This window comes from Salmo salar, chromosome ssa26, assembly GCF_905237065.1.
Source record: "Salmo salar chromosome ssa26, Ssal_v3.1, whole genome shotgun sequence".
NCBI classification, from domain to species: Eukaryota; Metazoa; Chordata; class Actinopteri; order Salmoniformes; family Salmonidae; genus Salmo; species Salmo salar.
This window is the reverse complement of record NC_059467.1, coordinates 48,752,339-48,895,580: the sequence shown is the minus strand read 5'-3', so window position 1 is coordinate 48,895,580 and position 143,242 is coordinate 48,752,339. Positions and strand designations below refer to the sequence as shown.

Here is a 143,242-nt window from a genome sequence, read left to right as displayed (position 1 = left end):
TTTACATGTCCCCACGACAATAGTGGCGAGCTCTAGAGACAATACCATTGTTACAACACAGTAGGACGCTATAGAGACGGGCAGCTTGGGTACTAGTGGAATGGAATAAACAAAACTAACCCCTCAAACTACTTCCTGGAAAACATGTTTTTTTGTGTCTGACGTCCCACTGGTTAACATGTGAAGCATACACACCTCAGACATTGAATATTCGGAGAAGTGCTGAGAGAATAGATAACCAATCTGAAAAGAGTATGCCAGTATCATCAAAACAGATCTTTCTATACAGTACCAGTCAAAAGTTTGGACACACCTACTCATTCAATGGTTTTTCTTTATTTTTGTACTATTTTCTACATTGTAGAATAATAGTGAAGATGTTAAAACTATGAAATAACACATATGGAATCCTGTAGTAACCAAAAAAGTGTGAAACAAATCAAAATATATTTTAGATTCTTCAAAGTAGCCACCCTTTGCCTTGATGACAGCTTTGCACACTGTTGGCATTCTCTCAACCAGCTTCATGAGGTAGTCACCTGGAATGCATTTCAATTAACAGGTGTGCCTTGTAAAAAGTTAATTTGTGGAATTTCTTTCCTTCTTAATGCGTTTGAGCCAATCAGTTGTGTTGTGACAAGGTAGGGGTGGTATACAGAAGATAACCCTATTTGGTAAAAGACCAAGGGTGTAGGGAGCCTTGTCCTCTATAGGGAGTAGGGAGCCAGTTAAGCCACACCCTAACTAGTTGCACATTCACCTTAACCCAGGTGGGAACGGTTTTCCTTGTCATTTAGTCCAGGAGAGTTAACAAACCGGAAATACTGGTGGAGCTGCCTTCTACCATTACATGTAGTTGTATGATACAACATGAATTGACTGAGGTTTGGACTACCTAAACCTACCTGCCTACCTGCCTGCATGAGTATGACACAACAAGAGTTGACCGAGGTGGGATTACCTAAACCTGGAAGCCATCCCCAGCTAGATAGATATCCAACATGGTGGAAGATGGCACTAAGAAAGGCGGAAGAAGGTAGGTGTATTTATGTTTTGTCCCATCTATTTTTTTTACTGTAGTTTGATGTATTCAAACTCAAAGTATTGAAACAGTCATACTGAAGGAATTCTATAGAACGGCATTGTACCCATGGAACACAGGTGTTTTAACAGTAACTTAATAAAAAAAAAAGGAAAAGTTTTAACAGTAACTTAATAAAAAAAAAAGAATGTCTTAAGTTCACATGTAGGAGGTTGCTTGGTTCTCAATGCTCAGCTCAGGTACAGACAAGGAAGGAAGCTGTTCTGCTTTTTATTTTAACCTCAAACTAATTATCATTCCACGAGTTAAAATGCACCGTTGTTGACAATTGAGTCCCATTGAGACCAATATGTCTTTTACAAGGAACCTCTACATACCAGGCGGCAATGAATCACATATTATTTTAGAACAATCGAAGGAGAAGAAGGATATTAGGATTGTGAACATTAGAATTTACAATACATCCCTGCTCTAGAAATAAATACAAGATAAATGTTACACTGTCAAACTACTATATAGCTACATGGACATTTTCATACCAACATTTATAAACCAGCCTTGACTGCACTATAGCACCCTATTCCCTACATAGTGCACTACTTTTGACCAGAGTCCTATGCGAGGAAGGGATGGTCTCGTTACATTCCTCTTTCCAAACAAATGTCAAATCAAAGGATTCTGTATTTATTTATTTAACCTTTATTTAACAAGGCAAGTCAGACAAGCACATGAATCAAAGTATGTATGAATATGTAGATATGTCACTAATATAATGTATATACAGTATGAATATGTAGATATGTCACTAATGTAATGCATATACTGCATGAATATGTAGCTATGTCACTAATATAATGCATATACTGCATGAATATGTAGCTATGTCACTAATATAATGTATATACTGCATGAATATGTAGATATGCCACTAATGTAATGTATATACTGCATGAATATGTAGATATGTCACTAATATAATGTATATACAGTATGAATATGTAGATATGTCACTATTATAAGGTACATACGGTACATATAAGTGTATTACTATGTACTACCTTCTAATTACTTGTTATTTTTTATTTGACTTGATTATTATTGATCTGGATTATTGCCCTGCTATGTTGAGGCAGCAAGCACACAGACATTTCACTGAACCTTTTATACCTGCTGGAAACTGTACGTGGCAAATAAAATGTGATTTCTGTTTCTCTCCCTCTCTCCTCCCAGTAAAGAGATGGCGGAAGGCAGGAGATACTGCGGGTGGTCACGTTTCCGTTGCCGTTTCCTCATCCTGCTCCTCATAGCAACGGTCTTCTTCTACTTCGGCGATCGGTCAGTAGAGTGGGTCCCTTCACTAGACAGGGCCTCAAAATGGTGGGCAGAATTCCGTGGTGGTTCAGCTAGCAGATCTGGTTCTACCAAGACCAGTAGCGAAGTAGTTTCTCTCAACTCCACTGATTTGACCATAGACGCTCATGAAACTGCATCTGCCAATTCAACAGATCATCAGACTTCACTTATCAACTCTACTCAACAGGCCATCAAACTCAACCCAACACATAATGAAACTAGTTCCATCACGTCTGCACTGACCATCATCACTAATCTGATCACAGAGGTCAAGGCAGATCTGGCCACTCCTCCTCCGTATGTGTCCCCAGGACCATACCATGTAGAATACCCATCAGAGTACATCTTCATCCTGGATGAGCCAGACAAATGCCGGGAGCAGAACCCCTTCCTGGTTCTGATGGTGCCAGTGGCGCCCTATAACATGGAGGCTCGTGAGGCCGTCCGCAGTACTTGGGGCAGTGAGAGGCAAGTACTGGGCAAAGAGGTCCGTCTGTTCTTCCTGCTGGGACTGCCCAGTGGAGAGGAGACAGAGCAGCTCCAGGAGAATGTGCTGCAGGAGAGCAAAGAGCACCAGGATCTGCTGCAGAGTGACTTCATAGACAGCTACAAAAACCTGACCATCAAGACCATGGTGATGATGGAGTGGCTGAGCTCTCGCTGCCCCTACGCCTCCTACGCCATGAAGATCGACTCAGACATGTTCCTCAACGTGAACACCTTGGTCAACATGCTGCTTCACGCTCCAAAGCAGAACTACATGACTGGACTAGTGGCCCGATGGGCCGCCGTTCTAAGAGACCCTAACTCCAAATGGTACCTTCCAATGGAGGTGTTTCCTGAACCGGTATATCCACCTTATGCTCTGGGCCTGGGCTATGTCTTCACCTTAGACCTCCCCAGGAAGCTGGTGGAGGCGTCCAGGCATGTTAAAGCCGTCTACATAGAGGATGTGTATCTGGGACTGTGTATGAGACACCTGGGCATCCGGCCTACTGACCCCCCCAGTGGAAACCTCTTCCAGGTTTCCCCTGTGGCTTATGACCGCTGCACCTACTCACGACTGATAGCCACCACCACATACAGTATCACTCACCAGGTCAACGCATGGAAAGACCTACACAAACCTGGTCCTCCATGCTGATCCCATACACTAACATACTGACTGATGTACCCCCTTGTTTTTTGTTCTTGCCAACGATGTAAATCTGGTGAATTTGTAATGGATTTCCACTTTGATTAAAACGTTTAATGATCATGATGATGTTACTGAATTTGGATTAGACACACTTCCAGTCTTATATCCTTTGTGGTGCTGGGAGTTACTGCCCCCTTCAAAAAATCTACATTGAAGAACAAGTTATTGTACTGAAATGTGCAGAGGTACAATTGTGTGTGTGTGTGTGTGTGTGTGTGTGTGTTATTTTTGTACTTTATTTGAATAAAAAAAATTATTTCACGGCTTAACTGTACATAATGAGTAATTTACTATTTGAGTAGTTCTCTTATTATTGTTGTAACAATCTATCCATGCTCATAGTTATGTATGGTCAGTAGAAGGTTTACAAGATTATATGGTTTATGTTTATAAGGCATATCAATTAGTTTCTTGAGAAGCTAGCCAGGGGACCAGCGCTGGTTTAGTTCTGGGTTTAGAGATTATTTAAATGATAATGCCCAAGGATATATTGGCACAGGTGTTGTTAGGCCCGAGACAAAGTCAAGGGTGGGCAAATATGCCAACACCGGCTTCGAGGACATTATCACTTTTATACAATGGATTACCAACATATTCAAATAATGATTGACATATTTTCATTAAAAACATTATTCTGATTCATTTATTTCCACAAGATATAGTCACGACACAAATCTAGGGTAATTACCCAAGCCGGCTGGTTGTTCGTTCTATCGGTTCGGTTTCCAGTTGTTCAGTGTTCTTGTTCTGTATCTATGGACGCACCCCAGTCATTTGTTCTAAATGTTCCATTGCCATACTGGCTGGCAACATTCTTATCCCTTGCTTGCTAGCTAGCCAACTACGGCTAATTTACAGTCACGTCAAACAGTGCAGCCAGAATAACAACAGTATTTGCATTTGTTTAAGCTGTTTTCTAGTGACATTTATTTTGATACATCCATAACAATGAGCTAATAAGCGCAATTTCGTCTCACATAGAAAATGTGCTCACTCGTCAGGACACTGTTGTTCAGAGAAGCTAGCCAACAACACAATCACTTCAAACTGAAGCTGGAAATACTGGAAACTAGCTGCACTTTGTTTCGTTTGACTTTTTTTCAATTGACATTTCTTATATCCATAAAAATGATGCCAGCTGATTCATGATTTAGACTGGCTGAGAAACGCTGCCTGCCTGTCTGTCTTGTCCCGACTGTTCATTACTATGGGACAGCTGGAGAGAATTTGAATATTGAAGCAATGTTGCAAATGTCAGCGAGACAGACAGCAAGGTTTATACAAATCTCCGCTTTTGAAAATTAAATGTTAGTCTAAAAGACGTGAGATAATGTCTAGATGTTTTTTTTTTTATAGTGTAGATCAAGTCTATACATTGCCTGGCTGGGCTGACGAGACATTGGATTGCAGAGTCAGATGAAACAGAGTAAATAGGCATTTTAACGTCATAGATTTAGCCGTGGTAACTTGTGGAATAGACACCGGCTGGAATGGGGTTTTAACCAATCAGCATTCAGGATTAGACCCACCCGTTGTATAAAAGATGTATATAGAATTATTATTTTTTATATATAAACATGAGTACAAACAATGGTTAGCAGAATCGTTTGAGGGCTCACACTATACTGTTTACTTTGATAGGATTTTATAAGATTGGACAACACTGAGAGAGGACTGCAGATTGAACCACTGAAGTTCACAGAAGTAGATTATATCAACCAGTGAAAGCGAACATCATGCCAAGTTATAGTCTTACTGAGATACCTAGTGGACACAACAGCATAACCAAGGAGTTGAATCCCTAAGTCCCCAAGACCATTGATAAATAGCTAATTGACTAATACACAAAGAGAACGTATTTATACACACCAGTGGGATATACCCCACCAGTTATACCCAATGTAGTCATACAGCAGGTATGATTTCTACCTTATCAATTTACCAAAGTCCAGGTTCCAGAAAACCCCCGGCTGTCACGTCCTGACCAGTATTTAGGTATTATTTGTATTATATTTGGTCAGGGCGTGGCAGAGGTATGTTTGTTTTGTATGGTAGTTTTTTTTTGTGTGTGGTTTAGAGGGGTGTGTTATTTATGTGTTCCTGGGTTTTGGGTGTATGTTTCTGAATTAGTATGTTCTAGGTTAGTTTTTCTATGTGTAGGTTTAGGTGCTGGACTCAATTGGAGGCAGGTGTTTCTAGTTGCCTCTGATTGGGAGTCCTATAAGTAGGTGTGTGTTTGGTTTGTCATTTGTGGGTAGTTACATTTTGCACTGCTAAGTATTGTTGCTTTAGCCTGTGAAACTGGCCTTTGTCGTTCTTGGGTTTTTTGTGTATGCTTCATTATATCTAATTAAAAGATGAGCATCCACATTCCTGCTGCGTATTGGTCCTCCCTTCAACACGGCAATACATGTGACACCGGCATAAGACATTTTACAGCCATAATCAAACCAAACAAGTAAATATGGCAACTCCAAGTGCTTGAATGATCTGTCCAAGTCAAGAAGAAAATATGACCGACGTGGCTCCATGTCGACATCCATTTTCAGATGTCTTAGAGAATGCCATAGACCCAGAGTTCTTATCTTAATAACAGGAAGGCCTAAGGTGAGTTTTAAAACAAACATAACTTATTTTTGTGAGAAATCTCACTACTAAATGGCTATTTATTCTATATCATCTCTATAAGAATGAATCTAATCCAACGTTGTGTCTCTGTGTATAAGCACAGTTTGGACTCTTTGTTAAAGGCTGACTGTCTTAACATGCAAAAAACAAAAGACCCAAAACTAGTGCAGCGATACCAAGGCACATAGGGCTCTGGTCAAACGTAGTGCACTACATAGGGAATAGGGCACCATTTTGGACACATGGATCATAGTGCACTACATAGGGAATAGGGTGCCATTTTGGACACGTGCGTATCATAGTGCACTACATAGGGAATAGGGCGCCATTTTGGACACATGGATCATAGTGCACTACATAGGGAATAGGGTTCCATTTTGGACATGTGTGTAACACTAACCTAATCCAACAGATGAAATCATCTATCTGGGTACAACACATGTGCATGCCACAGGGATGGTAACAGAGTCTACTGTCATCAGGTAGTGTTGAGGGTTGCCAGGGCATACAGTCTTCTGGAGCACGGTGAAAGTGGCCAACACGGGGACAGAGTTATATTCCATGTCCTCGTGCTTGTTGATGATGCAGCCCTCATACAGACACTCAGCCACCATGATTTTAGAGGGAATCCTGTCCTCTCTCTCATCGATTCTGTAAGAGAGCAATGTGGTGAAATGATATCAAGCCTAACGTGATGTCATAGTATAGCCTGATATTATTGGAAATGTCCACTGATTAGATATATGCATTGAATTTGATGAATGGCGTCAACAAAATGAAAATGATTAGTAACTATTTTACCTTTTCCTAGGCTTACTCCATTCTTTGTGTTGGTCTTAAAAATGTTTCTAACATCATGTGCCGTCAGTCATGGGCCGTCAGTCCTGCCATCCATAGCTGACTACTCATTTGAGAGTTCTATTTCCCTAGTCCCATCCTCCAGGTTACCAAACAAAGTGGCAGGCCCAGGCTGTTGGAATTACGCTATTACATATTGTGCTATTTTTACAGACGCTGAAGGGCGGAAACGTACCTGTACCGCCAGGGGGAGAGAGAGCGGTTGTTGTATTGCACGGATGCCAGAGACGCGGTGTGGAGTTTGAAGCAGGGGAAGCTCTGTCTGTCCCAGTGCGGTTGCAGGTGGATGCTGTCAGACACAGCCGTCCTAAAGCAGTGGATGCTCATTATGAACCTTGCAGCCCGCCGATCCACCTGCCTCTGATTGAAACATCTTTTTGCTGACGACGGCCATGCAAAACTCAGGCAACCGCAGATGCAAAGAACTAACATCTGGAAAACAGCGAAGAAAACAAACGTTTTTCATGCGATTACAATATAAAAGAATAAAGTACATCGTAAATAATAATAATAATCAATGTGCATAGCAGAAGTTTAAAACTCAGATGATCAACAAAAAAATAAAAAAATAACGAATTGATCGTTTGACACGCACATAGAAACCATTAGCCTATAATAACCTGGCCTAAACATATTCCATTCATATGCAATGTAATTTAAAATAATTTAAAATAATAATTAAATTATATATTTCAAAATAGCATAATGCTTTAATTCTGCAGACTGACCCGTGTCATCCTCCAACTGTTTTTTAAAACGAAAAGTCAGGTGGGTGCAGGAGTCTATGTCCTCAATGTGCCATGGTCGCTCTTCCTCTGTCACTGTTTATATACTAACAGTTGTAGGCCACTTTCTCCTGGGGAAACCCGAGGCGGAAATTAAACGATTAAACTCTGTTCTGCTGCAGTATATTACACTGATTTCCTTTTCCTCAACCGCTTCATGCCAATCACTGACATACAGAATGTCGGCATACGCAGTAGCGTCATTCAAAGCTGTAAAGGAATGCGAGATTTATTCTAGGTTATTCATCACCAAAACTCAGAAGCTAGATCTGAATTATATTTCCTATTAAAATGACCATGGTTGTATTATTGAACTTGAAACGTTCACTTTGCACTTTAGAAACCGTTTTAAAGGGAGTTAGTTATTCTACTTTTACTCCAAATATAATTCCCTCTAACATGGTTCTGCTGTTCATACAGTTCCACTACGAATAAATCTCTTTCTTTCTTTCTTTCTTTCTTTCTAAACACATTTTTTTCTGGCGCATTTACTTGAAGTAATTCTCATATGCACCATGCTACATTTGTCAGGTGCGTCGTAAAAAGTGGACCAAAACACAGCGGGTATATGAATACTCATCTTTTATTAGAAGGAAAACAAAACAAAACACTTATACAAAAACAACGACAAAAAAACAGTCCTGTAAGGTACTCTGACTATACATGGAACAACTACCCACAAAACCCATGGAAAAACACCCTTACTAAATAGGACCTTCAATTAGAGGCAACGAGGAACAGCTGCCTCCAATTGAAGGTCAACCCAATAAACTAAACATAGAAATAGAAGACCTAGAAAGAACATAGAAATATACTAACATAGAACATTAAACAAAAACCCAAGACACATAAATCAAACACACCCCTGTCACGTCCTGACCATACTACAATAACAAAATGACCCCTTACTGGTCAGGACGTGACAACATTTGGTTGGTATTGGTCCATTGTTCATTTCCAGCACAAGCTCACAAAACCTAATTTCCCAGAGGAGAGATAATTGGAGATAGTGGAGGGAGGAGTGGGAGAAGGGCCCTATCTATATAGGCCCATATTCACAGCCAGGTCACCCGTGATACAAGTCAGTATTCGACATCCATCCATGTCTGAAGATGTCGGGAGATGACGTGGAAACTGGCCTCTAGGGGCAACAGTGAGCCCCGTTACCTTCAAGTAGGTTTAGGTTTTGCCAGAGTGTTGTGGACAGGGATGGTGGATGAGCACAACATCTGCCTCTGGTGCCATGTTCGAATCCAGGGATAGAAAGTTGTTTATGAGATTTTTGTTTTAAGCATATCCCACACCGTAACCCTTACCTTAACCATTCGGAGTTCAAGCTTAACCTTAAGATTTTAAAGTTAATGCCTAAACTTAACCCTAACCTTAACAATTCATAGTTAATACCTAAACTAAACCCTAACCTTAACAATTCAGAGTTAATGCCTGAACTAAACCATAAACACTTCAAAATGTGATGTTTGGAACAACTTTGAAATTTGAGGATTGAGAAACATAGGATGAACATCTAATTCTGATGTGAGACTGAGATCTTGTTGAGATTCAATCAGATCCAGCCTTTACCAGCAATAGCAGACACCCGCATAAAGGATGTTTTGGCGGTGAAACTGAGTTGGAGCCATCAAATCAATGACCAGCTGCTCTTGCAATCATTGTCATGAAGCCACAGCCGCCCCCACTAGCATTAGGAGTTCAGATTGAGAAAGTGTCGGCCAGTGGTTATCAAACGACTCCATCCACCGGATGTGTACCAAACTCACTAAAAGTGGCAGTAATAAAGCCTCTTGAAAAAGCCAAAAAAGGACCCTGAAAATATAAAAAACTATCGGCTGTCGAATCTCCCATTCCTCTCAAATTGTTTTGAAAAAGCTGTTCCGCAGCAATTCACTTCCTTCCTTAAGACAAACAATGTATACGAAATGCTTCAGTCTGGTTTTAGACCCCATCATAGCACTGAGACTGCACTCGTGAAGGTGGTAAACGACCCTTTAATGGCGTCAGACCAAGGCTCTGCGTCATGCTCCTAGACCTTAGTGCTGCTTTTGACACCATCGATCACCACATACTTTTGGAGAGATTGGAAACCCAAATTGGTCTACACGGACAATTTCTGGCCTGGTTTAGATCTTATTTGTTGGAAAGATATCAGTTTGTCTCTGTGGATGGTTTGTCCTCTGACAAATCAATTGTACGTTTCGGTGTTCCTCAAGGTTCCATTTAGGACCACTATTGTTTTCACTATATATTTTACCTCTTGGTGATGTCATTAGGAAACATAATGTTAACTTTCACTGTTTTGCGGATGGTACACAGCTGTACACTTTGATGAAACGTGATGAAGCCCCAAAATTGCCCTCCCTGGAAGCCTGTGTTTCAGACATAAGGAAGTGGATGGCTGCAAATGTTTTACTTTTAAACTTGGACAAAACAGAGATGCTAGTTCTAGGTCCCAAGAAACAAAGAGATATTCTGTTGGATCTGACAATTAATCTTGATGGTTGTACAGTCGTCTCAAATAAAACTGTGAAGGACCTCGGCGTTACTCTAGACCCTGATCTCTCTTTTGACGAACATATCAAGAATGTTTCAAGGACAGCTTTTTTCCATCTTCGTAACATTGCAAAAATCGGAAACTTTCTGTCCAAAAATGATGCAGAAAAGTTAATCTATGCTTTTGTCACTTCTAGATTAGATTACTGCAATGCTCTACTCTCCGGCTACCCGGATGAAGCACTAAATAAACTAATAAAATGTGATCACATTACTCCAGTGCTAGCTCTCTACGCTGGCTTCCTGTTATTAAGGCTAGGGATGATTTCAAGGTTTTAATGTTAACCTACAAAGCATTTCATGAGCGTGCTCCTACTTATCACTCTGATTTGGTCCTGCCGTACATACCTACACATACGCTACGGTCACAAGACGCAGGCCTCCTTATTGTCCCTAGAATTTCTAAGCAAACAGCTGGAGGCAGGGCTTTCTCCTGTAGAGCTCCATTTTTATCGAATGGTCTGCCTATCCATGTGAGAGACACAGACTCAGTCTCAAATCTTTATTGAAGACTCATCTCTTCAGTAGGTCCTATGATTGAGTGTAGTCTGGCCCAGGGGTGTGAAGGTGAACAGAAAGGCACTGGAGCAAGGAACCACCCTTGCTGTCTCTGCCTGGCTGGTTTCCCTCTCCCCAGGGGGATTCTCTGCCTTTAACCCTATTACGGGGGCTGAGTCACTGGCTTACTGGTGCTCTTCCATGCCGTCCCTAGGAGGGGTGCGTCACTTGTGTGGGTTGAGTCACTGACATGATCTTCCTGTCCGGGTTGGCGCCCTTGGGTTCGTTCCGTGCGGGAGATCTTCGGGGGCTATTCTCAGCCTTGACTCAGGGTAGTAAAATTGAAGATATCCCTTTAGTGGTGTGGGGGTTGTTCTTTGGCAAAGTGGGTGGGGTTATATCCTGTGGCCTGGTTGGCCCTGTATGGGGGTATCGTCAGAAGGGGCAGCAGCTGCAATAGTTTACGTGTCGGGGGGCTAGTGTCAGTCTGTTATATCTGGAGTATTTCTCCTGTCTTATCCGGTATCTTACGTGAATTTAAGTATGCAACCTCTAATTCTCTCTCTTTCCCTCTCCCTCCCCTCCCGGAGGACCTGAGCCCTGGGACCATGCCTCAGGACTACCTGACCTGATGACTCCTTGTTGTTCCCAGTCCACCTGGCCGTGCTGCTGCTCCAGTTTCAACTGTTCTGCCTGCGGCTATGGAACCCTGACCTGTTCACCGGACGTGCTACCTGTCCCAGACCTGCTGTTGTCAACTCTCTAGAGACAGAAGGAGCTGTAGAGATACTCTGAATGATTGGCTATGAAAAGCCAACTGACATTTACTTCTGAGGTGCTGACCTGTTGCACCCTCGACAACCACTGTGATTATTATTATTTGACCCTGCTGGTCATCTATGAACGTTTGAACATCTTGGCCATGCACTGTTATAATCTCCACCCAGCACAGCCAGAAGAGGACTGGCCACCCCTCAGAGCTTGGTTCCTCTCTAGGGTTCTTCCTAGATTCCTGCCTTTCTACAGAGTTTGTCCTAGCCATCATGCTTCTACATCTGCATTACTTGCTGTTTGGGGTTTTAGGCTGGATTTCTGTATATCACTTTGTGACATTGGCTGATGTAAATTTGATTGAAAAAATGTGATTGATTCATTGTGATTGACTGGTATGTCTTCAACGCATTCCTAATCGATCACCAAACATTTCTGTAGAAAAGCCAAAGATAAAGCCTTGCTGTCCTATTTATTAGTTCAGTTAGTTCAACACTCGATTCAGAAGCCCTGTTGGAGGTAGGTGCACTTGATTATGAAGCCTTGTTGGAGGTAGGTGCAGTTGATTCCGAGGCCCTGCGCGCTAGGTAGGAAAAAGTGTTCCCATTTCGAACCATTTCATTTGTGTGAAGGTACAAACTCCGCCTCCCCGGCGGACCAGGAGAACTATATCAAGTGAGCCTACTGTGATGGCCAATCGAATAGCTCAAGCTTCCAAGACCCCAAAGCAAGGTTTAGTATTAGCCATGAGATTTCATAACTTTTAAAACCATGACCAGAGAGAGAGACTGTCCAAGAATACGGCAAAGAGCTGCTGTTTCTTCTTCTTCATCACAGAACTGTCAACACTGTTTTTATTCAACACTTTTACAAGACAATACACGCTTCTTCATGACTTCTACTGGCTACAATCGGCACTGCAGCAGAATGAGTAGCCACGTGTATGGATTGGATTGCGTTGTTGTTATTAGCAGCTCATCGTGTCTACTTTTTAATATCGAAAGAATATTTCACTTCTCTAGTCATTAAACAACAACATGAATTTGTCCATTGAGGCAGAAATAATGTGGTGTGACTCGAGTTTTGCCATCAGGTGGAAGGCGGTGTTCCCTCTCTCTGGTCAGTCTCACCGAGGAAAGGAAGCAGAGAGCTGGGACCGTAAAAGGCTGTATGCTGCTCTCTCCCTCCATCCGCTGAGACTGACCATCAGATGCAGGTACTGTCAGTACAGTAAAATAAAACATGTCATTATTTAAATGTAGGCTCAGCTGTGCCTCACAAGTCATACAACAACTGATCTGTTTTATCAACGCTTGAGTTTTGAAATATAATATGGTCTGAGAAAAACAATATTGCTTAGGCCAAGCATAGCCAATATGCTGTGATAATGTACTAGGCCAAGCATAGCCAATATGCTGTGATAATGTATTAGGCCAAGCATAGCCAATATGCTGTGATAATGTATTAGGCCAAGCATAGCCAATATGCTGTGATAATGTACTAGGCCAAGCATAGCCAAAATGCTGTGATAATGTATTAGGCCAAGCATAGCCAATATGCTGTGATAAGGTACTAGGCCAAGCATAGCCAATATGCTGTGATAATGTATTAGGCCAAGCATAGCCAATATGCTGTGATAATGTATTAGGCCAAGCATAGCCAATATGCTGTGATAATGTATTAGGCCAAGCATAGCCAATATGCTGTGATAATGTATTAGGCCAAGCATAGCCAATATGCTGTGATAATGTACTAGGCCAAGCATAGGGGCGGCAGGTAGCCTAGTGGTTAGAGTGTTGGACTAGTAACCGAAAGGTTGCAAGATTGAATCCCTGAGCTGACAAGGTAAAAATCTGTCGTTCTGCCCCTGAACATGGCAGTTAATCCACTGTTCCTAGGCCGTCATTGTGAATTTGTTCTTAACTGACTTGCCTAGTTAAAATAAAATAAATAAAAATAGCCAATATGCTGTGATAATGTACCAGGCCAAGCATAGCCAACATGCTCTAATAATGTATTAGGCCAAGCATAGCCCATATGCTGTGATAATGTACTTGGAAAGATCACTCTGAAAGTGATCACTGGTGTAGGCTATATTGAAATAATGAAGGTGAAATTAAATTATTAAAATGTAATGATTTAATTATTAAATGAATGATGATTTCTATCAGCCTAACGGAGGTGTAGATTACACCTGTCATCCTAACGGAGGTGTAGATTACATCTGTCATCCTAACCGAGGTGTAGATTACACCTGTCATCCTAACCGAGGTGTAGATTACACCTGTCATCCTAACGGAGGAGTAGATTACACCTGTCATCCTAACGGAGGAGTAGATTACACCTGTCATCCTAACGGAGGAGTAGATTACACCTGTCATCCTAACGGAGGTGTAGATTACACCTGTCATCCTAACGGAGGAGTAGATTATACCTGTCATCCTAACGGAGGTGTAGATTACACCTGTCATCCTAACGGAGGTGTAGATTACACCTGTCATCCTAACGGAGGTGTAGATTACACCTGTCATCCTAACGGAGGAGTAGATTACACCTGTCATCCTAACGGAGGAGTAGATTACACCTGTCATCCTAACGGAGGTGTAGATTACACCTGTCATCCTAACGGAGGTGTAGATTACATCTGTCATCCTAAACCGAGGTGTAGATTACACCTGTCATCCTAACGGAGGTGTAGATTACACCTGTCATCCTAACGGAGGAGTAGATTACACCTGTCATCCTAACGGAGGAGTAGATTACACCTGTCATCCTAACGGAGGAGTAGATTACACCTGTCATCCTAACGGAGGTGTAGATTACATCTCACATTCCAGTGTTTGAACGTGTAAAAAAGGATGCATGGGATTTCTGTTAATGTGACTCCGTGCAGCCAATGGCAACTTCCGTTTATAATGCTGGGAGCCACTTGTGGATTTGAAAAGCTCTAACGCAGGTCCACCTCCGACACCTTGGAAACAACCACTATGGATAAAGCAGATCAGATTGAATCGAGCCCTTAGGTGTGAAAGATGACATCTCTGTATCTGTTAAGCTTGTTGTTATTGAAGAACAAATAAAGAGCTGAATAAAGAGAACATGGGTTGTAGGATGTTCTTAGGGCAGGAGACATTAAAGGGGCAATGTACAATTGTGTAACGGGTATCGTAAGGATTGGACCAAGGTGCAGCGGGAACGTGTATACTCATCTTCTTTATTAAATCAAAAGAAGTAATAAACAAATCACGTATACAAAACAACGACCGACACTAAACAGTCCTGTCAGGTGCACAGACACAAAACAGGAGACAACTACCCACAAATCCCCATAGCACAAACACCCCTATACATAGGACCTTCAAGCAGAGGCAACGAAGAACAGCTGCCTCCAACTGAAGTTCAATCAACAAACCCTAAACATAGAAGTAGAAAACTAGACTGAACATAGAAAAACACTAACCTAGAACATAGACCAAAAACCCCGGAACACTCTAAACAAACACCCCTATTACATAATACCATAGCCCAACAAACCCCGAGCCCAACAAACCCCGAACCACAAAACAAACACCCCCTGCCACGTCCTGACCAAACTAAAATAACAAATTACCCCTATACTGGTCAGGACGTGACAGTACCCCCCCAAAGGTGCAGACCCCGGATGCACCTAAAACAACAAAACAAAAACTTCATCCAATAACTCTAAACACAAACAAAAAATAATCCCCAACTAAAGGGAGGGAAGGGAGGGTGGCCACCGTCACCGACGGTTCTTGTGCTACACCCCCCCCCTCCCCAACCCACCTACTATGGAGGTGGATCAGGCTCCGGCCTTACTCCCCAACCTACCCTATCCACCCCCGCTAAATACTCATTCAACTTTACCCCTCCCAAAGTCTCTGGGCTATGGCGCGTCACTGAAGACCTCGGGCTGATGCGCATCACTGAAGACCTCGGGCTGATGCGCATCACTGGAGACCTCGGGCTGAAGGGCGACTCTCGCTGCGCCGGCTCCGGACTGGGGGCCGTCTCGGGACGAGGCACTGTCGCCGGACACTCGGGACGAGGCACTGTCGCCGGACACTCGGGACGAGGCACTGTCGCCGGACACTCGGGACGAGGCACTGTCGCCGGACACTCGGGACGAGGCACTGTCGCCGGACACTCGGGACGAGGCACTGTCGCCGGACACTCGGGATGAGGCACTGTCGCCGGACACTCGGGACGGGGACTGCGCACTGAAGACCTGATGCGTGGAGCTGGCTTAGGATGTGCCAGACTAGGGACACGCACCACAGGGCTAGCGCGAGGAGCAGGACGAGCTGGACTGGGCTGACGCACTGGACGCCTGGTGCGTGGGGCTGGTAGTGGAGGTACCAGACTGGAGACACCCCTATACATAGGACCTTCAATCAGAGGCAACGAGGAACAGCTGCCTCCAACTGAAGGTCAATCAACAAACCCTAAACATAGAAGTAGAAAACTAGACTGAACATAGAAAAACACTAACCTAGAACATAGACCAAAAACCCCGGAACACTCTAAACAAACACCCCTCTTACATAATACCATAGCCCAACAAACCCCGAACCACATAAAACAAACACCCCCTGCCACGTCCTGACCAAACTAAAATAACAAATTACCCCTATACTGGTCAGGACGTGACAGATTGCTACAACCGGTTTTGGACTTTTCAATTAATTATATATACCCATTGATTTCCCGACAAGTATATCTTCTAAATACCTCATGACCTGTCTGTCTAACGCCACCAGAACCCCAAATATTTGTTCATAAAAAAAGTAATTGTAACCAAATACAGTATAGCCTCAAAACATGGTTAAAACTATAACTTCGATATCGGATGGTCAGTCCTTGAATTCATAGCTCTGTCTATTAATTTGAGAGTGGTGGGGTGACTGCTTTGCTATTGTTTGAAAAACAGATTGCCTCTTTAAAGCATTGATGCGAGTTGTAGTATTCTATAGGTCCACAGATTCCACTTCTAGTTTTGTGACTGCTATCTGAAAGAGATGAATCTATCCATTGTGCTGTATCCCAAATGGCACCCTATTCCCTATATAGTGCATTATTTTTGACCAGGCCCTCTCTCAGAGATGGGAAACCCCATTGTGGGTGGAGTATAGATCATATCACATCACACCAATGCCGATACTAGTCTGGAAGTCTGGGAACCCGACTCCTTACCGTCACTCTATCACACGTGTTCCTCATTCCAGGATCTGTTGACAAGCATAAAGATTCTCAGCCCTCACGATAGTGAAGGTTCTGAACATGTTACAATATATATAATAAATTACATTTAGCAGACGTTGTTATCCAAAGCAGCTTTCAGTCGTGTATGTTTACATTTTCCTTCACGGGTGGTCCCGGGAATCGAATCCACTATCATGGAGTTGCAAGCGCCATGCTCCACCAAATGAGATGCAGAGGACAGCGTTGCTTGATTATTGATTGATTAATTGGTAGATTGATAGATTGATGTATTTGTTTATTATAGTGTATGAGGGCAAAGGGAAGGCAAAAATTGACGCTACTTCCCTCTCCAACCAAAGTGCATGAACTGAACAGAGGATCAAACTGAAGTGAACAGATAAACTTTAATGAAGGCTATTAGTTTTTACTTTCATTGTACTGTATTATGCTACACAGTTTCAGCTGCCCAGACCATGAACTAACTTACACCGTATTATGCGGGGGAATAGCCTTTTCATGACTGTCTAAGTGTGTTTGGACCATAATAGTTTGTTGGTGATGTGGACACCAAGGAACTTGAAGCTCTCAACCTGTTCCACTACAACCCCGTCGATGAGAATGGGGGCGTGCTCGGTCCTACTTTTCCTGTAGTCCACAATCATCTCCTTTGTCTTGATCACCTTGAGGGAGACGTTGTTGTCCTGGCACCACACGACCAGGTCTCTGACCTCCTCCCTATAGGCTGTCTCATCGTTGTCGGTGATCAGGCCTACCATCGGAAAAATTGAAGATGGTGTTGGAGTCGTGCCTGGCCATGCAGTCATGAGTGAACAGGGAGTACATGAGGGAACTGAGCACGTACCCCTGTTTAGGATCAGCGTGGCAGATGTGTTGTTTCCTACCCTTACCACCTGGGGGCGGCTCGTCAGGAAGTCCAGGATCCAGTTGCAGAGGGAGGTGTTTAGTCCCAGGGTCCTTAGCATAGTGATGAGCTTTGAGGGCAATATGGTGTTGAACACTGAGCTTTAGTCAATGAATAGCATTCTCACATAGCTGTTCTTTTGTCCAGGTGGGAGTGGCCAGTGTAGAGATTGCATCATCTGTGGATCTGTTGGTGTTCTGTTGGTGCTGTATGCAAATTGGAGTGGGTCTAGGGTGTCTGGGATTAGGGTGTTGATGTGAGCCATGACCAGCCTTTCAAAGCACTTCATGATTGCAGACATGAGTGCTACGGGTCGGTAGTCATTTAGGCAGGTTACCTTAGTGTTCTTGGGTACAGGGACTATGGTGGTCTGCTTGAACCATGTTGGTATTACAGACTCAGAATGGGAGAGTTTGAAAATGTCAGTGAAGATACTTGCCAGTTGGTCAGTGCATGCTCGGAGTACACGTCCTGGTAATCCGTCTGGCCCTGCGGCCTTGTGAATGTTGACCTGGTCTTACTCACATCAGCTACGGAGAGCGCGATCACACAGTCGTCCGGAACAGCTGGTGCTTTCATGCATGTTTCAGTGTTACTTGCCTTGAAGCGAGCATAGAAGTAATTTAGCTCGTCTGGTTCGTGTCACTGTGCAGCTTGTGACTGTGCATCCCTTTGTAGTCTGTAATAGTTTGCAAGCCCTGCTACATCCGACGAGCGTCGAAGCCGGTGTAGAACGATTCAGTCTTAGTTCTGTATTGATGCTTTGCCTGTTTGATAGTTCGTTGGAGGGCATAGCGGGATTTCTTATAAGCTCCTTGAAAGCGGCAGCTCTACCCTTTAGCTCAGTGTGGATGTTACTTGTAATCCATGGCTTCTGGTTGGGGTATGTACGTACAGTCACTGTGGGGACGACGTCATCGATGCACTTATTGATGAAGCCAGTGACTGATGTGGTGTACTCCTCAATGCCATCGGAAGAATCCCGGATAATATTCCAGTCTGTGCTAGCAAAACAGTCCTGTAGCTTAGCATCTGCTTTGTCTGACCGCTTTCACCAACTCTGCGTCTCACAAAGACACAGAGTAGGTTGGAACCAAAAATCTCAAATTTGGACTCATCAGACCAAAGGACAGATTTCCACCTGTCTAATGTCCATTGCTTATCTTCTTGGTCCAAGCAGGTATCTTCTTCTTATTGCTGTCCTTTAGTAGTGGTTTCTTTGCAGCAATTCAACCATGAAGGCCTGATTCATGCAGTCTCCTCTGAACAGTTGATGTTGACATGTGTCTGTTACTTGAACTCTGTGAAGCATTTGGGCTGCAATCTGAGGTGCAGTTAACTCTAATGAACTTATCCTCTGCAGCAGAGGTAACTCTGGGTCTTCCTTTCCTGTGACGGTCCTCATGAGAAATTTTCCAGATTGACTGACCTTCATATAATGATGGACTGATGTTTCTCTTTGCTTATTTGAGATGTTCTTGCCATAATATGGACGTGGTCTTTTACCAAATAGGGCTATCTTTTGTATACCACCCCTACCTTGTCACAAGACGACTGATTGACTCAAACGCATTAAGAAGGAAAGAAATTCCACAAATTAACTTTTAACCAGGCACACCTGTGAATTGAAATTCATTCCAGGTGACTACCTCATTAAGCTGGTTGAGAGAATGCCAAGAATGTGCAAAGTTGTCGTCAAGGCAAAGGGTGGCTACTTTGAAGAATCTCAAATATAAAATATATTTTGATTTTGTCACGTCCTGACCAGTAAAAGTTGTTATTTGTTATAGTAGTTTGGTCAGGGCGTGGCAGGGGGTGTTTGTTTTGTGTGTTTCGGGGTTTTGATGTGTGTTCCTTATTTTCTATTTCTATGTTAATTCTATGTTCCCTATCTATGTTTTGTATTTCTGTGTTTTGGCCTGGTATGGCTCTCAATCAGGGACAGCTGTACATCGCTGTCGCTGATTGGGAGCCATACTTTGGTAGCCCTTTTTCCACCTTTCTGGTGTGGGAAGTTGATTTTGTATTGCTGTTTGTAGCCTGCGAAACTGTTCATTCGTTGTGTTGCTTCTTGTTTATTATTTTGCTGGTTCACCGTTTATATTAAAATATGATGCATCCAACCCACGCTGTGCCTTGGTCTCACTCTAACGACGGACGTTACAGATTTGTTTAACACTTTTTTTGGTTACTACATGATTCCATATGTGCTATTTCATAGTTTGATGTCTTCACTATTATTCTACAATGTAGAAAATAGTAAAAAAAATCAAGAAAAACCCTAGAATGAGTCGGTGTGTCCAAACGTTTGACTGGTACTGTACGTATGTGTTTTTACAACCTCTCCCCATGTGAATTACCTCAGATAGCAGCATTACGTTGAACTCCGAACCTGCCTATCACTCAGTAACCCTGCAGACATTCCTTTTAGACTCTGTAATGTTTAATGGCATGATGCAAAACAAGTCAAAGGTGTGATGCAACACTGTGAACGGCTCCTCCCCCTCAGGTCTGTTTGGGTATAAAGGTATGGCTACTGTTATTTTTAGTCACTGAGAAGGAAAGCACATTAGCTGTGTGCATAACACACCCTGGTCACATCATCTTACCCTTTGATATTCCTGTCCGACAATTTTTATTTATTTATTTATTTTATTTCACCTTTATTTAACCAGGTAGGCAAGTTGAGAACAAGTTCTCATTTACAATTGCGACCTGGCCAAGATAAAGCAAAGCAGTTCGACAACATACAAAAACACAGAGTTACACATGGAGTAAAACAACATACAATCAATGATGCAGTAGAATAAAAAAAAAAAAATAATAAAAAAAAAAATAAGACTATATACAATGTGAGCAAATGATGTGAGATAAGGGAGGTAAAGGCAAAAAAATGCCATGGTAGCAAAGTAAATAAAGTATAGCAAGAAAAACACTGGAATGGTAGATTTGTAGTTTGAAGAAAGTTCAAAGATAAAATATAAATAATATGGTGCAAAGGAGCAAAATAAATAAAATAAATAAATACAGTAGGGGAAGAGGTAGTAGTTTGGGCTAAATTATAGATGGGCTATGTACAGGTGCAGTGATCTGTGAGCTGCTCTGATAGCTGGTGCTTAAAGCTAGTGAGGGAGATAAGTGTTTCCAGTTTCAGAGATTTTTGTAGTTCGTTCCAGTCATTGGCAGCAGAGAACTGGAAGGAGAGACGACCAAAGGAGGAGTTGGCTTTAGGGGTGACCAGAGAGATATACCTGCTGGAGCGCGTGCTACAATAGGGATATACTGACCAATGGAGGAGTCAACAGACGATGAACTTTATTGTCCATGTCTTTATGCTCACAACCCAACCCCCTGTGACACACACGCACGCACGCACGCACGCACACACACACCGCACGCACACACACATGAGCACGCAAGCACGCACGCACACACAGACACCGGAGGGTCTGGAAGCAGTGGGTCATCTGCTGTGCAGCACCCCTGGAGGGTTGTAAGGGGTTAAGTGGTCTCTTCTTCACTCCCTAGATGCTGTGCAGCACCCCTGGTGGGTTGTAAGGGGTTAAGTTCTTCTTCACTCCCCAGAGGCTCTTAGACATTAACCTTCACTTCTACTAACACATGACAAGGCACCAGACCTTCAAACAGCCTCTTGTATGCTTTTCAGCCTGTCTGTGGAGTGGCAGGTGGCCGGGGTTTGCACTTTTAGGACTATTCTATTGGTTCCATGTCAACAGCCAACCCAGCACAGCTAAAGGTTTTGGAATGATTTGAAATAGTATGTAACCCCAGGTACGCAAGGCACTCAGAATATGGCTATTGTTCCCGTCATTCCTGGTTGATTTAATACAATATACACGGAACTTAAACACATCAAGATGAAACCAAAGACTCCAATTACTGACTGGCACTGAGAACAAACATAGGTATTTTGCAGTATGTCATTTGCAGTGTTACTGTGTGTGTGCAATCTGTACTTCCTAAATTGCATCCTATTCGAACCAAGCCAAATTCCTCCATACCCCCAGGACCTGGTTCCTCCATACCCCCAGGACCTGGCTCCTCCATACCCCCAGGACCTGGTTCCTCCATACCCCCTGGCCCCTCCATACCCCCAGGACCTGGCTCCTCCATACCCCCAGGACCTGGCCCCTCCATACCCCCTGGCCCCTCCATACCCCCAGGACCTGGCTCCTCCATACCCCCAGGACCTGGTTCCTCCATACCCCCAGGACCTGGCTCCTCCATTTCCCCAGGACCTGGCTCCTCCATTCCCCCAGGACCTGGCCCCTCCATACCCCTGGCCCCTCCATACCCCCAGGACCTGGCCCCTCCATACCCCCTGGCCCCTCCATACCCCCAGGACCTGGTTCCTCCATACCCCCAGGACCTGGCCCCTCCATACCCCCTGGATCTGTTCCCTCCATTCCCCCAGGACCTGGCTCCTCCATGCCCCCAGGACCTGGTTCCTCCATACCCCCAGGACCTGGCTCCTCCATACCCCGCTGGTCCCTCCATACCCCCAGGACCTGGCTCCTCCATATCCCCAGGACCTGGCCCCTCCATTCCCCCAGGACCTGGCCCCTCCATACCCCCAGCCTGGCCCCTCCATACCCCCAGGACCTGGCTCCTCCATACCCCCAGGACCTGGTTCCTCCATACCCCCAGGACCTGGCTCCTCCATTTCCCCCAGGACCTGGCTCCTCCATTCCCCCAGGACCTGGCCCCTCCATACCCCAGGCCTGGCCCCTCCATACCCCCCAGGACCTGGCCCCTCCATACCCGACCTGGCCCCTCCATACCCCCAGGACCTGGTTCCTCCATACCCCCAGGACCTGGCCCCTCCATACCCCCTGGATCTGTTCCCTCCATTTCCCCAGGACCTGGCCCCTCCATGCCCCCAGGACCTGGTTCCTCCATACCCCCAGGACCTGGCTCCTCCATACCCCCTGGTCCCTCCATACCCCCAGGACCTGGCTCCTCCATATCCCCAGGACCTGGCCCCTCCATTCCCCCAGGACCTGGCCCCTCCATACCCCCAGGACCTGGCTCCTCCATACCCCCTGGTCCCTCCATACCCCCAGGACCTGGCTCCTCCATATCCCCAGGACCTGGCCCCTCCATTCCCCCAGGACCTGGCCCCTCCATACCCCCAGGACCTGGCTCCTCCATACCCCCTGGATCTGGTTCCTCCATACCCCCTGGATCTGGTTCCTCCATACCCCCTGGATCTGGTTCCTCCATACCTCTAGGACCTGGCTCCTCTATATCCCCAGGACCTGGCCCCTCCATACCCCCAGGACCTGGCTCCTCCATACCCCCAGGACCTGGCCCCTCCATACCCCCAGGACCTGGTTCCTCCATACCCCCAGGACCTGGTTCCTCCATACCCCCAGGACCTGGCCCCTCCATACCCCCAGGACCTGGCTCCTCCATTTCCCCAGGACCTGGTTCCTCCATACCCCCAGGACCTGGCCCCTCCATACCCCCAGGACCTGGCTCCTCCATTCCCCCAGGACCTGGCCCCTCCATACCCCCTGGCCCCTCCATACCCCCAGGACCTGGCTCCTCCATAACCCCAGGACCTGGCCCCTCCATACCCCCAGGACCTGGCTCCTCCATACCCCCAGGACCTGGCCCCTCCATAACCCCAGGACCTGGCCCCTCCATACCCCCAGGACCTGGCCCCTCCATACCCCCAGGACCTGGTTCCTCCATACCCCCAGGACCTGGCTCCTCCATTTCCCCAGGACCTGGCTCCTCCATAACCCCAGGACCTGGCTCCTCCATTCCCCCAGGACCTGGCCCCTCCATACCCCCTGGCCCCTCCATACCCCCAGGACCTGGCTCCTCCATAACCCCAGGACCTGGCCCCTCCATACCCCCAGGACCTGGCTCCTCCATACCCCCAGGACCTGGTTCCTCCATACCCCCAGGACCTGGCCCCTCCATAACCCCAGGACCTGGCTCCTCCATTTCCCCAGGACCTGGCCCCTCCATTCCCCCAGGACCTGGCTCATCCATACCCCCAGGACCTGGCTCCTCCATTTCCCCAGGACCTGGCTCCTCCATTTTCCCAGGACCTGGCCCCTCCATTCCCCCAGGACCTGGCTCCTCCATACCCCCAGGACCTGGCTCCTCCATACCCCCAGGACCTGGCCCCTCCATTCCCCCAGGACCTGGCTCCTCCATACCCCCAGGACCTGGCTCCTCCATACCCCCAGGACCTGGTTCCATTTTTGCTTTGACCTCACAAAGGTCATGCCTTTTGCTCCAATAGCCCTGAGCTCCATTGATTACCATAGCAACGAATACTACTGTTTTCCTTTCCCCCTCAGTTTGCAGTTGGTTTTCATCTTTGACAGTTGTAGGTACGTTTAATATGCATATAAGGTTGTCCCTGTATTATTGGGATAACACTGTCTTTTAATACCGAAACGGTATGCCAGAAAAAATATCCTTAATTCTGCCATTTACATTTTCCTAATATTGAGTTGCCCCAGGAACAGCCTCAACTCGTTGGGACATGGACTCTACAAGGTGTCAAAGGCGTTACACAGGGATGCTGGCCCATGTTGACTCCAATGCTTCCCAAAGTTGTGTCATGTTGGCTGAATGTCCTTTGGCTGCTGGACCATTCTTGATCCACATGAAAAACTGTTGAGTTTGAAAAACCCAGCAGCGTTGCTGTTCTTGACACAGTCAAACCTTAGCTCCTGGCTCCTGCTACCATACCTTTTTTCAAAGGCACTTAAAATCTTTTGTCTTGCCCATTCACCCTCTGAATGGTACACACACAATCCATGTCTCAATTGTGTCAAGGATTAAAAATTCTTCAACCTGTCTCCTCCCCTTCATCTACACTGATTGAAGTAGAGTTAACAGTTTGACATAAATAAGGGATCATAGCTTCACCTGGATTCACCTGGTCAGTCTATGTCATGGAAAGAGTGTGTTCTTAATGTTTTGTCCACTCAGTGTATATAACTACCTGTGTTGCTGTGCTAGCTGACGTTTGATAATGATATGCTGGGAATATTCTTTCTGAGAGGATATATTACATACCCTTGAAAGCCTATTATTAAGGTGGTGACATCATCTTCCCAACACCCCATCACTAAAGGATACCAGACTCCATTTTAGTCTGAATGTTTTTCTTGTTGCAGCAGTGTTGAATGAGTTAAATCAAAGTCTACGTATGATATGTGGAATCATAGAGGATAGATAAGCCTAGGCCTGTATGTGTTCCAACTGTTTCTGTCTCTTGTTTAAAAAAATAGATCTACATTAAGACGTGAGCAACAAGATAAACAGCATGATGTAAATGTGTGTATATACAGTGGGTATCATTAGTATTCATCCTCTTGGATGTACATCTACTGTATATACAGTGGGTATCATTAGTATTCATCCTCTTGGATGTACATCTACTGTATATACAGTGGGTATCATTAGTATTCATCCTCTTGGATGTACATCTACTGTATATACAGTGGGTATCATTAGTATTCAGCCTCTTGGATATACATCTACTGTATATACAGTGGGTATCATTAGTATTCAGCCTCTTGGATGTCAATCTACTGTATATACAGTGGGTATCATTAGTATTCATCCTCTTGGATGTACATCTACTGTATATGATTGATTGCTATGATTTTAAGTGTCATACACCAGGCTTACAAGACCCTATTAAACACAATACCATTTCCTTGTACTCAAAGCAAAACAACATCTTACAAATTATATAAATACAGTGATCATGGCCAGTAAAGCTACCATCTAACCCCACCACACAACCATCTACCATCTACCATCTACCATCTATCCCCACTACACAACCATCTACCATCTAGCCCCACTACACAACCATCTACCATCTAGCCCCACTACACAATCATCTACCATCTACCATCTACCATCTACCATCTAGCCCCACTACACAACCATCTACCATCTAGCCCCACTACACAACCATCTACCATCTACCATCTACCATCTAGCCCCACTACACAACCATCTACCAGTTACCATCTAGCCCCACTACACAACCATCTACCATCTACCATCTAGCCCCACTACACAACCATCTACCATCTAGCCCCACTACACAACCATCTACCATCTAGCCCCACTACACAACCATCTACCATCTAGCCCCACTACACAACCAGCTACCATCTACCATCTAGCCCCACTACACAACCATCTACCATCTACCATCTAGCCCCACTACACAACCATCTACCATCTACCATCTAGCCCCACTACACAACCATCTACCATCTACCATCTAGCCCCACTACACAACCATCTACCATCTAGCCCCACTGTGGGAACAAGCTGAGCTATCGCAAACACGCCCTGACTGAAAGAGAATTCAAGCCTCTGCTCGTCCCGTAACCCAGAATCCTTCAGGGTTATCACCAACATGTCTCAGATCGTCACACAGAGGGCAATAAATCACTAAATGGATTTAATTTTCTATTTCCTCCAGATCATACAGTAGACACACTCTCTCATCTTCAGGCACTCCGTTAAATCTGGAGGCGAAAGAAGCGCACACCTGTTTCGGTGAGGCGCTGGCTAAGGGGAGTAAAACCCTTGTTCCCTTCGGTCTCAACATAGTCTTTGATCTGAAGACGTTCTTGTGATTATTTATGATTTTGCAATTCATTGTAAATGTTTGTAGGCTTATGTAGCCAAATTGTATCTATGATCTCATGTTATCCGTTCATGTTTTTTATACGTTCTATTTATATCTGTAAATTAACCAATGACATCAAGCTACACCCGGCCATGATTACAGACACCTGTGTGTGTCCTTTGACACTATATAAACTAGTGACCTGCAGGGCTTGTCATTATACCCTGGTGAAGACAACTTGTCTGTCCAAACGTTGGTTATTAGGTTATTGCATCGGAACTCCTGTGAGACTCTACTTTTCTTTTTCAACCATTGTTTGTACTGATGTTCATATAAAATCATTCTATATCCACTTTATAATCTCTGAACCCAGAACCAAACCAGCGCTGGTCGCCAGCTAGCTTCTCCAGAGACGAGTCTATACACCTTATAATCTCTGAACCCAGAGCTAAACCAGCGCTGGTCCCCAGCTAGCTTCTCCAGAGACTAGTCTATACACCTTATAATCTCTGAACCCAGAACCAAACCAGCACTGGTCCCCAGCTAGCTTCTCCAGAGACGAGTCTATACACCTTATAATCTCTGAACCCAGAACCAAACCAGCACTGGTCCCCAGCTAGCTTCTCCAGAGACTAGTCTATACACCTTATAATCTCTGAACCCAGAGCTAAACCAGCGCTGGTCCCCAGCTAGCTTCTCCAGAGACTAGTCTATACACCTTATAATCTCTGAACCCAAAGCTAAACCAGCGCTGGTCCCCAGCTAGCTTCTCCAGAGACTAGTCTATACACCTTATAATCTCTGAACCCAGAGCTAAACCAGCGCTGGTCCCCAGCTAGCTTCTCCAGAGACTAGTCTATACACCTTATAATCTCTGAACCCAGAGCTAAACCAGCGCTGGTCCCCAGCTAGCTTCTCCAGAGACTAGTCTATACACCTTATAATCTCTGAACCCAAAGCTAAACCAGCGCTGGTCCCCAGCTAGCTTCTCCAGAGACTAGTCTATACACCTTATAATCTCTGAACCCAGAGCTAAACCAGCGCTGGTCCCCAGCTAGCTTCTCCAGAGACTAGTCTATACACCTTATAATCTCTGAACCCAGAGCTAAACCAGCGCTGGTCCCCAGCTAGCTTCTCCAGAGACTAGTCTATACACCTTATAATCTCTGAACCCAGAGCTAAACCAGCGCTGGTCCCCAGCTAGCTTCTCCAGAGACTAGTCTATACACCTTATAATCTCTGAACCCAGAGCTAAACCAGCGCTGGTCCCCAGCTAGCTTCTCCAGAGACTAGTCTATACACCTTATAATCTCTGAACCCAAAGCCAAACCAGCGCTGGTCGCCAGCTAGCTTCTCCAGAGACTAGTCTATACACCTTATAATCTCTGAACCCAAAGCCAAACCAGCGCTGGTCGCCAGCTAGCTTCTCCAGAGACTAGTCTATACACCTTATAATCTCTGAACCCAAAGCTAAACCAGCGCTGGTCGCCAGCTAGCTTCTCCAGAGACTAGTCTATACACCTTATAATCTCTGAACCCAAAGCCAAACCAGCGCTGGTCGCCAGCTAGCTTCTCCAGAGACTAGTCTATACACCTTATAATCTCTGAACCCAGAGCTAAACCAGCGCTGGTCCCCAGCTAGCTTCTCCAGAGACTAGTCTATACACCTTATAATCTCTGAACCCAGAGCTAAACCAGCGCTGGTCCCCAGCTAGCTTCTCCAGAGACTAGTCTATACACCTTATAATCTCTGAACCCAAAGCCAAACCAGCGCTGGTCGCCAGCTAGCTTCTCCAGAGACTAGTCTATACACCTTATAATCTCTGAACCCAGAGCTAAACCAGCGCTGGTCCCCAGCTAGCTTCTCCAGAGACTAGTCTATACACCTTATAATCTCTGAACCCAGAGCTAAACCAGCGCTGGTCCCCAGCTAGCTTCTCCAGAGACTAGTCTATACACCTTATAGTCTCTGAACCCAAAGCCAAACCAGCGCTGGTCGCCAGCTAGCTTCTCCAGAGACTAGTCTATACACCTTATAATCTCTGAACCCAAAGCCAAACCAGCGCTGGTCGCCAGCTAGCTTCTCCAGAGACTAGTCTATACACCTTATAAACATAAACCATATAATCTTGTAAACCTTCTACTGACCATACATAACTATGAGCATGGATAAATTGTTGTAACAATAATGATGGGAGAACTACTGAAGTTGTAAAACTAATCTTTATATACAGACATTACGGCCATAAAATAACTTATTTTAATAAAATAAAAACAGTAGAAAAATATAAATAAATCCTGAACACAAGATTGTACCTCAGCTCATGTGTTGTGGTCGATGTTTCAGTACAATACCTTTTTGATATCCCCTTTCCCTTTTCCTGCAATGTTATATCAAGGGTGGCTGCCATCCTCCAGGATAGCTACTGGTTGTGCAGGGTTTTATTCCAGCCCTGCTCTAATCACATTGTAGGCTAAACATCAGCTCTGCTCTAACCACACTGTAGCCTAAATATCAGCCCTGGTCTAGACACACTGTAGCCTAAACATCAACCCTGGTCTAACCCCACTTTAGCCTAAACATCAGCCCTGGTCTAATCACACTGTAACCTTAACATCAGCCCTGGTCTAATCACACTGTAGCCTAAACATCAGCCCTGGTCTAATCACACTGTAGCCTAAACATCAGCTCTGGTCTAATCACACTGTAGCCTAAACATCAGCCCTGGTCTAAACACACTGTAGCCTAAACATCAGCCCTGGTCTAATCACACTGTAACCTAAACATCAGCCCTGGTCTAATTACACTGTAGCCTAAACATCAGCCCTGGTCTAAACACACTGTAGCCTAAACATCAGCCCTGGTCTAAACACACTGTAACCTTAACATCAGCCCTGGTCTAATCACACTGTAGCCTAAACATCAGCCCTGGTCTAATCACACTGTATTCTAAACATCAGCCCTGGTCTAATCACACTGTAGCCTAACATCAGCCCTGGTCTAATCACACTGTAGCCTAACATCAGCCCTGGTCTAAACACACTGTAGCCTAACATCAGCCCTGGTCTAATTACACTGTAGCCTAACATCAGCCCTGGTCTAATTACACTGTAGCCTAAACATCAGCCCTGGTCTAATCACACTGTAGCCTAAACATCAGCCCTGGTCTAAACACACGGTAGCCTAAACCACATCTGTGCAACAGGCCTTTGGGCAGATAAATATTGGTTTGTGTGTTTTTACTCTCTTCTAATCCAAGTTCAGTAACATCATCATAATCATTATCAAAACGTTTTATTCAAAGTGGAAATGTATTACAAATTCAAGAACAAAGGAGGAAGTGATAGGTCTTCCTTAGTGTGCTGTCTCAGCTGTCTTCAATGCAGTTGGCACAAACTCTCAGGCAAACCACATTCCCTCTGCCCTGCGAAATGCAAAATGAATGCAAGCATCGTCTCTTTCTGATAGCTCGACTGAAACTTCCTCCTTCCACCACATAAAAAAAACTACAACTCATACAAAGCTACTTCACTTGGGGCTCCCGAGTGGCACCGCCGTCTAAGGCACTGCGTCTCAGTGCTAGAGGCGTCACTACAGACCCTGGTTCAGCGGTCTAAGGCACTGCGTCTCAGTGCTAGAGGCGTCACTACAGACACCCTGGTTCAGCGGTCTAAGGCACTGCGTCTCAGCGCTAGAGGCGTCACTACAGACACCCTGGTTCAGCGGTCTAAGGCACTGCGTCTCAGCGCTAGAGGCGTCACTACAGACACCCTGGTTCAGCGGTCTAAGGCACTGCGTCTCAGCGCTAGAGGCGTCACTACAGACACCCTGGTTCAGCGGTCTAAGGCACTGCATCTCAGCGCTAGAGGCGTCACTACAGACACCCTGGTTCAGCGGTCTAAGGCACTGCATCTCAGCGCTAGAGGCGTCACTACAGACACCCTGGTTCAGCGGTCTAAGGCACTGCATCTCAGCGCTAGAGGCGTCACTACAGACACCCTGGTTCAGCGGTCTAAGGCACTGCATCTCAGCGCTAGAGGCGTCACTACAGACACCCTGGTTCAGCGGTCTAAGGCCCTGCATCTCAGTGCTAGAGGCATCACTACAGACCCCCTGGTTCAACGGTCTAAGGCACTGCATCTCAGTGCTAGAGGCATCACTACAGACACCCTGGTTCAGCGGTCCAAGGCACTGCATCTCAGTGCTAGAGGCGTCACTACAGACACCCTGGTTCAGCGGTCTAAGGCACTGCATCTCAGCGCTAGAGGCGTCACTACAGACACCCTGGTTCAGCGGTCTAAGGCACTGCATCTCAGTGCTAGAGGCGTCACTACAGACACCCTGGTTCAGCGGTCTAAGGCACTGCATCTCAGTGCTAGAGGCGTCACTACAGACACCCTGGCTCAATTCCAGGCAGTATCACAACCGGCCATGATTGGGAGTCCGATAGGGCGGCGCACAATTGGCCCAGTGTTGTCTGGGTTTGGTCGGTGTAGGCCGTCATTGTAGATAAGAATTTGTTCTTTACTGACTTGCCTGGTTAAATAAAACATTTAAAAAACTTTTGCCTGGCCCCAAATGACACCCTTCATCCTAATCTATTGACTCTACAACCAAAGCCTTCAACGGTTCCCCTTTACTTATTTCCATCACGAACAGATACAGATCTGCTATCTATTTGATCACTCTGTCATCACAGAGAATTTTCCTGCGGAGCAGGAAATGCCAATTTTAGTGGTTTAAACAGGCTTCTAAAGTTTGTAATTTCCACTTTAACATTTCAAACTTGATTTGCCCTCACGAAAACTATATCAACCCCTACAACAACCAAAAAGTTGTTAATTATAATCTACATGTCCTGCTGCTCCAGTATTATTTTTCCTGCTGTGAGAAGCAGGGTCAAATTAACCTGTTACAGTTTTGCTATGGGATTATTATCATTATCATTATCACCACATTATCACCACATATCCTGTTGCTTATTTTCCTGCTGTTAGAAGCAGGGTCAAATTAAGATAGAAAATTGTAACAGGTTACAGATGCACTCTGGGAAAGGGCAAAGCTGATTATTAAGTGCAATGCAACGGCTGTGTTTAGACTTTTGACCATCAGATCAGCTCTGAAAAAGATATGGTTGTTCAAATGAACAATTAGTGGAAAAAATATCAGAATTGGGCTGCCTGTCTAAACACAGCCAACTAGTCTCTATTACAATAAACCCGTTTTACTTGTTCTGGGTATCTGCTGCTTCAGTGTAGTACACACATTCACCACAGACAGATCCAACGCATTGCATCCATTTCTTAGTCCTGTCCAGTCCATCACCATGTCCATATTAGGCAGATAACTGCTGCTCTCAGTCTTTGTTAAAAAAAAGGCTTTTGAATCAAAAACCGGTGTAGCAAGGTGTCTGCCTTGGTTCAGAGATAAATAACATTCTCCCAAAGGACGTAACGTGAAGAAACTGGTCATTCAGGGTGTTAATGTTCTTCACCAAGGTATACAGTGCCTTTGGAAAGTATTCAGACCCTTAACTCTGTACTTTGTTGAAACACCTTTGGCAGTGATTACAGCCTCGAGTCTTCTTCTGTATGATGCTACAAGCTTGGCACACCTGTATTTGGGGAGATTCTCTTATTCTTCTCTGCAGAGCCTCTCAAGCTCTGTCAGGTTGGATGCACAGCTATTTTCAGATCTATCCAGAAATGTTTGATCGGGTTCAAGTCTGGGCTCTAGCTGGGCCACTCAAGGACATTCAGAGACTTGTCCCGAAGCCGCTCCTGCATTGTCTTGGCTGGGTGCTTAGGGTTTTTGTCCTGTTGGAAGGTGAACCGTAACCCCAGTCTGAGGTCCTGAGTGCTCTGGAGCAGGTTTTCATCAATGATCTCTCTGTACTTTGCTCCATTCATCTTTGCCTCAATCATGACTAGTCTCCCAGTCACTGCCATTGAAAAACATCCCCACAGCATACCAATCAGGCCTGATTGGTGGAGTGCTGTAGAGATCATTGTCCTTCTGGAAGATTCCCCCAACTCCAAGAAGGAACTCTAGAGCTCTGTCAGAATGACCATTGGGTTCTTGGTCACCTCCCTGACCAAGGACCTTCTCCTTATTGTTTGGCCGGGCAGCCAGCTCTAGGAAGAGTCTTGGTGGTTCCAAACTTCTTCTATTTAAGAATGATGGAGGCCACTGTGTTCTTGGGGATCTTCAATGCTGAAAAAAAAAATTGTACCCTTCCCCAGATCTGTGACTCGACACAATCCTGTCTCGGTGCTCTATGGACAATTCCTTCAACCTCATGGATTGATTTTTGCTCTGACATGCACTGTCAACTGTGGGACCTTATATAGACAGGTGGGTGCCTTTCCAAATCATGTCCAATCAATTGAATTTACCACAGGTGGACTCCAATCAAGTTGTAGAAACATCTCAAGGATGATCAATGGAAACAAGATGCACCTGAGCTCAATTTCGAGTCTCATAGCAAATTTTGTAAATTGCCAACATTTCAAAACTCCTGTTTTTGCTTTGTCAATATGGGGTATTGTGTGTGGCTACTGAGATTTTTTATTTATTTAATCCATTTTAGAATAAGTCTGTAACATAACAAAATGTGTAAAAAGTCAAGGGGTCTGAATACTTTCCAAATGCACTGTATATCCTTTTCCCATCCCCTGAAGGCATCGCCTTCTTTGATTTTTGTTTGTTAGATAGTTAGTTTATGAACAAACAACGAGGAAGTGATTGGTACATCAGTCAGTATGTTAGTGTATGGGATCAGCATGGAGGACCAGGTTTGTGTAGGTCTTTCCATGCGTTGACCTGGTGAGTGATACTGTATGTGGTGGTGGTTATCAGTCGTGAGTAGGTGCAGCGGTCATAAGCCACAGGGGAAACCTGGAAGAGGTTTCCACTGGGGGGGTCAGTAGGCCGGATGCCCAGGTGTCTCATACACAGTCCCAGATACACATCCTCTATGTAGACGGCTTTAACATGCCTGGACGCCTCCACCAGCTTCCTGGGGAGGTCTAAGGTGAAGACATAGCCCAGGCCCAGAGCATAAGGTGGATATACTGGTTCAGGAAACACCTCCTTTGGAAGGTACCATTTGGAGTTAGGGTCTCTTAGAACGGCGGCCCGTCGGGCCACTAGTCCAGTCATGTAGTTCTGCGTTGGAGCGTGAAGCAGCATGTTGACCAACGTGTTCACGTTGAGGAACATGTCTGAGTCGATCTTCATGGCGTAGGAGGCGTAGGGGCAGCGAGAGCTCAGCCACTCCATCATCACCATGGTCTTGATGGTCAGGTTTTTGTAGCTGTCTATGAAGTCACTCTGCAGCAGATCCTGGTGCTCTTTGCTCTCCTGCAGCACATTCTCCTGGAGCTGCTCTGTCTCCTCTCCACTGGGCAGTCCCAGCAGGAAGAACAGACGGACCTGTTTGCCCAGTACCTGCCTCTCACTGCCCCAAGTACTGCGGACGGCCTCACGAGCCTCCCTGTTATAGGGCGCCACTGGCACCATCAGAACCAGGAAGGGGTTCTGCTCCCGGCATTTCTCTGGTTCATCCAGGATGAAGATGTACTCTGATGGGTATTCTACATGGTATTGCTTCTGATTCGCAACTGACATGTTTGCTGCTGGATTGGTTGTTGAAGGTGAGATCCGGTCTTTGAGGTCAATTGCCAGGATGACCACAGTCATCATCACGACCAGGAACAGAAACAGGCCAAGGCAGCTGGTGCGACACCAGCGTCTCTTTTTGATCTGTGTTCTGTCTGCCCCCGGCTGGCTATCATCAGTACTGCTGAAACACAAGGTTGAGAAAAACACATCTGCTGTCAGTGTCTGACCACTGTTCCTCTAACTGATTTAACACTCCTTACATTGGTTTAAATTCACAATGGAAGTTAATATATTTTATAGTTAGTATGATATAAGATGAATTTTTCTTTTTACATATTAACTATGTTCACCTCATCATACTGTATAAAACCAATCAACATCATGCACTAGATTTGATTTGAATTTTCAATGTTTAGAAGAGAAGTCCCCCCCCGTGGCTCACCATAGTTCAGCGATGATTGGCTGGGCGTCATGGGCGTCAGGTGGGGGGCGTTGGGTCCAGAAGTTGTGGTAGACCCCCATCATGCATTTGGGTAAGATTGTAGCAAAGAGGGTGTATAAAGGTCTGACAGAGATATGTTAATCTACCGACCTGAGGCTCAGAATGTCAGCTCTCTGAATGTCAACGACTATGTTTTTTAAAATGGCCGTTATTATGTTTCAGATCAATTAATAAGACGCCGTTTACCGTTGTCCATTTACCTTGGTCACCGTTCCGGTCTGCTTAAGGGGTGGTTCCCTCATAAACACCAATTGCGAGAGTAGCTGTGTCTGTTCTGCTTGTTTCATTGACTTCACATGAACCAGGAAATAGAGCCAGTGAGATGTATCGCTTCCTCTACTGTCTCTGGTTGTAGATTGCTTGGCAGTGGGTGGAGCATAGGTGAGAGGGCTGCTGTCTGCCTTTATGGGCCTCAGCATGTCAGTAGCACAGCTGTTTTCTCTGTGGTGTCCTGTGTTGTTGACATCACTCTCATGGTAACCACTTTCTTCTGGCAGTCACGTGTCATGAAGTGTTACAAACAGAAAGTAAGTATGACTTTTAAGACCTTGAACCAAATATCAACAATAGTACTTATCACTGTCAATGTCAACATTTACAACCACCTATCACCTGTGTGTGTCTGAGAGAGAGAGAAAGAGATCAACGAAGGTGCTGGGATATAATATATTTTAACTTCTGTCATGAAGACATTTATATTATGATTTCAGAAATATTAGCAATCCTACTTTTCTGGTATTTTAAGAACAAAATCTGTTAGAAGTCTTCCAATACATTACCTGTAGTCCGTTTCAATCTTTTTCCACTAAACCAACATTGAAGAACTAGTTTGTTTGTCCTGTATGCTGCTTTAGAAGTTTACCTACACCTTAGCCAAATACATTTTAAACTCAGTTTTTCACAATTCCTGACATTTAATCCTAGTAACAATTCCCTGTTTTAGGTCAGTTAGGATCACCACTTTATTTTAGAATGTAAAATTAGCAGAGAGAATGATTTTGGCCCCAAAACCAATTCCTCCTTTGGTCGTCTTTCCTTCCAGTTCTCTGCTGCCAATGACTAGAACGAACTGCAAAAATCTCTGAAACTGGAGACTCTTATCTCCCTCACTAGCTTTAAGCACCAGCTGTCAGAGCAGCTCACAGATCACTGCACCTGTACATAGCCCATCTGTAAACAGCCCATCTATCTACCTACCTCATCCCCATACTGTATTTATTTATTTATTTTGCTCCTTTGCACCCCAGTATCTCTACTTGCACATTCATCTCCTGCACATCTAACATTCCAGTGTTTAAATGCTATGTTGTAATTACTTCGCCACCATGGCCTATTTATTGCCTTATCTTACCTCATTTGCACTCACTGTATATAGACTTTTTGTTTTCTTTTGTTCTACTGTATTATTGACTGTATGTTTCTTTATTCCATATGTAACTCTGTGTTGTTGTATGTGTCGAACTGCTTTGCTTTATCTTGGCCAGGTCGCAATTGCAATTGAGAACTTGTTCTCATCTAGCCTACCTGGTTAAATAAAGGTGAAATAAAAATACCGTCTGTGTGTAAACCACGAGTGAAAGCGAAGCACCTGTCTACGTAACACCTGGGCCTGTCTAGTTAATGCTTGAGCTATGCTTCCACCTTTGAGCCATATCATCAGGTTGGCTCAGGTGAGTGGCAAAGGCTCATATAACTCTCCGTCGTCGTCCATCAGCACAGGCCACAGTCTGGCAGAGGCTCATATAACTCTCCGTCGTCGTCCATCAGCACAGGCCACAGTCTGGCAGAGGCTCATATAACTCTCCGTCGTCGTCCATCAGCACAGGCCACAGTCTGGCAGAGGCTCATATAACTCTCCGTCGTCGTCCATCAGCACAGGCCACAGTCTGGCAAAGTCTCATATAACTCTCCGTCGTCGTCCATCAGCACAGGCCACAGTCTGGCAGAGTCTCATATAACTCTCCGTCGTCGTCCATCAGCACAGGCCACAGTCTGGCAGAGGCTCATATAACTCTCCGTCGTCGTCCATCAGCACAGGCCACAGTCTGGCAGAGGCTCATATAACTCTCCGTCCGCAGGGAATGTAGAGTTTTATTATTTTAATGTGTAAACAGGTAGAACACCAACATCTTCCTCTGTGTGGTGTGTGTGTGTGTGTGTGTGTGTGTGTGTGTGTGTGTGTGTGTGTGTGTGTGTGTGTGTGTGTGTGTGTGTGTGTGTCTATTTCACACACACACACACACACACTGAAGGGGAGATAAACTAAGGGACATGATGAGACTATTCAGTGTTCAATAGGGGACCATGGGCCTCATTTATAACCATTGAGTCAATTTTACACGAAATATCTATCTGAATAATCCATTTCTGAAAAGACTGTGCACGTAGCTGAAAAGTAGTAAGTAGTTGAAAAGTTGCTAATCCGTGATGAAATTTGAACACATTACCTTTGGGTTGCTAGACGTTCGTGTTATACGCCCACCTATCCACCCCCGACCAGCCACCCTCCTCTCGTTTCTGACTTGAGTAACCTTCTGTCTTATGTAACCATACCAAACATAACATATCACTCTGGTTTGAATGTCTGTTTTTTCACATTTACTATGTTACGTCTCATCTATGAGACCAGGCTGTGTTTCCAGGCAACAGCCTGGCTGAATGTGTTTTCGTTGATTTAGACAGGGAACTTGGAACAGAACTGTCGGGCAAACAACCAAGCCCTGTTGATCAAGGGGAGCGTGAAGACCTAGCCAACATCTTAAAGAGCACATGGATGTGGGCAACGAACCACGTATATATTCAAATACAGGATGAAAACTAAGTCAATATATTCAACGAAAATTGCTTACCATTCTTGACAATGGTAAACAGATAGGCTACATAGACTAATATTTGATGTAGGCATTACGTCTACAATCATTCATGTCCAGTTGTATAAAAATAAATACTTTATTTCAGAGTAGATACACCATTCTGGGGCTGCAGGTAGCCTAGTGGTTAGAGCGTTGGACTAGTAACTGAAAGGTTGCCAGATCGAATCCCCGAGCTGACAAGGTACAAATCTGTCTTTCTTCCCCTGAACAAGGCAGTTAACCCACTGTTCCTAGGCTGTCATTGAACATAAGAATTTGTTCTTAGCCGACTTGCCTGGTAAACTAAATAAATACATTTCTTGGAGTTCTCTCAAACCAGGGTGATCCTGATGTGTCGGTAAACTACTGTAAACCAAATGATTAGTGTTGTTTATCGTTCTCATCCTTGTACACTGTTGTCTCAGTGGCACCCAATATAATACACTACTTTTTATCCCCAATATAATACACTTCTTTTTATCCCCAATATAATACACTACTTTTTATCCCCTATATAGGACACTATTTTTGACCAGAGACTAAATCGGGGATAGGGAGTCATTTATCCCCTGTAAAGGGCACTATTTTTGACCAGAGACTATATAGGGGATAAGGTGTAATTTATCCCCTATATAGGGCACTATTTTTGACCAGAGACGATGTATGAAATAGGGTGTCATTAGCAATTCATACTCAGTATTAGGCGTCTCAGTCTCCCAAACGATGACTTCCTTTTACAGTAAATGACAGGGGAAGTGAACGATTACACTGTCAAATTGTCTCTCTCTGCACCCCTTCCTGTCTGTGGCTTTGGGGCACATCAAAACTCTGAGACTATTGTCTTTGGTTGTGTAGTTTGTGCTATTGTGTTGTTTGAGCTGTGACTGTTGTCTTTGGTTGTATTGTTTGAGCTGTGACTGTTGTCTTTGGTTGTATTGTTTGAGCTGTGACTGTTGTCTTGGTTGTGTTGTTTGAGCTGTGACTGTTGTCTTGGTTGTATTGTTTGAGCTGTGACTGTTGTCTTTGGTTGTATTGTTTGAGCTGTGACTGTTGTCTTTGGTTGTATTGTTTGAGCTGTGACTGTTGTCTTGGTTGTATTGTTTGAGCTGTGACTGTTGTCTTTGGTTGTGTTGTTTGAGCTGTGACTGTTGTCTTTGGTTGTATTGTTTGAGCTGTGACTGTTGTCTTGGTTGTATTGTTTGAGCTGTGACTGTTGTCTTTGGTTGTATTGTTTGAGCTGTGACTGTTGTCTTGGTTGTATTGTTTGAGCTGTGACTGTTGTCTTTGGTTGTATTGTTTGAGCTGTGACTGTTGTCTTGGTTGTGTTGTGTTGTTTGAGCTGTGACTGTTGTCTTGGTTGTATTGTTTGAGCTGTGACTGTTGTCTTGGTTGTATTGTTTGAGCTGTGACTGTTGTCTTGGTTGTGTTGTTTGAGCTGTGACTGTTGTCTTTGGTTGTGTTGTGTTGTTTGAGCTGTGACTGTTGTCTTTGGTTGTATTGTTTGAGCTGTGACTGTTGTCTTTGGTTGTATTGTTTGAGCTGTGACTGTTGTCTTGGTTGTGTTGTTTGAGCTGTGACTGTTGTCTTTGGTTGTATTGTTTGAGCTGTGACTGTTGTCTTTGGTTGTATTGTTTGAGCTGTGACTGTTGTCTTGGTTGTGTTGTTTGAGCTGTGACTGTTGTCTTTGGTTGTGTTGTTTGAGCTGTGACTGTTGTCTTGGTTGTATTGTTTGAGCTGTGACTGTTGTCTTTGGTTGTATTGTTTGAGCTGTGACTGTTGTCTTGGTTGTATTGTTTGAGCTGTGACTGTTGTCTTTGGTTGTATTGTTTGAGCTGTGACTGTTGTCTATGGTTGTATTGTTTGAGCTGTGACTGTTGTCTTGGTTGTGTTGTTTGAGCTGTGACTGTTGTCTTGGTTGTATTGTTTGAGCTGTGACTGTTGTCTTGGTTGTATTGTTTGAGCTGTGACTGTTGTCTTGGTTGTATTGTTTGAGCTGTGACTGTTGTGATGGTTGTATTGTTTGAGCTGTGACTGTTGTCTTGGTTGTGTTGTTTGAGACACCCACAGGGAGCGCGGTCATGGTCAGGGACACCATTTTCCAGCACCCATGGAGCACTGGGGTTAGGTGCTTGCTCAAGGGCACAGTGACAGATTTGTCATTTTGTCAGCTCCGGGATTGGAACCATCAACCTTTTTGGTTATTGGCCCAACGCTCTAACCTCAAGGCTATTTGTCTTTCCCAGAGTGTTGTTTTCAATAACAGACAGGCCCAGGTTGGTGTAAGTTTCTCCATACGACCAGAAGCTCTTGAGGAGTGTCGAGGATGGTCGTGATAACAGCCATGTAGTGACAGCGGTCCTGGGCTCCTGCATACCCCTGGAAGAGGTTTCCACTCGGGGGGTCAGTAGGCCAGATGCCCAGGTGTCTCATACACAGTCCCAGATACACATCCTCTATGTAGATGGCTTTAACATGCCTGGACGCCTCCACCAGCTTCCTGGGGAGGTCTAAGGTGAAGACATAGCCCAGGCCCAGAGCATAAGGTGGATATACCGGTTCAGGAAACACCTCCTTTGGAAGGTACCATTTGGAGCTTGGGTCATGAAGGACTGCTGCACCAATTGCCACTTGTCCAGACATGTAGTTCTCCTTTGGAGAATGTAGAATCAGCATGTAAACCAGGTTGTGTACATTGAGGAACATGTCTGAGTCGATCTTCATGGCGTAGGAGGCGTAGGGGCAGCGAGAGCTCAGCCACTCCATTATCACCATGGTCTTGATGGTCAGGTTTTTGTAGCTGTCTATGAAGTCACTCTGCAGCAGATCCTGGTGCTCTTTGCTCTCCTGCAGCACCTTCTCCTGGAGCTGCTCTGTCTCCTCTCCACTGGGCAGTCCCAGCAGGAAGAACAGACAGACCTTGTTGCCGAAAACTAGGTTCTCACTGCCCCAAGTACTGCGGACGGCCTCACGAGCCTCCCTGTTATAGGGCGCCACTGGCACCATCAGAACCAGGAAGGGGTTCTGCACCCGGCATTTCTGTGGCTCATCCAGGATGAAGATGTACTCTGATGGGTATTCTACATGGTACGGTCCTGGGGACACATACGGAGGAGGAGTGGCCAGTCCAGTGGCCAGTGTTATTGATGGCCAGTCCTGAATGGATATTGTGTCCAGGTAAACTTCTGATTCAGCTTGTGGTTCAACGTCAACATATATTGTAGGGGTGTCCTTGTTGTCTGGTGTTTCAGATTCCATATAATATGTTGATTCATCATTAGTAGTTGGATTGATGCTCTTGGAGGACAAGTCCTCTTCTCTTGAAGGGTCTGGAGTCCTCCTGGAAGGGGGACGATGGTAGGGGTGGTTTGGGTTGTTGGGATATTCCAGAACGGTATAGTATATGACCCTCAGTGACACCAGTACCAGGAAGATCTTGGTGCACGTCCGCCAGTGACTGATCATTACATTGGGATCTGTGTCACTAGAAAAAACAGAATGGAGGTCAATCGTAACAAACCAAAAACAAGCTCAGAGGTCTTTAACAGCAAGTTACTTTGGACTTATAGTATGGTTATGTTTGTCAGTCCTCTATGTTGATTAAATAGTCTGTTCACAGTAGAGTCAGTCCTCTACGTTGATTAAATAGTCTGTTCACAGTAGAGTCAGTCCTCTAAGTTGATTAAATAGTCTGTTCACAGTAGAGTCAGTCCTCTAAGTTGATTAAATAGTCTGTTCACAGTAGAGTCAGTCCTCTAAGTTGATTAAATAGTCTGTTCACAGTAGAGTCAGTCCTCTACGTTGATTAAATAGTCTGTTCACAGTAGAGTCAGTCCTCTAAGTTGATTAAATAGTCTGTTCACAGTAGAGTCAGTCCTCTAAGTTGATTAAATAGTCTGTTCACAGTAGAGTCAGTCCTCTAAGTTGATTAAATAGTCTGTTCACAGTAGAGTCAGTCCTCTAAGTTGATTAAATAGTCTGTTCACAGTAGAGTCAGTCCTCTAAGTTGATTAAATAGTCTGTTCACAGCAGAGTCAGTCCTCTAAGTTGATTAAATAGTCTGTTCACAGTAGAGTCAGTCCTCTACGTTGATTAAATAGTCTGTTCACAGTGGAGTCAGTCCTCTAAGTTGATTAAATAGTCTGTTCACAGTAGAGTCAGTCCTCTAAGTTGATTAAATAGTCTGTTCACAGTAGAGTCAGTCCTCTAAGTTGATTAAATAGTCTGTTCACAGTAGAGTCAGTCCTCTACGTTGATTAAATAGTGTGTTCACAGTAGAGTCAGTCCTCTAAGTTGATTAAATAGTCTGTTCACAGTAGAGTCAGTCCTCTAAGTTGATTAAATAGTCTGTTCACAGTAGAGTCAGTCCTCTACGTTGATTAAATAGTCTGTTCACAGTAGAGTCAGTCCTCTAAGTTGATTAAATAGTCTGTTCACAGTAGAGTCAGTCCTCTAAGTTGATTAAATAGTCTGTTCACAGTAGAGTCAGTCCTCTACGTTGATTAAATAGTCTGTTCACAGTAGAGTCAGTCCTCTAAGTTGATTAAATAGTCTGTTCACAGTAGAGTCAGTCCTCTAAGTTGATTAAATAGTCTGTTCACAGTAGAGTCAGTCCTCTACGTTGATTAAATAGTCTGTTCACAGTAGAGTCAGTCCTCTAAGTTGATTAAATAGTCTGTTCACAGTAGAGTCAGTCCTCTAAGTTGATTAAATAGTCTGTTCACAGTAGAGTCAGTCCTCTACGTTGATTAAATAGTCTGTTCACAGTAGAGTCAGTCCTCTCAGTGATTAAATAGTCTGTTCACAGTAGAGTCAGTCCTCTAAGTTCATTAACTAGTCTGTTCACAGTAGAGTCAGTCCTCTAAGTTCATTAAATAGTCTGTTCACAGTAGAGTCAGTCCTCTACGTTGATTAAATAGTCTGTTCACAGTAGAGTCAGTCCTCTAAGTTGATTAAATAGTCTGTTCACAGTAGAGTCAGTCCTCTCAGTGATTAAATAGTCTGTTCACAGTAGAGTCAGTCCTCTAAGTTCATTAAATAGTCTGTTCACAGTAGAGTCAGTCCTCTAAGTTCATTAAATAGTCTGTTCACAGTAGAGTCAGTCCTCTACATTGATTAAATAGTCTGTTCACAGTAGAGTCAGTCCTCTACGTTGATTAAATAGTCTGTTCACAGTAGAGTCAGTCCTCTAAGTTGATTAAATAGTCTGTTCACAGTAGAGTCAGTCCTCTACGTTGATTAAATAGTCTGTTCACAGTAGAGTCAGTCCTCTAAGTTGATTAAATAGTCTGTTCACAGTAGAGTCAGTCCTCTAAGTTGATTAAATAGTCTGTTCACAGTAGAGTCAGTCCTCTACGTTGATTAAATAGTCTGTTCACAGTAGAGTCAGTCCTCTAAGTTGATTAAATAGTCAGTTCACAGTAGAGTCAGTCCTCTAAGTTGATTAAATAGTCTGTTCACAGTAGAGTCAGTCCTCTATGTTGATTAAATAGTCTGTTCACAGTAGAGTCAGTCCTCTAAGTTGATTAAATAGTCTGTTCACAGTAGAGTCAGTCCTCTACGTTGATTAAATAGTCTGTTCACAGTAGAGTCAGTCCTCTACGTTGATTAAATAGTCTGTTCACAGTAGAGTCAGTCCTCTAAGTTGATTAAATAGTCTGTTCACAGTAGAGTCAGTCCTCTAAGTTGATTAAATAGTTTGTTCACAGTAGAGTCAGTCCTCTAAGTTGATTAAATAGTTTGTTCACCGTAGAGTCAGTCCTCTACATTGATTAAATAGTCTGTTCACAGTAGAGTCAGTCCTCTACGTTGATTAAATAGTCTGTTCACAGTAGAGTCAGTCCTCTAAGTTGATTAAATAGTCTGTTCACAGTAGAGTCAGTCCTCTAAGTTGATTAAATAGTTTGTTCACAGTAGAGTCAGTCCTCTAAGTTGATTAAATAGTCTGTTCACAGTAGAGTCAGTCCTCTACGTTGATTAAATAGTCTGTTCACAGTAGAGTCAGTCCTCTAAGTTGATTAAATAGTCTGTTCACAGTAGAGTCAGTCCTCTACGTTGATTAAATAGTCTGTTCACAGTAGAGTCAGTCCTCTAAGTTGATTAAATAGTTTGTTCACAGTAGAGTCAGTCCTCTAAGTTGATTAAATAGTCTGTTCACAGTAGAGTCAGTCCTCTAAGTTGATTAAATAGTCTGTTCACAGTAGAATCAGTCTTCTAAGGAGGTAGAACATTGCCCAAAAAAACCCGAAACACACTAAACAAACAGCCCCTTCCACGCCCTAACCGAACTATAATAACAAACAACCCCTTTTACTGGTCAGGACGTGACAGTACCCCCCCCCCAAAGGTGCAGACCCCGGATGCACCTCAAGCAAAAACACAAAAATAAACCCCAAAACAAAATAATCCCAAACTAAAGGGAGGGAAGGGAGGGTGGCCACCCTCACCGACGAATCTTGTGCTACGCCCCCCCTCCCCAATCCTCCTACTATGGAGGTGGCTCAGGCTCCGGCCTTAGTCCCTAACCTGTCCACCCCGCTGAAGGCTCAGGGCTAAGGCGCGTCGCTGGAGACCTTGGGCTGAAGCGCGTCGCTGGAGACCTTGGGCTGATGTGCGTCACTAGAGACCTCGGACTGGAGGGCGACTCTGGGAGCTCCGGACTGGAGGGCGACTCTGGGAGCTCCGGACTGGAGGGCGACTCTGGGAGCTCCGGACTGGAGGGCGACTCTGGGAGCTCCGGACTGGAGGGCGACTCTGGGAGCTCCGGACTGGAGGGCGACCCTGGGAGCTCCGGACTGGAGGGCGACTCTGGCTGCGCCGGTTCCGGACTGGAGGGCGACTCTGGCTGCGCCGGTTCCGGACTGGAGGGCGACTCTGGCTGCGCCGGTTCCGGACTGGAGGGCGACTCTGGCTGCGCCGGTTCCGGACTGTAGGGCGACTCTGGCTGCGCCGGTTCCGGACTGTAGGGCGACTCTGGCTGCGCCGGTTCCGGACTGTAGGGCGACTCTGGCTGCGCCGGTTCCGGACTGTAGGGCGACTCTGGCTGCGCCGGTTCCGGACTGTAGGGCGACTCTGGCTGCGCCGGTTCCGGACTGGAGGGCGACTCTGGCTGCGCCGGTTCCGGACTGGAGGGCGACTCTGGCTGCGCCGGTTCCGGACTGTAGGGCGACTCTGGCTGCGCCGGTTCCGGACTGTAGGGCGACTCTGGCTGCGCCGGTTCCGGACTGTAGGGCGACTCTGGCGGTTCCGGACTGTAGGGCGACTCTGTCGGTTCCGGACTGTAGGGCGACTCTGTCGGTTCCGGACTGTGGGCCGTCTCTGTCGGTTCCGGACTGTGGGCCGTCTCTGTCGGTTCCGGACTGTGGGCCGTCTCTGTCGGTTCCGGACTGTAGGACGTCGCCGGAAGCACTGGACGGGGCACTGTTGCCGGAAGCTCTAGATGGGGCACTGTCGCCGGAAGCTCTAGATGGGGCACTGTTGCCGGAAGCTCTAGACGGGGCACTGTCGCCGGAAGCTCTAGACGGGGACTGCGCACTAAAGGCCTGGTGCGTGGGGCTGGCTTTGGAGACACCAGACTAGGGATGCGCACCACAGGGCTAGTGCGAGGAGCAGGAACAGGACGTACTGGACTGGGCTGACGCACTGGAGGCCTGGTGCGTGGTGCTGGCTTTGGAGGCGCCAGACTAGGGACACGCACCTTAAGGCTAGTACGTGGAGCAGGAACTGGATACACCGGGCCATGAACAAGCACTGGAGGTCTGGAGCACACAGCCTGCACCACCCGTCCTGGCTGGGTAGTCACAGTAGCCCTGCACGGGCGGAGTGCTGGCACAGGGCGAACTGGGCTGTGCAGAGGCCTGATGGCTGCCGTGCGTAGAGCAGGCGCAGGGTAGCCTGGGCCTAGGAGACGCACTGGTGGCCAGATGTGCTGCGCAGGCATACTACTACCTGGCTGGATGCCCACTCTAGCATGGCACTTGCGAGGGGCTGGGATCGCATGACGTCCTCCACTCCCTTCTTTCCCTGGCCCAGGATCCTTGCTCCTCCTGGGCCCGCTGCTTGGTCCATCGGTGGTGGGTAGTGCTGTCACACTCGTCGTATGGAGTAGACCAAAACGCAGCGGGAATGTGAGTGCTCATCTTCTTATTTATTAAAGAAACGAAACAAAACACTTGAACAAAACAACGACGAAGAACAGTCCCGTAAGGACAAATGACTATACGGAGAAACAACTACCCACAAATCCCAGTGAACAAACACCCCTATAAATAGGACCTTCAATTAGAGGCAACGAGGAACAGCTTCCTCCAATTGAAGGTCAACCCAATAAACTAAGCATAGAAATAGAATAAATAGACACAGACATAGAAATAGACTAACATAGAACATTGCCCAAAAACCCCCGAAACACACTAAACAAACACCCCCTGCCATGCCCTGACCGAACTATAATAACAAACAACCCCTTTTACTGGTCAGGACGTGACATAGACATTGTTCATGTTGTGTTGGTAATGACTATTGTAGCTGGAAACTGCAGATTTTTTATGGAATATCTACATAGGCGTACAGAGGCCCATTATCAGCAACCATCACTCCTGTTTTCCAATGGCACGTTGTGTTAGCTAAGCTGAAGATCTCGTACAACGCTGTGTACTACTCCCTTCACAGAACAGCGGAAACTGGCTCTAACAAGAAAAGAAAGAGGAGTGGGAGGCTCCGGTGCACAACTGAGCAAGAAGACAAGTACATTAGAGTGTCTAGTTTGAGAAACAGACACCAAGTCCTAAACTGGCAGCTTCATTAAATAGTACCCGCAAAACACCAATCTCAACATCAGCAGTGAAGAGGCGACTCCGGGATGCTGGCCTTCTCGGCAGAGTTGCAAAGAAAAGTCATATCTTAGACTGGCTAATAAAAATAAAAGATTAAGATGGGCAAAAGAACACAGACACTGGACAGAGGAACTCTGCCAAGAAGGCCAGCCTCCCGGAGTCGCCTCTTCACTGCTGACGTTGAGATTGGTGTTTTGCGGGTACTATTTAATGAAGCTGCCAGTTGAGGACTTGTGATGCGTCAGTTTCTCAAACTAGACACTCTTATGTACTTGTCCTCTTGCTCAGTTGTGCACCGGGGCCTCCCACTCCTCTTTCTATTCTGGCTCGAGGCAGTTTGTGCTGTTCTGTGACGGAAGTAGTACACAGCATTATACCAGATCTTCAGCTTCTTGGCAATTTCTCGCATGGAATAGCCTTCATTTCTCAGAACAAGAATAGACTGACGAGTTTCAGAAGAAAGTTCTTTGTTTCTGGCCAATTTAGAGCCTGTAATCGAACCCACCAATGCTGATGCTCCAGATACTCAACTAGTCTAAAGAAGGCCAGTTGTAATGCTTTTTTAATCAGGAAAACAGTATTCAGCTGTGCTAACATAATTGCACAAGGGTTTTCTAATGATCAATTAACCTTTTAAAATGATAAACTTGGATTAGCTAACACAACGTGCCATTGGAACACAGGAGTGATGGTTGCTGATAATGGGCCTCTGTAACGGCTGTCGTGAGAGAGAGTAGACCAAGGTGCAGCGGAGTTAGTGTTCATCATTGAATATTTAATAAAGAAAGAACACTATACAAACAAAACGAGAAAACCGACAGCCAAACAGTCCTGTCAGGTGCAAAACACTAACAGAAACAATTACCCACAAAACCCAAAGGAAAAACATGCTCCTTATGTGTGACTCCCAATCAGCAACAACGAGCTTCAGCTGTGCTTGAAAACATAGAGAAAGGAACATAGAACGCCCACCCAATGTAACACCCTGGCCTAACCAAAATAAAGAACAAAAAAACCCTCTCTATGGCCAGGGCGTTACAGCCTCTGTACGCCTATGTAGATATTCCATAAAAAATCTGCCGTTTCCAGCTACAATAGTCATTTACAACATTAACAATGTCTACACACTCTATTTCTGATCAATTTGATGTTATTTTAATGGACAAGAATTGTGCTTTTCTTTCAAAAACAAGGACATATCTAAATGACCTCAAACTTTTGAACGGAAGTGTATGTCTCAAGTGATGCCTTGTGAAATGATCAAATGTTTCATACACATTGTTGTCAGATACAGACAGTGGTTTGTGGCTAGTCACTGTTGCATTGCTACTGTAGGCCATGTCGTGTCAGGAAGGTTTCGAAATGTGTTCGCTTTTACAAGCCATCTAGTTTCAGTCATGTTCCTTTGCAAATATCTTTACATTTTCAGATTAGTTTAAAACAAGTTCATATCAAGATAGTGATGTTACAAAGTTACAAAGTTTGAAATAGCTTTGAGAATTATACAGCGCAAGTGTATGTATTTATGAAGACCACAGCTTCCAGTTACTGTAGGAAGTGTCTAACTTGTTTTGGAGTGTTTTATCTTGCCTGACTGCGCACAGTACAGTTCCTGTTCACATTTTTTTATTTATTTTTATTTCACCTTTAAATAACCAGGTAGGCTAGTTGAGAACAAGTTCTCATTTACAACTGAGACCTGGCCAAGATAAAGCAAAGCAGTGCGACACAAACAACAACACAGAGTTACACATGGAATGAACAAACATACAGTCAATAATACAACAGAGAAAGTCTATAGACAGTGTGTGTGCAAATGAGGTAGGATAAGGGGGGTGAGGCAATAAATAGCCATCGTGGCGAATTATTACAGTATGGCAAATTGAACACTGGGGTGATAGATGTGCAGAAGATGAGTGTGCAGGTAGAGATACTGGAGTGCAAAGGAGCAAAATAAAAACATAAATAACAATATGGTGATGAGGTAGTTGTTTGGGCTATTTATAGATGGGCTATGTAGAGGTGCAGTGATCTGTGAGCTGCTCTGACAGCTGGTGCTTAAAGTTAGTGAGGGAGATATAAGTCTCCAGCTTCAGTGATTTTTGCAGTTCGTTCCAGTCATTGGCAGCAGAGAACTGGAAGTGAAATATACCTGCTGGAGCGCGTGCTGCGGGTGGGTGCTGCTATGGTTACCAGTGAGCTGAGATAAGGCGGGGCTTTACCTAGCAACGACTTATAGATGACCTGGAGCCAATGGGTTTGGCGACGGATATGAAGCGAGGGCCAGCCAACAAGAGCATACAGGTCACAGTGGTGGGTATTATATGGGGCTTTGGTGACAAAACTGAATGCACTGTGATAGATTGCATCCAATTTTCTGAGTAGAGTGTTGGAGGCTATTTTATAAATGACATCGCCGAAGTCAAGGATCGGTAGTATGGTCAGTTTTACGAGGGTATGTTTGGCAGCATGAGTGAAGGATGCTTTGTTGTGAAATAGGAAGCCAATTCTAGATTTAATTTTGGATTGGAGATGCATAATGTGAGTCTGGAAGGAGAGTTTACAGTCTAACCAGACACCTAGGTATTTGTAGTTGTCCACATATTCTAAGTCAGAACCGTCCAGAGTAGTGATGCTGGACGGGTGGGTAGGTGTGGGTAGCGATCGGTTGAAGAGCATGCATTTAGTTTTCCTTGCATTTAAGAGCAGTTGGAGTCCACTGCCAGAGGTCTGGACAACAGGCCCTCCGATTTGACACACTGAACTCTGTCTGAGAAGTAGTTGGTGAACCAGGTTAGGCAGTCATTTCAGAAACCAAGGCTGTTGAGTCTGCCGATAAGAATGTGGTGTCTCTTATCGATATTGGTTGTGATATCGTTCAGGACCTTGAGCGTGGCTGAGGTGCACCCATGACCAGCTCTGAAACCAGATTGCATAGTGGAGAAGGTACGGTGGGATTCGAAATGGTTGGTGATCTGTTTGTTAACTTGGCTTTCGAAGACCTTAGAAAGGCAGGGTAGGATAGATATAGGTCTGTAGCAGTTTGGGTCTAGAGTGTCTCCCCCTTTGAAGAGGGGGATGACCGCGGCAGCTTTCCAATCTTTGGGGATTTCAGACGATACGAAAGAGAGGTTGAACAAGCTAGTAATAGGGGTTGCAACAATTTCGGCGGATAATTTTAGGAAGAGAGGGTCCAGATTGTCTAGCCCTGCTGATTTGAAGGGTCCAGATTTTGCAGCTCTTTCAGAGCATCAGCTATCTGGATTTGGGTGAAGGAAAAATGGGGGAGGCTTAGGAAAGTTGCAGTGAGGGGTGCAGGGCTGTTGACCGGGGTCAGGGTAGCCAGGTGGAAAGCATAGAAAAATGCTTATTGAAATTCTCAATTATCGCGGATTTATCGGTGGTGACAGTGTGGACTGCAGGAAATTTTGTATCACAATATCATCTGTAACATTTGTCTGATGCAACACCAATATCCTTCTATTGTAGAAATATTGGCTGTTTGGAAACCAGTGTTCTTTTGGGGATCAATATCATTCTATTGTAGAAATATTGGCTGTTTGGAAAGCAGTGTTCTTTTGGGGATCAATATCATTCTATTGTAGAAATATTGGCTGTTTGGAAAGCATGTTCTTTTGGGGATCAATATCATCTCTTCTCATGTGTCTCTTATCTCTGTAATGAACACAGACGATTACAATGTTGAGGATCCGATACCTTAAGGTGGTAACAACTGTAGTTTCACATCCGTATGTAGTATAGACCTATTAATATTTGATATGAGGCTAAAATAGATGCTTAGCTAACACACATAGCACATGAGAGTTGTAATGTTTCATTGGATTTTGTAATGAATTATTTACTCTAGTGAAGAACTGTTGTATGTCTCTGACACTGATTTCAAACCTGACACACACACACACACACACACACACACACACACACACACACACACACACACACACACACACACACACACACACACACACACACACACACACACACACACACACACACACACTACATAGCTTTTCCATGAAATTCTATCTGTTAAATAATAATGTAAATGTATACAGCACATCTTTCTCTCTTCCTCTCCTTCTCTCTCTCTCTCTCTCTCTCTCTCTATCTCTCTCTTTCTCTCTCTCTTTCTCTCTTTCTCTTTCTCTCTCTCTCTGTCTCTCTCTCTCTTTCTCTCTTTCTTTCTCTCTCTTTCTCTATTTCTCTCTCTCTTTTTCTCTTTCTCTATTTCTCTTTCTCTGTCTCTCTCTCTTTCTTTCTCTCTCTCTTTCTCTCTATTTCTCTCTGTCTCTCTGTCTCTCTATTTCTCTCTGTCTCTCTCTCTCTTTCTCTTTCTCTCTCTCTCTTTCTCTTTCTCTCTCTCTATTTCTCTCTCTCTCTCTCTCTCTCTCTCTCTCTCTCTCTATTTCTCCCTCTCTCTCTCTCTCTCTCTCTCTCTCTCTCTCTCTCTCTCTCTCTCTCTCTCTCTCTCTCTCTCTCTCTCTCTCTCTCTCTCTCTCTCTCTCTCTCTCTCTCTCTCTTTCACTCTCTCTCCCTCTATTTCTCTCTCTCTTTCAATTCAATGAAATTCACTTTGCTTTATTGGCATGACGTAACAATGTACATATTGCCAAAGCTTACTTTTGATATTTACAATATGAAAATAATAAGAATCAAAATTGTCAACGGGACAACAGTAACAACAATAACCAAGGGTCAAAATAACCATACATTGAACAATAACAATAAGCATACAGTAGAGGACATGTGCAGGTTGATTGGTCTGTCAGACACTGTCCCTCATCTTATGGCAGGCAGCAATGTAGTGCGCTGCCAACCCACAGCTCTCTGCGTCCTCCCCCAACAGGACGGGTAGCCTATCCTCATCAGAGAGGTCTTTGAAACCTTGAAAAGGGGTTTCAAATTTGGGGAAATGACAGTCATTGTTTTGTATTTTTTACATTTTGTCAGGAAATGCAGCTCCGTCTCAGGTTCTGCTGTGGTGCAGTGGTTGCACAGCCTTTCCTCTACAGGGAGCCAGGTTTTCCTGTGTCTACCCTTCTCAATGGCAAGGCTGTGCTCACTGAGCCTGTACTTTGTCAAGGTTTCTCTAAGGTTTTGATCAGTAACCGTGGTCAAATATTTAGCCATAGTGTACTGTCGATTTAGGGCCAGATAGCACTGCATTTTGTTTTGTTTTGATTGTGTTGTAATTTGGTTTATTCTGATTGATTGGATGTTCTGGTCCTGAGGCTTCAGTGTGTTAGTAGAACAGGTTTGTGTACTCAGCCCCAGGACCAGCTGGATGAGAGGGACTCTTTTCTTTGCTCATCTCTTGGCATTGCAGGGCTTGGTAATGATATGAGAGGGAGTCACTGTGTTTTAGATGTTTCCAAAACTTAATTGCTCTTTTATGAGTTTTTATTATTAGTGCATATTGGCCTAATTCTGCCCTGCGTGCATTGTTTGTAGTTTTCCTCTGGACATGTAGGAGAATCTTACAGAACTCTGCATGCAGGGTTTCAATGGGGTGTTTGTCTCATTTGGTGAAATCTTGTTTTGCAAGTGGACCCCACACCTCGCTGCCATAAAGTGAAATTGTTTCAATGACATATTCAATTCGTTTTAGCCAAATTTGAATAGGTATTTCAATTTGAATTAGTTTTTTAATGGCGTAGAATGCCCTCTCTCAGTTAATTTACTGCCTCATTAAGGTGTCCAGTTGAGCTTATTTTTAAACCTAACTAATTGTAGTGTGTGCAGTACTCTATATATTTTATACCAATTGAGAACTTTGGTCTAATTCTCTGAGATCTGGATCTTCTCTGGAAAATCATTATTTTAGTCTTTTTGGGGTTTTCCTGCCAAGGCCCAGGTCTGGCAGTACTGCTCTAGCAGGTCCAGGCTCTGCTGTAGGCCATGTGCTGTAGGTGACAGCAGGAATAGGTCATCTGCGAAGATTAGGCATTTAACCTCTGAATTGTGGAGACTAACACCAGGGGCTGAGGATTTTTCTAGAATAGTGGCCAATACATTGACGTAAATATTGAAGAGTGCAGGGTTCAGATTGGAACCCTGGCAAAGGCCCTACCCCTAGTTAAGGAATTCTGTTCTATTCTTTCCAATTTTAATGCTGCATGTATTGCCAGTATACATTGATTTAATTATGTCATATGTTTTACCCCCTACACCACTTTCAATAACTTTGTAGAACAGTCCTGTTGTCACGCCCTGACCATGGCGAGCTTTTGGTTCTCCATGATGTTTAGGTCAGAGCGTGACTCGGGGGGGTGTTCTAGTCACTTTGTTTCTAGGTTTTGGAATTGAGTATGGTTCCCAATTAGAGGCAGCTGATTATCGTTGTCTCTAATTGGGGATCATACTTAAGGGTTACCTGTTCTCACCTGCTTTGTGGGATATTGTTTTGAGTTAGTGCATGTAGCACCACTGGTGTCACTGTTTTGTTTCTTGTTTTGATTGGAAGTTTCGCTTTATTAAAAGATGTGGAACTTTAATCGTGCTGCGCCTTGGTCCGTCTATCCACACGAACGTGATACCTGTATGCCAAATAGAATCAAATGCTTTTTGGAAGTCAATAAAGCAAGCGTATATTTTGGTTGTCATGTTTATCTATCAGGGTGTGTAGGGTGTAAATATGATCAGTCGTGCGATGTTTTGGTATAAATCCAATTAGGCTTTTACTCAAGACATTGTGCTTATTAAGGAAGTTTAGAACTCTTACATTTATAATACTACAGAAAACCTTCCCCAGGTTACTGTTCACACAAATACCTCTGTAATTGTTAAGGTCAAATTTGTCTCTGTTCTTAAAGATTGGGGTTATAAGTCCTTGATTCCAGATGTCAGGGAAATAACCTCTTTCTCTCTCTCTCTCTCTCTCTCTGGTATAACCTCTCACCATTACCAATAACAGGGGAGGTTAGCATGTCTTGGGGGTATGGTCTAACCTCTCACCATTACCAATAAAGAAGAAACCTCTCACCATTACCAATAACAGGGGAGGTTAGCATGTCTTGGGGGTATGATCTCTAACCTCTCACCATTACCAATAACATCCTCTCACCATTACCAATAACAGGGGAGGTTAGCATGTCTTGGGGGTATGATCTCTAACCTCTCACCATTACCAATAACAGGGGAGGTTAGCATGTCTTGGGGGTATGATCTCTAACCTCTCACCATTACCAATAACAGGGGAGGTTAGCATGTCTTGGGGGTATGATCTCTAACCTCTCACCATTACCAATAACAGGGGAGGTTAACATGTCGTGGCAGTATGATCTTTGTTCCTCTGTAACTTTATAGACTAGATAGATAAAGTGGGTTCATTTCTGAACAGTAAAACAGATACAGTGGGGGGGGGGAGTATTTGATTATCTGCTGATTTTGTACGTTTGCCCACTGACAAAGAAAGGATCAGTCTATCATTTTAATGGTAGGTTTATTTGAACAGTGAGAGACAGAATAACAACCAAAAAATCCAGAAAAACGCATGCCAGAAATGTTATAAATTGATTTGCATTTTAATGAGGGAAATAAGTATTTGACCCCCTCTCAATCAGAAATATTTCTGGCTCCCAGGTGTCTTTTATACAGGTAACGAGCTGAGATTAGGAGCACACTCTTAAAGGGAGTGCTCCTAATCTCAGTTTGTTACCTGTATAAAAGACACCTGTCCACAGAAGCAATCAATCAATCAGATTCCAAACTCTCCACCATGGCCAAGACCAAAGAGCTCTCCAAGGATGTCAGGGACAAGATTGTAGACCTAAACAAGGCTGGAATGGGCAACAAGACCATCGCCAAGCAGCTTGGGGAGAAGGTGACAACATTTGGTGCGATTATTCGCAAATGGAAGAAACACAAAAGAACTGTCAATATCCCTCGGCCTGGGGCTCCATGCAAGATCTCACCTCGAGGAGTTGCAATGATCATGAGAACGGTGAGGAATCAGCCCAGAACTACACGGGAGGATCTTGTCAATGATCTCAAGGCAGCTGGGACCATAGTCACCAAGAAAACAATTGGTAACACACTACACCGTGAAGGACTGAAATCCTGCAGCGCCCACAAGGTCCCCCTGCTCAAGAATACATATACATGCCCGTCTGAAGTTTGCCAATGAACATCTGAATGACTCAGAGGACAACTGGTGAAAGTGTTGTGGTCAGATGAAACCAAAATGGAGCTCTTTGACATCGACTCAACTCGCCGCGTTTGGAGGAGGAGGAATGCTGCCTATGACCCCAAGAACACCATCTCCACCGTCAAACATGGAGGTGGAAACATTATGCTTTGGGGGTGTTTTTCTGCTAAGGGGACAGGACAACTTCACCGCATCAAAGGGACGATGGACGAGGCCATGTACCGTCAAATCTTGGGTGAGAACCTCCTTCCCTCAGCCAGGGCATTGAAAATGGGTCGTGGATGGGGGACAAAGGAGTGGCTCAAGAAGAAGCACATTAAGGTCCTGGAGTGGCCTAGCCAGTCTCCAGACCTTAATCCCATAGAAAATCTGTGGAGGGAGCTGAAGGTTCGAGTTGCCAAACGTCAGCCTTGAAATCTTAATGACTTGGAGAAGATCTGCAAAGAGGAGTGGGACAAAATCCCTCCTGAGATGTGTGCAAACCTGGTGGCCAACTACAAGAAATGTCTGACCTCTGTGATTGCCAACAAGGGTTTTGCCACCAAGTACTAAGTCATGTTTGCAGAGGGGTCAAATACTTATTTCCCTCATTAAAATACAAATCAATTTATAATATTTTTGGCATGCGTTTTTCTGGATTTTGTTGTTGTTATTCTGTCTCTCACTGTTCAAATAAACCTACCATTAAAATTATAGACGGATCATTTCTTTGTCAGTGGGCAAACGTACAAAATCAGCAGGGGATCAAATACCTTTTTCCCCCCACTGTATATATGAAAATACCCTCAAATAAAAGATGCCATTCAGTTCTCTCACCTCATATAGAACAATTGATCTCAAATCCCAAAATGCTGGAGTAAAGAGCCAAATGAAATGTTTTGGCTTTACTCTCCAAATAAATATGTAGGGGAGTGTATATCACAATCACAAAGAGAATAGTTGCTGTTTGACATACCATTTTTCTCTAAATGTTTCAAGAGTGAATTCAGATCCATTTATTATCGTTCTCAAACAATCCTTACCTCTGTTTGTATCCTCAGTCAACCTCCCAGCCAGCGGTTATCTCCCATTAGCATCTGTAACCACAGACAGACTTCAGACTGAGATACAGACCAACTGAGATCACACTTACCAAGACCCTGAGTACAAACTCACAGACACTTCCTTATAGTGACTGACACTTCCTTATTTTTTATTCATTTTTTTATTCCAGCTTTATTTAACCAGGTAGGCAAGTTGAGAACAAGTTCTCATTTACAACTGCGACCTGGCCAAGATAAAGCAAAGCAGTTCGACACGTAAAACAACACAGAGTTACACATAGGTAGTTGTTTGGGCTATTTATAGATGGGCTATTTACAGGTGCAGTGATCTGTGAGCTGCTCTGACAGCTGGTGCTTAAAGCTAGTGAGGGAGATAAGTGTTTCCAGTTTCAGAGATTTTTGTAGTTCGTTCCAGTCATTGGCAGCAGAGAACTGGAAGGAGAGGCGGCCAAAGGAGGAATTGGCTTTGGGGGTGACAAGAGAGATATACCTGCTGGAATGGATGCTATGGGTGGGTGCAGCTATGGTGACCAGTGAGCTGAGATAAGGCGGGACTTTACCTAGCAGGGTCTTGTAGATGACCTGGAGCCAGTGGGTTTGGCGACGAGTATGAAGCGAGGGCCAGCCAATGAGAGCGTACAGGTTGCAGTGATGGGTAGTATATGGGGCTTTGGTGACAAAACGGATGGCACTGTGATAGACTGCATCCAATTTGTTGAGTAGGGTGTTGGAGGCTATTTTGTAAATGACATCGCCAAAGTCGAGGATCGGTAAGATGGTCAGTTTTACGAGGGTATGTTTGGCAGCATGAGTGAAGGATGCTTTGTTGCGAAATAGGAAGCCAATTCTAGATTTAACTTTGGATTGGAGATGTTTGATGTGAGTCTGGAAGGAGAGTTTAGGTATTTGTAGTTGTCCACATATTCTAAGTCAGAACCATCCAGAGTAGTGATGCTGGACGGGCGGGCAGGTGCAGGCAGCGATCGGTTGAAGAGCATGCATTTAGTTTTAGTTGTATTTAAGAGCAGTTGGAGGCCACGGAAGGAGAGTTGTATGGCATTGAAGCTTGTCTGGAGGGTTGTTAACACAGTGTCCAAAGAAGGGCCAGAAGTATACAGAATGGTGTTGTCTGCGTAGAGGTGGATTAGAGACTCACCAGCAGCAAGAGCGACATCATTGATATATACAGCGAAGAGAGTCGGCCCAAGAATTGAACCCTGTGGCACCCCCATAGAGACTGCCAGAGGCCCGGACAACTGGCCCTCAGATTTGACACACTGAAGTAGTTGGTGAACCAGTCGAGGCAATCATTTGAGAAACCAAGGCTGTTGAGTCTGCCAATGAGGATGTGGTGATTGACAGAGTCGAAAGCCTTGGCCAGGTTAATGAATACGGCTGCACAGTATTGTTTCTTATTGATGACGGTTAAGATATCGTTTAGGACCTTTAGCGTGGCTGAGGTGCACCCATGACCAGCTCTGAAACCAGATTGCATAGTGGAGAAGGTACGGTGGGATTCTAAATGGTCGGTGATCTGTTTGTTAACTTGGCTTTCGAAGACCTTAGAAAGGCAGGGTAGGATAGATATAGGTCTGTAGCAATTTGGGTCAAGAGTGTCTCCCCCTTTGAAGAGGGGGATGACCGCAGCTGCTTTCCAATATTTGGGAATCTCAACCGACACGAAAGAGAGGTTAAACAGGCTAGTAATAGGGGTTGCAAAAATTTCGGCAGATCATTTTAGGAAGAAAGGGTCCAGATTGTCTAGCCCGGCTGATTTGTGGGGGTCCAGATTTTGCAGCTCTTTCAGAACATCAGCTGACTGGATTTGGGAGAAGGAGAAATGGGGGGCTTGGGCGAGTTGCTGTGGGGATGCAGTGCTGTTGACCGGGGTAGGGGTGGCCAGGTGGAAAGCATGGCCAGCCGTAGAAAAATGCTTATTGAAATTCTCAATTATCGCGGATTTATCGGTGGTGACAGAGTTTCCTAGCCTCAGAGCAGTGGGCAGATGGGAGGAGGTGCTCTTATTCTCCATGGACTTTACAATGTCCCAGAACATTTTAGAGTTTGTGTTGCAGGAAGCAAATTTCTGCTTGAAAAAGCTAGCCTTGGCTTTTCTAACTGCCTGTGTATATTGGTTTCTAACTTCCCTAAAAAGTTGCATTTCACTTATAGTGACAGATTCATCCTTATAGTGACTGACACATCCTTATAGCGATAGATACACAGAACCAGACCCAGAGAGAGTCAGGGGTTCAGAGAGAGACCCAGACCCAGAGAGAGTCTGGGGGTCAGAGACAGACCCAGACCCAGAGAGAGACCCTGACACAGAGAGAGTCAGGGGGTCAGAGAGAGACCCAGACACACAGAACCAGACCCAGAGAGAGTCAGGGGGTCAGAGAGAGTCCCAGACCCAGAGAGAGACCCAGACACAGAGAGAGTCAGGGGTCAGAGAGAGACCCAGACCCAGAGAGAATCACGAGGTCAGAGAGAGACCCAGACCCAGAGAGAGTCAGGAGGTTAGAGAGAGACCCAGACCCAGAGAGAGTCCCAGACCCAGAGAGAGACCCAGACCCAGAGAGAGTCAGGGGGTCAGAGAGAGACCCAGACACAGAGAGAGTCAGGGGGTCAGAGAGAGACCCAGACCCAGAGAGAGTCAGGAGGTCAGAGAGAGACCCAGACACACAGAACCAGACCCAGAGAGAGTCAGGAGGTCAGAGAGAGACCTAGACCCAGAGAGAGTCAGGGGGTCAGAGAGAGACCCAGACCCAGAGAGAGTCAGGAGGTCAGAGAGAGACCCAGACACACAGAACCAGACCCAGAGAGAGTCAGGGGGTCAGAGAGAGACCCAGAGAGAGACCCAGACCCAGAGAGAGTCAGGGGGTCAGAGAGAGACCCAGACCCAGAGAGAGTCAGGAAGTCAGAGAGAGACCCAGACACACAGAACCAGACCCAGAGAGAGACCCAGACACACAGAACCAGACCAGTAGTAGACGGATGGACGGACGGACGGACGGACGGACGGACGGAGCACCACACAAACGACTGGAGTAAACACTGACTGCTCTCACTCAACCATTTCTCAGCTGAAAAACAAAATGACAACCCAGACGCTTTACAGAATTACTTAAGTAAGCCAGGACTAGCAGGGGTGAATCTTGGTCCCAAATGGCACCCTATTCCCTATATAGTGGTACTACTATAGACCAGAGCCCTATTCCCTATATAGTGGTACTACTATAGACCAGAGCCCTATTCCCTATATAGTGGTACTACTATAGACCAGAGCCCTATTCCCTATATAGTGGTACTGCTATAGACCAGAGCCCTATTCCCTATATAGTGGTACTACTATAGACCAGAGCCCAATTCCCTATATAGTGGTACTACTATAGACCTGAATCTATTCCCTATATAGTGGTACTACTATAGACCAGAGCCCTATTCCCTATATAGTGGTACTACTATAGACCAGAGCCCTATTCCCTATATAGTGGTACTACTATAGACCAGGGCCCTATTCCCTATATAGTGGTACTACTATAGACCAGAGCCCTATTCCCTATATAGTGGTACTACTATAGACCAGAGCCCTATTCCCTATATAGTGGTACTACTATAGACCAGAGCCCTATTCCCTATATAGTGGTACTACTATAGACCAGAGCCCTATTCCCTATATAGTGGTACTACTATAGACCAGAGCCCTATTCCCTATATAGTGGTACTACTATAGACCAGAGCCCTATTCCCTATATAGTGGTACTACTATAGACCAGAGCCCTATTCCCTATATAGTGGTACTACTATAGACCAGAGCCCTATTCCCTATATAGTGCACTACTATAGACCAGAGCCCTATTCCCTATATAGTGGTACTACTATAGACCAGAGCCCTATTCCCTATATAGTGCACTACTATAGACCAGAGCCCTATTCCCTATATAGTGGTACTACTATAGACCAGAGCCCTATTCCCTATATAGTACACTACTATAGACCAGAGCCCTATTCCCTATATAGTGGTACTACTATAAACCAGAGCCCTATTCCCTATATAGTGGTACTACTATAGACCAGAGCCCTGTTCCCTATATAGTGGTACTACTATAGACCAGAGCCCTATTCCCTATATAGTGGTACTACTATAGACCAGAGCCCTATTCCCTATATAGTGGTACTACTATAGACCAGAGCCCTATTCCCTATATAGTGCACTACTATAGACCAGAGCCCTATACCCTATATAGTGGTACTACTATAGACCAGAGCCCTATTCCCTATATAATACACTACTATAGATCAGAGCCCTATTCCCTATATAGTGTACTACTATAAACCAGAGCCCTATTCCCTATGTAGTGGTACTACTATAGACCAGAGCCCTATTCCCTATATAGTACACTACTATAGACCAGAGCCCTATTCCCTATATAGTGGTACTACTATAGACCAGAGCCCTATTCCCTATATAGTGTACTACTATAGACCAGAGCCCTATTCCCTATATAGTGGTACTACTATAGACCAGAGCCCTATTCCCTATGTAGTGGTACTACTATAGACCAGAGCCCTATTCCCTATATAGTGGTACTACTATAGACCAGAGCCCTATTCCCTATGTAGTGGTACTACTATAGACCAGAGCCCTATTCCCTATATAGTACACTACTATAGACCAGAGCCCTATTCCCTATATAGTGGTACTACTATAGACCAGAGTCCTATTCCCTATATAGTGGTACTACTATAGACCAGAGCCCTATTCCCTATATAGTGGTACTACTATAGACCAGAGCCCTATTCCCTATATAGTGGAACTACTATAGACCAGAGCCCTATTTCCTATATAGTGGTACTACTATAGACCAGAGCCCTATTCCCTATATAGTGGTACTACTATAGACCAGAGCCCTATTCCCTATATAGTGGAACTACTATAGACCAGAGTCATATATAGTGGTACTACTATAGACCAGAGCCCTATTCCCTATATAGTGGTACTACTATAGACCAGAGCCCTATTCCCTATATAGTGGAACTACTATAGACCAGAGCCCTATTCCCTATATAGTGGAACTACTATAGACCAGGAAACGGAGCCCATTATGACACAGCACATTGTAGAACGGATTACTGTGCAGAAACTTGGCCTGCAATTAGCTGTTTACATAAAATAATCCATACATTGAATCTATAGGTGAACGTGTTTGATGTTTGTGGGACACCTGTGTGTGTCCTACCTGTAGAATGTGGGCTATGTCGTTATGGTGCGGCTATATAAAGACAGCAAGTTCATCTTGACCTATGGTTGAATTAGAATTCCAGTTTATCAGCTGTCCCAACCTGTCTGTCTGTCTGTCTATCTGCCTCCCTGTCTGTCTGTCTATCTGCCTGTCTCTGTCTGCCTGCCTATCTATCTGCCTGTCTCTGTCTGCCTGCCTATCTGCCTGCCTATCTATCTGCCTGTCTCTGTCTGCCTGCCTATCTGCCTGCCTATCTGTCTGTCTGTCTGTCGTTCCAGTGAGGGGTGACAAAAGTGGGCAAGTGACATTCCAAACAGTCCGAAGACTGGTCCGACCAGTCAGTCTTGGTTTTGAGACCAGTCATAATGTCATGGCGCATTTCGCACTGGTCCCGACCTCACGCAAATACTGAGGCGGCACGCAGCACAATAGGTGTACTGTGTGTTGGAACGGGACAGCCTGAAAACACGCCGATACAGCTACAACCGAAAGTAGCTTTTTCGTAGCAGGTTAGAAGAATTTCCGCAGCAGATTTGTATTAGAAACGTATCATGTTCGGAAAATTAGATTAAGGTTAGGAAAAGAGTTTGCGAAATTCTTTCCTAACATGCTACGGAATTCACTTCGGGCGAAGTACCGTGTTTTAGGGAGTCCAGTGGTGGAACACCCTTTACATGTCCAAAAAGTTCCAGACTAGGTGTGAGAGCATTTTGGACTTGCCAATGTTTCTTTACGCATCGCTAATGAAGAGCACGTAAGTCGGATAAACTCATGGTACCCATATGAATGGTCTAATACAGAGAAAAATACCACAAAACACTGTTTTCCCAAAGCCAAAGGTAGTAAACCAATCATTCTCTCCTCAACTGGTCAACTGACTGTAACATTTCCGGACTATAAAACACGCCTGGTTAGACTGGTCGGTCCCATGGCTGACGAGGCTACAGGACGTTTCTTTCTTAATCTTTGTGTACGTGTAACTCGAGACTCTAGTGTTGTGTAACCGGCTCAATCTCAGTTTCAATCAACTGTTTCTCACGCGAATATAAGCAGGCGGTTCCAGAGTTTTCCCATCGAGTTGCAGAAGAGCGAGCGCCCAGATCCGGGGAAGGTCGATCATAAACACGCGTCATGGGTAAGTCTCAATGGTGATATATCAGTGCATTTACAATATCTCTGCTTTCAGATGCTTTGGTTTCTATTTCATTATCCTGCTGGCTTGTTCAGCTGAATTTAAAGTTGTCATGCATTTGGCCAGTGTTTGAGTAAATAGCCAACAAGTGGTGTGATTTTGTGCTGATGCCTTAGTACTTTGTGTTGCTATACTGAGTAAGATTTATGCAAACGCTACAAAACCACTCTTTTTTTATTCATTAAAGCAGATTATTGTGATCAGCATTATTGAACATGTACAGCTTTATACAATTGTCCCATTGTAGTTTAACAAACATGGTGTATTGTCACTTGTGGAAACAGTCAAATATACCTTAATAGAAATGACTCAAGTAAAAGTGAAATGTCACCCAATAAAATACTACTTGAAAAAGTCTGAAAAGTATTTGGTTTTAAATATACTTAAGTAAATGTAATTGCTAAAAAAAAAAGTTAATTATCAAAAGTCTAAATAATTTCAAACATTGTCAGGTGTGTCCGGACTGGTAGCGAAGTCAGGTGCAGGAGAGCAGAGATTTGTGAACAGGCTCACACTTTATTGAGGCAAAAGCGCAAAACACTAACAAGAATTACATTTAACAATAAACATCTTGGTGAAATAACACGGAAAAACAAACCAGTCTGGCGCGTCAACAATAAACACGTAACACAAACTATCTCACACAAAGACATGAGGGGGAACAGAGGAATAAATACAGTTAGTGTGATTGGGGAACGCAAACCAGGTATGAATGGAACAAGACAAAACCAATGGATAAAGAATGGAGCGGCGATGGCTAGAAAGACGGTGAAGTCGACCGCCGAACGCCGCCCGAACAAGGAGAGGAGCCGACTGCGGCGGAAGTCGTGACAAACATCCTCCTATTTTCTAGTTTTTTATTTATTTACAGATAGCCAGGGGCTCACTTCAAGACTCTGTAGTAGGAGGATGGTGTGGAGCTGTGTGAAATAGGATATTGTTTTTGGCAGAATTACCAGACATGTTTTCCCTACACGATTCTCTCTGAAAGTATGTGATGACTGACTGCTGTACACAGGTACAGAACATTAGGAATGTACAAGCCTTCTACTGCTCATTGAGACGAAAGGTGAAATTGTCATTGCTGCAAACAAACCTAGAAGGTGTTCATGACGTTTCCTGTTATCCTGGGTAAAAGCCCACTAATACAGGCTGAGGTCCAAATCACCCCTGATTCAACTCACTGAGGGTTTGATGATTTGTTGACATGTTGAATCAGGGAAGTTTGTCTGGGGCTACACAACAATGTGTAGTGTTTGGATGACTGGAGGACTGGAGCTGGGAAACACTGCCCTATATAGTGCAGCACCCTATTGGACCCTGGTCAAAAGTAGTGCACTATAAAGGGAATAGGGTGCCATGTGGAATGTAGACACAGTAATAATACAGTAATGACATACGTTCTTAGGAAAAAAGGTGCTATCTAGAACCAAAAAGGGTTTTTTCAGCTGTTCCCATAGAAGAACCCTTTTGAAAAACTCCTTTTGGGTTCCAGGTAGAACTCTTTTTGGTTCCAGGTAGAACTCTTTTTGGTTCCAAAAGGGTTCTCCTATGGCGACAGCCACAGAACCCTTTTGGTACCCTTTTTATCTAAGAGTGAGTAAAAACCAGATAATAACACATTCATAATGAAATGTAATTTGATGTGTAGTATTGTTTTAGGGAAGCAATTATGACTGATCCATCCACCACCTTGTCATACACCCTGTGTGTGTGTGTGTGTGTGTGTGTTCTCTCGCGTGTGTGTACCAGCTCAGAAGACAGTGCTGATTGTGTACGCCCATCAGAGTGGGGGGTCCTTTAACTCGGCAGTGAAGGATGTTGCCGTGGAAGCCCTCAGACAGCAGGGATACAAGGTTGTTGTGTCTGACCTTTACGCCATGAACTTCAAAGCCTCCGCCACAATGCAGGATATCACAGGTACACACACACACACGCCAACACACACACACGCCAACGCACACACACATGCTCACACACGCCAACACACGTGCCAACAAACTACACACACGCTTGACGTTGCTGCTGTTCTGTCCCTTTGTCAGGTGAGGTGAAGAACCCGGAGCACTTCAAGTACGGAGAGGAGACCATGCAAGCCTGGAAGGAGGGTCGACTCAGTGATGACATCATAGCTGAGCAGCGGAAAGTGGAGGCGGCGGAGCTCGTCATCTTCCAGGTCAGAGGTCAAACATTCTCCCCCCTCTCTCTCTCTCCCCCCTCTCTCTCTCCCCCCTCTCTCTCTCCCCCCCTCTCTCTCTCCCCCCTCTCTCTCTCTACCCCCCCTCTCTCTACCCCCCCTCTCTCTACCCCCCCCTCTCTCTACCCCCCTCTCTCTACCCCCTCTCTCTCTACCCCTCTCTCTCTCTACCCCCCTCTCTCTCTACCCCCTCTCTCTCTCTACCCCCTCTCTCTCTCTACCCCCTCTCTCTCTCTACCCCCTCTCTCTCTCTACCCCCTCTCTCTCTCTACCCCTCTCTCTCTCTACCCCTCTCTCTCTCTACCCCTCTCTCTTCCCCCTCTCTCTTCCCCCTCTCTCTTCCCTTTCTTCCCCCTCTCTCTTCCCTCTCCTCCCCCCTCTCTCTCTCCCCCTCTCTCTCCCCCTCTCTCTCTCCCCCCTCTCTCTCCCCCCCTCTCTCTCCCCCCTCTCTCTCCCCCTCTCTCTCCCCCCTCTCTCTCCCCCTCTCTCTCCCCCCTCTCTCTCTACCCCCTCTCTCTCTCTACCCCCTCTCTCTCTCTACCCCTCTCTCTCTCTACCCCCTCTCTCTCTCTACCCCCTCTCTCTCTACCCCTCTCTCTCTTCCCCCCTTTCTCTCTCTCTTCCCCCCTCTCTCTCTTCTCTCTCTCTTCCCCCTGTCTCTCTCTCTCTCTCTCTTCCCCCCCTCTCTCTCTTCTCTCTCTCTTCCCCTCTTCTCTCTCTCTTCCCCCCTCTCTCTCTTTCTCTCTCTCTTCCCCCTCTCTCTCTCTCTCTTCTCTCTCTCTCTCTTTGTCTCTCTCCCTCTCTTCCCCCCCCTCTTTTTGTCTCACTCCCCTCCCCCCACCTCTATTTCTGTCTTTCTTCTTCGACTGTGCCTTGCTGAGTTTAAATTCTCTACCTTTCTCCCCAAAGTATTTAAGCCTACACTCCCCATCATAGTTTAAAAATCATTGGATTGGTGTAGATGAAGTGTCAACCATCTCTCTCTCCCCATCAGTTCCCTATGTACTGGTTCAGCGTTCCAGCCATCATGAAGGGCTGGATAGACAGAGTCCTGAGTCAAGGCTTTGCCTTCTCGCTGCAGAAGATGTACAGCAATGGAATATTCAAGGTTTGACCTTTTGCCCCTTCTGTTCATGTCTTTAGTTCCAGTAGCCTGTGTTAGTGTCATACCCATTGACAATGAGCAGGAAGAGTTACATTTACATTTTAGTCATTTAGCAGACGATCTTATCCAGAGCGACTTACAGTAGTGAATGCATACATTTCATAAAATGTTTTCTCCATACTGGTCCCCTGTGGGAATCGAACCCACAACCCTGGCGTTGCAAACACCATGCTCTTCCAACTGAGCCACACGACAGGAATGGGCCGAATCAGGAGGATTTGATGTAAATGCAATGCTCCCACCTAATCCAGTCCCCACTTGTGACTGAAAACAAGGGTAGAGATGCCAATTGAAAAGCTCTCTGTTAAAAATGTAGATAGCTGGCTATATGACATAAAATGCTGTGTAAAATAGCTATAAGTCTATAAAGGTGCATTAACTGTAAAGCTATCAGTCACTTGTGGAAACATTTACAATTAAGTTACGTTATCTTTGTTTATGTATTTTACCTCAGACAATCTGGTAGTAAGTTTGCTAGCTAGAACTCCTAGCAGTTTATGCTAACTAGCTAGCTGGCTAGCATTTACTGCTAGTGAAGTTGCTAGCTAGCTAGTTAGCATAAACTAGCGCTGACTGGGCTAGTCATTGTCTAAATGACAGGTAGAAACGCAGTCATAACCATAAAGGGGTAACTAGCCCCCAACACACTCAACCACCATGTTATTACTTTACAAAACAGTTATCTACATTGTTCTCTCTAAACAAGTGGATTATTTAAGGATTTCCAAATATATATATATATATATATATATATATATATATATATATATAAATTGAGAACTAACTTCATTGGAATATATCTACAACTTTTTTCAACATTTGAAATATTCAATATATATATATATATATATATATAAATTGAGAACTAACTTCATTGGAATATATCTACAACTTTTTCAACATTTCAAAAAATTCAATTTACCACAATTGTTTTGTTGAATTATCTCAAAATTGTGATGACATAGAGGACATTTTTTTTGTTCAGCAAGAACAGTGACAGCCAGGGAAAGTGTTGCGAAAATAATTTGGGGACATCTTGTGGTCTTTATGTGAATTACAGCTAGTTACCCCCTACTAGCCTACGCAGTGTAAAATAGCCATAATGTACAGGGTTCCACCACTCTGCCCAAAGTGGGTGAAAATGCGCGTTGGTGATTAAATGTAATTTCAATATGCTATAAAATACACGTTACCAAGACAAATATGATTCTTCATGTTCTGAGTGGTTAATAAAAGCGGAATGAAGTCGGGACCTGCATTGAATAGCAATGGACAGTGGGCATTCATTTCCTGATTCCGTTTTGTTCACGTTTATTTACCGCTAGTTTGCGTAACTGCGTGACAGTAGGATGTTCTAGAATGCACAGATTGAAAGTGCGCCAGCCTGAATGAACACGATGCATTCCAAGTTGGCAAATGAGGATTTGTAAAGTCATGGAAATTTGTTTCATAATTTTTGGTAACACTTTTAAGTATTATCAATAAATTTAAAAAATCGACATATCAGCCATTAAAAGAATGACCCTTCAGTGAGTGTCTGTGTGTGCTATATTGGAAAGCTGGTAAACACTAGTCATGTAATTGAGACAACAATAAAAAATCTTCTATGAGTAGCCTAATTGACAAATAACTTGCTGTGCATAGATCTCCTCTGAAACATGAATATTAGAGCCTTATATAGAAACATGTCTAGATACCTAGCTTTGAAGTAGCCTACCTTAACCATTTGATCCCTGATTCATTGAATGAGGGAATAATTTTATAAAGACAAAAGTTTTTTGTTGTAATGTTGCAATATTTAACATGAGGGGTGGCAACCATCCTCCAGGATAGCTACTGGGTGTGCAGGCTTTTGTTCCAGCCCTGTTCTAAACACATTGTAGCCTTAACAACAGCTGCTCAACAGGACCTTCATAAGTAGACTTGGGTGTTTCAGGGCTGGATCAGAAGCCTGCATGATGGACACCCAGGAGCTCTTTAGATGACATGTGACGAGTGCAGATCCTACTTTGTGGGGGGTTAAGTGCCTTGATAAAAGGCACAACGACAGGAGATGGTAGGCCTATGGGATCAGACACAGAAGCCTTCCAGTGTCAATAATGCTTACTTTTTCATGTAGTCTAAGTAATAGCCATGAAAGGTGGTTATGTCATGGAGAAGTCATGGAAAAAGTGAATAAACCCTTCACAGTGAATAATCAGAGGTCTCTTTACCATAACGTCATTTGTACATTTTGGTAAATATAGTCTAATGGAAAAAGACAGCTGCTGCACTTCTTTCATCCCAAGTCAAGCATTGATTAAAATTTATATTAAAAAAAGTCTGATTTTGTAACCTAATATATCCAATAATAAGCACAGAGCTCTGTTGACAGAGCGGTGCCGGTTTCTCGCAGTGACGTTTGAGTACTTTACATGTTGTGGCAAAGTTGTTTCCGCGGATCACAAGGAATTTTGCCTTAATGTGAAAAGGGTATACTAAAATATAAAAATACTACATGTCATGTCTCAAAATTGATATCTATTGAACCTCTATATTAATTTTATGTCCTCCGGATTGGAGGAGAAAGATGACGAGTTAAATGCTGAGTCTTTCAGTTAGCCTTAATTCTCTAACAGCGTCCAGTCTAGCTGACGTAATGCTATTCTCTAACGGCGTCCAGTCTAGCTGACGTAATGCTATTCTCTAACGGCGTCCAGTCTAGCTGACGTAATGCTATTCTCTAACGGCGTCCAGTCTAGCTGACGTAATGCTATTCTCTAACGGCGTCCAGTCTAGCTGACGTAATGCTATTCTCTAACGGCGTCCAGTCTAGCTGACGTAATGCTATTCTCTAACGGCGTCCAGTCTAGCTGACGTAATGCTATTCTCTAACGGCGTCCAGTCTAGCTGACGTAATGCTATTCTCTAACGGCGTCCAGTCTAGCTGACGTAATGCTATTCTCTAACAGCGTCCAGTCTAGCTGACGTAGTGCTATTCTCTAACAGCGTCCAGTCTAGCTGACGTAGTGCTATTCTCTAACAGCGTCCAGTCTAGCTGATGTAGTGCTATTCTCTAACAGCGTCCAGTCTAGCTGACTCAATTCTATTTTCCTGATTTTTCACCACTTTTTTTTCTCTGCCCTCCATTGATTTTGGCCTTCCTACATGGGTAAAAAAAACATCCCATTCTGAACGGATTATGATAGAGACATGAGGTTTGGACCATTGGTTTTGTTTGAGCAGTACCTACACAATTAATATAGTATTTTACCCATTGGTCAAAATATGTTTTTTTTGTTTGGACACCCTACATAATATCTACCGTATGAAATGACACGCTGCTCTCATTCAGTTCAGGCTATATTGACCCTACATAATATCTACCGTATGAAATGACACGCTGCTCTCATTCAGTTCAGGCTATATTGACCCTACATAATATCTACCGTATGAAATGACACGCTGCTCTCATTCAGTTCAGGCTATATTGACCCTACATAATATCTACCGTATGAAATGACACGCTGCTCTCATTCAGTTCAGGCTATATTGCTTCTAGGTTAAGGGTAAGTTGTGTTTTTGGTGGAATGAATAAGGCCTGTGTTTGTTGGAGTTACACTTCATACTGTTTGTCATTTTGCAGGACAAGAAAGCCATGTTGTCGTTCAGCACTGGATCTATGCAGACTATGTACCGCCCTGACGGCCTCAACGGAGACATTAACGTCACACTGTGGCCCCTACAGGTAACCAGGAAGACAGCCAGGGGGAAAGAGTTAAGATGTGACGCCAAAAACTTATTTCACTCTATTTGCTTCTCATGGATTTAGAAGGCAATCAAGTGGCGTGTGTCTCCAAATGAGTTTCCTCAAACATTTTGATGCTTGAAGGTTACCTCCAAATACTTGTATTTCAAATGTGTTTCATTTAGTTTTGGGTTTGCATTTTTTGGGTCTAATCCATTGGTTCCATTGTAGCATATTGTGCAAACTAAACCAAGCGCAGTTCAAGTATTTGCTATATGTATTTAGCCCAGGCTCCTCACTCCTCTCCTCTCTCCTCCACGTCCCTCCATCCTTCCAGAACGGCGTGCTTCACTTCTGTGGGTTCCAGGTGCTAGCCCCCCAGGTGTTCTGGTGTCCGGGACACAGCCCCCCCGCGAATCGGACAGCCATGCTGGATGGCTGGAGGGCCAGGCTGAAGACCCTGCTGGTCGAGCGACCCCTGACCTTTGCCCCCTGCGAGCTGTTTGACCTGACCTTCCCCGGGGGCTTCATGCTGCGGCCGGAGGTCAGGGAGGAGCAGCGCACCCGCCCCCACGGCATCACCACCGGACACCACCTGGGGAAACCCCTCCCCCCTGACAACCAGCTGAAGGCTGAAGGCTGATAACCCTCTGAGAATTATTTATCCAATAGAACCCAGAGTTGCCTTGGGCCGTTACTCTTCTCTATTTTTAGAAATTATTTGCCACTAGTCTTACACAAAGCTAGAATGACTATGTAGATGATTCAACACTCTACACATTAGTATCAGGTGATTGTTTTTATTATTCATCTTTAAGACCTAAACCTCAGCTGGAGTTGTGTATAAAGGGTGTGACCATTGAGCAAGTTGAGGAAGCTACATTTCTACTTATAAACATGGTGGTTCTAGCCCTGAATGCTGATTGGCTGACAGCCGTGGTATATCAGACCGTATACCACGGGTATGACAAAACATTTATTTGGACTCCTCTAATTACGTTGGTAACCAGTTTATAATAGCAATAAGGCACCTCGGGGGTTTGTGGTATATGGCCAGTATACCACGGCTAAAGGCTGTATCCAGGAACTCCGCATTGCGTCGTGCTTAAGAACAGCCCTTAGCCGTCGTAAATTGGCCATAAACCACATCCCCATCGTGCCTTATTGCTTTAGTATAACATTGGATGGTCAGTTTTTATGGTCAAGTCAAATTGACAGAGTTGTTGTGAAGATGTTATAATAATGTTCTGCGTTTTTGAAACATCAATAAACTGCTCTAGTTGTTCAGACTCTGGTCTTGTCTCATGTGGATTACTGTCCCGTAATGCGGTCAGGTGCAGCAAAGAAAGATCTAGCAAAGATACTCTCTTCGGAAAAAAGGTGCTATCTAGAACCTAAAAGCATTTAGAACCATAGGAGAACCCTTTGAAGAACGCTTGTTGGTTCAAATAAGAACCTTTTCACAAAATGGTTCTACCTGGAACCAAAAAATGGTTTTCACCTAGAACCAAAAAGGGTTCTCCTATGTGGACAGTTGAAGAACGGTTTTGGAGCCCTATTTTCTGAGAGTGTACAGCTGGCTCAAAACAGAGCAGCACGCCTTGCCCTTAACTACACGTACACTAACATCAACAACATGCATACCAGTCTTTCCTGGTTGAGGGTTGACAAGAGATTAACTGCTTGTCTTCTATTTGTTTTAATGATAAATATTACTGTAATGAAAATTCCAGATTGTTTGCATAATGAAATAACACTCAGCAGAGACACCCATACATACCCCACAAGACATACCACCAGGGGTCTCTTCACAGTCCCCAAGTCCAAAACTAATTCAAGGCAATACACAGGAAGAGTCGCTGCTGCTTCTGCAAAAACGAATGGGGATCCTAATAACCAAATAAACCCCTCCTCCTAACAACCAGCTAAAGGCTGATAACCCCTCCTCCCAACAACAAGCTAAAGGCTGATAACCCATCCTCCCTGACAACCAGCTGAAGGCTGATAAACCCCTCCTAACAACCAGCTAAAGGCTGATAACCCCTCCTCCCTGACAACCAGCTGAAGGCTGATAAACCCCTCCTCCTAACAACCAGCTAAAGGCTGATAACCCCTCCTCCCTGACAACCAGCTAAAGGCTGATAACCCCTCTCCCTGACAACCAGCTAAAGGCTGATAACCCCTCTCCCTGACAACCAGCTAAAGGCTGATAACCCCTCCTCCCAACAACCAGCTAAAGGCTGATAACCCATCCTCCCTGACAACCAGCTGAAGGCTGATAAACCCCTCCTAACAACCAGCTAAAGGCTGATAACCCCTCCTCCCTGACAACCAGCTGAAGGCTGATAAACCCCTCCTCCTAACAACCAGCTAAAGGCTGATAACCCCTCCTCCCTGACAACCAGCTAAAGGCTGATAACCCCTCCTCCCTGACAACCAGCTAAAGTCTGATAACCCCTCTCCCTGACAACCAGCTAAAGGCTGATAACCCCTCCTCCCAACAACCAGCTAAAGGCTGATAACCCCTCTCCCTGACAACCAGCTAAAGGCTGATAACCCCTCTCCCTGACAACCAGCTAAAGGCTGATAACCCCTCCTCCCTGACAACCAGCTGAAGGCTGATAAACCCCTCCTCCTAACAACCAGCTAAAGGCTAATAACCCCTCCTCCCTGACAACCAGCTGAAGGCTGATAAACCCCTCCTCCTAACAACCAGCTAAAGGCTGATAACCCCTCCTCCCTGACAACCAGCTAAAGGCTGATAACCCCTCTCCCTGACAACCAGCTAAAGGCTGATAACCCCTCCTCCCTGACAACCAGCTAAAGGCTGATAACCCCTCTCCCTGACAACCAGCTAAAGGCTGATAACCCCTCTCCCTGACAACCAGCTAAAGGCTGATAACCCCTCCTCCCAACAACCAGCTAAAGGCTGATAACCCCTCTCCCTGACAACCAGCTAAAGGCTGATAACCCCTCTCCCTGACAACCAGCTAAAGGCTGATAACCCCTCCTCCCTGACAACCAGCTGAAGGCTGATAAACCCCTCCTCCTAACAACCAGCTAAAGGCTAATAACCCCTCCTCCCTGACAACCAGCTGAAGGCTGATAAACCCCTCCTCCTAACAACCAGCTAAAGGCTGATAACCCCTCCTCCCTGACAACCAGCTAAAGGCTGATAACCCCTCCTCCCTGACAACCAGCTAAAGGCTGATAACCCCTCTCCCTGACAACCAGCTAAAGGCTGATAACCCCTCCTCCCTGACAACCAGCTAAAGGCTGATAACCCCTCTCCCTGACAACCAGCTAAAGGCTGATAACCCCTCTCCCTGACAACCAGCTAAAGGCTGATAACCCCTCTCCCTGACAACCAGCTGAAGGCTGATAACCCCTCCTCCCTGACAACCAGCTAAAGGCTGATAACCCCTCCTAACAACCAGCTGAAGGCTGATAACCCCTCCCCCTGGCAACCAGTTGAAGGCTGATAGCCCTTCTCCCCTGACAACCAGCTGAAGGCTGATAACCCCTCCCTCTGATAACCAGCTGAAGGCTGATAACCTCTCCCTCTGATAACCAGCTGAAGGCTGATAACCCCTCCCTCTGATAACCAGCTGAAGGCTGATAACCCCTCCTCCCTGACAACCAGCTGAAGGCTGATAACCCCTCTCTCTGGTAACCAGCTGAAGGCTGGTAACCAGCTGAAGGCTGATAACCCCTCCCTCTGATAACCAGCTGAAGGCTGATAACCCCTCCTCCCTGGTAACCAGCTGAAGGCTGATAACCAGCTGAAGGCTGATAACCCCCCTCCCTGATAACCAGCTGAAGGCTGATAACCCCCCCTCCCTGATAACCAGCTGAAGGCTGATAACCCCTCCCTCTGACAACCAGCTGAAGGCTGATAACCCCTCCCTCTGATAACCAGCTGAAGGCTGATAACCCCTCCCTCTAATAACCAGCTGAAGGCTGATAACCCCTCCCTCTGATAACCAGCTGAAGGCTGATAACCCCTCCCTCTGACAACCAGCTGAAGGCTGATAACCCCTCCCTCTGACAACCAGCTGAAGGCTGATAACCCCTCCCTCTGATAACCAGCTGAAGGCTGATAACCTCTCCCTCTGATAACCAGCTGAAGGCTGATAACCTCTCCCTCTGATAACCAGCTGAAGGCTGATAACCCCTCCCTCTGATAACCAGCTGAAGGCTGATAACCCCTCCCTCTGATAACCAGCTGAAGGCTGAGGATAATAAAGGGGAAACTGTTTGACATCAACAAAACTAGGGTTGTAAAATTCTAGTAACTTTCCCCAAATTCCCAGGTTTTCCAGAACTCCTGATTGGTTGATAATGGGGTTGCCATTTGACATCAACACGTACATATCACAGGAGACTGCTGCTCATAATAATGACCGGAACGGAGCAAATGGAACGGCACCAAACACCTGGAAACCATGGAAACCACCTGTTTAATGTATTTGGTACCATTCCACTGATTCTGCTCCAGTCATTACCACGAGCCCATCCTCCCCAATTAAGGTGTCACCAACCTCCTGTGGTGCACACACCGTTTTGATAACCTCATAGACCCAACCTGATCTCAGGGCTTCTTTCAGATGAAACAGAATGGTGAGCTATCGCATGATCACGCTAGTTCACCAGAATACAGTTTGGATTATGTCAAAGGGCAAAAATCTGGACATTTTCCATAAAATGCTTGAAGTTTTCCAGAAATCCCAGTTGGAAGATTCTGGGAATCAGGATGGAATAAGTATAAAATCCAACCTGGATTCCTGGAAAACTTGGTGACAACAATTGTTACAGCGGTTGGCAAGTCAACTACACACACTATACTGTAAAGTTACTGTATTATAATAATAATAATAGATGACTGTGGTGTGTTGTATTATCCTCATTCTGTATCACTATGTACTAAAGCACTGCTGATATCTCAATATCTGTATATGTTATACAACAAAATACTATCGTACATACTTCTAATAAAACAATTAGTGACAAATAATAGAGCTGCGTTATGACCTTCACATGACAATAACAGTCGAATCAGAGCAGGGATGAAACTGTTTCTAAACGTCCAGCTACAGATTCTCTGTTGCTGATGGAGATTGGCTGAATAAAGGAAACTCCATGTGCTGTTCCTGAAGCCTACTTTAGAGTGTGTCCACTGGAATCCTATTTCAATCACTCTGTGTATGATTCCATATGTAATTCTCTAGTGGGATTCCACCCAAACAACATATCTATGATATTCCTATTTGAATCAATGCCATACTTTATCCCATGAAAAGGGGGAGGAAATAGAAAGGATTTATGGAGATTTAATGGTGTTTCTAGGACAAATCACTTGCTCATCAACTCAGGCATCTGTCATAAACTAGACCAGACTGTCATGTTTTTAAAAAGACAATGCTATCCGGGATCTTTGGGACGTCCATACCCTAAATCCTAACCCTTACCCTAAACTTAACCAGAACCCTTAGCTAACATTAACCATTTAAAATGTAAATTCAAAGGGGTAACGTCGAGTTGGAATGATCCAGAACAGCAAGTACCGTTTAAAAAAAAAAAAAAAAAAGGAACGAAAGTAGACTGAGATCCTAGATATGTTCCAGAGATACAAACTCTGCACAGGCCGGCTCAGGTTATAGCAGACTGTTAGCTACGTCTTTATCGTGTGGATTGGTGATTGGACGTTAAAACACCGAGGCGTTGTAAAGTGATCTGATATTCTGCGCAGCATGTGTGTCTCTGAACCGCACCCATTCGGATCAGCCTCCTTCCGCCGCGATACGACGGTTCAGTCCCATCGTGACGTCATCGCCGGGGCAGCGCCGACGCCGACTGAGACTTGTTTTGCTTACATTGTTGACGCGCTTGGTCAACATTTTTACATTGTTTTGGACTTTTAGGATACAGCAATAGCAATCATTTTTTTGTTTGTTTTCACGGTCTGATTTCTCACCAACCCTCTACGATTTTACTGCGCGTCGAGCAAACTCTCCCGGAATCAGCCACCATGAAATGGATGTTCAAAGAGGATCATTCCCTGGGTAAGAGGGTTACTTGTTTCATAACAGGCAAATAACAAAATTGTCAAAATAGGAGCACATATGTATCTACTCTGCGTTCTTCTTTTTTTTTTTAAATGGCAATTGCTGATTATGATTGGCTACTTTTCTGCACTAACATTGGCTGACTGTGGTGGCCTAGCCGCTCAGATGTTGTTAAGTCCTTTGGTTACAAAATAACATCACGAAGTTAATCGAAATTGTATGTCGACGTCACTTAATGTCTTGTTCAAAAGACATTAGTCAAATATTACATACGGATTGGTTGTTTAATTGGCTAAATGTGCTTATGCGTTTTCATTTTGAATCCCCTCGTCGGGACATGTCGTTCCTATTGACATGACAACTGATATGATAGTGATATTGAAAGTAAATAGATCATATCAAATAGGACTAGGCCTATTCGTTGTAACAAACAGTTGGACAAATGTTGTCTCAATCATTCTTTGCTCCTGACGCATGTCATATCCCCTGAACATTAGGTTATTATTGTGATAACATTACAACGTTATATGGCTGAAATATGTTTACGTAACATAGCAAAAACTATTTATATCTTTTAACAAAAGTCTCCTAAAAATATTATTCCAGAGTTTTCATGAGTTTTCTTTTCCGTTTTATTACATATTTTGGATATAGGCCACACCTGTAATGACTTATGTGTTAGATTGACACATAGAGAAGTAGCCTAGAGGAGATATTGACGTATTTATCCCAGTGAATTGGCAGCTTTTGCCAGTGATTACCCAGAGTGCATCTGGTGTCCAACAGCTGCTGCTGATGCCTGTGGATCTCGGTCAGGCAACGTCATGTGACCTCTCCTCAAATGTTGATCCTCCTGTCACAGCCTCCCAAGAGGGTGTGTTCCAAATGGAACCATATTCCCTATATTGTGCACTACTTTTAACCAGAGCCTTGGATAAAAGTAGTGCACTACACAGGGAATAGGGGGGCATTTGGGACAGACCTTGCTCTTTGGTGAACTACTGTACTGATGACAGTTTAACACCCTTCACAACATCTCTCAATCCGTCTCTGTTTTTCAACAGAATATCGGTGTATAGAGTGGGCCATTCATAACGTCTCTCAATCCATCTCTTCTTCTCAACAGAACATCGGTGTATAGAGTCGGCCAAAATACGCAGCAAGTACCCAGATAGGGTTCCGGTGAGTGAGACGGGTTTTCACTGGGTGTGGATGTATTGTTGTACCATTATTTGGACAGGGAGTCATGCTGAGACCAATATCTCTTTTACAGATGAAAATAAACACATCAATATGAAATGCAAAACATATATACATAACACTATAATAGAAACTAAGCACATTCTTCAGTAAAATGGTCCTCAATCAGTCTGAATTTCCCTAGAGGCATATTATTCCAAGTAAGTTGCAAAAAACTAAAATTGATTTACCTAATTCTGTAGGGACGGAAGGAATGTCCATTTAGCCCTGAGCCCTGCTATGGTAACTCCTACGTCTAATGGTTATTAATGATATTAGGTACAGAGGGATTTTTTGGTAAAATAACTTTATAAAGTGGTTCACGCATCGTTATAACATATTTATTACAATGTAAAATTGAATTTATATACCTGTCTCATCAGGCTGTGACGATTCACCGATGCACATCGGTCCCCAATTCAAATGTTTAAGATGCAAGTGGACCCCAAAGCGATCCAAATGTAGCATAGCATGCATCGCTCAGAAAACATTAGGAATTGCCGGTTCACTTTTTTTCTTTTTTTGCATCATATTATATTCTTTCTAACTTCTGAAAATGCAGCTCATCATTCGTGTCAAATTGCATGTACAGAGCCTTCAGAAAGTATTCATACCCCTTGACTTATTCCACATTTTGTTGTTACAGCTTGAATACAAAATGTATTTTTTTTGTATTTTTAATCTCACCCATCTACACACCGTACCCCATAATGTCAAAGTGAAAACATGTTTATTATTTTTTCTAATTTAAAGGAAATAAAGACATACAGTGCATTCGGAAAGTATTCAGACCCCTTGACTTTTTACACATTTTGTTACGTTACAGCCTTTCTCTAAAATGGATTAATTGTTTTTTTCCCCGTAAGTACAGTATTCACACCCCTGATTCAATACATGTTGGAATCACGTTTGGCAGTGATTACAGCTGTGTGTCTTTCTGCGTAAGTCTCTGAGAGCTTTGCACACTTGAATATTCAATATTTGCCCATTATTCTTTCGAAAATTCTTCAAGCTCTGTCAAATTGGTTGTTGATCATCGCTAGACAACCATTTTTTGCCATAGATATTCAAGAAGATTTAGTTAAAACTGTAACTCGGCTTCTCACATTCACTCTCTTCCTGGTAAGCAACCCCAGTGTAGATTTGGCCTTGTGTTTTAGGCTATTATCATGCTGAATGGTGAATTCATCTCCAAGTGTCTGGTGGAAAGCAGACTGAACCAGGTTTTCCTCTAGGATTTTGCCTGTGCTTAGCTCCATCCATTTATTTTTATCCTGAATAACTCCCTAGTCCTTAAAGATGACAAGCAAACATGATGCAGCCACCACTATGCTTGAAAATATGGAGAGTGGTTCTCAGTAATGTGTTGTATTGGATTGGATTTGCTCCAAACATAACAATTTCTATTCAAGACAAAAATGTTAATTGCTTTGGCACAGTTTTTGCAGTATTAGTTTAGTGCCTTGTTGCAAACAGGATGCATGTTTTGGAATAGTTTTATTCTCTACAGGCTTCCTTCTTTTCATTCTGTTAAGTAGGTTATTATTGTGGAGTAACTGCAATGTTGTTGATCCATCCTCAGTTTTCTCCTATTAATCAATCAATCAATCAAATTTATTTTTATATAGCCCTTCGTACATCAGCTGATATCTCAAAGTGCTGTACAGAAACCCAGCCTAAAACCCCAAACAGCAAGCAAAGCATGTGAAAGAAGCACGGTGGCTAGGAAAAACTCCCTTGGAAAAACTCCCTAGAAAGGCCAAAAACCTAGGAAGAAACCTAGAGAGGAACCAGGCTATGAGGGGTGGCCAGTCCTCTTCTGGCTGTGCAGGGTGGATATTATAACAGAACATGGTCAAAATGTTAAAATGTTCATAAATGACCAGCATGGTCAAATAATAATAATCATAGTAGTTGTCGAGGGTGCAACAAGCACGTCCGGTGAACAGGTCAGGGTTCCATAGCCGCAGGCAGAACAGTTGAAACTGGAGCAGCAGCACGGCCAGGTGGACTGGGGACAGCAAGGAGTCATCATACCAGGTAGTCCTGAGGCATGGTCCTAGGGCTCAGGTCCTCCGAGAGAAAGAGAGAATTAGAGAGAGCATATTTAAATTCACACAGGACACCGGATAAGACAAGAGAAATACTCCAGATGTAACAGACTGACCCTAGCCCCCCGACACAAACTACTGCAGCATAAATACTGGAGGCTGAGACAGGAGGGATCAGAAGACACTGTGGCCCCATCCGATGATACCCCGGACAGGGCCAAACAGGCAGGATATAACCCCACCCACTTTGCCAAAGCACAGCCCCCACACCACTAGAGGGATGTCTCCAACCACCAACTTACCGTCCTAAGACAAGGCCGAGTATAGCCCACAACGATCTCCGCCATGGCACAACCCAAGGGGGGGCGCCAACCCAGACAGGAAGACCACGTCAGTGACTCAACCCACTCAAGTGACGCACCCCTCCCATGGACGGCATGGAAGAACACCAGTAAGCCAGTGACTCAGCCCCTGTAAAAGGGTTAGAGGCAGAGGATCCCAGTGGAAAGAGGGGAACCGGCAAGGCAGAGACAGCAAGGGCGGTTCGTTGCTCCAGCCTTTCCGTTCACCTTCACACTCCTGGGCCAGACTATACTTAATCATAGGACCTACTGAAGAGATAAGTCTTCAGTAAAGACTTAAAGGTTGAGACTGAGTCTGCGTCTCTCACATTGGTAGGCAGACCATTCCATAAAATTGGAGCTCTATAGGAGAAAGCCCTACCTCCAGCCGTTTGCTTAGAAATTCTAGGAACAATTAGGAGGCCTGCGTCTTGTGACTGTAGCGTACGTGTAGGTATGTACGGCAGGACCAAATCGGAAAGATAGGTAGGAGCAAGCCCATGTAATGCTTTGTAGGTTAGCAGTAAAACCTTGAAATCAGCCCTTGCCTTAACAGGAAGCCAGTGTAGGGAGGCTAGCACTGGAGTAATATGATCAAATTTTTGGGTTCTAGTCAGGATTCTAGCAGCCGTATTTAGCACTAACTGAAGTTTATTTAGTGCTTTATCCGGGTAGCCGGAAAGTAGAGCATTGCAGTAGTCCAGCCTAGAAGTAACAAAAGCATGGATTAATTTTTCTGCGTCATTTTTGGACAAAGTTTCTGATTTTTGCAATGTTACGTAGATGGAAAAAAGCTGTCCTTGAAACAGTCTTGATATGTTCTTCAAAAGAGAGATCAGGGTCCAGAGTAACGCCGAGGTCCTTCACAGTTTTATTTGAGACGACTGTACAACCATCCAGATTAATTGTCAGATTCAACAGAAGATCTCTTTGTTTCTTGGGACCTAGAACAAGCATCTCTGTTTTGTCCTATCACAGCCATTAAACTCTATAACTGTTTTAAAGTCCCTATTGGCCTCGTGTTGAAATCCCTGGGCAGTTTATTTCCTCTCCAGCAACTGCGTTTGGAAGGAAGCCTGTAACTTTGTAGTGATGGGGTGTATTTATACACCATCCAACGTGTTATTAATAACTTCACCAAGCTCAAAGGGATATTCAATGTCTGATTATTTAAAACAAATTGTTTTACAGCCATCTACCAATAGGTGCCCTTCATTGCTAGGTATTGGAGAATATCCTTGGTCTTTGTAGTTGAATCTGTGTTTGATATTCACTGCCCGACTGAGGGGCCTTACAGATCATTTTATGTTTTTATTTATTTTTATTTCACCTTTATTTAACCAGGTAGGCAAGTTGAGAACAAGTTCTCATTTACAATTGCGACCTGGCCAAGATAAAGCAAAGCAGTTCGACACATACAACAACACAGAGTTACACATGGAATAAACAAACATACAGTCAATAATACAGTAGAAAAATAAGTCTATATACAATGTGAGCAAATAAGGTGAGATAATAAGGGAGGTAAAGGCAAAAAAGGCCATGGTGGCAAAGTAAATACAATATAGCAAGTAAAACACTGGAATGGTAGATTTGTAGTGGATGAAAGCGCAAAATTGTAATGGAACTAATGAGGTGCAAAGGAGCAAAATAAATAAATACAGTAGGGGAAGAGGTAGTTGTTTAGGCTAAATTATAGATGGGCTATGTACAGGTGCAGTGATCTGTGAGCTGCTCTGACAGCTGGTGCTTAAAGCTAGTGAGGGAGATAAGTGTTTCCAGTTTCAGAGATTTTTGTAGTTCGTTCCAGTCATTGGCAGCAGAGAACTGGAAGGAGAGGCGGCTGAAGGAGGAATTGGATTTGGGGGTGACCAGAGAGATATACCTGCTGGAGCGCGTGCTACAGGTGGGTGCTGCTATGGTGACCAGTGAGCTGAGATTGTGGGAGAAAGGTAGACTTGTTGAGGAAAGAAAGATAGAAATACATTAGCTAGCGAAAGAGGAGACTGACAGCAGGCCCTGAGTGGAAATAACAGATGGCTATACATCCCCAAGCAGGAACCACGCAAAGGCCAGGCAAGCTGTATGTATAGCCATGACTAAATATATGCCAAGCGTAAGCATGCAATGCATGCATTATTTTCATATCCATATGAGGAGAGTCTAGCCCCTACTATGTTAGAGCTAAAAGCAGATATAGGCGTTATCCAGCCACTACTATGTTAGAGCTAAAAGAAGATATGGGCGTTATCCAGCCACTACAATGTTAGAGCTAAAAGCAGATATAGGCGTTATCCATTGGGTTGAAAGGAATAGGTGACAGAACGCATAGGGGGTTTTACTTCATTTACATAAAGGATGGACCTATGTATTGTATATGCATAAAAGCAGAGCCGGGGCCTAAGGAAGGCAGTTGTTGTCCGCGGACCAGCTCGGCTTTGTTACTCTGTATTAAAGTCTATATTGAATTTACAAGTTCTTGTAAGAAGTGTTATTCTTAAGACAATTTTCCACGACAAGATATGGGGGGACTTTACCTAGCAGGGTCTTGTAGATGACCTGGACCCAGTGGGTCTGGCAACGAGTATGAAGCGAGGGCCAGCCAACGAGAGCGTACAGGTCACAGTGGTGGGTAGTATATGGGGCTTTGGTGACAAAACGGATAGCACTGTGATAGACTGCATCCAGTTTATTGAGTAGGGAGGCTATTTTGTAAATGACATCGCCGAAGTCGAAGATCGGTAGGATGGTCAGTTTTACGAGGGTATGTTTGGCAGCATGAGTGAAGGATGCTTTGTTGCGAAATAGGAAGCCAATTCTAGATTTAACTTTGGATTGGAGATGTTTGATGTGAGTCTGGAAGGAGAGTTTACAGTCTAACCAGACACCTAGGTATTTGTAGTTGTCCACATATTCTAAGTCAGAACCGTCCAGAGTAGTGATGCTGGACGGGCGGTCAGGTTCAGGCAGCGATCGGTTGAAGAGCATGCATTTAGTTTTACTTCTATATAAGAGCAGGTGGAGGCCACGGAAGGAGAGTTGTATGGCATTGAAGCTCGTCTGGAGGGTTGTTAACACAGTGTCCAAAGAAGGGCCAGCAGTATACAGAATGGCATCGTCTGCGTAGAGGTGGATCAGAGACTCACCAGCAGCAAGAGCGACATCATTGATGTATACAGAGAAAAGAGTTGGCCCAAGAATTGAACCCTGTGGCACCCCCATAGAGACTGCCAGAGGTCCAGACAACAGGCCATCCAATTTGACACATTGAACTCTATCAGAGAAGTAGTTGGAGAACCAGACGAGGCAATCATTTGAGAAACCAAGGCTACTGAGTCTGCCGATAAGGATGTGGTGATTGACAGAGTTGAAATCCTTGGCCAGGTCAATTAATACGGCAGCACAGTATTGTTTCTTATCGATGGAGGTTATGATATTGTTTAGGACCTTGAGCGTGGCTGAGGTGCACCCATGACCAGCTCTGAAACCAGATTGCATAGCGGAGAAGGTGCGGTGGGATTCAAAATGGTCGGTAATCTGTTTGTTGACTTGGCTTTCGAAGACCTTAAAAGGGCAGGGTAGGATAGATATAGGTCTGTAGCAGTTTGGGTCAAGAGTGTCGTCCCCCCCGTCCCCCCCCCCTTTGAAGAGGGGGATGACCGCAGATCCTTTCCAATCTTTGGGAATCTCAGACGACACGAAAGAGAGGTTCAACAGGCTAGTAATAGGGGTTGCAACAATTTTGGCAGATAATTCTAGAAAGAAAGGGTCCAGATTGTCTAGCCCGGCTGATTTGTAGGGGTCCAGATTTTGCAGCTCTTTCAGAACATCAGCTGACTGGATTTGGGAGAAGGAGAAATGGGGAATGCTTGGGCGAGTAGCTGTGGGGGGTGCAGTGCTGTTGACCGCGGTAGGGGTAGCCAGGTGGAAAGCATGGCCAGCCGTAGAAAAATGCTTATTGAAATTCTCAGTTGTAGTGGATTTATCGGTGGTGACAGAGTTTCCTATCCTCAGTGCAGTGGGCAGCTGGGAGGAGGTGTTCTTATTCTCCATGGACTTTACGGTGTCCCAGAACTTTTTTGAGTTTGTATTGCAGGAAGCAAATTTCTGCTTGAAAAAGCTAGCCTTGGCTTTTCTAACTGCCTGTGTATATTGGTTTCTAACTTCCCTGAAATGTTGCATATCACGGGGGCTGTTCGATGCTAATGCAGAACGCCACAGGATGTTTTTGTGTTGGTTAAGGGCAGTCAGGTCTGGAGAGAACCAAGGGCTATATCTGTTCCTGGTTCTAAATTTCTTGAATGGGGCATGCTTATTTAAGATGGTGAGGAAGGCATTTAAAATATAAATAACCAGGCATCCTCTACTGACAGGATGAGGTCAATATCCTTCCAGGATACCTGGGCCAGGTCGATTAGAAAGGCTTGCTCGTTGAAATGTTTCAGGGAGCGTTTGACAGTGATGAGTGGAGGTCGTTTGACCGCTGACCCATTACGGGTGCAGGCAATGAGGCAGTGATCACTGAGATCTTGGTTGAAAACAGCAGAGGTGTATTTAGAGGGCAGGTTGGTTAGGATGATATCTATGAGGGTGCCCGTATTTACGGCTTTGGGGTGTTACCTGGTAGGTTCATTGATAATTTGTGTGAGATTGAGGGCATCAAGCTTAGATTGTAGGATGGCTGGGGTGTTAAGCATGTCCCAGTTTAGGTCACCTAGCAGCACGAGCTCTGAAGATAGATGGGGGGGCAATCAGTTCACATAAGGTGTCCAGAGCACAGCTGGGGGCTGAGGGTGGGATACAGAGATGAGGTAGTCATTCAAAAATCATGTTAAACACTATTATTGCACACAATGAGTCCATGCAACTTATTATGTGAATTGTTAAGCACATTGTTCCTCCTAAACTTATTTAGGCTAGCCAGTAAAGGGGTGGAATACTTATTGACTCAAGCCATTTCAGCTTTTAATTTTTTTTAAATATATTTCGAAAAACATAATTCCACTTTGACATGATGGGGTATTGTGAGTAGGCCAGTGACATCTCTATTTAATCTATTTTAACTTCAGGCTGTAAGACAACACATTTTGGAAAAAGTCAAGGGAGCGAATACTTTCTGAAATGACTGTAACTGCCAAGCTGTGCACTGTGCCCCGTGTGTTGTGTTTTGTTACTGCACTATCGTTCTAAGGTTAAGTTTAGACATTAACTCAGAAATTCTTAAGGTTAGGCATTAAGGTTTTGGATAGGCTTAAAACAAAAAGTTAAAACAACTTTCTATCGCTGGATTTGAACATGCAACCTTTAGAACCAGAGGTAGATGTTTAAGGTATGCCCCGTCCACAACATCCTTAGCAAAACCAAAGCCTTCTTGAAGGTGACAGCGCTCACCGTTGCCGCCCTAGTGGCTGGTTTCCACGTCATCTCCTGACGTCCTCAGACATGGATAGACGTCAAATACTGACTTGTATCACGGGTGACCTGGCTGGATAGTAGGCTTTATTAGTTGAGGGACAACCTATGTCATTTGCTAGGTTATTGTTATCTATCTGCTGTTGAAAAATTAATCAGCAAAACATGGAAAGTTAATTAGTGGGTGATGGTGATTTCAGGACTAACGTAGGGAGACAAATCAGGCTACAATGCCCCCCCCCCCTAATCTGATAGTGGTAGATGCCTAGTCTCTCTTATGGCTCAGATCAGGTGCCTACATAGTACATACATCATTTATGCACACACACACACACACACACACACGTCAGCTCAGACAGATCCAGATCAGAGAGAGCCCAGCTCGTTTAATAAACCTTTTTAATTTTTTTATTTAACTAGGCAAGTCAGTTAAGAACAAATTCTTAATAATAATGACGGCCTACCCCGGCTGAACCCGGATGACGCTGAGCCAATTGTGCACCGCCCTATGGGACTGGATTCGAACCAGGGACTGTAGTATTCGTCTCTTGCACTGAGATGCAGTGCCTTAGACCGCGGCACCATCAGCAGCAGATTTTTAATTCAGAATGGAAAATGAATGTGTTTTTATGCAACAAATTATAATCCACCGAACCAAATCGCACCGAATCGTTTCAAACTAAAACGTATGGTTCCTCTATGGTGTTGGAGCCCCTGTATCTAGATACATATGGTTCCTCTATGGTGTTGGAGCCCCTGTATCTAGATACATATGGTTCCTCTATGGTGTTGGAGCCCCTGTATCTAGATACATATGGTTCCTCTATGGTGTTGGAGCCCCTGTATCTAGATACATATGGTTCCTCTATGGTGTTGGAGTCCCTGTATCTAGATACATATGGTTCCTCTATGGTGTTGGAGTCCCTGTATCTAGATGCATATGGTTCCTCTATGGTGTTGGAGCCCCTGTATCTAGATACATATGGTTCCTCTATGGTGTTGGAGACCCTGTATCTAGATGCATATGGTTCCTCTATGGTGTTGGAGCCCCTGTATCTAGATACATATGGTTCCTCTATGGTGTTGGAGCCCCTGTATCTAGATACATATGGTTCCTCTATGGTGTTGGAGCCCCTGTATCTAGATACATATGGTTCCTCTATGGTGTTGGAGTCCCTGTATCTAGATACATATGGTTCCTCTATGGTGTTGGAGTCCCTGTATCTAGATACATATGGTTCCTCTATGGTGTTGGAGTCCCTGTATCTAGATGCATATGGTTCCTCTATGGTGTTGGAGCCCCTGTATCTAGATACATATGGTTCCTCTATGGTGTTGGAGACCCTGTATCTAGATGCATATGGTTCCTCTATGGTGTTGGAGCCCCTGTATCTAGATACATATGGTTCCTCTATGGTGTTGGAGTCCCTGTATCTAGATGTGTATCGAATCGTCTTGATTGGGAAAGATGCACATCCCTACGCTGTCATATTTTTCAGTTCAGTAAATCTTTATGGTTCCAGGAGGGGAATTTATGTAAACACTATAAACATCCAATATGACATGACTCTGTGTTGTCTGTTTGTAGGTGATCGTGGAGAAGGTGTCTGGGTCTCAGATTGTGGACATCGACAAGAGGAAGTATTTGGTGCCCTCTGACATCACGGTGGCCCAGTTCATGTGGATCATCAGGAAACGCATCCAGCTGCCGTCGGAGAAGGCCATCTTCCTCTTCGTTGATAAGACCGTGCCTCAGTCCAGGTCGGAACTCTTTGCACTCAGTGGAACAATTTGAAATGGCACTTTAGAAACAATATTTCCCCAAGTTAAATAGATAAAACACTGCTTTTAGCCACTGATGTTGTCAGACACTGACCACACAGGGCAAATATACTAGAGGCTTGGTTTAACCAGGTTAACCAGGGACATGAGTTATAGACAAGCTGGTGGGTTAACCTGGGATATGAGTTATAAATATCGACAAGCTGGTGGGTTAACCTGGGACATGAGTTTTAGATATAGACAAGCTGGTGGGTTAACCAGGGACATGAGTTATAGATATAGACAAGCTGGTGGGTTAACCAGGGACATGAGTTATAGATATAGACAAGCTGGTGGGTTAACCAGGGACATGAGTTATAGATATAGACAAGCTGGTGGGTTAACCTGGGATATGAGTTATAAATATAGACAAGCTGGTGGGTTAACCAGGGACATGAGTTATCGATATAGACAAGCTGGTGGGTTAACCTGGGACATGAGTTATAGATATAGACAAGCTGGTGGGTTAACCTGGGACATGAGTTATAGACAAGCTGGTGGGTTAACCAGGGACATGAGTTATAGATATAGACAAGCTGGTGGGTTAACCAGGGACATGAGTTATAGATATAGACAAGCTGGTGGGTTAACCAGGGACATGAGTTATAAATATAGACAAGCTGGTGGGTTAACCTGGGACATGAGTTATAGATATAGACAAGCTGGTGGGTTAACCAGGGACATGAGTTATAGACAAGCTGGTGGGTTAACCTGGGACATGAGTTATAGATATAGACAACCTGGGTTAGAACTGGGTTAACCTGGGACATGAGTTATAGATATAGACAACCTGGGTTAGAACTGGGTTAACCTGGGACATGAGTTATAGATATAGACAAGCTCACACACCACCTGCTCTAAAGGGATTTATTCTGGTAACAATGGCAACAATGTTGGTACAGGAATATGAACCTCACTCCTCATGGGTTCATAGTTTGACCTCAATGCCCTTTGTCTCTTCCTCAATAAGACACAGCATCCAGGTCCTGGTCTGAACCCACGGATACTAGAGGCTGCTGGGTTACGACTGGTTCGCTGCTCCCACAGGATATCCTTTAGCTTTAGTTATACACAAATACAGTGCATTCGGAAAAGTATTCAGACCCCTTGACTTTTTCTACAGTTTGTTACTTTTACAGCCTTATTACAAAATTGATAAAATATTTTTTTTTCCTTATCAAGCTACACACAATACCCCATAATGACAAAGCTAAGAGGTTTTGTAAGAAATATTCGCTAATTTATCAAAAATAAGTATTTGAAATAAGTATTCAGACCCTTTACTCAGTACTTGTTGAAGCACCTTTGGCAGCGATTACAGCATCGAGTCTTCTTGGGTATGACACTACAAACTTGGCACACCTATATTTGGGGAGTTTCTCCCATTCTTCTCTGCAGATTCTCTTAAGCTCTGTCAGGTTGGATGGGGAGCGTTGCTGCACAGCTATTTTCAGGTCTCTCCAGAGATGTTCGATTGGGTTCAAGTCCGGGCTCTGGCTGGGTCAGTCAAGGACATTCAGAGACTTGTCCCGAAGCCACTCCTGCTTTGTCTTGACTGTGTGCTTAGGGTCGTTGTCCTGTTGGAAGGTGAACCTTCCGCCCAGTCTGAGTACCTGAGTGCTCTGGAGAAGGTTTTCGTCAAGGATCTCTCAGTACTTTGCCTCAATTCTGACTAGTCAGTCTCCCAGTCCCTGCTTCTGAAAAACATCCCCACAGCATGTTGCTGCCACCACCATTCTACACCGTAGGGATGGTGGCAGGTTTCCTCCAGACATGATGCTTGGCATTCAGGCCAAATCTTGGTTTCATCAGACCAGAGAATAATTTTTCTCATGGTCTGAGAGTCTTTAAGTGCCTTTTGTCAAACTCCAAGCGGGCTGTCATGTGCGTTTTTATTCAGGAGTGGCTTCCGTCTGGCCACCCTACCATAAAGGTCTGATTGGTGGAGTGCTGCAGAGATGGTTGTCCTTCTGGAAGGTTCTCCCATATCCATAGAGGAACTCTGGTGCTCGTTCAGAGTGACCATTGGGTTCTTGGTCACCTCTCTGACCAAGGCCCTTCTCCCCCGATTGCTCAGTTTGGCTGGGCAGCCAGTTGTAGGTGTCTTGGTGGTTCCAAACTTCTTCCATTTCAGAATGATGGAGGCCACTGTGTTCTTGGGGACCTTCAATGCTGCAGAAATGTTTTGGTACCCTTCCCCAGATCTATGCCTCGACACAATCCTGTCTCGGAGCTCTATGGACAATTCCTTTGACCTCATGGCTTGGTTTTTGCTCGGACATGCGCTGTCAACTGTGGGACCTTATATAGACAGGTGTGTGCCTTTCCAAATCATGTCCAATCAGTTGAATGTACCACAGGTGGACTCCAATCAAGTTGTAGAAACATATCAAGGATGATCAATGGAAACAGGATGCACCTGAGCTCAATTTGGAGTCTCATAGCAAAGGATCTGAATACTTATGTAAATACGTTTTCATAAATTTCTAAAAACCTGTTTTTACTTGGTGGCGTTATGGGGTATTGTGTGTAGATTGATGAGTATGTTTTTATTTTATTTAATCCATTTTAGAATAAGTCTGTAACGTAACAAAATGTGGAAAAAGTCAAGGGGTCTGAATACTTTCTGAATGCGCTATAAATGAAGGCCGATATTCAATCTGGTCCATGTTAGATCCACGTTCTAGCATCCTTAAAGGTTTATTCAGACTGAGCCATCAATGCGATCTCAGCAAACGTTGGGTAAAATGCCTTTTTAAAAGCCACATTGTCAGCTGTCCAACAGCCCGCTGCTCTATGAATTGAATCTCTGCCTAAAGCTTTATTAGTGTCGTATCAACACAACAGCAGTAAACAATGAACAAACATTACCAAACAACCTGTAGATGATACCAGTCATTCTACTGGTATTTCAGATGCATCACTTCCTTCTGTTGATGGTGACTAAACACTAAGCAGCATTTAGACCTACTGCTACATTCCATCCCCTCTGTTCACTTGAGTAGTATGTGGTGTGTGTCCCAAACGGCACCCTACTCCCTACATAGTGCACTACATTTGACCAGAGCCCTATGGGAGCCATGTATAGTGAATAGGTTGGCATTTGGGCCGCAGTCTGTTTACTTCTCCCATTTCCTCCTTCTCTCTGTGTTTGTTGTGACTCCCGTTGCAGCATCACCATGGGACAGCTGTACGAGAAGGAGAAGGACGAGGATGGCTTTTTATACGTGGCGTACAGCGGAGAGAACACCTTCGGTGTCTAGACCCACCATCGTCATCATCATAAGCCTTACTTACGACAGAATACAACACCTGGCCACCACCCACCACCCTAACTCACACCCCACCCCTGGGAGAAGCCCTGGGAAACCACAGAGAAATGAAGTGAAATAAATAGAAGAAGAGAGTGATCAGTTGAGTGAGAACCACCATGATGATGAGTGTCACCAGTCTGTCTAATCTATTCCTGCACATGTATCAATGCTGTACACATTCATTTATGAATATGTTTATTATTATTATTTTGATGTTATGTATAGTGATACAAATTGGAATGACTGTTTTGTTTGATGTTTTACTTTAGTTTAGGTGCTTTTCAGGTTGTTTTCATTCGTGAAATAATATTTTTGTTTGTTTTGAAGTTTCACTTTTAGTTTGGCTTTTATCCTTGAAGATTTATATTTCAAATAATTTTAACTATTTGAACGGTAAGGTAGCTGGATGACCTAACCAATAAAAAATGTGAATGATCGTTGTGTTTTTATTGACCAACACCAGGATTCTTCCACTTTGCTCCTGGAGAACAACTGTTTGAATGTTTTGATCCAGCCCTAAAGAAACACAGACTGTTATTAAACAGGTTAAACAAGTTAAATAAAGGTTCAATAAAGAATAACACAGACTGTTAATACAGCATTATACCAATTAATAAAGTAACAGACTATTGCAGCATTATACCAGTTCATAAAGTAACACAGACTGTTATTACAGCATTATACCAGTTAATAAAGTAACAGACTGTTATTACAGCATTATACTAGTTAATAAAGTAACAGTCTGTTATTACAGCATTATACCAGTTAATAAAGTAACAGACTGTTATTACAGCATTATACCAGTTAATAAAGTAACAGTCTGTTATTACAGCGTTATACCAGTTAATAAAGTAACAGACTGTTATTACAGCATTATACCAGTTAATAAAGTAACAATCTGTTATTACAGCGTTATATCAGTTCGTAATAAAAAATGGAAAGTCCAGGAAGTCACTTCTGTTTTGCTCCTGTAGATGGCATCAGTCAGTTTTGATGCAATGGATGAGAGGGATTTGAAATGTCGTGTGACAGAGGTAGTCATACACTGATCTATCTATATCAGTATGGTAGAATAGACCATTAATATCTATATCATTAGAATAGACCTAGTTACAACACATTAATATCTATATCAGTAGAATAGACCTAGTTACAACACATTAATATCTATATCAGTAGAATTGACCTAGTTACAACACATTAATATCTATATCAGTAAAATAGACCTAGTTACAACCCATTAATATCTATATCAGTAGAATATACCTAGTTACAACACATTAATATCTATATCACTATAGTAGAATAGACCTAGTTACAACACATTAATATCTATATCAGTAGAATAGACCTAGTTACAACCCATTAATATCTATACATTAGAATAGAACTAGTTACAACCCATTAATATCTATACATTAGAATAGACCTAGTTACAACCCATTAATATCTATATCAGTAGAATAGACCTAGTAACAACCCATCAATATTTATATCAGGGATTTGAAATGGCGTGTGACAGAGGTAGTCATACACTGAGTGTGAAAAACATTAGGAACATTTCACTCTCATCAGTTTTCCGTGTGTATCAACAATTGTCCACCACCCAAAGGACAGCCAACTTGGGGGTGGCAGGAAGCCTAGCGGTTAGAGTGTTAGACTAGTAACCAAAAGGTTGCTGGATCAAATCCCAGAGCTGACAAGGTAACATTCTGTCATTCTGCCCCGGAACAAGGCAGTGAACCCACTGTTCCCCGGTAGGCTGTCATTGTAAATAAGATTTTGTTCTTAACTGACTTGCCTAGTTAAATAAAGGATCAATAAATAAATTAAAAACTTGACGCAACTGTCAAGCATCGCTGTGGAACACTTTAAACTCTTTGTATAGTCCATGAACCGACAATTTAGGGTGATCTGATGACAAAAAGGAGGTGAGACTCAACATTACGAAGGTGTTCCTAATTTTTTGTGCACTCAATGTATGTTCTCTACACATTCAGAATGCTGAAATGAATATCAGAGAATTCTTCAGAATACTTGATTTATTTAAACAGCTGCAGATGGAGAACGTGATAAATACAATATTTATATCAGTATAGTAGAATAGACCTAGTTACACCCCATTAATATCTATGTCAGTAGAATAGACCTAGTTACAACACATTAATATATATATCAGTTGAATAGACCTAGTTACAACCCATTAATCTCTACATCAGTAGAATAGACCTAGTTACATCCCATTAATATCTATATCAGTAGAATAGACCTAGTTACAACCCATTAATATCTACATCAGTAGAATAGACCTAGTTACAACCCATTAATATCTATATCAGTAGAATAGACCTAGTTACAACCCATTAATATCTATATCAGTAGAATTGACCTAGTTACAACCCATTAATATCTATATCAGTAGAATAGACCTAGTTACAACCCATTAATATCTATATCAGTAGAATAGACCTAGTTACAACCCATTAATATCTATATCAGTAGAATAGACCTAGTTACAACACATTAATACATTCATTGAATAATATAAACCACTCTTTCACAGGATGTTTGAAATCTTCAACAGATTTATAAAATATAAAATATTAAATAGGTTACTGAATAGCTAAATGTCAAATATGTCTACAGTTATAGAAAAATAAACTATTAGTACATCCTAGACCTAGTACATTTTATATTGAACCTCCTCTATGCCAATCTCAGATAGGGTATTAACCTAGTACATTACACTGAACCTCCTCTATGCCAATCTCAGATAGGGTATTGACCTAGTACATTACATTGAACCTAATCCATACCAATCTCAGATAGGGTATTAACCTGGTACATTACATTGAACCTCCTCTATGCCAATCTCAGATAGGGTATTAACCTGGTACATTACATTGAACCTCCTCTATACCAATCTCAGATAGGGTATTAACCTAGTACATTACATTGAACCTACTCCATACCAATCTCAGATAGGGTATTAACCTGCCTGACAAGGTCTGCGTTACTAAGGGCAACCTATTCCCTTTATAGTGCACCACCAAGGGTTAGGGTGTTAGGGGGTGATGGTGGTTTATGACATCATTGTCGTCTAGGCAGCAGTCGATCTGCTCTCAATCTTGGTCACATGACTCTGGACCCAGGCTTCAGAAGGGTCAACACAAAATGTCTTCCCTTTCTTTGTGGTGAAACTGCAACAGATACACAACACATTGTCTCTCAGAACCACCAGTCATTAATATGAATGCTCCATCTTGTCTTGTACAGTGTAGCCTGGATGTAGCCTGGGTCCAGATGTATTTGTGCTATCATACCAACTCCTTGTCAATCTTGGTCATGTTTTTCTTGACAAGGAGTTGACGTGATAGCACAAACAGATCTGGGACCAGGCTAGCCTAGATGTTTACAGTTTACAGTAGACTATGTTACTTACATCAGTGCTTTGCGAGGGCAGCTACTGGAAGTTGGTCTGAGAGAAACCACTTGTTGAAGAGGGATCCTCGCGCAGAATTTCATACAGCAGTCAGCTGCCGTGTCCAACGAAATGACACCTGTAAACCAAGGAGCATAAACCACAGTTAACATAAAGATCTCCTGGTGTGTCTCCAACAGCATATTACACAGCATGTCTACTAACACACACACACACACACACACACACACACACACACACACACACACACACACACCTGCAGAAGTCGTATGGAGGGAGCAGAGCAGTCCCAGGAGAAGTAGAGCAGTCAGGGTCTTCATGGTTCAGAGATGGTTGAGATGCTGAAGATTATATTGTCTGAGATGGTCTCTGATGTTCTGGTCTCTGATGCTCTGGTCTCTGATGTTCTGATCTCTGATGTTCTGGTCTCTAATGTTCTGGTCTCTGTTGCTCTGGTCTGGTTCTGTGTCAGAAGTCTAGCTGATGCTCTGGTTCTATGTCTGTGGTCTGATCTGACCTGTCTTTTATACAGAGAGCTGGTCCATCAGACCCGTTGACAATTGATGGAGGAAACTCCCCTCCATACCCTCATTCACTCTGAATATAATTCTAAGAACCAACATTCTGCCAGGTTCCTCTTCCTCAATTCTCTGTAACTCTGTTTCCTCCAGGATGTTCAGCAGGGCTGCTATTTTCTGAAATACGCAGAAAGCATTTACTAGAGAATTGCATATCAAAGGAAGGCTATTAAAGTGAATTATATACTATGATGCATTACATCAAATACAAGAACAATGAAGATGAAATTAAGGTCTCTACATCATAACCAACTAGTTTAGAAGTAATACCTGAAATCAACTATGTATCTTTCAACTATTAAATGTAGATTTTAGGATGTGTGCATATTGATTAAAAACCTGTAGCATACTGTTAACCTTTACATCATAATTCAATTAAAACATAGAATATTTTTCTATCAATTAATCTCAGATTATTGTGGTGTGGTTTGTGTCTTCCCTCAGTTTGTAAGGTTGGTGGATTGATCCCTGATCGAGTCATAACAAAAACATTCTGCAGTTGCTATGTCCATTATTGGACTAATAAATTACTGATATACACCCATTGATTCTTGATGAATATAACTTATAAATGCTTCTTGAGTTTAGTTGAACTGTCATACCCTATCAGAACCCTGAATATAAGTTTATTTTACTAAATGTTTAAACAAAGTAAATGGATACCCCCACTGTATATCCTGAGAACATGGTTAAAACTATAATGTTGATATCATGGATGGTCAGTCCTTCCATCCGTAGCTCTGTCTATGAATTTGAGAGTGGTTACATTTGTCCAGAACCATCCCTAGCTTTTCACCTGAACAAGGACAGGAAATGTTTTGTTCTTGTTTCAACTGCTGAAAGTCTGTATAAGGAGACAGAGAAGGGTCTGTAATAGACTAGCGTTGTGTCCAGTGGGTGTACTTGTATCCTACATCAACCTGCCTCATGCTACAGAAACAGGTTAAAACACACTATGGACAGTTATGGACTGGACAAGACTACAGTCTACTCTGTATTGCTCCCCACACTCACACCAACTTCACTAGACTACTGTATTCTCTGTAACTCTCCCCACACTCACACCAACTTCACTAGACTACTGTATTCTCTCTCTCCCCACACTCACACCTACTTCACTAGACTACTGTATTCTCTCTCTCCCCACACTCACACCTACTTCACTAGACTACTGTATTCTCTGTATCTCTCCCCACACTCACACCTACTTCACTAGACTACTGTATTCTCTGTAACTTTCCCCACACTCACACCTACTTCACTAGACCACTGTATTCTCTGTAACTTTCCCCACACTCACACCAACTTCACTAGACTACTGTATTCTCTGTATCTCTCCCCACACTCACACCTACTTCACTAGACTACTGTATTCTCTGTAACTTTCCCCACACTCACACCTACTTCACTAGCCTACTGTATTCTCTGTATCTCTCCCCACACTCACACCTACTTCACTAGACTACTGTATTCTCTGTAACTTTCCCCACACTCACACCTACTTCACTAGACCACTGTATTCTCTGTATCTCTCTCCACACTCACACCTACTTCACTAGACTACTGTATTCTCTGTAACTCTCCCCACACTCACACCTACTGACCCACCTGGTTATACAATCATACTGACTAAGGGCTTTATTGACATGGGAAACATGATTACATTGCCAAAGCAAGTGAAATAGTTAATAAACAAAAGTGAAATCAACAACAAAGGTTCCAATAGAATAAAGACATTTCAAATGTAATATTATGTCTATATACAGTGTTGTAATGATGTACAAACAGTTAAAGTACAAAATGGAAAATAAATAAACATAAATATTGGTTGAATTTACAATGGTGTTTGTTCTTTACTGGTTGAACTTTTCTTGTGGCAACAGGTCACAAATCTTGTTGCTGTGATGAGACACTGTGGAATTTCACCCAGTAGATATGGGAGTTTATCACATTTGGATTTGTTTTCGAATTCTTTATGGATCTGTGTAATCTGAGGGAAATGTGTGTCTAATATGGTCATACATTTGGCAGGAGGTTAGGAAGTGCAGCTCAGTTCTCACCTCATTTTGTGGGCAGTGTGAACTCTCTCTCTCTTTCCATCTCTCTGTCTCTCACTGTCTCTCACTGTCTCTCACTCTCTTTCTCTCTCTCATTATCTTTGTCTGCCTCTGTTTGTCTCCCCCGTCTCTCTCTCTCTCTCTCTCTCTCTCTCTCTCTCTCTCTCTCTCTCGCTCTCTCTCTCATTGTCTTTGTCTCCCTCTCTCTGTCTGTCTCTCTCTCTCTCTCTCTCTGCTGTCTGTGTGTCTCAGCTGCGTTATTTTAAAGGACCAGAGCTGCTAGTGGACTATCCGGTACACACTAGTTATTAACACACATCACACTGCTTACACAATGTGAACATCCACATACACTGTAATACATCATGATGCACATATTGGTTTAATCCTTGTTACATCAACACATTTATATGTCTGCTAACATTAGTATGTTCAACAGTAGTATGTTTACAGATGTATCAATAAATGGATATTGTTCAATGAACCATGTTGTGATTTTAAAATCATTTGTAGAGCACCTGGTGACCCCTGAGTCCCTGGACCTGCTGGACAAGCTGCTACGCTACGACCACCAGCAGAGACTGACCGCTGCTGAGGCCATGCAGCATCCATACTTCTGTAAGATACAGACCTGTATGTCTGTCTCTCTGTCTGTCTGTCTCAGGGGCGGAAATCCCGGGGGGGACAGGGGGGGACACGACCCCCCCCATCCTGGGAAAAATATGATTTGTCCCCCCCAATATATCACTGAAACATAACTATGGAATTTAAATAATATTAATAATACGCAATGAAAGCAATTGTGCTGATTATAGACACTTAATAGCGCGTTTTTAAGTTTCAAAAGATTGCGACCCCCCCACCCTTTGCCTCACAATGGTTTGATCCACTGCCAGTTCCTTAGTTGGCAAGGTAACAGAGGGGTCGTGTCTACTGTCTGAAAGGCACTCAATGAATGTAACTGACGTGAGGTTAATCTAGTCAATCGCGCACACACACTAGCTGAATATGCAGAGCTAGCGCGCAAATATTAACTATTAAGCTAGCTAGTACCTATTCCATTTATGTGGCGTCGTCAAAGATGGAATCTTTGCTATCGTCAATTTATTCCAAGGTCAGCATGCAGATGATGTAAGTTAGTGCTTCAAAGTCCCTGTGATAAGGTTAGCAATAAACTGAAGTCCAAACTGAACAGAACTACACTCTCTTCTACCATTGTCTTAAATATATTTAATGGTCTCGTTGCAAAAGCTAAATTGTCGCAAGGGAACTTTTATTTATTTATTTTATTTCACCTTTATTTAACCAGGGTAGCAAAGATTATAGCAAACACCACTGAAACTGAATTGGTGCTCGCTAGCTTTGCAAATTCAGCTATTGTTGGAAGCCAGCCAATATGAAACAAACTATTAAAATTACAAAAGGTTGCAGCATATGTTGTGTAAATGGTGAACTCATACAGCTGTCAACTCTTGTCATTTTAATCCGTTTCACATTTGCTAGCTACCTTTTAGATCGAAGCCCAAATAGAATGATAGAAGATGATAGAAGCCCATCTCCTACTGTAAATAACCTACACACTGTGTGTGTGTGTAGCCAGCCAGCCAGCCAGACAGACAGCCAGCCAGCCAGCCAGCCAGCCAGCCAGCCAGCCAGCCAGGTAGAAAAATGGCAGAAAAATAAAAGACGGACATCAGAGTATTTTTCAATACACCAAAACGCATAGTAAGAACCCTAGTAGCCTAATATCTCAAAGACTAGTTGATAAAATGTTCATAAGAAAGAAATGAAATTCTAATGGAAATGTTTCACAATGATGTCATTAGGCAGAGCAGGCAACAGATGGCACACAGACAGCAGAGTTGGGGACAGATATGCAGGGACAGACTGGCAGAGACAGGGAGTCTCAGGTAAGTTTGTTGAGTCTTTGTTTGGCAACATTATGAAAGGTTCTCAATTTTTTTGACTTGTAAAATAGGAACATAATTGGAAAATGCCATGGATACCCCCACTCTCAACTTAAACTGGTGACTGAACTAAGATTTGTTAAAGGCAATGGTATTGCTGTTGTGATTAGTTGTGTAGTTTTGGGTACCGGTAGTTAGGAGTACGGCAAACACCTTATTTCTTTGGTTCCTCAATATACATTTACCATATTACAATGTAGGCTATGTGTTACAGCACTACTTTTGGTGTCCCCCTCAGGAATTGCTCTTGAGAAAATTTCATGTAATTGTCCCCTCCAAAGTTGATATCAGATTTTCGCCCCTGGTCTGTCTGTCTGTCTGTCTGTCTGTCTGTCTGTCTGTCTGTCTGTCTGTCTGTCTGTCTGTCTGTCTGTCTGTCTGTCTGTCTGTCTGTCTGTCTGTCTGTCTGTCTGTCTGTCTGTCTGTCCTCTCTGTCTGTCCTCTCTGTCTGTCCTCCCTGTCTCTCTCTCTGTACCTTTAAACTTTGACCTGTACTGATGAAGATTGAATCTCTCACCATCCCTTTAAACTTTGACCTGTACAGATAAAGAGTGAATCTCTCACCATCTCTTTAAACTTTGACCTGTACTGATGAAGAGTGAATTGGAAAGAGATGATCTCTTGACTACCATGTTCTGTGTCCCTCAGATCCAGTGCTGAATGAACAGACCATCTCCAACACAGACACCAAGGCAATAAGTGGATCCAATGCAACATGATGGACAGAGAGGAGGTAACATACAAACACAGAGTTCTCCCCAAAGAATGTTAGAGCGGCGCCACCTGGTGGACTGGCAGTGCCATTATGTAAAATAAAATTCTTAAATATTTATGAGTAGATTGCAAGAAATGTTATTTACAGGTGTTGAAAACACCTGCTCAGCAGCACCACCTTGTTAAATAATCCTGGGGAGAACCCTGACATGTACACATTATCACACCTATCCACACACACATACCTGCACAGAAACACCCAGATTGTAACAAGCCCAGTCTTCCATTCTTTTGATCGTGTCTCTGTTCCTTCTTGCCGTCCAGGAAAACCTTTGTTACCTCATCTTGTGACCCTTTCGTGGCAGAAACGATCTGCCTCCAAGTCTACAGCCATACTGGAGCAAGAAGTCAACTTGCAACACACACAACACTCTTGGATAAAACCTAAATCTTTCACAACGTGGGTACTAGCGTTGCTTGGCCCCAGTCACACACAATGTATCGGATCCAAGCTATGAGGTGTGATATTCCCTCCTAGAACTGCCCCCCGAAATCCCTGCCCGCTCCCCACCCCACCCACCTCAACTCCCCTGTTTTCTGAAATCCCCTGATGTCAGATGTGATACAGAGACTGACTCCAGGTCAGTTTGGCACTGGTGTTGTGCTGTGAGATGTGTGTTGGTCAGTATGGAGCTGCACTGGCCTGGGGTCAGAGCTATAATAGCACTGAGTGGCATGGAGGCTCTTTTCTGCTGTAGATAGAATAAATACTATATTAAAGAAAATAAACCATTTTTATTTAAATGTTTTTGTTCATGTTTGTTTTTGATGTATTGATTTCTGATTGATTGATCAGTAGAAATCTAAATACCTAAATATCCAAATATGAACAATTCTCAGATCAGTATCTAATACATTCCAAAGTGTAAATTATAGAAAGTTATAGACCACGTCAGTTTTAATGTGTTGTTTTAATAAATAAACTGCAATTCCCAGATTATTTTCAGAACATAAATTATGCAACATTCATATGTGTGTGTGTGTCTACAGAAGTCTACCTTCAGCAGGGCTGCATTCAGCAGGTTGTAATACACTTAACACCGCAAATAAAAATGCTTTGAACAGAGCTGACACAATTCCACAACGTAGTGCCCTACTGAACGCAGCCCAGGTGAGTTCTAATCAAAACCCATCTAAGGCATGCCCACAACACCACCTTTCTCCTCTAAAACCAATCACGCATGTGCCATGTCAAACATAGGAAAGGAGGAAGCTGCTGTGATTGGTCAGCTTTGGCTGCCTGATGGTACGTATTAAGGTTGCCATGGTAGCATATTATCTCAGCGGCCTGTCCTTTATGTAAGGGTGTGTTCCTCTGGCCAGACGTTGCTGACGCATGGCAGATCTTACAACGCCTGGATAGGTGTTTTACCTATCAGCTAACCACATGTTATAGCAGTCTGGTGCCCAACGGCACAGTCAATGACGTGGCACGCAACCATTGGTTGATGCAAACAACGTCTGAGCAGGGGAACGTGGCCTATAACGTTCATGAACCTGGCATAGAAGGCAAAAGATCCCATGTGAGGCGGAGGCAAGGGAAGCTCAGGCCTTCAGCTCAGTCACATCACATTAATACAGTAGCGCTGATATCAAGGGAGCTTGAAGCCCACCAAGGGAGCTCTCGCTCAACACAACAAAATAACAATCAGAACTGGCTCTGATTTAACCACACAATAAGATACATGTGTTGTAAAATAGTGGTAAAAACTAATCCCAGGGAAGATTTATTTTAACATCCAGACCAGTCAGAATGTCTATCGGCACTCGATAGTTTTAGTCTTCTTTACCTGGGTTCTGGAAAATTATTCCTTGGTGTTCTTCTCCTGTGTTCTGGAATAGAACTGAGTGCTCCTTGGTGTTCTTTACCTGTGTTCTGGAATAGAACTGAGTGCTCCTTGGTGTTCTTTACCTGGGTTCTGGAATAGAACTGAGTGCTCCTTGGTGTTCTTTACCTGTGTTCTGGAATAGAACTGAGTGGTCCTTGGTGTTCCTTACCTGGGTTCTGGAGTAGAACTGAGCACTCCTTGGTGTTCTTTACCTGGGTTCTGGAGTAGAACTGAGCACTCCTTGGTGTTCTTTACCTGGGTTCTGGAGTAGAACTGAATGGTCGTTGGTGTTCTTTACCTGGGTTCTGGAGTAGAACTAGCGCTCCTTGGTGTTCTTTACCTGTGTTCTGGAATAGAACTGAGTGGTCCTTGGTGTTCCTTACCTGGGTTCTGGAGTAGAACTGAGCACTCCTTGGTGTTCTTTACCTGGGTTCCTGAGTAGAACTGAGCACTCCTTGGTGTTCTTTACCTGGGTTCTGGAGTAGAACTGAATGGTCGTTGGTGTTCTTTACCTGGGTTCTGGAGTAGAACTAGCACTCCTTGGTGTTCTTTACCTGGGTTCTGGAATAGAACTGAGTGCTCCTTGGTGTTCTTTACCTGTGTTCTGGAATAGAACTGAGTGGTCCTTGGTGTTCTTTACCTGGGTTCTGGAATAGAACTGAGTGCTCCTTGGTGTTCTTTACCTGGGTTCTGGAATAGAACTGAGTGCTCCTTGGTGTTCTTTACCTGTGTTCTGGAATAGAACTGAGTGCTCCTTGGTGTTCTTTACCTGGGTTCTGGAATATAACTGAGTGCTCCTTGTTGTTCTTTACCTGGGTTCTGGAATAGAACTGAGTGGTCCTTGGTTTTGTTTACCTGTGTTCTGGAATAAACTGAGTGCTCCTTGGTGTTCTTTACCTGGGTTCTGGAGTAGAACTGAGTGCTCCTTGGGGTTGTTTTCCTGTGTTCTGGAGTAAAACTGAGTGCTCCTTGGTGTTCTTTACCTGGGTTCTGGAATAGAACTGAGTGCTCCTTGGTGTTCTTTACCTGGGTTCTGGAATAGAACTGAGTGCTCCTTGGTGTTCTTTACCTGTGTTCTGGAATAGAACTGAGTGGTCCTTGGTGTTCTTTACCTGGGTTCTGGAATAGAACTGAGTGCTCCTTGTTGTTCTTTACCTGGGTTCCGGAATAGAGCTGAGTGCTCCTTGGTGTTCTTTACCTGGGTTCTGGAATAGAACTGAGTGGTCCTTGGTGTTGTTTACCTGGGTTCTGGAATAGAACTGAGTGCTCCTTGGTGTTCTTTACCTGGGTTCTGGAGTAGAACTGAGTGCTCCTTGGTGTTCTTTACCTGTGTTCTGGAGTAGAACTGAGTGCTCCTTGGTGTTCTTTACCTGGGTTCTGGAATAAACTGAGTGCTCCTTGGTGTTCTTTACCTGTGTTCTGGAATAGAACTGAGTGGTCCTTGGTGTTGTTTACCTGTGTCCTGGAATAAACTGAGTGGTCCTTGGTGTTCTTTACCTGTGTTCTGGAGTAGAACTGAGTGCTCCTTGGTGTTCTTTACCTGTGTTCTGGAATAGAACTGAGTGGTCCTTGGTGTTGTTTTCCTGTGTTCTGGAATAGAACTGAGTGCTCCTTGGTGTTCTTTATCTGGGTTCTGGAGTAGAACTGAGTGCTCCTTGGGGTTGTTTTCCTGTGTTCTGGAATAGAACTGAGTGGTCCTTGGTGTTGTTTTCCTGTGTTCTGGAGTAGAACTGAGTGCTCCTTGGTGTTCTTTATCTGGGTTCTGGAGTAGAACTGAGTGCTCCTTGGTGTTCTTTATCTGGGTTCTGGAATAGAACTGAGTGCTCCTTGGTGTTCTTTATCTGGGTTCTGGAATAGAACTGAGTGCTCCTTGGTGTTCTTTACCTGTGTTCTGGAGTAGAACTGAGGGCTCCTTGGTGTTCTTTATCTGGGTTCTGGAGTAGAACTGAGGGCTCCTTGGTGTTCTTTACCTGGGTTCTGGAGTAGAACTGAGTGCTCCTTGGTGTTCTTTACCTGGGTTCTGGAATAGAACTGAGTGCTTCTTGGTGTTCTTTTTGGCAAAGTTGAAAAATCTAAGGCTTAAAACAATCAACTGAGTGTACAAAACATTAAGAACACCTTTCTAATATTGAATTGCATTAAGAACAGTCTTAATTCGACAGGGCATGAACTCAACAAGGTGTCGATAGCATTCCACAGGGATACTGGTCCATGTTGACTCCAATGCTTCCTCCAGTTGTGTCATTTGGGTGGTGGACCATTCTTGATACACACGGGAAACTGTTGAAGGTAAAAAACCCAGCAGTGTTGGAGCTTATCATGGAGCGGATTGTGGACTACAGGAAACAGAGGGCCGAACACGCCCCCAATTTACATGGAAGGGGCTGTAGTGGAGCGGGTCAAGAGGTTCAAATCCCTCGCTGTCCACATCGCTAAGGACCTGTCATGGTCCAAACCCACCAACACAGTCGTGAAGAAGGCCCCACAACGCCTCCAGATGTTGAGTCCAATGCTTCCCACAGTTGTGTCAAGTTGGCTGGATGTCCTTTGTGTAGTGGACCATTCATGACACACTGGAAACTGTTGAGCATGGAAAATCAAGCAGAGTGGCAGTTCTTGACACACTCTAACCGGGGGGCTTGGCACCTACTACCATACCCCGTTCAGAGGCACTAAAATCGAATGCTAAAATGAATATCATAGAATTCTTCAGAAGCCTTCATTTACTAAAAAAACAACAGATGCACAACGGTTGAAAGTATAGTAGAAAAATACAATATCTGTGTTAGTAGAATTGACTTAGTTACAACCCATCAATATCTATATCAGTAGAATAGACCTAGTTACAACCCATTAATATCTATATCAGTAGAATAGACCTAGTTACAACCCATTAATATCTATATCAGTAGAATAGACCTAGTTGCAACCCATCAATATCTATATCACTATAGTAGAATAGACCTAGTTACAATACATCAATATCTATATCAGTATAGTAGAATAGACTTAGTTACAACCAATCAATATCTGTATCAGTAGAATAGGCCTAGTTACAACCCATGAATATCTATATCAGTAGGATAGACCTAGTTACAGCCCATTAATATCTATGTCGGTAGAATAGACCTAGTTACAACCCATTAATATCTACATCAGTAGAATAAACCTAGTTACAACCCATTAATATCTGTATCAGTAGAATAGACCTAGTTACAACCCATTAATATCTATATCAGTAGAAAAGACCTAGTTACAGCCCATTAATATCTACAGTGCCTTGCGAAAGTATTCGGCCCCCTTGAACTTTTCGACCTTTTGCCACATTTCAGGCTTCAAACATAAAGATATAAAACTCTATTTTTTTGTGAAGAATCAACAACAAGTGGGACACAATTATGAAGTGGAACGAAATTTATTGGATATTCAAACTTTTTTAACAAATAAAAAACTGAAAAATTGGCCGTGCAAAATTATTCAGCCCCTTTACTTTCAGTGCAGCAAACTCTCTCCAGAAGTTCAGTGAGGATCTCTGAATGATCCAATGTTGACCTTAATGACTAATGATGATAAATACAATCCACCTGTGTGTAATCAAGTCTCCGTATAAATGCACCTGCTCTGTGATAGTCTCAGAGGTCCGTTTAAAGCGCAGAGAGCATCATGAAGAACAAGGAACACACCAGGCAGGTCCGAGATACTGTTGTGGAGAGGTTTAAAGCCGGATTTGGATACAAAAAGATTTCCCAAGCTTTAAACATCCCAAGGAGCACTGTGCAAGCGATAATATTGAAATGGAAGGAGTATCAGACCACTGCAAATCTACGAAGAAAGTCCCTCTAAACTTTCAGCTCATACAAGGAGAAGACTGATCAGAGATGCAGCCAAGAGGCCCATGATCACTCTGGATGAACTGCAGAGATCTACAGCTGAGGTGGGAGACTCTGTCCATAGGACAACAATCAGTCGTATACTGCACAAATCTGGCCTTTATGGACGAGTGGCAAGAAGAAAGCCATTTCTTAAAGATATCCATAAAAAGTGTCGTTTAAAGTTTGCCACTAGCCACCTGGGAGACACACCAAACATGTGGAAGAAGGTGCTCTGGTCAGATGAAACCAAAATCGAACTTTTTGGCAACAATGCAAAACGTTATGTTTGGCGTAAAAGCAACACAGCTCATCACCCTGAACACACCATCCCCACTGTCAAACATGGTGGTGGCAGCATCATGGTTTGGGCCTGCTTTTCTTCAGCAGGGGCAGGGAAGATGGTTAAAATTGATGGGAAGATGGATGGAGCCAAATACAGGACCATTCTGGAAGAAAACCTGATGGAGTCTGCAAAAGACCTGAGACTGGGACGGAGATTTGTCTTCCAACAAGACAATGATCCAAAACATAAAGCAAAATCTACAATGGAATGGTTCACAAATAAACATATCCAGGTGTTAGAATGGCCAAGTCAAAGTCCAGACCTGAATCCAATCGAGAATCTGTTGAAAGAACTGAAAACTGTTGTTCACAAACGCTCTCCATCCAACCTCACTGAGCTCGAGCTGTTTTGCAAGGAGGAATGGGCAACAATTTTAGTCTCTCGATGTGCAAAACTGATAGAGACATACCCCAAGCGACTTACAGCTGTAATCGCAGCAAAAGGTGGCGCTACAAAGTATTAACTTAAGGGGGCTGAATAATTTTGCACGCCCAATTTTTCAGTTTTTTATTTGTTAAAAAAGTTTGAAATATCCAATAAATTTCGTTCCACTTCATGATTGTGTCCCACTTGTTGTTGATTCTTCACAAAAAATTACAGTTTTATATCTTTATGTTTGAAGCCTGAAATGTGGCAAAAGGTCGAAAAGTTCAAGGGGGCCGAATACTTTCGCAAGGCACTGTATATCAGTAGAATTGACCTAGTTGCAACCCATTAATATCTGTATAAGTAGAATAGACCTAGTTACAACAAATTAACATCTATATCAGTAGAATAGACCTAGTTACCTCCCATTAATATCTTAATCATTAGAACAGACCTAGTTACAACCCATTAATAATTATATCAGTATAGCAGAATAGACCTAGTTATAACCCATTAAAATCTATATCAGTAAAGAATAATTGACGTAGTTACAACCCATCAATATCTATATCAGTAGAATAGACCTAGATACAACACATCAATATCTATATCAGTAGAATAGACCTAGTTACAACACATTAATATATATATCAGTTGAATAGACCTAGTTACAACCCATTAATCTCTACATCAGTAGAATAGACCTAGTTACATCCCATTAATATCTATATCAGTAGAATAGACCTAGTTACAACCCATTAATATCTACATCAGTAGAATAGACCTAGTTACAACCCATTAATATCTATATCAGTAGAATAGACCTAGTTACAACCCATTAATATCTATATCAGCAGAATAGACCTAGTTACAACACATTAATATCTATATCAGTAGAATAGACCTAGTTACAACCCATTAATATCTATATCAGTAGAATAGACCTAGTAACAACCCATCAATATTTATATCAGGGATTTGAAATGGCGTGTGACAGAGGTAGTCATACACTGAGTGTAAACAACATTAGGAACATTTCACTCTCAACAGTTTTCCGTGTGTATCAACAATTGTCCACCACCCAATGGACAGCCATCTTGGGGATTGCTGGATCAAATCCCAGAGCTGACAAGGTAACATCCTGTCATTCTGCCCCTGAACAAGGCAGTGAACCCACTGTTCCCTGGTAGGCTGTCATTGTAAATAAGAATTTGTTCTTAACTGACTTGCCTAGTTAAATAAAGGATCAATAAATCAAATTAAACTTGACACAACTGTCAAGCATCGCTGTTGAACACTTTAAACTCTTTGTATAGTCCATGAACCGACAATTTAGGGTGATCTGAGGACAAAAAGGAGGTGAGACTCAACATTACGAAGGTGTTCCTAATTTTTTGTGCACTCAATGTATATTCTCTACACATTGAGAATGCTGAAATTAATATCAGAGAATTCTTCAGAATACTTCATTTATTTAAACAGCTGCACATGGAGAACGTGATAAATACAATATTTATATCAGTATAGTAGAATAGACCTAGTTACAACCCATTAATATCTATGTCAGTAGAATAGACCTAGTAACAACCCATTAATATCTATATCAGTAGAATAGACCTAGTTACAACACATTAATACATTCATTGAATAATATGAACCATTCTTTCACAGGATGTTTGAAATCTTCAACAAATGTATAAAATATAAAATGTTAAATAGGTTACTGAATAGCTAGCTACATGTCAAATATTTTTACAGTTATAGAAAAATAAACAATTAGTACATCCTAGACCTAGTACATTTTACATTGAACCTCCTCTATGCCAATCTCAGATAGGGTATTGACCTAGTACATTACATTGAACCTCCTCTATACCAATCTCAGATAGGGTATTAACCTGGTACATTACATTGAACCTCCTCTATACCAATCTCAGATAGGGTATTAACCTGGTACATTACATTGAACCTAATCCATACCAATCTCAGATAGGGTATTAACCTAGTACATTACATTGAACCTCCTCCATACCAATCTCAGATAGGGTATTAACATGCCTGACAAGGTCTGCGTTACTAAGGGCAACCTATTCCCTTTATAGTAGACCACCAAGGGTTAGGGTGTTAGGGGGTGAAGGTGGTTTATGACATCATTGTCATCTTGGCAGCAGTCGATCTGCTCTCAATCTTGGTCACATGACTCTGGACCCAGGCTTCAGAAGGGTCAACACAAAATGTCTTCCCTTTCTTTGTGGTGAAACTGCAACAGATACACAACACATTGTCTCTCAGAACATCCAGTCTATAATATGAATGCTCCATCTTGTCTTGTACAGTGTAGCCTGGATGTAGCCTGGGTCCAGATGTATTTGTGCTATCATACCAACTCCTTGTCAATCTTGGTCATGTTTGGCTTGACAAGGAGCTGACGTGATAGCACAAACAGATCTGGGACCAGGCTAGCCTAGATGTTTCCAGTTTACAGTAGACTATGTTACTTACATCAGTGCTTTGCGAGGGCAGCTACTGGAAGTTGGTCTGAGAGAAACCACTTGTTGAAGAGGGATCCTCGCGCTGAATTTCATACAGCAGTCAGCTGCCGTGTCCAACGAAATGACACCTGTAAACAAAGGATCATAAACCACAGTTAACATAAAGATCTCCTGGTGTGTCTCCAATAGCATATTACACAGCATGGCTACTACACACACACACACACACACACACACACACACACACACACACACACACACACACACACACACACACACACACACACACACACACACACACACACACACACACACACACACACACACACACACACACACACACACACCTGCAGAAGTCGTATGGAGGGAGCAGAGCAGTCCCAGGAGAAGTAGAGCAGTCAGGGTCTTCATGGTTCAGAGATGGTTGAGATGCTGAAGATTATATTGTCTGAGATGGTCTCTGATGTTCTGGTCTCTGATGCTCTGGTCTGGTTCTGTGTCAGAAGTCCAGCTGATGCTCTGGTTCTATGTCTGAGGTCTGATCTGACCTGTCTTTTATACAGAGAGCTGGTCCATCAGACCCATTGACAATTGATGGGGGAAACTCTCCTCTCTACCCTCATTCACTCTGAATATCATTCTAAGAACCAACATTCTGCCAGGTTCCTCTTCCTCAATTCTCTGTAACTCTGTTTCCTCCAGGATGTTCAGCAGCGCTGGTATTTTCTGAAATACGCAGAATACATTTACTGGAGAATTGCATATCAAAGGAAGGCTATTAAAGTGGACTATATAGTATGATACATTACATCAAATACAATAACAATTCAGATTAAATTGTCTACATCATAAGCAACTAGTTTATAATTGATACTTCAATTCAACTTTGTATCTTTCAACATTTAAATGCAGATATTAGGATGTGTCCATATTGATAAAAACCTATATTGCTATACTCACTCTGTAGTCTTTCTAAGATCCTGCCTACCCAGATCTCTTCTCGTCACCTTCCTTTTCCTGTGCTTTAATGCCTCAGTGTTTACAGCCAAATCCTTCAAACATATTACTGCTTATTAAATCCATACACAGACAGTGGGTATTATTTCCAATTCATTCAGATATTAAAAGTCATTTTTATTTAGAAGAATTATAAATAATGTAGGCTACAATATTGGTACCTGTAGGCTGCGCACATTCTGCAAACAAGCAATTTGCTCATCTTCTCCACGATGGTCCTCAAGGCAGGTGGCCCCAAGGCAGGTGGCCCCAAGACAGGTGAGGAGAAGAACTGTGTGCAAACCATGCCCCAAATTATTCTAATGAGCCCCCTCCTGAACACTATGAATTAGCTGGCGCTGGATGTGGACTAGCCCATTGGGCTGATGTGGGCTTGGTGTGGGCTTGGTGTGGACTAGCCCATTGGGATGGTGTGGGCTTGGTGTGGTCTTGGTGTGGACTAGCCCATTGGGATGGTGTGGGCTTTATGTGGTCTTGGTGTGGACTAGCCCGTTGGGATGGTGTGGGCTTGATGTGGTCTTGGTGTGGACTAGCCCGTTGGGATGGTGTGGGCTTGATGTGGTCTTGGTGTGGACTAGCCCGTTGGGATGGTGTGGGCTTTATGTGGTCTTGGTGTGGACTAGCCCGTTGGGATGGTGTGGGCTTGATGTGGTCTTGGTGTGGACTAGCCCATTGGGATGGTGTGGGCTTGATGTGAGCTTGGTGTGGACTAGCCCGTTGGGATGGTGTGGGCTTGATGTGGTATTGGTGTGGACTAGCCCGTTGGGATGGTGTGGGCTTGATGTGGTCTTGGTGTGGACTAGCCCGTTGGGATGGTGTGGGCTTGATGTGAGCTTGGTGTGGACTAGCCCGTTGGGATGGTGTGGGCTTGATGTGGTCTTGGTGTGGACTAGCCCGTTGGGATGGTGTGGGCTTGATGTGAGCTTGGTGTGGACTAGCCCATTGGGATGGTGTGGGCTTGATGTGGTCTTGGTGTGGACTAGCCCGTTGGGATGGTGTGGGCTTGATGTGGTCTTGGTGTGGACTAGCCCGTTGGGATGGTGTGGGCTTGATGTGGTCTTGGTGTGGACTAGCCCATTGGGATGGTGTGGGCTTGATGTGGTCTTGGTGTGGACTAGCCCGTTGGGATGGTGTGGGCTTGATGTGGTCTTGGTGTGGACTAGCCCATTGGGATGGTGTGGGCTTGATGTGGTCTTGGTGTGGATTAGCCGTTGGGATGGTGTGGGCTTGATGTGGTCTTGGTGTGGATTAGCCGTTGGGATGGTGTGGGCTTTATGTGGTCTTGGCGTGGACTAGCCTGTGCCCACATGGGGCCAATGGGGTCATGTTTGCTGCGTGGTAACTGTAGTTTGTTTCAATTAATTTATTCATAAATTAATTAATTTGTTAATATATTTATTAATTCATTCATTCACTTCTCTGAACAGACATACCTCGGTATTTTAATGAATATGTTTGATATTTGCTTGCCTGTGCAGTTACTGTCAGTCCCTCCCAGGTTCTACCAGTAACTCTGTGCAGTACTGTGAACTCTGGCTTCAAGTTATTACAAACATTTTGAGAATGACAATGGAGAGAAAACTGCTGCCAATATTTGTTCTTAGAAAACCTGCAGTCATTTGCATCACACGAGGTTCTCATGACAGAATGGGGAAGTGAGAGTTATTTTAAAAAGAGACGTCTCTCATTGCTTGAATCTTTCTGAACTGAAACAGGATACTTGGTCCAGTGCATGTGTCAACAAAATATGCATCTTCAATTGAACCTTATTTATGTCACACCCTGATCTGTTTCACCTGTCTTTGTGATTGTCTCCACCCCCCTCCAGGTGTCGCCCATCTTCCCCATTATCCCCTGTGTATTTATACCTGTGTTCTCTGTTTGTCTATTGCCAGTTCGTCTTGTTTGTCAAGCCAACCAGCGTTTTTGTGTCAGCTCAGCTCTTCCCCAATCTCTCTTCTCTCGTCCTTCTGGTTTTTAACCCCCACCTGTCCTGACCCTGTACCCGCCCCGTCAGACCACTCTGCCTGACACTGAGCCTGCCTGCCGTCCTGTACCTTTGGCCCTTTTTCTGCTGTAAACATTGTTACTTCAACACGGTCTGCATCTGGGTCTTACCTTGATCCCTGATAATTTAATGATATAGATAGAAAGCCATGGGTCAGTCAGTATGATTGTATAATAGATGGGTCAGTCAGTATGATTTTATAACCAGATGGGTCAGTCAGTATGATTGTATAACCAGATGGGTCAGTAGAGTTACAGAGAATACAGTAGTCTAGTGAAGTAGGTGTGAGTGTGGAGAGAGTTACAGAGAATACAGTAGTCTAGTGAAGTAGGTGTGAGTGTGGGGAAAGTTACAGAGAATACAGTAGTCTAGTGAAGTAGGTGTGAGTGTGGGGAAAGTTACAGAGAATACAGTAGTCTAGTGAAGTAGGTGTGAGTGTGGGGAAAGTTACAGAGAATACAGTAGTCTAGTGAAGTTGGTGTGAGTGTGGGGAGAGATACAGAGAATACAGTAGTCTAGTGAAGTAGGTGTGAGTGTGGGGAGAGATACAGAGAATACAGTAGTCTAGTGAAGTAGGTGTGAGTGTGGGGAAAGTTACAGAGAATACAGTAGTCTAGTGAAGTAGGTGTGAGTGTGGGGAGAGTTACAGAGAATACAGTAGTCTAGTGAAGTAGGTGTGAGTGTGGGGAAAGTTACAGAGAATACAGTAGGCTAGTGAAGTAGGTGTGAGTGTGGGGAAAGTTACAGAGAATACAGTAGTCTAGTGAAGTAGGTGTGAGTGTGGGGAAAGTTACAGAGAATACAGTAGTCTAGTGAAGTAGGTGTGAGTGTGGGGAAAGTTACAGAGAATACAGTAGTCTAGTGAAGTAGGTGTGAGTGTGGGGAGAGATACAGAGAATACAGTAGGCTAGTGAAGTAGGTGTGAGTGTGGGGAGAGTTACAGAGAATACAGTAGTCTAGTGAAGTAGGTGTGAGTGTGGGGAGAGTTACAGAGAATACAGTAGTCTAGTGAAGTTGGTGTGAGTGTGGGGAGAGATACAGAGAATACAGTAGGCTAGTGAAGTAGGTGTGAGTGTGGGGAGAGTTACAGAGAATACAGTAGTCTAGTGAAGTAGGTGTGAGTGTGGGGAGAGATACAGAGAATACAGTAGTCTAGTGAAGTTGGTGTGAGTGTGGGGAAAGTTACAGAGAATACAGTAGTCTAGTGAAGTTGGTGTGAGTGTGGGGAGAGTTACAGAGAATACAGTAGTCTAGTGAAGTAGGTGTGAGTGTGGGGAGAGTTACAGAGAATACAGTAGTCTAGTGAAGTAGGTGTGAGTGTGGGGAAAGTTACAGAGAATACAGTAGTCTAGTGAAGTTGGTGTGAGTGTGGGGAAAGTTACAGAGAATACAGTAGTCTAGTGAAGTTGGTGTGAGTGTGGGGAAAGTTACAGAGAATACAGTGGTCTAGTGAAGTAGGTGTGAATGTGGGGAAAGTTACAGAGAATACAGTAGGCTAGTGAAGTAGGTGTGAGTGTGGGGAGAGATACAGAGAATACAGTAGTCTAACACAAATAATTTTTCCAACAATTGTTTACAGACAGATTATTTCACTTATAATTGTCACGTTTTCTTAAGGGCAGGAAGAAGGAGCAGAGTCAAGAGGCAGGAGACTGAGGTCCGGTAGTGCCAAAGTTTATTGCCACCGTAAACAAGGTAGTCGAAAAAGGCACAGGGTGCGCACAACACCCAAAAAGGGAAAATAGTTCCCAAAACTATAACGTACGGGGCGCAACCCGGCAATACAATAAGAATAAGTTACACGCTGAAATATAAGGCAGCGCTAACTACCATCTGCCCGTAGACATACAAACAATCCTGCACGAATACAGAACACAAAGGACAAACTAAATACCACGCAGCCGTCATACCACTGAAGAAGGAGACGCATACTGTCTCCTAGAGATGAATGTACTTTGGTGCGAAAAGTGCAAATCAATCCCAGATCAACAGCAAAGGACCTTGTGAAGATGCTGAAGGAAACAGGTACAAAAGTGACTATATCCACAGTAAAACGAGTCCTATATCGACATAACCTGAAAGGCCGCTCAGCAAGGAAGAAGCCACTGCTCCAGAACCGCCATAAAAAACCCAGACTACAGTTTGCAACTGCACATGGGGACAAAGATCATACTTTTTTGAAAAATGTCCTCTGGTCTGATGAAACAAAAATAGAACTGTTTGGCCATAATGACCATTGTTATGTTTGGAGGAAAAAGGTGGAGGCTTGCAAGCCGAAGAACGCCATCCCAACCGTGAAGCACGGGGGTGGCAGCGTCATGTTGTGGGGATGCTTTACTGCAGGAGGGACTGGTGCACTTCACAAAATAGATGGCATCATGAGGCAGGAAAATTATATGGATATATTGAAGCAACATCTCAAGACATCAGTCAGGAAGTTTAATCTTGGTAGCAAATGGGTCTTCCAAATGGACAATGACCCCAAGCATGTTTCCAAAGTTGTGGCAAAATGGCTTAAGGACAACAAAGTCAAGGTATTAGAGTGGCCATCACAAAGCTCTGACCTCAATCCTATAGAAAATGTGTTTGCAGAACTGAAAAAGCGTGTGTGAGCAAGGAGGCCTACCAACCTGACTCAGTTACACCAGCTCTGTCAGGAGGAATGGGCCAAAATTCACCCATGTTACTGTGGGAAGCTTGTGGAAGGCTACCCAAAACGTTGACCCAAGTTGAACAATTTGAAGGTAATGCTATCAAATACGAATTGAGTGTATGTAACCTTCTGACCCACTGGGAATGTGATGAAAGAAATAAAAGCTGAAATAAATAATTCTCTACTATTATTCTGACTTTTCACATTCTTAAAATAAAAGTGGTGATCCTAACTGACCTAAGACAGGGAATTTTACTAGGATTAAATGTCAGGAATTGTGAAAAACTGAGTTTAAATGTATTTGGTTATGGTGTATGTAAACTTCCGACTTCGCCTGTATAAGTTATATTCCTCAAGAATCAATGGGTATAACTAATTTATAAGTCCAAAAATGAAATCACAATGGCAGATTATCCCTTTTATCCCTTTAATGCTGAGTGCCAAGCAAAGAGGCTTTGGGTCCCATTTTTGGGCTTTTGTTATGACTCGACCTGGGAACGAACCACACCACAATAATCTGAGATTAATTGATGGAAAAATATTCTGTGTTTTATTTTCACTATGATGTAAAGGTTAATAGTATGCTACAGGTTTTAAATCAATATGCACACATCCTAAAATCTACATTTAAAAGTTGAAAGATACATAGTTGACTTCAAGTATTAATTACAAACTAGTTGGTTATGATGTAGAGAATTTAATTTAATCTTAATTGTTCTTGTATTTGATGTAATGCATCATAGTATATAGTCCACTTTAATAGCCTTCCTTTGATATGCAATTCTCCAGTAAATGTATTCTGCGTATTTCAGAAAATAGCAGCGCTGCTGAACATGCTGGAGGAAACAGAGTTACAGAGAATTGAGGAAGAGGAACCTGAAGGGCAGAATGTTGGTTCTTAGAATTATATTCAGAGTGAATGAGGGTATGGAGGGGAGTTTCCTCCATCAATTGTCAACGGGTCTGATGGACCAGCTCTCTGTATAAAAGACAGGTCAGATCAGACCACAGACATAGAACCAGAGCATCAGCTAGACTTCTGACACAGAACCAGACCAGAACATTAGAGAACAGAGCATCAGAGAACAGAGCATCAGAGACTAGAGCATCAGAGACCAGAGCATCAGAGACCAGAACATCAGAGACCAGAGCATCAGAGACCAGAGCATCAGAGACCAGATCCTCAGAGACCAGAACATCAGAGACCATCTAGACAATACAATCTTCAGCATCTCAACCATCTCTGAACCATGAAGACCCTGACTTCTCTACTCCTCCTGGGACTGCTCTGCTCCCTCCATAAGACGTCTGCACAGGGTACGTGTGTGTTTGTGTACAGTGAGTGTGTACAGTGTGTGTGTACAGTATGCATATGAGTGTATAGGAAGAAGCACCACATGAGATGCCTGTGTTGACCAGTGAGTGTGATCGTTCTTTGTTTCCAGGTGTCATGGGGATTTCAGTAATGACTGCCATAGACTGCTGTGTGAAGTTCCACCCAAAGAGGATCCCTCTTGGTGCAGTGATTTCAGTTTCTAAAACCCCTAGTAGCTGCCCTCGCCAAGCACTGGTGTAAGTTAACCACCATGCACACACACACACACACACACACACACACACACACACACACACACACACTTAGATTTCTACGGACATAACATGTTCTACATCCTTGGTGGGCGGGTCCAAATGTGTTGCTAGGGCTGCATGGTTACAACCTCTGTGTTGCTAAGCTTGCATGGTTATAACCATTGTGTTGCTAGGGCTGCATGGTTACAACCTCTGTGTTGCTAGGGCTGCATGGTTACAACCTCTGTGTTGCTAGGGCTGCATGGTTACAACCTCATAGAGGTTCTATATTAATATATATATAGAGATTAACCATAATACATTTGAAATATTCTCGATAGAATGTTGTAATCGTTTGACAGTCCTAATAATGACATAGTGATTCTGAATGTAATTGAATGGTCCGATACTTGTCTTCCTCCATACTCAACCAGTAGGACTGTAGGTACATGCACAATACACACAGAATAATGTTGGAACATCCATACAGTAGTCTTCCACATGTGAGTTTGGTGTGTGCTTTGTTTAGTTACCCATAAATATATGTGTGTTTATTGGTTGCAGGTTTACAACAAAGAAAAATATTCGATTTTGTGTCGACCCATCTCAGGCCTGGGTCCAGAGTCATGTGACCAAGATTGAGAGCAGATCGATGACGTCATCAACCACCACCGCCACAGACTAACTACCATAGCTGTCAGATCTGTCAAGAAAATAGAATATTATATATTTTTTGTACATACAGTAATATTATTTAATTCTTATTTATTTACCATACTGTGAAGTTACCTTGTATTTTGAAATGATTTGTTTTGTCAACAAATTATTTTTTATACTTCAGCAATAAAGATAAATAATGTCAACATTTTATTAATGAAGTTAATTGTATTCTTATTGTGGTATTCATGCTTTGATTACTAAAGCTTCACATTTAGTGAGGGAGAGTTCTTTACAACTCCTTGAGGCATGCTGCCAGTTACATGGACAGATATCAACTATCTCCATAACTAGCAACCAGCAGATTCAGCATATTGGTTGTTTCTTCTTTCAGGAAACAGTTCATGTGTTACAACTCATGGAACTACAGAGACCTCTGTTTCCAAGACAACAGAGGTCAACAGTCAGCAACACAGAAACAGAATAAACTGTTCAACTCAACTCCAACAAAACTAAGATATATGTTTTATAGTCACATACTCCAGATTGGTGGACATTCCCTTCCTCATTTCCAAGTTGTGAACTTTAACCAACAACCTAACAGGCCTATAAATGTGTACTTTATCCAACAACCTAACAGGTCTATAACTCTGAACTTTATCCAACAACCTAACAGGTCTATAACTCTGTGAACTTTATCCAACACCCTAACAGGTCTATAACTCTGAACTTTAACCAACAACCTAACAGGTCTATAACTCTGAACTTTAGCCAACAACCTAACAGGTCTATAACTCTGTGAACTTTAACCAACAACCTAACAGGTCTATAACTCTGTGAACTTTATCCAACAACCTAACAGGTCTATAACTCTGTGAACTTTATCCAACAACCTAACAGGTCTATAACTCTGAACTTTATCCAACAACCTAACAGGTCTATAACTCTGTGAACTTTATCCAACAACCTAACAGGTCTATAACTCTGTGAACTTTAACCAACAACCTAACAGGTCTATAACCTTGAACTTTTACCAACAACCTAACAGGTCTATAACTCTGAACTTTAGCCAACAAACTATTTTGACAAACTATTTTGATATCTTGCAAGAATGTTAGAACCAATGCATAATGCACATATGAATGCTGAACAAGCAATTCTCCACCAAAGTTGTTATTGTCAACAGTGCAGAAGTGAGTCCTACTTTTGACCAGGGAAGAGGAACATAAATTGAGGGAAGGGCTCTGGCTGGCAAAGTTGTCTTTTCATGGTTGAGTTGTTATATAATAGCTGTTTCTATATAATGAGAGATCAGAACAGAACTCACACACAGAACCAGACCAGATCCTCAGACACCAGAGCATCAGAGACCAGAGCATCAGAGAAAAGAGCATCAGAGACCAGAGCATCAGAGACCAGAGCATCAGAGACCAGAACATCAGAGACCAGAACATCAGAGACCAGAACCAGACCAGAGCATGAGAGACCAGAACCAGACCAGAGCATCAGAGACCAGAACATCAGAGACCAGAACATCAGAGACCAGCTCAGACAATACAATCTTCAACATCTCAACCATCTCTGTACCATGAAGACCCTGACTGCTCTACTCCTCCTGGGACTGCTCTGCTCCCTCCATAAGACGTCTGCAGGGGGGGTGGGGGGGGGGGGGGGGGGGGGGGGGGGGGGGGGGGGGGGGGGGGGGGGGGGGGGGGTGTGTGTGTGTGTGTGTGTGTGTGTGTGTGTGTGTGTGTATATATATCTTGATTTTCTTGTCTTCACCAATTCGTTTGTATTTGTTTTCTGAGGTCAAGTGGCAGAGTAATGATCCATCGTCTGGGACTGTTGGAGACTGCTGTTTAAAGTCCTACACCATCAGGAAGCCTCTCTCTGGTGGTTTCTGCTGTTTAAAGTCCTACACCACCAGGATGCCTGTCTCTCTCTGGTGGTTTCTGCTGTTTAAAGTCCTACACCACCAGGATGCCTGTCTCTCTGGTGGTTTCTGCTGTTTAAAGTCTTACACCACCAGGATGCCTGTCTCTCTCTGGTGGTTTCTGCTGTTTAAAGTCCTACACCACCAGGATGCCTGTCTCTCTGGTGGTTTCTGCTGTTTAAAGTCCTACACCACCAGGATGCCTGTCTCTCTCTGGTGGTTTCTGCTGTTTAAAGTCCTACACCACCAGGAAGCCTGTCTCTCTCTGGATGTTTCTGCTGTTTAAAGTCCTACACCACCAGGATGCCTGTCTCTCTCTGGTGGTTTCTGCTGTTTAAAGTCCTACACCACCAGGATGCCTGTCTCTCTGGTGGTTTCTGCTGTTTAAAGTCTTACACCACCAGGATGCCTGTCTCTCTCTGGTGGTTTCTGCTGTTTAAAGTCCTACACTACCAGGATGCCTGTCTCTCTCTGGTGGTTTCTGCTGTTTAAAGTCCTACACCACCAGGATGCCTGTCTCTCTCTGGTGGTTTCTGCTGTTTAAAGTCCTACACCACCAGGATGCCTGTCTCTCTCTGGTGGTTTCTGCTGTTTAAAGTCCTACACCACCAGGATGCCTGTCTCTCTCTGGTGGTTTCTGCTGTTTAAAGTCCTACACCACCAGGATGCCTTTCTCTCTCTGGTGGTTTCTGCTGTTTAAAGTCCTACACCACCAGGATGCCTGTCTCTCTCTGGATGTTTCTGCTGTTTAAAGTCCTACACCACCAGGATGCCTGTCTCTCTGGTGGTTTCTGTCACAACGACCCCCAGCAGTTGCCCTCGTAAAGCTCTGCTGTAAGTAGCATACAACGTACATGGACTATATACTCAAAACAACAAGATGGGCTGCTTTCTGAATTCACACCCAAACATCACATTCATCAGTAATAATGTCCTCAATCAGCTTTCTGAATTGACCTGGAGACACCAAAACATCACATTTAAAGAACCCTTTGAAGATTGTTCCACAAATAAAGTGTAGGAAAACTAAAAGCTGATTCACCAAACTCCGTTGAGACCAAAGGAATTTCCAGAGTTACCCATCCCTGAGACTGGGTGTGGTGACTCATTTCTAAATGTAGTAATGATATTAAGTACAGTGGCCATTTTTGTATAAGGGCTTTTTGAATGAAAACACAGCAATGTATTAACCTACGTGATATCAAAGACGGCCAACCAACTTTACAGTAGAGAATGCAGTGATGAGTACTAAAACTATCACCCGTAATAAACCGCAGTGCGCTATGATAAACTGCATCTAAAGGCTTTAATGAAGTGGCAGCTGCGTTAGTATAGATGATGTTGCCATAGTTTCGGACCGATAGGAACGTCGACTGAATGATCTGCTTTCTACTATTTAGCGAGAGGCAGGACCTGTTTCTATAGAAGACCATTTTAACTCTCAGCTTCTCAGCTAACTCATCAATATGCTTTATAAAAGAGAGCTTTTCATCTATCCAGATGCCCAGATATTTGTAAGCAGGGACACGATCAATATGAAAAACCATCCAACGTTCATATGCTGAAATCATCGTATTTGTTTTTATGTGCTCTAGAGAACAATATGTACATAGTTTTACCTGCATTCAATACTAATTTCAGGTCAATTAAGTTTTTCTGTAATACAATGAAGACAGACTGTAGTTCAGATAGAGACTGGTCAACGTTGGGGTCAATAACAGACATGACAATATCATAATACAATGAAGACAGACTGTAATTCAGATAGAGCCTGGTCAACATTGGGGATAATAGTATACACAACAGTATCATAATACAATGAAGACAGACTGTATTTCAGATAGAGACTGGTCAACGTTGGGGACAATAACAGACACAACAGTATCATAATACAATGAAGACAGACTGTAATTCAGATAGAGCCTGGTCAACATTGGGGATAATAGTATACACAACAGTATCATAATACAATGAAGACAGACTGTATTTCAGATAGAGACTGGTCAATGTTGGGGACAATAACAGACACAACAGTATCATAATACAACGAAGACAGACTGTATTTCAGATAGAGACTGGTCAACGTTGGGGACAATAACAGACACAACAGTATCATAATACAATGAAGACAGACTGTATTTCAGATAGAGACTGGTCAACATTGGGGACAATAACAGACACAACAGTATCATAATACAATGAAGACAGACTGTAGTTCAGATAGAGACTGGTCAATGTTGGGGACAATAACAGACACAACAGTATCATAATACAATGAAGACAGACTGTATTTCAGATAGAGACTGGTCAATGTAAGGGGCTTTATTGGCATGGGAAACATATGTTTACATTGCCAAAGCAAATGCCACAGTAAACATTACATTTACAAAAGTTCCAAAAGAATAAAGACATTTCAAATGTCATATTATGTCTATATACAGTGTTGTAATGATGTTCAAATAGTTGAAGTACAAAAGGGAAAATAAATAAACATAAATATGGGTTGTATTTATAACGGTGTTTGTTCTTCACTGGTTGCCCTTTTCTTGTGGCAACAGGTCACAAACCTTGCTGCTGTGATGTCACAGTGATGTCACAATCATACTGACTGACCCATCTGGTTATACAATCATACTGACTGACCCATCTGGTTATACAATCATACTGACTGACCCATCTGTCTATACAATCATACTGACTGACCCATCTATTATACAATCATACTGACTGACCCATCTGTCTATACAATCATACTGACTGACCCACCTATTATACAATCATACTGACTGACCCATCTGTCTATACAATCATACTGACTGACCCATCTGTTATACAATCATACTGACTGACCCATCTGTTATACAATCATACTGACTGACCCATCTATTATACAATCATACTGACTGACCCATCTGGTTATACAATCATACTGACTGACCCATCTATTATACAATCATACTGACTGACCCATCTGTCTATACAATCATACTGACTGACCCATCTATTATACAATCATACTGACTGACCCATCTATTATACAATCATACTGACTGACCCATCTGTTATACAATCATACTGACTGGTTGTACAATCATACTGACTGACCCATCTGATTATACAATCATACTGACTGACCCATCTGTTATACAATCATACTGACTGGTTGTACAATCATACTGACTGACCCATCTGATTATACAATCATACTGACTGACCCATCTATTATACAATCATACTGACTGACCCATCTGATTATACAATCATACTGACTGACCCACCTGGTTATACAATCATACTGACTGACCAACCTGGTTATACAATCATACTGACTGACCCACGTCTCTCTATCTATATAATTTAATAGGTTTCAGTAGAAGATGCATATTTTGCTGACACACGCACTGGACCAAGTATCCTGTTTCAGTTCAGCAATGAGAGACGTCTCTTTTTAAAATAACTCTCACTTCCCCATTCTGTCATGAGAACCTCGTATGATGCAAATGACTGCAGGTTTTCTAAGAACAAACATTGCAGAAGTCTTCTCTCATTGTCATTCTCAAAATGTTTGTAATAACTTGAAGCCAGAGTTCACGGTACTGCACAGAGTTACTGGTAGAACCTGGGAGGGACTGACAGTAACTGCACAGGTAAGCAAATATCAAAAATGTTCATTAAAAAACAGAAGAATTTTAAAATGTGGTTTGAACATTTCTTTTTGTGCCTCCGTTTCTGAGAGTGTCGTTCCAGTTGTAGTGTTCTGTTGTGTGACGCCATAATAGTTTTATCTTGAACACTGCCAGTATGAAGTCTTTAAATGAGTGCATGTGAGAAACATAACTATTTCTATTGTAAAATATATACCTATGATAGTAACAACTTGCTTGACTTTCTGATACAATAAAAGGTTTTGGCTGAATAATAATGATACAATTTATCTGTCTAATGCTCTTCCTCTCTCTCTCTTTCTCTCTTTCTCTCTCGTTCTGTCACGATTCCCACCGACGGTGGCGCCCCCTCCTGCTCGGGTGGCGCTCGGCGGTCGTCGTCACCGGCCTATTAGCTGCCACCGATTCCCTTTTGCTTTTCCCTTTTTTTATTTTGTGACACCTGTGGTCAATTAGCCATTAGAGGGGCTATTTAGTTTAGCTGGCCCGCTCCTGTTCGTGCGGGATTAATGATTGTTTCTTGTGTGACGGCTTGTGTTCATGTCGACGTTGTTGTACGCCGCATGTATTTTCTCCCCTGTGTGTGGGAACATTTGTTTTTTGTGAGTGTATATTAAAAACACCACTACCCTGTGTTCGCTGCTTCCTGCGCCTCATTCCTCCTCCACAATTACCAAGCCTTAACACGTTCTCTCTCTCTCCCTCTCTTTTTTCTCTCTCTCTCTCTCTCTCTCTCTCTCTCTCTCTCTCTCTTTCTCAATTCAATTCAAAGGTCTTTATTGACATGGGAAACATATGATTACATTGCCAAAGCAAGTGAGAAAGATAATAAACAAAAGTGAAATCAACAGTAAACATTACACTCACTAAAGTTCCAATAGAATAAAGACATTTCAAATGTAATATTATGTCAATACACAGTGTTGAAATGATGTACAAATAGTTAAAGTACAAAAGGGAAAATAAATAAACATAAATATGGGTTGTATTTACAACGGTGTTTGTTCTTCACTGCTTGACCTTTTCTTGTGGCAACAGGTCACAAATCTTGCTGCTGTGATGGCACTTTGTGGAATTTCACCCAGTAGATATGGGAGTTTATCACATTTGGATTTGTTTTCTAATTCTTTGTAGATCTGTGTAATCTGAGGGAAATATGTGTCTCTAATATGGTCATACATTGGGCAGGAGGTTAGGAAGTGCAGCTCAGTTCTCATCTCATTTTGTGGGCAGTGTGAACTCTCTCTTTCCATCTCTCTGTCTCTTGCTGTCTCTCTCTCTCTCTCTCGCTCTCTCTCTCTCATCTTTGTCTCCCTCTGTCTCCCCATCTCTCTCTCTCTCTCTGCTGTCTGTGTGTCTCAGCTGCGTCTCATAGCCTGGGGTCTGGCTGAGTTCTACCACCCAGCTCAGGAATACAACGTCAGGGTGGCCTCCCGTTATTTTAAAGGACCAGAGCTGCTAGTGGACTATCAGGTACACACTAGTTATTAACACACATCACACTGCTTACACAATGTGAACATCCACATACACTGTAATACATCATGATGCACATATTGGTTTAATCCTTGTTACATCAACACATTTATATGTCTGCTAACATTAGTATGTTCAACAGTAGTATGTTTACAGATGTATCAATAAATGGATATTGTTCAATGAACCATGTTGTGATTTTAAAATCATTTGTAGAGCACCTGGTGACCCCTGAGTCCCTGGACCTGCTGGACAAGCTGCTACGCTACGACCACCAGCAGAGACTGACCGCTGCTGAGGCCATGCAGCATCCATACTTCTGTAAGATACACACCTGTATGTCTGTCTCTCTGTCTGTCTGTCTCAGGGGCGGAAATCCCGGGGGGGACGGGGGGACACGACCCCCCCCATCCTGGGAAAAATATGATTTGTCCCCCCCAATATATCACTGAAACATAACTATGGAATTTAAATAATATTAATAATACGCAATGAAAGCAATTGTGCTGATTATAGACACTTAATAGCACGTTTTTAAGTTTCAAAAGATTGCGACCCCCCCACCCTTTGCCTCACAATGGTTTGATCCACTGCCAGTTCCTTAGTTGGCAAGGTAACAGAGGGGTCGTGTCTACTGTCTGAAAGGCACTCAATGAACGTAACTGACGTGAGGTTAATCTAGTCAATCGCGCACACACACTAGCTGAATATGCAGAGCTAGCGCGCAAATATTAACTATTAAGCTAGCTAGTACCTATTCCATTTATGTGGCGTCGTCAAAGATGGAATCTTTGCTATCGTCAATTTATTCCAAGGTCAGCATGCAGATGATGTAAGTTAGTGCTTCAAAGTCCCTGTGATAAGGTTAGCAATAAACTGAAGTCCAAACTGAACAGAACTACACTCTCTTCTACCATTGTCTTAAATATATTTAATGGTCTCGTTGCAAAAGCTAAATTGTCGCAAGGGAACTTTTATTTATTTATTTTATTTCACCTTTATTTAACCAGGGTAGCAAAGATTATAGCAAACACCACTGAAACTGAATTGGTGCTCGCTAGCTTTGCAAATTCAGCTATTGTTGGAAGCCAGCCAATATGAAACAAACTATTAAAATTACAAAAGGTTGCAGCATATGTTGTGTAAATGGTGAACTCATACAGCTGTCAACTCTTGTCATTTTAATCCGTTTCACATTTGCTAGCTACCTTTTAGATCGAAGCCCAAATAGAATGATAGAGGATGATAGAAGCCCATCTCCTACTGTAAATAACCTACACACTGTGTGTGTGTGTAGCCAGCCAGCCAGCCAGACAGCCAGCCAGCCAGCCAGCCAGCCAGCCAGGTAGAAAAATGGCAGAAAAATAAAAGACGGACATCAGAGTATTTTTCAATACACCAAAACGCATAGTAAGAACCCTAGTAGCCTAATATCTCAAAGACTAGTTGATAAAATGTTCATAAGAAAGAAATGAAATTCTAATGGAAATGTTTCACAATGATGTCATTAGGCAGAGCAGGCAACAGATGGCACACAGACAGCAGAGTTGGGGACAGATATGCAGGGACAGACTGGCAGAGACAGGGAGTCTCAGGTAAGTTTGTTGAGTCTTTGTTTGGCAACATTATGAAAGGTTCTCAATTTTTTTGACTTGTAAAATAGGAACATAATTGGAAAATGCCATGGATACCCCCACTCTCAACTTAAACTGGTGACTGAACTAAGATTTGTTAAAGGCAATGGTATTGCTGTTGTGATTAGTTGTGTAGTTTTGGGTACCGGTAGTTAGGAGTACGGCAAACACCTTATTTCTTTGGTTCCTCAATATACATTTACCATATTACAATGTAGGCTATGTGTTACAGCACTACTTTTGGTGTCCCCCTCAGGAATTTCTCTTGAGAAAATGTAATGTAATTGTCCCCTCCAAAGTTGATATCAGATTTTCGCCCCTGGTCTGTCTGTCTGTCTGTCTGTCTGTCTGTCTGTCTGTCTGTCTGTCTGTCTGTCTGTCTGTCTGTCTGTCTGTCTGTCTGTCTGTCTGTCTGTCTGTCTGTCTGTCTGTCTGTCTGTCTGTCTGTCTGTCTGTCTGTCCTCCCTGTCTCTCTCTCTGTACCTTTAAACTTTGACCTGTACTGATGAAGATTGAATCTCTCACCATCCCTTTAAACTTTGGACTGTACAGATAAAGAGTGAATCTCTCACCATCTCTTTAAACTTTGAACTGTACTGATGAAGAGTGAATTGGAAAGAGATGATCTCTTGACTACCATGTTCTGTGTCCCTCAGATCCAGTGCTGAATGAACAGACCATCTCCAACACAGACACCAAGGCAATAAGTGGATCCAATGCAACATGATGGACAGAGAGGAGGTAACATACAAACACAGAGTTCTCCCCAAAGAATGTTAGAGCGGCGCCACCTGGTGGACTGGCAGTGCCATTATGTAAAATAAAATTCTTAAATATTTCTGAGTAGATTGCAAGAAATGTCATTTACAGGTGTTGAAAACACCTGCTCAGCAGCACCACCTTGTTAAATAATCCTGGGGAGAACCCTGACATGTACACATTATCACACCTATCCACACACACATACCTGCACAGAAACACCCAGATTGTAACAAGCCCAGTCTTCCATTCTTTTGATCGTGTCTCTGTTCCTTCTTGCCGTCCAGGAAAACCTTTGTTACCTCATCTTGTGACCCTTTCGTGGCAGAAACGATCTGCCTCCAAGTCTACAGCCATACTGGAGCAAGAAGTCAACTTGCAACACACACAACACTCTTGGATAAAACCTAAATCTTTCACAACGTGGGTACTAGCGTTGCTTGGCCCCAGTCACACACAATGTATCGGATCCAAGCTATGAGGTGTGATATTCCCTCCTAAAACTGCCCCCCGAAATCCCTGCCCGCTCCCCACCCCACCCACCTCAACTCCCCTGTTTTCTGACATCCCCTGATGTCAGATGTGATACAGAGACTGACTCCAGGTCAGTTTGGCACTGGTGTTGTGCTGTGAGATGTGTGTTGGTCAGTATGGAGCTGCACTGGCCTGGGGTCAGAGCTATAATAGCACTGAGTGGCATGGAGGCTCTTTTCTGCTATGGATAGAACAAATACTATATTAAAGAGAATAAACCATTTTTATTTAAATGTTTTTGTTCATGTTTGTTTTTGATGTATTGATTTCTGATTGATTGATCAGTAGAAATTGAAATACCTAAATATCAAAATATGAACAATTCTCAGATCAGTATCTAATACATTCCAAAATGTAAATTATAGAAAGTTACAGACGACGTCAGTATTAATGTGTTGTTTTAATAAATAATCTGCAATTCCCAGAGCAGGGGAACGTGGCCTATAACGTCCATGAACCTGGCATAGAAGGCAAAAGATCCCACGTGAGGCGGAGGCAAGGGAAGCTCAGGCCTTCAGCTCAGTCACATCACATTAATACAGTAGCGCTGATATCAAGGGAGCTTGAAGCCCACCAAGGGAGCTTGAAGCCCACCAAGGGAGCTCTCGCTCAACACAACAAAATAACAATCAGAACTGGGTCTGATTTAACCACACAATAAGATACATGTGTTGTAAAATAGTGGTAAAAACTAATCCCAGGGAAGATTTCTTTTAACATCCAGACCAGTCAGAATGTCTATCGGCACTCGATAGTTTTAGTCTTCTTTACCTGGGTTCTGGAAAATGATTCCTTGGTGTTCTTTACCTGTGTTCTGGAATAGAACTGAGTGCTCCTTGGTGTACTATTCCTGTGTTCTGGAATAGAACTGAGTGGTCCTTGGTTTTCTTTATCTGGGTTCTGGAGTAGAACTGAGTGGTCCTTGGTGACCTTCTCCTGTGTTCTGGAATAGAACTGAGTGCTCCTTGGTGTTCTTTACCTGGGTTCTGGAGTAGAACTGAGTGCTCCTTGGTGTTCTTTACCTGGGTTCTGGAGTAGAACTGAGTGCTCCTTGGTGTTCTTTACCTGTGTTCTGGAGTAGAACTGAGGGCTCCTTGGTGTTCTTTACCTGGGTTCTGGAGTAGATCTGAGGGCTCCTTGGTGTTCTTTACCTGGGTTCTGGAGTAGAACTGAGTGGCCCTTGGTGTTCTTTATCTGGGTTCTGGAATAGAACTGAGTGGTCCTTGGTGTTCTTTTTGGCAAAGTTGAAAAATCTAAGGCTTAAAACAATCAACTGAGTGCACAAAACATTAAGAACACCTTTCTAATATTGAATTGCATTAAGAACAGCCTTAATTCAACAGGGCATGAACTCAACAAGGTGTCAATAGCGTTCCACCGGGATACTGGTCCATGTTGACTCCAATGCTTCCCCCAGTTGTGTCATTTGGGTGGTGGACCATTCTTGATACACACGGGAAACTGTTGAAGGTAAAAAACCCAGCAGTGTTGGAGCTTATCATGGAGCGGATTGTGGACTACAGGAAACAGGGGGCCGAACACGCCCCCAATTTACATGGAAGGGGCTGTAGTGGAGCGGGTCAAGAGGTTCAAATCCCTCGCTGTCCACATCGCTATGGACCTGTCATGGTCCAAACCCACCAACACAGTCGTGAAGAAGGCACCACAAAGCCTCCACATGTTGAGTCCAATGCTTCCCACAGTTGTGTCAAGTTGGCTGGATGTCCTTTGTGTAGTGGACCATTCATGACACACTGGAAACTGTTGAACACGGAAAATCAAGCAGAGTGGCAGCTCTTGACACACTCTAACCGGTGCGCTTGGCACCTTCTACCATACCCCGTTTAGAGGCACTAAAATCGAATGCTAAAATGAATATCAGAGAATTCTTCAGAAACCTTCATTTATTAAAAAAACGACTGATGCACAACAGTTGAAAGTATAGTAGAAAAATACAATATCTGTGTTAATAGAATAGACCTAGTTACAACCCATCAATATCTATATCAGTAGAATAGACCTAGTTACAACCCATCAATATCTATATCAGTAGAACAGACCTAGTTACAACACATTAATATCTATATCAGTAGAATAGACCTAGTTACAACCCATCAATATCTATATCACTATAGTAGAATAGACCTAGTTACAACCCATTAATATCTATATCAGTAGAATAGACCTAGTTACAACCCATCAATATCTATATCAGTAGAATAGACCTAGTTACGACCCATTAATATCGTTAAATTCATTAATTGAATAATTTGAACCACTCTTTCACAGGATATGTCAAATATGTTTACAATTATTGAAAAATAAACAATTTGTATATCCTACATTACACTATATTACATACAGCACATTACATTGAACCTACTCTATGCCAATCTCAGATAGGGTATTGACATGCCTGACAAGGTCTGCGTCACTAATGGCAACCTATTCCCTGCATACTGCACAACAATGGGTTAGGGTATTAGGGGGTGATGGTGGTTTATGACATCATCGTCGACTAGGCAGCAGTCGATCTGCTCTCAATCTTGGTCACATGACTCTGGACCCAGGCTTCAGAAGGGTCAACACAAAATGTCTTCCCTTTCTTTGTGGTGAAACTGCAACAGATACACAACACATTGTCTCTCAGAACATCCAGTCTATAATATGAATGCTCCATCTTGTCTTGTACAGTGTAGCCTGGATGTAGCCTGGGTCCAGATGTGTTTGTGCTATCATACCAACTCCTTGTCAATCCTGGTCATATTTGGCATGACAAGGAGTTGACGTGATAGCACAAACAGATCTGGGACCAGGCTAGCCTAGATGTTTCCAGTTTACAGTAGACTATGTTACTTACATCAGTGCTTTGCGAGGGCAGCTACTGGAAGTTGGTCTGAGAGAAACCACTTGTTGAAGAGGGATCCTCGCGCTGAATTTCATACAGCAGTAAGGTGCCATGTCCAACTCAATGACACCTGTAAACCAAGGAGCATAAAGATCTCCTGGTGTGTCTCCAACAGCATATTACACAGCATGGCTTCTACACACACACACACACACACACACACACACACACACACACACACACACACACACACACACACACACACACACACACACACACACACACACACACACACACACACACACACACACACACACACACTCACACGCACATGCACACACATGCACACACAAACACACACCGGCAGACGTCTTATGGAGGGAGCAGAGCAGTCCCAGGAGGAGTAGAGCAGTCAGGGTCTTCATGGTTAAGAGATGGTTGAGATGCTGAAGATTGTATTGTCTGAGATGGTCTCTGATGCTCTGGTCTCTGATGCTCTGGTCTCTGAGGATGTGGTCTGGTTCTGTGTGTGAGTTCTGTTCTGATCTCTCATTATATAGTAAGAGCTATTATATAACAACTCAACCATGAAAAGACAACTTTGCCAGCCAGTGGCCTTCCCTCAATTTATGTTCCTCTTCCCTGGTAGGACTCACTTCTGCACTGCTGACAATAACAACTTTGGTGGAGAATTGCTTGTTCAGCATTCATATGTACATTATGCATTGGTTCTAACATTCTTGCAAGACATCAAAATAGTTTGTCAAAATAGTTTGTTGGTTAAAGTTCAGAGTTATAGGCCTGTTAGGTTGTTGGTTAGATTTCAGAGTTATAGACCTGTTAGGTTGCTGGCTAAAGCTAAAAGAGTTATTGACCTGCTAGGTTGTTCAAACTGTAACGCCCTGGCCATAGAGAGGGGTTTTTGTTCTTTATTTTGGTTAGGCCAGGGTGTTACATTGGGTGGGCGTTCTATGTTCATTTTTCTATATTTTTGTATTTCTTTGTTTTGGGCCGTGTGTGGCTCCCAATCAGGCACAGCTGTAGTTCGTTGTTGCTGATTGGGAGTCACACATAAGGAGCCTGTTTTTCCTTTGGGTTTTGTGGGGGATTGTTTCTGTTTAGAGTTTTTCCTGAAAGGACTGTTTGGCTGTCGTTTTTGTTTATTTTTGTAAAGTGTTCTCTTACGTTTATTAAAATTCAAAGATGAACACTAACTCCGCTGCACCTTGGTCTACTTCCACAGACAGCCGTTACACAAACCCAGTGCGTAAAGTGATGGTTCCAGATTTTGCCAATTAAAGGGATACTTCGGGATTTTCGCAATGAAGCCCTTGATGTACAATGGCTTGTAAAAGTATTCAGTCCCCCTGGCATTTTTACAATTTTGTTGCCTTACAACCTGGAAATAAAATGTATTTTTGGGGTGTTTGTATCATTTGATTTATACAACATGCCTACCACTTTGAAGATGCAAAATATTTTTTATTGTGAAACAAACAAGAAATATGACAATAAAACAGAAAACTTGAGCGTGCATAACTATTCACCCCTCCAAAGTCAATACGTAGAGCCACCTTTTGCAGCAATTTCAGCTGAAAGTCACTTGGGGTATGTATCTATAAGCTTGGCACATCTAGCCACTGGGATTTTTTCCCATTCTTCAAGGCAAAACTGCTCCAGCTCCTTCAAGTTGGATGGGTTCCGCTGTTGTACAGCAATCTTTAAGTCATACCACAGATTCTCAATTGGATTGAGGTCCGGGCTTTGACCATGCCATTCCAAGACATTTAAATGTTTCCCCTTAAACCACTCACGTGTTGCTGTAGCTGTATGCTTAGGGTCATTGTCCTGCTGGAAGGCGAACCTTCGTCCCAGTCTCAAATTTCTGGAAGACTGAAACAGATATCCCTCAAGAATTTAGCTCCGTCCATCATTCCTTCAATTCTGACCAGTTTCCCACATCCCCACAGTATGATGCTGCCACCACCATGCTTCACTGTGGGGATGGTGTTCTTGGGGTGATGAGAGGTGTTGGGTTTGCGCCAAACATAGTGTTTTCCTTGATGGTCAAGAAATTCAATTTTAGTCTCATCTGACCAGAGTACCTTCTTCCATATGTTTGGGGAGTCTCACAAATGTCTTTTGGGGAACACCAAACATGTTTGCTTATTTTTTTCTTTAAGCAACGGCTTTTTTTCTGGCCATTCTCCTGTAAAGTCCAGCACAGGGGAGTGTGTGGCTTAGTGGTCCTATGGACAGATAGACCAATCTCCACTGTGGAGCTTTGCAGCTCCTTCAGGGTTATCTTTGGTCTCTTTGTTGCCTCTCTGATTAATGCCCTCCTTGCCTGGTCCGTGAGTTTTGGTGGGAGGCCCACTCTTTTGGCAGGTTTGTTCTGGTGAAATATTCTTTCCATTTTTTAATAATAGATTTAATGGTGTTCTGTGGGATGTTCAAAGTCCCTGATATTTTTTTTAACACTGATCTGTACTTCTCCATAACTCTGTCCCTGACCTGTTTGAAGTGCTCCTTGATCTTCATGGTGCCGCTTGCATGGTGTTACTGCTTTCTTAGTGGTGTTGCAGACTCTGGGGCCTTTCAGAACAGGTGTATATATATATATATATATATATATATATATATATATATACTGAGATCATGTGACGGATCATGTGACACTTAGATTGCGCACAGGTGGACTTTACTTAACTAATTATGTGACTTCTGAAGGTAATTGGTTGCACCAGATCTGATTTAGGGGCTTTCACTAGACCAATTTGGACTATTTTGTGTATGTCCATTACATGAAATCCAAATAAAAATCAATTTAAATTGCAGATTGTAATGCAACAAAATAGTAATAATGCCAAGGGGGATGAATAATTTTGAAGGCACTGTACTTCCCCATAGTCAGTTGAACTTGCAGATACTATTTTTATGTTTCTTTGGGGACACACAGAGTTCTCTGCAAAGAATGTTAGAGGGGCGCCACCTGCTGGACTGGCAGCGCCATTATGTCAAATAAAATCCTTAAATATTTATGAGTAGATTGCAAGAAATGTCATTTACAGGTGTTGAAAACACCTGCTCAGCAGCACCACCTTGTTAAATAATCCTGAGGAGAACCCTGACATGTACACATTCTCACACCTATCCACACACACATACCTGCACAGAAACAGCCAGATTGTAACAAGCCCAGTCTTCCATTCTTTTGATTGTGTCTCTGTTCCTTCTTGCCGTCCAGGAAAACCTTTGTTACCTCAACTTGTGACCCTTTCGTGGCAGAAACGATCTGCCTCCAAGTCTACAGCCATACTGGAGCAAGAAGTCAACTTGCAACACACACAACACTCTTGGATAAAACCTAAATCTTTCACAACGTGGGTACTAGCGTTGCTTGGCCCCAGTCACACACAATGTATCGGATCCAAGCTATGAGGTGTGATATTCCCTCCTAGAACTGCCCCCCGAAATCCCTGCCCGCTCCCCACCCCACCCACCTCAACTCCCCTGTTTTCTGACATCCCCTGATGTCAGATGTGATACAGAGACTGACTCCAGGTCAGTTTGGCACTGGTGTTGTGCTGTGAGATGTGTGTTGGTCAGTATGGAGCTGCACTGGCCTGGGGTCAGAGCTATAATAGCACTGAGTGGCATGGAGGCTCTTTTCTGCTATGGATAGAACAAATACTATATTAAAGAGAATAAACCATTTTTATTTAAATGTTTTTGTTCATGTTTGTTTTTGATGTATTGATTTCTGATTGATTGATGAGTAGAAATCTAAATACCTAAATATCAAAATATGAACAATTCTCAGATCAGTATCTAATACATTCCAAAATGTAAATGATAGAAAGTTATAGACGACGTCAGTTTTAATGTGTTGTTTTAATAAATAATCTGCAATTCCCAGATTATTTTCAGAACATAAATTATGCAACATTCATATGTGTGTGTGTGTCTACAGAAGTCTACCTTCAGCAGGGCTGCATTCAGCAGGTTGTAATACACTGAACACCGCAAATAAAAATGCTTTGAACAGAGCTGACACAATTCCACAATGTGGTGCCCAACTGAACGCAGCCCAGGTGAGTTCTAATCAAAACCCATCTAAGGCACGCCCACAACACCACCTTGGTCCTCTACAGCCAATCACGCATGTGCCATGTCAAACATAGGAAAGGAGGAAGCTGCTGTGATTGGTCAGCTTTGGCTGCCTGATGGTACGTATTAAGGTTGCCATGGTAGCATATTATCTCAGCGGCCTGTCCTTTATGTAAGGGTGTGTTCCTCTGGCCAGACGTTGCTGACGCATGGCAGATCTTACAACGCCTGGATAGGTGTTTTACCTATCAGCTAACCACATGTTATAGCAGTCTGGTGCCCAACGGCACAGTCAATGACGTGGCACGCAACCATTGGTTGATGCAAGCAACGTCTGAGCAGGGGAACGTGGCCTATAACGTCCATGAACCTGGCATAGAAGGCAAAAGATCCCACGTGAGGCGGAGGCAAGGGAAGCTCAGGCCTTCAGCTCAGTCACATCACATTAATACAGTAGCGCTGATATCAAGGGAGCTTGAAGCCCACCAAGGGAGCTCTCGCTCAACACAACAAAATAACAATCAGAACTGGGTCTGATTTAACCACACAATAAGATACATGTGTTGTAAAATAGTGGTAAAAACTAATCCCAGGGAAGATTTATTTTAACATCCAGACCAGTCAGAATGTCTATCGGCACTCGATAGTTTTAGTCTTCTTTACCTGGGTTCTGGAAAATTATTCCTTGGTGTTGTTCTCCTGTGTTCTGGAATAGAACTGAGTGCTCCTTGGTGTTCTTTACCTGCGTTCTGGAATAGAACTGAGTGCTCCTTGGTGTTCTTTACCTGTGTTCTGGAATAGAACTGAGTGGTCCTTGGTGTTCTTTACCTGTGTTCTGGAATAGAACTGAGTGCTCCTTGGTGTTCTTTACCTGGGTACTGGAATAGAACTGAGTGGTCCTTGGTGTTGTTTACCTGGGTTCTGGAATAAACTGAGAGGTCCTTGGTGTTCTTTACCTGTGTTCTGGAATAGAACTGAGTGGTCCTTGGTGTTCTTTACCTGGGTTCTGGAATAGAACTGAGTGCTCCTTGGTGTTGTTTTCCTGTGTTCTGGAGTAGAACTGAGTGCTCCTTGGTGTTCTTTATCTGGGTTCTGGAATAGAACTGAGTGCTCCTTGGTGTTGTTTTCCTGTGTTCTGGAGTAGAACTGAGTGCTCCTTGGTGTTCTTTACCTGTGTTCTGGAATAGAACTGAGTGCTCCTTGATGTTCTTTACCTGGGTTCTGGAATAGAACTGAGTGCTCCTTGGTGTTCTTTATTTGTGTTCTGGAGTAGAACTGAGTGGTCCTTGGTGTTGTTTACCTGGGTTCTGGAATAGAACTGAGTGCTCCTTGGTGTTGTTTTCCTGTGTTCTGGAGTAGAACTGAGTGCTCCTTGGTGTTCTTTACCTGGGTTCTGGAATAGAACTGAGTGCTTCTTGGTGTTCTTTATCTGGGTTCTGGAATAGAACTGAGTGCTTCTTGGTGTTCTTTATCTGGGTTCTGGAATAGAACTGAGTGCTTCTTGGTGTTCTTTACCTGGGTTCTGGAATAGAACTGAGTGCTCCTTGGTGTTCTTTATCTGGGTTCTGGAATAGAACTGAGTGCTTCTTGGTGTTCTTTTTGGCAAAGTTGAAAAATCTAAGGCTTAAAACAATCAACTGAGTGTACAAAACATTAAGAACACCTTTCTAATATTGAACTGCCTTAAGAACAGCCTTAATTCGACAGGGCATGAACTCAACAAGGTGTCAATAGCGTTCCACAGGGATACTGGACCATGTTGACTCCAATGCTTCCTCCAGTTGTGTCATTTGGGTGGTGGACCATTCTTTATTCACACGAGAAACTGTTGAGCATGAAAAACCCAGCAGGGTTTATCATGGAGCGGATTGTGGACTACAGGAAACAGGGGGCCTAACACGCCCCCAATTTACATGGAAGGAGCTGTAGTGGAGCGGGTCAAGAGGTTCAAATCCCTCGCTGTCCACATCGCTAAGGACCTGTCATGGTCCAAACCCACCAACACAGTCGTGAAGAAGGCACCACAACGCCTCCACATGTTGAGTCCAATGCTTCCCACAGTTGTGTCAAGTTGGCTGGATGTCCTTTGTGTAGTGGACCATTCATGACACACTGGAAACTGTTGAGCATGGAAAATCAAGCAGAGTGGCAGTTCTTGACACACTCTAACCGGGGGGCTTGGCACCTACTACCATACCCCGTTCAGAGGCACTAAAATCGAATGCTAAAATGAATATCATAGAATTCTTCAGAAGCCTTCATTTACTAAAAAAACGACTGATGCACAACAGTTGAAAGTAGAGTAGAAAAATACAATATCTGTGTTAGTAGAATTGACTTAGTTACAACCCATTAATATCTATATCAGTAGAATAGACCTAGTTACAACCCATCAATATCTATATCACTATAGTAGAATAGATCTAGTTACAACCCATTAATGTCTATATCAGTAGAATAGACCTAGTTACAACCCATTAATATCTATATCAGTAGAATAGACCTAGTTACAACCCATTAATATCTATATCAGTAGAATAGACCTAGTTGCAACCCATCAATATCTATATCACTATAGTAGAATAGACCTAGTTACAATACATCAATATCTATATCAGTATAGTAGAATAGACTTAGTTACAACCAATCAATATCTGTATCAGTAGAATAGGCCTAGTTACAACCCATGAATATCTATATCAGTAGAATAGACCTAGTTACAGCCCATTAATATCTATATCGGTAGAATAGACCTAGTTACAACCCATTAATATCTACATCAGTAGAATTGACCTAGTTGCAACCCATTAATATCTGTATCAGTAGAATAGACCTAGTTACAACAAATTAACATCTATATCAGTAGAATAGACCTAGTTACCTCCCATTAATATCTTAATCATTAGAACAGACCTAGTTACAACCCATTAATATCTATATCAGTAAAGTAGAATTGACCTAGTTACAACCCATCAATATCTATATCAGTAGAATAGACCTAGTTACAACCCATTAATAATTATATCAGTATAGCAGAATAGACCTAGTTATAACCCATTAAAATCTATATTAGTAAAGTAGAATTGACGTAGTTACAACCCATCAATATCTATATCAGTAGAATAGACCTAGTTACAACCCATTAATATCAATATCAGTATAGCAGAATAGACCTAGTTACAACACATCAATATTTATATCAGTAGAATAGACCTAGTAACAACCCATTATAATCTATATCAGTAGAATAGTCCTTGTTACAACCCATTAATATCTATATCAGTTGAATAGACCTAGTTACAACCCATCAATATCTATATCAGTAGAATAGACCTAGTTGCAACCCATCAATATCTATATCACTATAGTAGAATAGACCTAGTTACAATACATCAATATCTATATCAGTATAGTAGAATAGACTTAGTTACAACCAATCAATATCTGTATCAGTAGAATAGGCCTAGTTACAACCCATGAATATCTATATCAGTAGAATAGACCTAGTTACAGCCCATTAATATCTATATCGGTAGAATAGACCTAGTTACAACCCATTAATATCTACATCAGTAGAATTGACCTAGTTGCAACCCATTAATATCTGTATCAGTAGAATAGACCTAGTTACAACAAATTAACATCTATATCAGTAGAATAGACCTAGTTACCTCCCATTAATATCTTAATCATTAGAACAGACCTAGTTACAACCCATTAATATCTATATCAGTAAAGTAGAATTGACCTAGTTACAACCCATCAATATCTATATCAGTAGAATAGACCTAGTTACAACCCATTAATAATTATATCAGTATAGCAGAATAGACCTAGTTATAACCCATTAAAATCTATATTAGTAAAGTAGAATTGACGTAGTTACAACCCATCAATATCTATATCAGTAGAATAGACCTAGTTACAACCCATTAATATCAATATCAGTATAGCAGAATAGACCTAGTTACAACACATCAATATTTATATCAGTAGAATAGACCTAGTAACAACCCATTATAATCTATATCAGTAGAATAGTCCTTGTTACAACCCATTAATATCTATATCAGTTGAATTGACCTAGTTACAACCCATTAATATCTATATCAGCAGAATAGACCTAGTTACAACACATTAATATCTATATCAGTAGAATAGACCTAGTTACAACCCATTAATATCTATATCAGTAGAATAGACCTAGTTACAACACATTAATATCTATATCAGTAGAATAGACCTAGTTACAACCCATTAATATCTATATCAGTAGAATAGACCTAGTTACAACCCATTAATATCTATACATTAGAATAGACCTAGTTACAACCCATTAATATCTATATCAGTAGAATAGACCTAGTTACAACCCATCAATATCTATATCAGTAGAATAGACCTAGTTACAACCCATTAATATCTATATCAGTAGAATAGACCTAGTAACAACCCATCAATATTTATATCAGGGATTTGAAATGGCGTGTGACAGAGGTAGTCATACACTGAGTGTAAACAACATTAGGAACATTTCACTCTCAACAGTTTTCCGTGTGTATCAACAATTGTCCACCACCCAATGGACAGCCATCTTGGGGATTGCTGGATCAAATCCCAGAGCTGACAAGGTAACATCCTGTCATTCTGCCCCTGAACAAGGCAGTGAACCCACTGTTCCCCGGTAGGCTGTCATTGTAAATAAGAATTTGTTCTTTACTGACTTGCCTAGTTAAATAAAGGATCAATAAATCAAATTAAACTTGACACAACTGTCAAGCATCGCTGTGGAACACTTTAAACTCTTTGTATAGTCCATGAACCGACAATTTAGGGTGATCTGAGGACAAAAAGGAGGTGAGACTCAACATTACGAAGGTGTTCCTAATTATTTGTGCACTCAAAGTATATTCTCTACACATTGAGAATGCTGAAATGAATATCAGAGAATTCTTCAGAATACTTGATTTATTTAAACAGCTGCAGATGGAGAACGTGATAAATACAATATTTATATCAGTATAGTAGAATAGACCTAGTTACAACCCATTAATATCTATATCAGTAGAATAGACCTAGTTACAACCCATTAATATCTATATCAGTAGAATAGACCTAGTTACAACCCATTAATATCTATATCAGTTGAATTGACCTAGTTACAACCCATTAATATCTATATCAGCAGAATAGACCTAGTTACAACACATTAATATCTATATCAGTAGAATAGACCTAGTTACAACCCATTAATATCTATATCAGTAGAATAGACCTAGTTACAACACATTAATATCTATATCAGTAGAATAGACCTAGTTACAACCCATTAATATCTATATCAGTAGAATAGACCTAGTTACAACCCATTAATATCTACACATTAGAATAGACCTAGTTACAACCCATTAATATCTATATCAGTAGAATAGACCTAGTAACAACCCATTAATATCTATATCAGTAGAATAGACCTAGTTACAACACATTAATACATTCATTGAATAATATGAACCATTCTTTCACAGGATGTTTGAAATCTTCAGCAAATGTATAAAATATAAAATGTTAAATAGGTTACTGAATAGCTAGCTACATGTCAAATATTTGTACAGTTATAGAAAAATAAACAATTCGTACATCCTAGACCTAGTACATTTTACATTGAACCTCCTCTATTCCAATCTCAGATAGGGTATTGACCTAGTACATTACACTGAACCTCCTCTATACCAATCTCAGATAGGGTATTAACCTGGTACATTACATTGAACCTAATCCATACCAATCTCAGATAGGGTATTAACCTGGTACATTACATTGAACCTAATCCATACCAATCTCAGATAGGGTATTAACCTGGTACATTACATTGAACCTAATCCATACCAATCTCAGATAGGGTATTAACCTAGTACATTACATTGAACCTACTCCATACCAATCTCAGATAGGGTATTAACATGCCTGACAAGGTCTGCGTCACTAAGGGCAACCTATTCCCTTTATAGTGCACCACCAAGGGTTAGGGTGTTAGGGGGTGAAGGTGGTTTATGACATCATTGTCGTCTTGGCAGCAGTTGATCTGCTCTCAATCTTGGTCACATGACTCTGGACCCAGGCTTCAGAAGGGTCAACACAAAATGTCTTCCCTTTCTTTGTGGTGAAACTGCAACAGATACACAACACATTGTCTCTCAGAACCACCAGTCATTAATATGAATGCTCCATCTTGTCTTGTACAGTGTAGCCTGGATGTAGCCTGGGTCCAGATGTATTTGTGCTATCATACCAACTCCTTGTCAATCTTGGTCATGTTTTTCTTGACAAGGAGCTGACGTGATAGCACAAACAGATCTGGGACCAGGCTAGCCTAGATGTTTCCAGTTTACAGTAGACTATGTTACTTACATCAGTGCTTTGCGAGGGCAGCTACTGGAAGTTGGTCTGAGAGAAACCACTTGTTGAAGAGGGATCCTCGTGCTGAATTTCATACAGCAGTCAGCTGCCGTGTCCAACGAAATGACACCTGTAAACAAAGGATCATAAACCACAGTTAACATAAAGATCTCCTGGTGTGTCTCCAACAGCATATTACACAGCATGGCTACTACACACACACACACACACACACACACACACACACACACACACACACACACACACACACACACACACACACACACACACACACACACACACACACACACACACACACACACCTGCAGAAGTCGTATGGAGGGAGCAGAGCAGTCCCAGGAGAAGTAGAGCAGTCAGGGTCTTCATGGTTCAGAGATGGTTGAGATGCTGAAGATTATATTGTCTGAGATGGTCTCTGATGTTCTGGTCTCTGATGCTCTGGTCTCTGATGTTCTGATCTCTGATGTTCTGGTCTCTAATGTTCTGGTCTCTGTTGCTCTGGTCTGGTTCTGTGTCAGAAGTCTAGCTGATGCTCTGGTTCTATGTCTGAGGTCTGATCTGACCTGTCTTTTATACAGAGAGCTGGTCCATCAGACCCATTGACAATTGATGGGGGAAACTCTCCTCTCTACCCTCATTCACTCTGAATATAATTCTAAGAACCAACATTCTGCCAGGTTCCTCTTCCTCAATTCTCTGTAACTCTGTTACCTCCAGGATGTTCAGCAGCGCTGGTATTTTCTGAAATACGCAGAATACATTTACTGGAGAATTGCATATCAAAGGAAGGCTATTAAAGTGGACTATATACTATGATACATTACATCAAATACAATAACAATTCAGATTAAATTGTCTACATCATAAGCAACTAGTTTATAATTGATACTTCAATTCAACTTTGTATCTTTCAACTTTTAAATGCAGATATTAGGATGTGTCCATATTGATAAAAACCTGTATTGCTGTACTCACTCTGTAGTCTTTCTAAGATCCTGCCTACCCAGATCTCTTCTCGTCACCTTCCTTTTCCTGTGCTTTAATGCCTCAGTGTTTACAGCCAAATCCTTCAAACATATTACTGCTTATTAAATCCATACACAGACAGTGGGTATTATTTCCAATTCATTCAGATATTAAAAGTCATTTTTATTTAGAAGAATTATAAATAATGTAGGCTACAATATTGGTACCTGTAGGCTGCGCACATTCTGCAAACAAGTAATTTGCTCATCTTCTCCACGATGGTCCTCAAGGCAGGTGGCCCCAAGGCAGGTGGCCCCAAGACAGGTGAGGAGAAGAACTGTGTGCAAACCATGCCCCAAATTATTCTAATGAGCCCCCTCCTGAACACTATGAATTAGCTGGCGCTGGATGTGGACTAGCCCATTGGGCTGATGTGGGCTTTATGTGGTCTTGGTGTGGACTAGCCCATTGGGCTGATGTGGGCTTTATGTGGGCTTTGTGTGGACTAGCCCGTTGGGATGGTGTGGGCTTTATGTGGGCTTTGTGTGGACTAGCCCGTTGGGATGGTGTGGGCTTGATGTGAGCTTGGTGTGGACTAGCCCGTTGGGATGGTGTGGGCTTTATGTGGTCTTGGTGTGGACTAGCCCGTTGGGATGGTGTGGGCTTGATGTGGTCTTGGTGTGGACTAACCCATTGGGATGGTGTGGGCTTTATGTGGTCTTGGTGTGGACTAGCCCGTTGGGATGGTGTGGGCTTGATGTGGTCTTGGTGTGGACTAGCCCATTGGGATGGTGTGGGCTTGATGTGGTCTTGGTGTGGACTAGCCCATTGGGATGGTGTGGGCTTGATGTGGTCTTGGTGTGGACTAGCCCATTGGGATGGTGTGGGCTTGATGTGGTCTTGGTGTGGACTAGCCCGTTGGGATGGTGTGGGCTTGATGTGAGCTTGGTGTGGACTAGCCCGTTGGGATGGTGTGGGCTTGATGTGGTCTTGGTGTGGACTAGCCCATTGGGATGGTGTGGGCTTGATGTGGTCTTGGTGTGGATTAGCCGTTGGGATGGTGTGGGCTTTATGTGGTCTTGGCGTGGACTAGCCTGTGCCCACATGGGGCCAATGGGGTCATGTTTGCTGCGTGGTAACTGTAGTTTGTTTCAATTAATTTATTCATAAATTAATTAATTTGTTAATATATTTATTAATTCATTCATTCACTTCTCTGAACAGACATACCTCGGTATTTTAATGAATATGTTTGATATTTGCTTGCCTGTGCAGTTACTGTCAGTCCCTCCCAGGTTCTACCAGTAACTCTGTGCAGTACTGTGAACTCTGGCTTCAAGTTATTACAAACATTTTGAGAATGACAATGGAGAGAAAACTGCTGCCAATATTTGTTCTTAGAAAACCTGCAGTCATTTGCATCACACGAGGTTCTCATGACAGAATGGGGAAGTGAGAGTTATTTTAAAAAGAGACGTCTCTCATTGCTTGAATCTTTCTGAACTGAAACAGGATACTTGGTCCAGTGCATGTGTCAACAAAATATGCATCTTCAATTGAACCTTATTTATGTCACACCCTGATCTGTTTCACCTGTCTTTGTGATTGTCTCCACCCCCCTCCAGGTGTCGCCCATCTTCCCCATTATCCCCTGTGTATTTATACCTGTGTTCTCTGTTTGTCTATTGCCAGTTCGTCTTGTTTGTCAAGCCAACCAGCGTTTTTGTGTCAGCTCAGCTCTTCCCCAATCTCTCTTCTCTCGTCCTTCTGGTTTTTAACCCCCACCTGTCCTGACCCTGTACCCGCCCCGTCAGACCACTCTGCCTGACCCTGAGCCTGCCTGCCGTCCTGTACCTTTGGCCCTTTTTCTGCTGTAAACATTGTTACTTCAACACGGTCTGCATCTGGGTCTTACCTTGATCCCTGATAATTTAATGATAGAGATAGAAAGCCATGGGTCAGTCAGTATGATTGTATAATAGATGGGTCAGTCAGTATGATTTTATAACCAGATGGGTCAGTCAGTATGATTGTATAACCAGATGGGTCAGTAGAGTTACAGAGAATACAGTAGTCTAGTGAAGTAGGTGTGAGTGTGGAGAGAGTTACAGAGAATACAGTAGTCTAGTGAAGTAGGTGTGAGTGTGGGGAAAGTTACAGAGAATACAGTAGTCTAGTGAAGTAGGTGTGAGTGTGGGGAAAGTTACAGAGAATACAGTAGTCTAGTGAAGTAGGTGTGAGTGTGGGGAAAGTTACAGAGAATACAGTAGTCTAGTGAAGTTGGTGTGAGTGTGGGGAGAGATACAGAGAATACAGTAGTCTAGTGAAGTAGGTGTGAGTGTGGGGAGAGATACAGAGAATACAGTAGTCTAGTGAAGTAGGTGTGAGTGTGGGGAAAGTTACAGAGAATACAGTAGTCTAGTGAAGTAGGTGTGAGTGTGGGGAGAGTTACAGAGAATACAGTAGTCTAGTGAAGTAGGTGTGAGTGTGGGGAAAGTTACAGAGAATACGGTAGTCTAGTGAAGTAGGTGTGAGTGTGGGGAAAGTTACAGAGAATACAGTAGTCTAGTGAAGTAGGTGTGAGTGTGGGGAAAGTTACAGAGAATACAGTAGTCTAGTGAAGTAGGTGTGAGTGTGGGGAAAGTTACAGAGAATACAGTAGTCTAGTGAAGTAGGTGTGAGTGTGGGGAGAGATACAGAGAATACAGTAGGCTAGTGAAGTAGGTGTGAGTGTGGGGAGAGTTACAGAGAATACAGTAGTCTAGTGAAGTAGGTGTGAGTGTGGGGAGAGTTACAGAGAATACAGTAGTCTAGTGAAGTTGGTGTGAGTGTGGGGAGAGATACAGAGAATACAGTAGGCTAGTGAAGTAGGTGTGAGTGTGGGGAGAGTTACAGAGAATACAGTATTCTAGTGAAGTAGGTGTGAGTGTGGGGAGAGATACAGAGAATACAGTAGTCTAGTGAAGTTGGTGTGAGTGTGGGGAAAGTTACAGAGAATACAGTAGTCTAGTGAAGTAGGTGTGAGTGTGGGGAAAGTTACAGAGAATACAGTAGTCTAGTGAAGTTGGTGTGAGTGTGGGGAAAGTTACAGAGAATACAGTAGTCTAGTGAAGTAGGTGTGAGTGTGGGGAAAGTTACAGAGAATACAGTAGTCTAGTGAAGTAGGTGTGAGTGTGGGGAGAGTTACAGAGAATACAGTAGTCTAGTGAAGTTGGTGTGAGTGTGGGGAAAGTTACAGAGAATACAGTAGTCTAGTGAAGTAGGTGTGAGTGTGGGGAGAGTTATAGAGAATACAGTAGTCTAGTGAAGTTGGTGTGAGTGTGGGGAAAGTTACAGAGAATACAGTGGTCTAGTGAAGTAGGTGTGAATGTGGGGAAAGTTACAGAGAATACTGTAGTCTAACACAAATAATTTTTCCAACAATTGTTTACAGACAGATTATTTCACTTATAATTGTCACGTTTTCTTAAGGGCAGGAAGAAGGAGCAGAGTCAAGAGGCAGGAGACTGAGGTCCGGTAGTGCCAAAGTTTATTGCCACCGTAAACAAGGTAGTCGAAAAAGGCACAGGGTGCGCACAACACCCAAAAAGGGAAAATAGTTCCCAAAACTATAACGTACGGGGCGCAACCCGGCAATACAATAAGAATAAGTTACACGCTGAAATATAAGGCAGCGCTAACTACCATCTGCCCGTAGACATACAAACAATCCTGCACGAATACAGAACACAAAGGACAAACTAAATACCACGCAGCCGTCATACCACTGAAGAAGGAGACGCATACTGTCTCCTAGAGATGAATGTACTTTGGTGCGAAAAGTGCAAATCAATCCCAGATCAACAGCAAAGGACCTTGTGAAGATGCTGAAGGAAACAGGTACAAAAGTGACTATATCCACAGTAAAAACGAGTCCTATATCGACATAACCTGAAAGGCCGCTCAGCAAGGAAGAAGCCACTGCTCCAGAACCGCCATAAAAAACCCAGACTACAGT

At 43.3% G+C, this 143,242-nt stretch overlaps 10 protein-coding genes and 2 long non-coding RNA genes across 16 annotated transcripts; 6 read left to right on the top strand and 6 right to left on the bottom strand.

The window, feature by feature from the left end:
- Nucleotides 1–780: 780 nt before the first annotated feature.
- Nucleotides 781–3,857, top strand: LOC106587992 (beta-1,3-galactosyltransferase 2). Its single transcript, XM_014176652.2, has 2 exons — nt 781–1,036; nt 2,273–3,857. The coding sequence occupies exons 1-2, from the start codon at nt 1,002–1,004 to the stop codon at nt 3,537–3,539; spliced, it is 1,302 nt and encodes a 433-aa protein (XP_014032127.2). The 5' UTR covers nt 781–1,001; the 3' UTR covers nt 3,540–3,857.
- A 10,791-nt stretch (nt 3,858–14,648) lies between these two features.
- Nucleotides 14,649–24,080, bottom strand: LOC123730750 (collagen alpha-1(I) chain-like). The gene is made up of 2 exons (XM_045708318.1): nt 21,866–24,080; nt 14,649–14,686 (listed from the first exon to the last, which is right to left on the bottom strand). The coding sequence occupies exons 1-2, from the start codon at nt 24,078–24,080 to the stop codon at nt 14,649–14,651; spliced, it is 2,253 nt and encodes a 750-aa protein (XP_045564274.1).
- Nucleotides 24,081–32,862: 8,782 nt separating this feature from the next.
- LOC106594039 (beta-1,3-galactosyltransferase 2) lies at nt 32,863–35,109 on the bottom strand. Of its 2 annotated transcripts, none has more exons than XM_014185410.2 (2): nt 34,557–35,109; nt 32,863–34,292 (listed from the first exon to the last, which is right to left on the bottom strand). In XM_014185410.2, the coding sequence occupies exons 1-2, from the start codon at nt 34,637–34,639 to the stop codon at nt 33,269–33,271; spliced, it is 1,107 nt and encodes a 368-aa protein (XP_014040885.1). In that variant the 5' UTR covers nt 34,640–35,109; the 3' UTR covers nt 32,863–33,268. The 2 variants fall into 2 exon arrangements, with proteins under 2 accessions (XP_014040885.1, XP_014040884.1); XM_014185409.2 differs by having other exon boundaries at nt 32,863–34,295; nt 34,557–35,106.
- A 4,276-nt stretch (nt 35,110–39,385) lies between these two features.
- Nucleotides 39,386–41,188, bottom strand: LOC106594891 (beta-1,3-galactosyltransferase 1-like). Its single transcript, XM_014186278.2, has one exon. It carries the CDS (start codon nt 40,928–40,930, stop codon nt 39,722–39,724), a length of 1,209 nt encoding a protein of 402 aa, XP_014041753.2. The 5' UTR covers nt 40,931–41,188; the 3' UTR covers nt 39,386–39,721.
- Nucleotides 41,189–61,349: 20,161 nt separating this feature from the next.
- LOC106587985 (NAD(P)H dehydrogenase [quinone] 1) lies at nt 61,350–70,327 on the top strand. The gene is made up of 6 exons (XM_014176646.2): nt 61,350–61,887; nt 63,697–63,864; nt 63,990–64,120; nt 65,136–65,249; nt 68,932–69,033; nt 69,371–70,327. Exons 1-6 carry the CDS (start codon nt 61,884–61,886, stop codon nt 69,674–69,676), a joined length of 825 nt encoding a protein of 274 aa, XP_014032121.1. The 5' UTR covers nt 61,350–61,883; the 3' UTR covers nt 69,677–70,327.
- A 4,463-nt stretch (nt 70,328–74,790) lies between these two features.
- LOC123724002 (gamma-aminobutyric acid receptor-associated protein-like 2) lies at nt 74,791–89,712 on the top strand. The gene is made up of 4 exons (XM_045708342.1): nt 74,791–75,095; nt 76,225–76,280; nt 85,730–85,902; nt 89,135–89,712. Exons 1-4 carry the CDS (start codon nt 75,062–75,064, stop codon nt 89,223–89,225), a joined length of 354 nt encoding a protein of 117 aa, XP_045564298.1. The 5' UTR covers nt 74,791–75,061; the 3' UTR covers nt 89,226–89,712.
- Nucleotides 89,713–91,303: 1,591 nt separating this feature from the next.
- On the bottom strand, nt 91,304–93,221 carry LOC106587939 (C-C motif chemokine 13). Its single transcript, XM_014176599.2, has 3 exons — nt 92,975–93,221; nt 92,719–92,836; nt 91,304–92,476 (listed from the first exon to the last, which is right to left on the bottom strand). The coding sequence occupies exons 1-3, from the start codon at nt 93,036–93,038 to the stop codon at nt 92,377–92,379; spliced, it is 282 nt and encodes a 93-aa protein (XP_014032074.1). The 5' UTR covers nt 93,039–93,221; the 3' UTR covers nt 91,304–92,376.
- A 2,643-nt stretch (nt 93,222–95,864) lies between these two features.
- LOC106587938 (uncharacterized) lies at nt 95,865–98,797 on the top strand. Its single transcript, XR_001324528.2, has 3 exons — nt 95,865–95,971; nt 97,969–98,053; nt 98,359–98,797. It is a non-coding gene; the product is annotated as an uncharacterized lncRNA (long non-coding RNA).
- Nucleotides 98,798–113,579: 14,782 nt separating this feature from the next.
- Nucleotides 113,580–115,051, top strand: LOC106593851 (C-C motif chemokine 13). Its single transcript, XM_014185237.2, has 3 exons — nt 113,580–113,991; nt 114,120–114,246; nt 114,808–115,051. The coding sequence occupies exons 1-3, from the start codon at nt 113,925–113,927 to the stop codon at nt 114,926–114,928; spliced, it is 315 nt and encodes a 104-aa protein (XP_014040712.2). The 5' UTR covers nt 113,580–113,924; the 3' UTR covers nt 114,929–115,051.
- Nucleotides 115,052–120,328: 5,277 nt separating this feature from the next.
- Nucleotides 120,329–131,476, top strand: LOC106587976 (uncharacterized). Of its 3 annotated transcripts, XR_006762211.1 has the most exons (7): nt 120,336–120,480; nt 121,271–121,314; nt 121,861–121,971; nt 122,191–122,295; nt 123,486–123,569; nt 124,265–124,349; nt 130,997–131,476. It is a non-coding gene; the product is annotated as an uncharacterized lncRNA (long non-coding RNA). The 3 variants fall into 3 exon arrangements; XR_006762209.1 differs by lacking the exon at nt 123,486–123,569 and having other exon boundaries at nt 120,342–120,480; XR_006762210.1 differs by lacking the exons at nt 121,271–121,314; nt 123,486–123,569 and having other exon boundaries at nt 120,329–120,480.
- LOC106587941 (C-C motif chemokine 13) lies at nt 126,788–128,383 on the bottom strand. Its single transcript, XM_014176601.2, has 3 exons — nt 128,111–128,383; nt 127,762–127,879; nt 126,788–127,519 (listed from the first exon to the last, which is right to left on the bottom strand). Exons 1-3 carry the CDS (start codon nt 128,172–128,174, stop codon nt 127,420–127,422), a joined length of 282 nt encoding a protein of 93 aa, XP_014032076.2. The 5' UTR covers nt 128,175–128,383; the 3' UTR covers nt 126,788–127,419.
- On the bottom strand, nt 126,788–138,898 carry LOC106587960 (C-C motif chemokine 13-like). 2 transcript variants are annotated; one of them, XM_045708656.1, is made up of 4 exons: nt 138,582–138,898; nt 138,271–138,388; nt 137,135–138,028; nt 126,788–127,126 (listed from the first exon to the last, which is right to left on the bottom strand). In XM_045708656.1, the coding sequence occupies exons 1-3, from the start codon at nt 138,643–138,645 to the stop codon at nt 137,911–137,913; spliced, it is 300 nt and encodes a 99-aa protein (XP_045564612.1). In that variant the 5' UTR covers nt 138,646–138,898; the 3' UTR covers nt 126,788–127,126; nt 137,135–137,910. The 2 variants fall into 2 exon arrangements, 1 of the variants encoding a protein (XP_045564612.1); XR_006762208.1 differs by lacking the exons at nt 137,135–138,028; nt 138,271–138,388; nt 138,582–138,898 and adding an exon at nt 136,063–136,316.
- Nucleotides 138,899–143,242: the final 4,344 nt, after the last annotated feature.

Coding starts and splice junctions, on each gene's coding strand:
- LOC123730750 (XM_045708318.1), bottom strand. CDS start 24,080: ATGGAACCAGGTCCTGGGGGTATGGAGGAGCCAGGTCCTGGGGGTATG. Junction 14,687..21,865: donor GGAGGAACCAGGTCCTGGGG/GTATGGAGGAAT, acceptor CTTTATCCATAG/TGGTTGTTTCCAAGGTGTCG.
- LOC106587941 (XM_014176601.2), bottom strand. CDS start 128,174: ATGAAGACCCTGACTGCTCTACTCCTCCTGGGACTGCTCTGCTCCCTC. Junction 127,880..128,110: donor CCTCCATAAGACGTCTGCCG/GTGTGTGTTTGT, acceptor CTTGGTTTACAG/GTGTCATTGAGTTGGACATG. Junction 127,520..127,761: donor TGCCCTCGCAAAGCACTGAT/GTAAGTAACATA, acceptor TATCTGTTGCAG/TTTCACCACAAAGAAAGGGA.
- LOC106587960 (XM_045708656.1), bottom strand. CDS start 138,645: ATGAAGACCCTGACTGCTCTACTTCTCCTGGGACTGCTCTGCTCCCTC. Junction 138,389..138,581: donor CCTCCATACGACTTCTGCAG/GTGTGTGTGTGT, acceptor CTTTGTTTACAG/GTGTCATTTCGTTGGACACG. Junction 138,029..138,270: donor TGCCCTCGCAAAGCACTGAT/GTAAGTAACATA, acceptor TATCTGTTGCAG/TTTCACCACAAAGAAAGGGA.
- LOC123724002 (XM_045708342.1), top strand. CDS start 75,062: ATGAAATGGATGTTCAAAGAGGATCATTCCCTGG. Junction 75,096..76,224: donor CAAAGAGGATCATTCCCTGG/GTAAGAGGGTTA, acceptor TCTTCTCAACAG/AACATCGGTGTATAGAGTCG. Junction 76,281..85,729: donor AGTACCCAGATAGGGTTCCG/GTGAGTGAGACG, acceptor GTCTGTTTGTAG/GTGATCGTGGAGAAGGTGTC.
- LOC106594891 (XM_014186278.2), bottom strand. CDS start 40,930: ATGATCAGTCACTGGCGGACGTGCACCAAGATCTTCCTGGTACTGGTG.
- LOC106587992 (XM_014176652.2), top strand. CDS start 1,002: ATGGTGGAAGATGGCACTAAGAAAGGCGGAAGAAG. Junction 1,037..2,272: donor ACTAAGAAAGGCGGAAGAAG/GTAGGTGTATTT, acceptor CTCTCCTCCCAG/TAAAGAGATGGCGGAAGGCA.
- LOC106593851 (XM_014185237.2), top strand. CDS start 113,925: ATGAAGACCCTGACTTCTCTACTCCTCCTGGGACTGCTCTGCTCCCTC. Junction 113,992..114,119: donor CCATAAGACGTCTGCACAGG/GTACGTGTGTGT, acceptor CTTTGTTTCCAG/GTGTCATGGGGATTTCAGTA. Junction 114,247..114,807: donor TGCCCTCGCCAAGCACTGGT/GTAAGTTAACCA, acceptor TATTGGTTGCAG/GTTTACAACAAAGAAAAATA.
- LOC106587985 (XM_014176646.2), top strand. Junction 64,121..65,135: donor CGGAGCTCGTCATCTTCCAG/GTCAGAGGTCAA, acceptor TCTCCCCATCAG/TTCCCTATGTACTGGTTCAG. Junction 65,250..68,931: donor ACAGCAATGGAATATTCAAG/GTTTGACCTTTT, acceptor GTCATTTTGCAG/GACAAGAAAGCCATGTTGTC.
- LOC106587939 (XM_014176599.2), bottom strand. CDS start 93,038: ATGAAGACCCTGACTGCTCTACTTCTCCTGGGACTGCTCTGCTCCCTC. Junction 92,837..92,974: donor CCTCCATACGACTTCTGCAG/GTGTGTGTGTGT, acceptor CTTGGTTTACAG/GTGTCATTTCGTTGGACACG. Junction 92,477..92,718: donor TGCCCTCGCAAAGCACTGAT/GTAAGTAACATA, acceptor TATCTGTTGCAG/TTTCACCACAAAGAAAGGGA.
- LOC106594039 (XM_014185409.2), bottom strand. CDS start 34,639: ATGATGGGGGTCTACCACAACTTCTGGACCCAACGCCCCCCACCTGAC. Junction 34,296..34,556: donor CCAATCATCGCTGAACTATG/GTGAGCCACGGG, acceptor CTTGTGTTTCAG/CAGTACTGATGATAGCCAGC.